Here is a 109,586-nt window from a genome sequence, read left to right as displayed (position 1 = left end):
AGCCAATACCACACTGATTGTATGGTATTGATTTCTTCATCTTTAAAGTAAGTCTTAAATAAGTCCTTAACCTTGTCTGCTCAAAATTCTTTTGACTATTTTAGATACTTTGCACTCTCATACCTTTTATAATCAGTTCATCAGTTTATACAGAAAAGCCTTCTGGGGATTTAATAGATATTATGTTGAATTTACAGATCAATTTGAAGAGAAAAGCCATTCTTACAATATAAGTTCTTCCAATCCATGAACATATAATGTTTGCCATTTGTTTGGATCTTTCTTGATTTCTCAGCAATATTTTGTCATTTTCAGTGTATAATTTTGTGCTTCTTTGGTTAAAATATTCCTACATATTTTTGTTTTTATGCTATTGTTGATGGAATTGCTTTCTTTATTTTCAGATTTTTTTGGTGCTAGTTATTTAGAAATGATTTTTTAATATTGATCTTGTATCTTAGACCTTGCTAAACTCATGTATTTGTTTTTATTCTTAAAAAACATGTATAATATCCCTTGGGATTTATATACATTATATAATATATATGATATATATATGACATATCATTTGTTAATAAAGGCAGTTTTACTTTTTTCTTTCCAATCTGGATGACTTTAACTTTTTCCTGCTTAGCTATGCCTGGGTGGCTCAGCGGTTGGGTGTCTGCCTTTGGCTCAGGGCGTGATCCCAGAGTCTGGGATTGAGTCCCACATTGGGCTTCCTGAAAGGAATGTGCTTCTCCGTCTGCCTACGTTTCTGCCTCTCTCCATGTGTCTCTCGTTAGTAAATAAATAACATCTTAAAAAACAAACAAAACAACTTTTTCCTGCTTATTGCACTAGCTGGAACTTCCAATACAGTGTTGTGTAAAAGTGGCAAAAGTGAACCTCCTTGCCTTGTTCTCAGGAAAACATTCAGTCCTTTACCATTAAATATGTTAAGCTGTGGATTTTTTAAATTTTTAATTAATTTATTTTTATTCATGAGAGACACAGAAAGAGAGAGGCAGAGACATAAGCAGAGGGAGAAGCAGGCTCCATGCATCCAGACATCCCTGTGGATTTTTTTTAATAAAGATTTTATTTATATAACAGAGTGAGTGTAAGCCCGGTGGGGAGGGGCAAGGGGAGAAGAAGACTCCCCATTGAGCATGGAATCCAGTGCAGGGCTCTATCACAGGACCCTGAGATCATGATCTGAGTCAAAGTGAGGCGCTTAGCCAACTGAGCCACCCAGGTGCCCCAAAGCTATGGATTTTTCATTGACTTTTCAAGCTGATGAGGGCTTATTCTATTCTTAGTCTGCTGAAAGTTTTTGTCATCAAGGGGTATTAGATTCCATCAGATGCTTTTCCTGCATATATCACAGTGATCATGTGGGTTTTGTCCTTTAACCTATTAATATTGGATATAACACTGATTTTCAAGAAGAAACCACTAGGTTCCCTGAGTGAGCAACTAGGAAGATGAGAGATACACTATGAGGAGGGGGAAACTAGGGGGTGACCGGTTGAGGTTCCACTTTGGACGTGGTCATATAAGAGTCATTCATCTTTTTCTTTTTCTTTTTTAAAGATTTTATTTATTTATTCATGAGAGAGAGAGAGGCAGAGACACAGACAGAGGAAGAAGCAGGTTCCATGCAGGGAGCCCAATGTGGGACTCAATCCCGGATCTCCAGGATCAGGCCCCGGGCCGAAGGCGGCGCTAAACCGCTGAGCCACCAGGGCTGCCCTTCTTGGTTCTTTCTTTCTTTCTTTCTTTCTTTCTTTCTTTCTTTCTTTCTTTCTTTCTTTCTTTCTTTTTTTTTCAAGATTTTATTTATTCATTCATGAGAGACACAGATGAAGAGAGAGGCAGAGACACAGGCGGAGGGAAAAGCAGGCTCCATGAAGGAAGCCTGATGCGGAACTCAATCCCGGGTCCCCAGGATCCCGTTCTGGGCCAAAGGCGGCGCCAAACCGCTGAGCCACCCGGGCTGCCCCACCTTGGTCCTTTATAGAATATTTGTCCGACAAGTCTTGTAGGATCTCCCCAAAGAGATAGCAGGGATATCCACATTTTATAGATAAGCAAACAGGGTGAAAGAGGGGAGGAGACCCCCTGCCCAAGATCACTCTATAATAAGTGGCAAACAAAATCAACAGGTAGATAACAAATTGTGATGCGACCATACTTGGCAATAAGGAATGAACTATTGATACAACATGAATGAATCTCAAAATCCTTAGAAAAGCCAGACATGAAAATAATGTCTACTGTCTGATTCTTAGCCCATTCAGGCTGCTGTAACAAAATGCTGTAGACTGAGTGGCTTACAAACAACATAAATTTATTTCTCATGGTTGTGGAGGCTGCGAAGCCTAAAATCAAGGAACTGGCAGACTTGGTGTCTAGTGAGGTCCTGCTTCCTGGTTCACAGACAGCTAGCTTCTTGCTTTGTGTGCCATCACGTGGCAGAACTGGCAGGGCAGCTCTCCATCTCTTATAAAGGCACTAATGGATCCATTTGTGAAGTCCCCACCCTCATGACCTAATCACCTCCCAAAGGCACCACCTCCAAATACCTTCAGTTTAGAGCGTAGGGTTTCAACATACACATTTTGAAGAGACACAAACACCCAATCTAGAGAAGCTTCCTTTTATATAAAACTCTGGAAATTGCAAACTAATCCATACCAACAGAAAGCAGTGGTTACCTGAGAACAGCAGGACTGGGGAAGACGATGTTAGGGAAGAGGCAAGGGTTATAAAGAAATGTGAGGAAGTTTTTGGGGATGGTGAACATGTGTACTATTTTTACTTTGGTGATGACTTCAGGGGTATTTACTATGTCAAATGTATCTAAATGTACATTTTCAATACATATGGGCAGGTTAATTGTATGTATTTAATTCAATGTGTATTGTATGTCAATTATAGCTCAATAAACCTGTTTTGGTTTTTCTTTTTTTTTTTTTTTAAGATTTATTTTAGAGCATGAGTCAGAGGAGGGGCAGAAGAGAATCTTCAAGTAAGCAGACCCCTTGCCCAGTGGAGCCTGACTTGGGGCTCGATCTCACAACCCTGAAATCATGACTTGACCCGAAACCAAGAGTCAGATGCTTAACCGACTGAGCCACCCAGGCACCCCTGTTTTGTTTGTTTGTTTTTTAAGCAGAACACTGATTGTCAAAAACAAAACAAAACACTGATTCTCACTGCAGCTTCTGAGTCCCCTAAGATCTCCTGTCTCCTCTGGGGCTCGGGATCCTGCGATAGGGTGCAGATGGTAAGGGGGCCTGTGGGGCCTCAGGGCACTGTGGTCTCCATCACATGGGGACAAGCCCAGCTCAGCAGCTCCCGGGCTGAGGCCAGGTATGTCCTCCAATGTAGGTAAGCTTTGGAGTCCTGCTTTTACCATTTGACACAATTTCCTTGATGTTACATTGTCCTCAAGATTATCACTGTTTTGAATTGTTCAATTTCTTTATGCCTATACTCACCTCATACCTCCCTCTTCCTACTTCACATAAAGGAGAAGTGTCCCTCAGAGTTAGACTTTGCTCCAGTGCAACTCCCACTTTTTTCCTTTCATTTCCTGCTTGACTCCCCCTCATTCTCCTACCACTTGTATCAGTAGCTCCCCCAACAAAGAGCCCCGCTAACACCCATGGATTTTCATCTCTGCTTTTCTCCATCTGCATGTCTATATTAGGACTTTTTGTCTGTTTCACAGAAAACAGATTCTACTGTCCATAATGCTTGAGCTTTCTTTTTCCCACACCTTCTGCTGAAGCTCTAATCTAACCCATGTATTTGCCCCACCATTGATTCAGCCATTCCCCTCACCATTCCTGGTTTCCTCTTCATTCCCACATTTTGGCCATTTGGTTTTCTTGAAAGATGTTGTTTTATTTTGTATACCCTGTGTCTTTAATCCAGCTGGAATTATTAATAGATGTTATATGTTTCCTCCAAGTGGCCAGTTAGACCTACCTCATTTGAAAACTATCCTTTTCCCACTGACAGGCACTGCCATCATGATCAGCCATCATCACCCATCTCTTCTGATAAATCTCCCTTCCTAGACCATAGTTACTTTGTCCAAACACATTTTTAATATTCAATAATTTTTGTCTATTTTTTAAATAGATTTTATTTATTTATTCATGACAGACACAGACAGAGGTAGAGACATAGGCAGAGGGAGAAGCCGACCCCTGCGGGACTTGATCCCAGGTCCCCGGGATCATGACCTGAGCCAAAGGCAGATACTCAACCAGTGAGCCACCCAGGTGCCCCTATGTTCTGTAATTTTTGAAAGCATGCATTGCTTCTATAATAAGAATCATTAATCACTTACCAAAAAAAAGAAAGTAGTTTGAGAAAAAACAATTCTTTGAAAGGCTTGCACAGTCAAACTTCACATGGCTAGGTGAGGTGGGTGGAGGCAGAGGCTCAGCGCCCTTGAGGTGGGACAGTGGACAGGGCCTGCTGCTCCCCTGCCCCAGTGGTGGGAGATCCACGCCACTCTCCCTGAAGGCCCACCTCTTTAATCCTAAGGTTGAAGTGGGTGGTGGTGCTGGACTTCTAAAGAAGCCAGAGAAAACCAGTAGTTGACTCTGTTTTACAAATGAGGGAACTAGGGCGTGCAGAGGTCACAGTTACAGGTTTGAAGGGACTTAGCCCAGGTCTTCCCACCAAAACCTCTGAAAGGGGCCTCTCAGGTGACTTCCCCAAAGATTTAAGATGTTTGGGGCTTTTAGAAACTAGCTGAAGGATCTCACTTCATAGCTGTATCTGACCTTGAGGGGTCACTTCCTGTCTTTGCCCCTCCTCTCCATTTCTGTGAAGTCAGGAGAATACCTGCCTTGCCTGTTCAGCTGCCAGGAGAGGGGCAGTTGGGCCAGAAGGGGATGCCAGAAGCCTCCATCCACCACCATCACCGGGAGACACTAGTGAGACCAGTCCCCTTCCTGTCTGTCCTTTGAAACAGCTCTGTATATTCCTTTCTGCCCAGGGCCTGAATATAGGCTGAATTCCTAGACCCACATTTCATCCTTGGGCAAACCCCCAAATTTACCAGCTGTCCAGCTGTCAGGCCTTGAGATTAAAATCTTTGTCTTACCTTACCATGGAAGAAACATGATCACAAAAACAGCAGTAGCTAATGTTAACCAAGCACTTAGTACCTGTGCCAGGCATTCTTTCCCTCCCACTGACCTCACAGGCTGCCTTTTGGAGGCAGATGTTACGTGCTTCCCAGCCTGGGTGGCCCCTAGGACACCCATCAAGCTCAGTAGTGGGATGGCTTCCAGGCTGAAGAAGGGCCGTCCTCATGGCCTCTTATTAAAGAACCACAAGGCTTGGGTGACACTCTCCTCATAGCTTGGTCGGCGCTGGGCCACACAGGCCACCAATGCTAACTAAGCCTCTGGTTAGCACTGGTGTCCTCCAGGCCCCTACCGTTGTCCCTTCTCTGATCCTGCCACCCGCAATCCCTTTTGGGTGCTACTCTGGCTGCCTTGCCCAAGGGCTGCTGGTGACATGTAAGACTGGTGCCTTCCTGAAAGGGGTCTCTCCTTTGCTACAGATCAGACAACCAGTCCAAATGCCGACTGACATCCCCAATTTAAAATGGAGCCTCAGAAAGAATTTTGGGGTGAGCTTCCTCTACCCTAAAGGCTGTATGGGAGTTGGAAGACAGCCAGAATCCCAGGGACCTGGAACAGGTCAGCTATGGGGAAGAGGTCTGGTCACAGCAGCAGCCTAATTGGGGTAACTGGCATCTGCCTAATTCCAAGTCTTATTTATCCTATCCGATAAGAGACACCGAGTTTATTTTTTTACTTATTAAAAGATTTTGTTTATTTGAGAGAGAGAGAGAGTGCATGCTCATGTGCAAGACCTGGGGTGGGGGGAGGTGGGGGGTGGGGGTGGAGGGATTGTGTGGGGTTGGGGAGAAGGAGAGGGAGAAAGAGAATCTCTCAAGCCGAATAAGCATGGACCCACGCAGGGCTCAGTCCCACAACCCTGGGATCATGACCTGAGCTGAAAGCAAGAGTTGGACACTCCACCAATTGAACCATCTAGGCACCCCAAGAGACATCAAGTTTGGGAGTATGCACCCTGCACCCTGAAGCCAGGCTGGTAGTTGGAGTCCAGCCAGAGATCCATGGGCTTAGACTGCCCCCTACAGGTGGAGGCGCACTAATAACATGAAGCCTGTGCCTGCTCTGGTGGCACAGGTCAGGGTGGCCAAGTGCTGCAGCAGGACAATGTGGTCAGGCAAGGCTGGTTCACGGCCACTTGAGGAGTCCCTGGCATCAGCCTAGCCGCAAGCCTTCACCTACACAAATGCGCATATTCACTGTGCAGGCAAAGCTGGAGGAACCTGTACTACCTCGCCAGGTTCAGCCCAGCACAGTGGCTGGGATATCTCCTCCAATAAAAGACACCTGTAAGTCTTGATTTCTGGAAGAAACCAGAGACCTCAAAGAGCAGTCAGTCCAAATAGGGACTGTCCCTCAAAGCTGACATCTCAGGAATATATTTTGGAGGTGGGCTTCCTCAGTCCTAGAAGTGTGTACCAACTCAAGCTCCACTTGACTAGAGGACCCTGGCTGACCTCGGCTGGCAGACCATGTGTGCGCTCTGCTTGTTTGAGGTGTGCAGGTCAGGTTGTCAGGGTCCTGGGACAGGAAAAAGTCAGTCGAGGCCTGTCACAGGAGGGGCACATAGATCAGCCTGATCCCAACCCTTAACCTACACTGATGTGCGTTTTCCCACTGCAGGCAGAGCTGGAGAGATATAGACTCCCTTGCTGGGGCAGTGCCTGGAGGGATGGCTGGGGTACCTTCCAATAAGAGACACCTGGGAGCCCCAATTGCCACAGAAGCCCGGGACCCTATCAGGCAGCCCGACATCTGTAGAGCAGAGATGACTCCTCTTACCTTGGAAGAGTGAGAAGATTAAAAGCTAATGTGGGTGGAGGACCTGGGTCAGCAAGTAAGGCAGAGGAAGCCTCAGGTGCGGTGGCTTCTAGGGCTGTGGTGATTTTTAGGGCAGTGATGGCCTAGAGGCGCAGCTGAGACCATTAGCAAGTATGGAGCTCTGACCCCTCCAGACTCTGACCAGGACCCGATTTTGCAGATGAAGAAAGTCAGGCCCGGGGTGGTTAAGAATGGGGTCCCGGGCACAGAGCTGGTAAGTGGAGGTGCTATGGTTTAGAACAAAAATATTTCACAAGGGCCAAGGAATTGTGAAGAAAGGGATCCCTGGGTGGCACAGCGGTTTAGCGCCTGCCTTTGGCCCAGGGCGCGATCCTGGAGACCCGGGATCGAATCCCATGTCGGGCTCCCGGTGCATGGAGCCTACTTCTCCCTCTGCTTGTGTCTCTGCCTCTCTGTGTGTGTGTGTGTGACTATCATAAATTAAAAAAAAAAAAAAAAGGAATTGTGAAGAAAGAAGCCCAGTGGCCCCTTGGGCCAGCCTCTTTCCTCTTTCCTCTTTCCTCTTTCCTCTTTCCTCTTTTCCTTGCTCTAATGGGGTGATCAAGGAGGGGTACAAATTCTGGGAACCCTTAGCCCTTGCCCAGGTGGCCTGCACAAGCCAGATGGAGAAAGTGGTTGTGGCCATATTGGGCCCATGGGGACACACACTCAATGTTCCAGAACCAGCATTAGGGCCCCACTACCCACGGGCACTGAGACCTCAGCTAGAAAGAGCCTGACACTGAGAATCCCACAGGTTGGCCCCAGCCCTGACCCATCAGGTTTGGCACCCCCTTCCTCCATGCAGAGGGTGCTGCCCAGCCTCCAGACTCTCACTGCAAAGGCCAGGACGTCTCAAAGTTCTGCCACGGTTGGCTGTGCTACTGCTTAATGCTTAGCACCAGGCAATCCAGGAGGGTGAGTGTGGGCAATCCTGAAGGCTCCATCTATCCTGCAGTCTCTCCCTATCAATGACCTGAACTAGGGGGTTTGTCCTAGGTATGGGAGGGATAAATCCTCTGATGCTTCTTTTCTACCCACAAACACTGGTACAGGAGGGCCCCTCACCCAATATTTCAATCTGGTCCTGAGCAAAAAAAAAACATTGTTTCAGATCTGCTGGAGGTTGGTGTACTAGTGACCCCTGGGATTGTGGCTGTGTCGTTACAACACTGTGGCCTTGGCGCCATCTGCTGGCCAAGTGGCCTCTGGGAGATGAGGAGTTGAGGGGGAGTGTGGTTTCTTGGATGGGCCTGAGAGGCCCCTGACCTTCTTGCATATTTGCAAACCTGTTGTATGGGAGCCTTTCCTAGGAAGAAAGTAACCATTGCTCCAAGAGATCCTAGAGGGTCCAGGGCCTCTCTAGAGGGAAGAGGACCAGCCCTAAATCACTGAGCATCTGCTCCCTTGCTGGGTGCCTTTCTCTGGGTCAAAGAGAGGGGAGCTGCCTCAGAGTCCCCTCCCAAGCTCCAGTAAACTGGATGGTGGCTGGAAGGGAAGGAATTCCATGGGAACCCCTCTGGCTCTGGCTTCCAGTTTGTCAGGTGTGAGACCCAGAGAGTTCTCTCCCCACTCCCTTCCTTCTCTCCTCTCCTTCCCTCTTCTCTCTTCTTTTCTCCATTCCCCTGCCACACCAGACTGAGCCCCTGTCCTCCCTCAGAGCCCATGTGCTGTTCTAGGCAGGCTATTTCCCTTTCTATGCCTCAGTTTCTCCACCTGTCAGGCAGTGGTTCTCGATTCTCATCCAAGGAAGGTGGTAGGGGATGAGGACTCCCTGTCTCCTATTTGGATAGCTATGACCATTCTTCCTGGATACACCTGGTGTGTGTGGGCAGGAGTCTTTCTAGGCTATGTAGATACCCAGCCATTGAATTGCTGGGACACAAGAGATATGTAGTGTCAACCCAACTAAATAATACAAACTGGTTTTCCAAAGTGATGGTGCCAATTTACCATCTGCAGTGGACGAGAGTTCCTGTTGGGGCACATCCTCACCAATACTACTTTTTGACTGATGTGTACTCATTCATCTGATTTGTATGAAGTGGACTTTCATCACTGTTTGGGTTTGCATTTCCCTGGGTATTGAAGAGGTTCAACATCTTTCCATACATGACTGGCTGTTCCCCTACGAATCATATGCCCATTTTTCTGTTAGGCTATTTGTCTTTTTCTTCTTCCCCTCCTCCTTGTTCTTATTCTCCTTCTTCTACCTTTAAGATTTTATTCATTAGAGGGACACCTGAGTGGCTCAGCGGTTGAGCATCTGCCTTCAGCTCAGGATGTCATCCTGGAATTCCAGAATATCTCTGCCTTCTCTCTGTGTCTTTCATGAATAAATAAATAAAATCTTTTTTAAAAAAAGAAAGAGAAACTTCTTTTTTAAAAAAAATATTTTATTCATTATAAAGAGAGCAAGGAGTGAAGGCAGAGGGAGAGGGAGAACCAGACTCACTGCAGAGCAGGGAGTCCAATTTGGGGCTCAATCCCAGGACCCTGAGACAATGACTCTAGCCAAAGGCAGACGCTTAACTGACTGAGCCACGCAGGCACCCTTGTCCTTCTTGAGAACTCATGAGAGTTTTTTACACAGCCTATTTTTATTCATTTTTAAAAAGAAGTCTTCATGCTTGACATGGGGATCAAACTCACAACCCCAAGATCAAGAGTTGTATGCTCTACCAACTGAGCCAGTCGGGTGCCCTGAGGTGGTGGTGGTTGTTTTTTTTTTTTTTTTTTACATATTCTGGATGATAATCTTTTACTGGTTATGGCTGGCAAATATTTTCTCCCAGTTTGGTCATGTCCTTGCTTTATGGTGTCCTGTTATATGATTTCAGACTTATATAGAAAAGTTACAAAAGTAGTATAAAGAATTTCTTCATCCTCTTTTCCTAGATTCTCCAAGTGTTAATATTTTGCCACATTTTCACCCTCTTCCTCTCTTGCTCCCTGTATATAACATTATGGATATAACACAAGTACACACACACACATACTTATCCCTCACCCCTCCCCCTCCCAGCTTCCTGTGAGAGATTTGAGAATAAGGGAATAAGTAAGGGACAGGGGCAGAATGCTGCCTTTTTACATCTAAATAGTCAGATGTATATTTTCTAAAAACAACATTCTCTTCAGTAACAACATTCAGTAACAAGTCTCAAAATCAATAAATTAACACAAAAACACTACCATTATCTAATCTACAGACCTTATTCAGATTTCACCAATTTTCCTCGTGATGTCCTTTAGTGCAAAAGAAAACTTCATATCACATATGTTTCATTCCATTGTTAGGCCTCTTCAGTGTGGGTCTCTCAAGCTCCTTCATCTGATTATTTTTTCCCCTTGGTAATTAATAAGTATATTGCAGGAAGATACTATGGGAGTATAGAACTACCATGTTACTTTACTTCTTAAGTTCATTACTTTTATGTCCATTGATGATTTTGTCTAAATTATTAATATGATGGTTGCTGAAGAGTGGTTTCCTAATTTCCTCCTTCGTAATAAATCTAGTAGTTGGCTTTCTACTGTTTTCCCCATTATTTATTTATACCTGTATAAATTCATGTATCTTTTATTTGATAGGTTATAATCCCTTACTATCCTTATGTTATTTTGATTCTCAAATTGTGCCAGATTTGGCAGATAAAGCTTCTTAAGCTGGCTCCAGTGTTTTATGATGTATTTTGCTCAACAGAATTTATTAACTCACATGAAGTTGAATTTACTGATCTTCCATCATGGCTGGTACTTTCTATACCTTAAGAAATCTTTCCCTGCTCAACTTTATATAAGATATTCTCCTATATCTACTTTGAAAAGTTAGAGATATTTGCCTTTCTCATTTCAGTCCTTAATATACCTGGAATTAACTTATGTTAACTTTTTATTGAACCGTAACATGTATGCAAAAAGTGCTCAATAGAAAAGTGTACAGCTTGGTTTATTTACTTCTTACTGAAGTAAGTAAACAGATTCCTGTAACCAGTGCCCAGATCGATCAAGAGACAGAACATACATTCACAGGAGCCCACAAGTTCCTTGTGTGTCCTCCACTTGCTATCACTTCTCTTCTCCCATCCCTAAGGATGACCCCTCTCCTGACTCTCTGCAAGACTGGAAACATGATGTGAGGTTGAATCTGTATCAGTTAGGGTTTTCCAGAGAAAACAGAACCAATAGGAGACACATAGATAGTTTGTAGATAGACACATAGACAGATGGATTGATTTTAAGGAATTGGCTAACGTGACTGGGGGGTTTGCTATGACCAAAGTCTACAGGTAGAATTTCTTCTGTTAAGGACACCGGTTGCTGGTTTAGGGTCCACCCTAATCCAGTATGACTTTAATTTGACTATATCTGCAAAGACCCTATTTCTTCTCTTTCTCTTTTTTTTTTTTTTTTTTTAAGATTTTCTTTATTTATTCATGAGATACACAGAGAGAGGCAGAAAGAAAAGTAGGCTTTCTGTGGGGAGCCAGATGTGGGACTCAATCCCCAGACCCCGAGATCACAACCTGAGCCACCCAGGCATTCTGGCCCTATTTCTAATTAAGGTCATGGTCACAGATACCTGGGGGTTAGGATTTTAACATATCTTCATGGGGATTACAATTCACCCCATAACAGACTCCAATTTATTATTTATTTTTTAAAATTTATTCATGAGAGACACAGAGACAGAGAGGCAGAGACACAGGCAGAGGAGAAGCAGGCTTCATGCAGGGAGCCTGACGTGGGACTCGATCCTGGATCTCCAGGATCAGGCCCTGGGCTGAAGTCAGCGCTAAACCGCTAAGTCACCCAGGCTGCCCCAGACTCCAATTTAATTGTTTCCCTTTGGGGAACTAGTTGATCTGCATCATTTAGTCAGTCACCTTTCCACTCCTCTCTGGCCTGCAGTGCTAGAGTCCACTGAGTGGACATGGAAGGCTTCAGTCTTTTACTGGGTTTTCTACTCCATTCCGATGTCTAATGTTATATTCCTGAAGAAATACCCACCCTGTTCCAATTCCCCAGGTTTCTACCAGGACTAGACATCTGGTGAAATAGGTCTTCTCATTTTGTTTCTCTTCTTTAACACTCTTCTTTAAGGCTCTGGAGGCCTTTGCTTTTCCATCTAAATTTGAGAAGCATCTTCTCAACTTCCACACACACACACACACACACACACACACACAAATTAGGAGTTTGACAGGAGTTGCACTGAGCCTAAGGATCACTTCTCTTCTTTTAGGAAGACTTCTCTCCTCACCAACCCCATTAGGCTCTCTCTGTCCCCCACAGATTCAGTTTCCCTACCCTGTTCTGTGGAGGTGATTGGGCCTGAGCACACCAAACCCCACCCCCGTTCTGCCCCTGTGGTACATTCTTTCCTCTAGTTCCCCCTCACACATTTCCTATGTGTGCCTATCCCAGACCTCTCTGTGAAGATCCTGAGGCAGCAGTTCTTCTGCCCCTACTGCTCTCTGTAGGGCCCAGAACAGAGTCCTGGGAATCCATAATTCTTGGTATAGGTCCTTCCTCTGAGCACCACCCTCTACAGCCCATCAGTATACCAGCCAGTGTAACCCTTAAACCTAGGTCCGATCATATCCTTCCTCTGTTCCTGAGCCTCCCATGGTTCCGTCATCCAAAGAAAAGCCCAGATCCTCACCATGGCTTTTGAGACTCTGTACCACCTGCAAAACCCTACTTCACCTCTACCTAGTGCCTCTCTGACCCTGTCTCTTATGTTTTCCACACACCCTGGCCTCTTTGTTGTTCTCCAGACACAGCCTTGGCTCAGGGTCTTTGCCTTTGCTATGCTCTCTTTCTAGAACTCTCTTTCCCTAGCTATGTCTCTGGCTTGCTCCTTTACTTCCTCAAATTTCTGCTCAAATAGACATTATCAATGAAGCGTTTTCTCACCATCAATATAAAAGCTACAAAACTGCAGATGTCCCTTCCTCATGCTCCCATCCTCCTTTCTCTGCTGCTTTTTCATCTTAACCATAGCTGTTATCGCCATCAAACATACCATATATTCTTTGTTCTGTTAATGTCTGTGTCCCCTCACTAGATTATGACCTCATGATGGCAGAGATTTTGGCCTGTTTTATTCAACAGCACCTAGGACAGTGCATAGGACACAGGCAGTGTTGAGTAATTATTTGTTGTTTTTTTTTTAAGATTTTATTTATTTAAAATTTATTTATTCATGAGGCACACAGAGAGGCATTGACATAGGCAGAGGGAGAAGCAGGGTCCCTGCAGGGAGCCCAATACAGCACTTGATCCCAGGACCCAGGGATCATGCGCTGAGCCAAAGGCAGATGCTCAACCACTGAGCCACCTAGGTGCCCCAGTAATTATTTGTTGAATAGCTTAACTGAGAGGGAGGACACCCTGACCCAGCCTGGACTCTTCCATTCACTTGCAGGGAGACTTGAGGAATCCAGTCATCAATCCAGACCTCAGTTTCCGCTTCTGTAAAATGGGGAGGGTGTCTGAATCCTGGAGCCTAGTCAGAGTTCCCTTTTGCCACTACAGTTCCACTCACTTGGAATGCCTGCCTCTATGTAGAGGTTCTCTGTCTTAGGAGACTTCCTACTCCTGACCTGTCCCTTTCTGACTGTCCCTGCCCATACTAACCTACAACTGCTTAATTTTGACCCCTTGCTGGTCTTAAGCTTGGGGCTTGAGCTGTCTATGTCCTGTGGCCAAACTGCTTCCTGTATCTGCCTGCTTCCCTAGGCCTATGTCCTGAATCTTGTCTTTTTTTCTTGCTCAGCAATGTTTTTTTTTTTTTTTTTTGCTCAGCAATGTTATGCTATAATTAGTCTCCCATCTCCCAGCCTGCTCTGGTTCTAGCTGCTGTATCCATGTCTAATGCTTCCCTGATGGCTGGCCACTACCTCACCATCAGAGAACCCCTAAATAAGCTGCTTTCTGCTTCTGCATTTCATTTACTATAAACTGTGTTGGGGCAACTTTCTCCTCTTTCTCGTGGTTGGGATTTTTCAGGGCATGGGCTTTATCCTCAAGGCCTCCACCTGTGACCAGGTGACCCCAAGATGCTCCTCCAGAAACAGGCTCTTTTAAGATATCAGTAAATTTTTCTCTTCTTTAAAAAAAAAAATTAACTGTAAGATCTTGCCTTTTCTTAAACAAATTTTTATTGTAGTAAAATGAACCTAACATAAAGTTCAGTATTTTAACCATACAATTTGGCATTAAGCACATTTACGCTGTTATGCAACCACCATCCATCCCTAGAACTATTTTATCATTTCATACTGAAACTCTATATCCATTAAACACTAACTCCCTCCCCTGGCTCTGGTAACCACCATTCCACTTTTAGCCTCTATGAATTTTTTTTTAAGATTGATTTTATTTATTTATTCATTCATTCATTCATAGACACAGAATGAGAGAGGCAGAGACACAGGCAGAGGGAGAAGCAGGCTCCGTGAAGGGAGCTTGATGTGGGACTTGATCCCGGGTCTCCAGGATCACACCCCAGGCTGCAGGCGGCGCCAAACTGCTGCGCCACCGGGGCTGCCCTAAGTCTCTATGAATTTAACTATACTTAGGTACCTCATATAAGTGGAATCATACAATATTTGTCCTTTTTTTAAAAAACAGATTTGAGAGAGTGCGTGTGCAGGAGAGCACAAGGTGAGGAGGGGAGCAGAGGCAGAGGGAGAAGCTGAGCAGGGAGCCCCACCTGGGACTGGGTTCCAGGACTCCAGGGTCACGACCTGAGCTAAAGGCATGCTTAACCAACTGAGCCACCCAGGCGCCCCAATATTTATCCTTTTTGCTCTGGTTTACTTCACTCAGCATAATGTTTTCAAGTTCATTGATATTGCAACAGGTGTCAGAGTTCCCTTATTTTTTTTTTTTTGACAGGTGAATAATAGCCCGTGGCATGCATTTGCCACATCTTGTTTATCCATTCATCCATGATACACATTTGTTTTGTTTCCACCTTTCGGCTGTTGTGAATGACATTGTTGGGAACACTGGTGTGCTCTCATTTTCTTTTCCATGAAGGTTGGCCCGTGACTGAGTCTTGCAAAGTCTGGGCCCAAACTGCGCTGTGGGTGAATCCTCTCTTGTGAGCCCCCATACCACATTCCAGGCTCTCCTTTGCATTTCTTGAATGGCTCAAAGCCATCCATATCCGGCTTCACACAAGACAGACCTGAACTCTTCGCTTCCCCTGGCTTTACACCCCACCCCATCTAGGCTTTCTTCTCCCATCCCTGCAAGGGGACACGTCAGTGTCTGAGTCCCCGGCCTTTCAGACCGAACCGAGGGTACCAGTCTCCAACCACTCACTTCTTTGCCCCAAAGCTCTGCACTTGGGATAAAAACCCTTCGCTGTCTTCTCAGCCCCATGTCCTACCCAGCCCGGGGGTCCCTCCTTCAGGGCTGTTTCCAAGTCACCTCTTTAGGGCGGCCCACCTGCCACGCTCTCTCTATCCGAGCACCTGCCTCTCCCCTCTCGGTCCTTCCGCTCCACTTGGGACTTCAAGCTTCTGGGTGAGTTCTCTAACGCCCTTCCCACGAGATAGGAGCGCCGAGGCGAGGCGGAAGGCAGGCCCGCAGGTCCCCCGGGCCGGCCGGGAAAGGAAAACCAGCTCGCGCCGGCTTCGCAGCTACGTGCAGGAAAACTATCACTCCCAGAAACCCTTTCTCCGGGGGCTGGACAGTCGCCCTCCGCGCCCTTCCTGCGGAGGAGACTGAGCATGCGCAACGGCCGCTGCGGTTAGCCCGCAAGGCTGCGCGGGCGGGGACTGCATCTCCCAGGAGGCCCTGCGTGCAATTTTCATCGCCGCGTGACGAGCGGCTTCCGGCGCGGAGGGGCGGGGCGCGCGGCCGAGGCAGCAGCTGGGGCAGCTAGGGGAGCGGCCGGGTGGCCGGCGGGCGCCAGCCGCCATGGAGGCCGTGCCCCGCATGCCCATGATCTGGCTGGACCTGAAGGAGGCCGGAGACTTCCTCTTCCAGCCGGCCGTGAAGAAAGTAAGTCCTTCCCCCCATCTCTCCCGCGTAGCGCCGTCTGCCAGCGCGTGACGCCCCCTGCGCGTCCATCATCTCCCTAGGCCCTGGTCGCGGGGTCGGGTGAGGCCGGGAGGGGCCTCCGCTGGATTTCCTCAGCCCGCCCTCCCCCCCGCCCCCGCAGACATTCCTGTCCCCTCCTCGCCCGCTCGGGGCTAGCACCCGCAGTCCGTCGAAACCTGCTTCCCGACTTCTGCTCCGGCCATCCACGGTTCCCACCGAGGCACCGCACTTCCTCCGAGTGACGCTCGGGACCTGGTTCTGCCCCGCCCGTCCTCCACGCCGGGACCGCCTCGCGGGGAGAGGTGGGCGGCCCTGGCCGTCTGCTCTGAACTGTGCCCTGCGTGCGCTGTCTGTCGTTCCAGGACCGGCCTGGGACGAGCGCCGGGGATGGCTCAGCATGTGTGTGTGTTAAGGCGGGAGCCAGAGGAATGCCTGACCTCTGCGATTGGGGTCTCTCTGACACTTGGTGCAGTTCTCTCTGGACTCTTAAGAAGAACCATATTCGGGAGCCCCCTTAGGCCAAAAGATACAATTCCTTGTCATTTTTTTGGGAGAGTTACTGCTTTTCTTAATTGTCAGGAGGGGGTAGACAGCGTTGTAGCTCCTGGAGAAGCCTTAGCAGTCGTGTTTGGACCTTCAGTTGGACGGAGGAGACCCAGGCAGGTTTGGTGGTGATGGAGGCAGGGGACCTGTGTGGTGAGATCAGGTGGGGCTGGTACAGAGAGGGGGGCCAGGTGTGTTGAATGAGCATCGGGTGCCCTCTGAGACTTCAGCCTTGGGAGGGCCACCTAAGAGCATTGGGTCAGAGCAGAAGTAAACAGGAACAACCAGGTCGTTACAGGTTGGCATCCTCGTGATTTTAGTAGTTTAGAAAGACAGGAAATTGGATTCATCTAAAACTTAAGAGTTTTGTTACCTCTTCCCCAGACTTTGGCCTTCTAGCCATCTGCTCTTTCATACAAGTACAATTAGATGAGTTTTCCTGAAACACAACAAAACTTTGTTTTCTAGTTCAGCTCTAACCCATTTAGTTCTCCCCGACCAACCACAGTTCTTTCCGTAGTTTTTGAAGGCCCACTGTATGTTTGATCTGTGTGTGTGTGTGTGTGTGTGTGTTTTTAAGATTTTATTTATTTATTTGAGAGACCGGGTGAACTAGAGAGCACAAGCAGGGGGAGGGGCAGAGTGAGAGGGAGAAGCAGACTACTCCCTGATCAGGGAGCTCGATGAGGGGCTTGATGCCAGGGCCTCGAGATCATGACCCACGCGGAAGGCAGACCCTCAACCGTCTGAGCCACCCAGGCATCCCCTTGATCTATGTATTTCTGATATAGGTTCTGTTCACAGTCAGCCATTTGCTGTTCTCTTAACATTCTCTGTATATTTGCTCTTCTGTGCCTTTGGTTGTGGAATTCCTCCCACCCAGAAGTGCCCTATTCTTTGTCGTGTGGGATGGGCATAGGGCCCTTCTTTAATCTCTTAGGTTGATTCTCTCCATCTTTCAAGGTCCAGTTTAAGTTCTTTCTCTTCCAAAAGTGCTCTTTAATTCTTTGATTTGGGTTAAACTTCCCCTTCTCTGAATCCTTTTTTCCATTCTTCTCCTGGTGTTAGTATTGTGTGCTATGTTTTAACTCTCCTATTCAATTTTAAGTGACCTGAGAGGCATCTCCCTGCTCCTCGAAGCCTAGCGGGGTTGTCTCTACACAGTTGGCATTCAGGAAAATACTGCTCAAATAAGGACATTTGAGAGAGAATTTAGTCATGGTGACCATAAATTTATGGAAATCCAGTGGATAAAATCTCAGCCCAGAAAATCCTAGGAGATATTTTTGTTTAAACTTAGCCTTTGATATTCTGGTCACTCTTACCTAACCAACAAGGTTTTATGTGAGTAATGACTTCCCTGGAAGCCTTCCTGAGTCTCCATGAAAGTAGTTGCTCACTAGCCATTTAGCCTGAGGTGGTATTAAATACTGAAGAGACTATTCATTTCCTAGACTTCAGCTCTTTTTCTGTGTTTCCTCCTGGGGATTGGGGAAGATGCCGCCTGTGATTGTGGCATGTATTTGCATGAACCCATTGAAAAGGACTAACAACCTGTGGGTAGGCTGGGCTTGCAAATGGGTACCCTGGAGCTCTTCCTACAGGAGACTGCAGAAGCCACTGCAACCTGGGAACTCTTCCTGACCTGGACTCTTCCCCAGCCCTTGAGCCCTTGCTCTACCCTTGTCCTCTTCTATCCTTTCTCTTAACCATGGGAACCTTCACCAATGATTTGGAGCTGAGAGAATTTAAGTTAGGATACTGGGGTAAAAATTGATTCTGTTGAGGTCACCCTGTTGAACACATCTGTATTGGTAATACAGATGAATAACAGACAATTCTGTTTGTTTTTCTTTCATGGAGTTCAGTTTAGTAGAGGAAACTTAAAAATTAAATGGCAATATCAGTGGAAGAATATGTGTAGGGTACAGAAGTACCAGCCTAAGGAGGGGCCATCAGAGAAGCCTTGGTGGGATGACTAGCCTTTGCAGGATGAATTGAAGTTTTCCGGATAGCTGAAAGGGTTTGTTTCATTGTAAGGCCTGGGCTGTTGAAAGACCTTTAATAATGATTAGTATTGTTTTCTGCTGCTGATGGACATGCCTTCAATTATGAAATAATGTAAAATAAGAGCCAGGAGAACAGCAAGCTGGTTTTGAACTGCAGCGCCATGTTTTGGGTTGAATACCGCGGCCCATGTAATTTTTTAGTGGAAAAATGCTGCTGTTCCTGCACTTCCTTTTTTTTTTAAAGATTTTATTTATTTATTAATGAGAGACACAGAGGGAGAAGCAGGCTGCACGCAGGGAACCTGACGTGGGACTCGATCCCGGGACCCCAGGATCACGCCCCGAGCTGAAGGCAGGTGCTCAACTGCTAAGCCACCGTCATCCCGTCCCTGCACTTTCTTACCTGAGCCCAGATTGCTGACTCACTGGAAACTGATGAAGGCTGATTTGTACTTTTCATCATTGAGTGATTTGGTGACAAGTGTTGGTATTTGAAGTTGTTGTTTTCTTTTCTGGTGCCAAACACCTTTCCCTAATCAATTGCACTGGAGCATAAATCAAACTGACTTGGACTTAGGTGTTAACATCATCTCTGACTCATTCATTGAGCAAGTGTTTATTGAGTGACTGTATGTGCCAACCCTGAGAATTCAGGGCTGTGTGTAATGATAAAAATTGTTGCTTTCAGGGAGCTTATCTTTTAATGATCCACATGGTAACCCATCCTCAAGGGAAGATGTATCATGTGGTAGCCACCCTGCCATCTGAGTGACTCCTTGGCCTTTCCCCCACTCCCACTCTGGCTGGATTGATCTCTAAATCTTCCGTTTTCCACCAGGTTCCTCTCCGTTTTCCACCAGGTTCCTCCAAAGAAACTGCCTGCTATTCAAGGCCTGCCACCACTTGGCTTCAGCCTGCCTCTTTCTAATTCATTCCCTCAGGCCTCTCCTCTAGGAACTGTCAGCCTCTTTTCCTTCCACATCTGATCATTGCTCTTGCTCTGGTCCTTACTGGAATTCCTTTCCTCTTGTTCATTACTCTGGTTGAACCATAGCTCCCCAGCTGCCTGGCTATTGAATGACACTCCAAATTCAGACAGGTCTTAGCACTCAGCTTGTCTGTACCACAGAGTGCACACTCTTCTTACCTCTTGTTACTGTTCCTCTTATTCACATGTAGGGAAAGTCTGGTTTTTAGGTTTGTGGAATTCCCCCCCCTTCCGTGTTTCTCATAGGATAGCTGCTGACTCCTTTGAATCACTTGCAACATACACAGAAAAGATTATGAGACAACTGGAGGCCTAAAAGGGGACCTGCCTCCTCAGCAGTGAGGAGCAAGGGACATTGCCAGTTACCTCTGGTGTTGGGTGACCTGTCTTTTCTCTTATCACAGATTTAGAGTTACCAAACCTGTCTGCCTACTTATGTTTTACACAGGATGACTTTAGGAACAAATGACGTGTATTGTCTAGTTCATTCTTCTCTGACTTTAGTCTTATACACCAAAAACCTGTATCCATTTCACTCCAGATTCTTCCCTTTACTCGGGAAGTAATAAATATCTGTATGTGGAGAATGTTTTACAAGTGTTGGTTGAATGACCTAGTCTAGTTCTAGCACCCACTGGGAGATGTAACATGAGTTGTCCTTGCTGATATTGTTTAGATGAGATGTGGAATAGGGGTTAGGCTAGGCAGGGACGAAGGTCTGTTCTCTTCCTCTGTGCAGTAGGGCTGTAATTTGGTTTTAGGCTTGCTGACATCAAGGGTGGGACTTGATCCCGGGACTCTGGGATCACACCCTGAGCCAAAGTCAGATGCTCAACCACTGAGCCACTCAGGCGTCCTAATAAAATTAATCTCATTTGAAATTCAGTAGCAAAGTATATATTGTATTTATTAACAGTCCTATATGTGGGACTTAGTTTTATGTGTGTTTCCATGGACCTGCCTAAGGAATGGGCTTCAGAGTGTGAACTAAAATTGTTTGCACATTTTTGGGTTTGTGCATAGTTGAATATTTCTAGGGAGATTTCTTTTATGGCTTTTGTAATCTCAAAGGACTCAGAAAAAGGCTAAGAACTATGGATATAGGGGAAAGTGTTTTTCAGGTACCGTTTAATTCTTCAGCAACTCTTAAATATTTGTTTTCCACATTTCCAACGTACAGAAAAGTTGAAAGAATAATAAATTTAATAAATAATAATAATAAAATTCTCTCTACCTAGTTTTGATAATTATATTTCACCATATTTGTGTGTTCTCTGTGTCTTTGTGTATGTATGTGCTTACGTGCATGTGTATGTATCTTGTGAACCTTTGAAAGTAAGTTATACACATCTCAGCACATCGTAAGACTAAGGACATTCTCCTGTGTAACCATATTATCATCACACATAAGAAAATCCACAAAACTTTTCTACTATATGTTAAAACTTCACCTATTGTCCCCAAAGCATTTTTTAAAGATTTTTTTCATTTTTTAAAAGATTTTATTTTTAAGTCATCTCTACATCCAATGTGGGGCTCAGACTTATAACTCTGAGATCAAGAGTCACATGTTCTACTCACAGCCAGTCAGGTGCCCCTCCCCCCAATTTTTGTCCCCCCAAAGATTGTATTTGTTTATTCATGAGAGATAGAAAGAAAGAGGCAGAGACATAGGCAGAGGGAGAAGCAGGCTCCACACAGGGAGCCCGATGTGGGACTAGATCCCGGGACTCCAGGATCATGCCCTGACCTGATCATGCACCCAACCACTGAGCCACTCAGGCGTTCCCCCCCCCCCCAAATATTTTTTATGACTTTTTCTTCCCCAAATTTGGATTCAGTCAAGGTTCTCATATTGAATTTAGTTCTCTTTCTTTAATGTTTTAAAATCTAGACTGGTCTCCTGTTTACCCCACCACCACCATGACATTGATTCTTTTCAGAGACTGGGTTAACTGTTGAGCAGAAGTCCCAGCTTTTGAATATTCTTGAGTGCCTCCTTTTAGTATTTTCAGTTTGTTCACCCATCCTCTGAATTTCCTGTAAGTGCCACCATTTGCAGACCATCTGACACATCTGATAAGGCTCCTACCATTCCCAATGCACTCATTGTTTGGTGCGGGTTAGAGGGGTGTCACTGGCATGACCCTGCCACGGTGCCAGGCACAGTCTGGTGAAGGCATGTTTAGAATGTAGAGAGAGCAGCAGTTAAAGTTTAAGGGATTGACATTTCAGCTGAGTCTTTTTTTTTTTTTTTTAAGATTTTATTTATTTATTCATGAGAGACACAGAGAGAAGCAGAGACATAGGCAGAGGGAGAAGTAGGTTTCCCGTAGGGAACCCAGTGCGGGACTCGATCCTGGGACCCCGGGATTCAGCCCTGAGCTGAAGGCCGACACTCCATCGCTGAGCCACCCAGGCGTTCCTCAGCTGAGTTAATATTGGAGAGGGGACAACATGTGGGCAAGCATTGAGACCTGAAAGCAGCAGTTCCACAGGACTGTTGGCTGGGCGTCCCCAGGAGTCACTTGAAGACAGCCCTTGAAGGCAATTGGGAGCTGATTGTGAAGGGCCAGGAACTCTGTGCATAGGAGAGATTGGAGGCTTTGGAGAGCCATTGTTGCACATCCTTTTCAGATGATAATTTTTCTCTTTAGATTGCAACTCATTTCTCATAATCTCACTAACCTGAGAAAAGTGTTTGGGTTTATTTTTTCCCCCGGTGTGTGTGTGTTTCAGAAGGCTTTGAAGTTAGCAGTGACAGTGAAGTTTGCTAGAAAGAGAACTCTGGCCTCTAGGTAAGGGGCACATTTAAAGGGGTGGCAACAGGATAGAGAAGAGAGCTCATGGACACACGGGATTTGCAGGAGGTAAAACCAGCAGAAGAGGTGGGCATCACTGCCCTTTGTGTTTGTGGAATGGGTATATTTGGCTCCCCCTAGATTGGCAAGTCAGCCAATAGGAACCATAACGGGGTGGTTCCAGCTGCCTTAGTCTGTTGACCTTAGGTGAACAAGGGGTCTTTTGATGCAGGCTGTGCCTCCAGACTGATGAGTTTGCTCATTTTTGAGAGAGTCCGCTCCTGAGGTGGTGAGTGCTGTTGTGGCCAGGCATGCCAGTCCCCTATCTGATGTGGGCACTGACTTTTCCTTCTATCTTGATCATTCCCAACACACACCTGCAGGCCTTTCTTCAAGGTGAGGAAGATGTAAATTATTTATTCTGTGTTGCCATATCCTAGCCTGGAAAGCTGGCAAAGAAGGCTTTGCACTCCCACTCTTGTTTGGTATCTCTTGCCTATGTTTGTGGTTGGATTAGGATTATGGTTGTAATCCCAGAACACAGCAAGGTCTAGTCCTTGAGGGAGGCTTGAATTTGTGGCCTATTGGGATGTTCAGTAGGATCCCTTTTCAGCCAGCTAAGTTCCCCTGCTTCCTGAGCTGCCAGAGTCCTGGACTTCACAGAGAGGGCTGCAGCATGATGAAGACCAGTCAGGGTGTTCACCTAAAGTCGCCCAGCATTATTTTCTATTTTGCTCAAAGGTAGAGGCATCTTAGCACTGCTCCATCTTTGAGGTAGAGTTCCTAGTGGTCCGGGAGATAGGCTCGTGATTGTGGATCTAGACTGGTGACTGCCAAGGACTCAGGACAGGAGTGAGAGCAGGGGAGTGTTCTGCATTCATGGTTTAAGTTGTTTTCTCTTTCTCTTTTTCTTTCTAGTTTGTCCTAAAAAATTATGGAGAGAACCCAGAAGCCTACAATGAGGAACTGAAGAAGCTGGAGTTGCTCAGACAGGTAGGAGGATAGTATTTTTATGCACTTGTAAACAGGACTGCTTGGTAGGGAGGTAAAGAAACCACCTGAAACTGTTGTTAATTTAATATTTTTTTCCTCTTTAAAAGCAGCAAAGTTAATGGTAAAAAAATTTGAAAATGCTTAAAAAGGACAGTTTTTAAAAAATCCTTCTCATTTTTGTATATATTTTATAATTTTTATATAGTCAATCCTTGAACAACAGGGATTTGAACTGTGTGGGTTCGCTTATATGCAGGTTTTGTATAGTACAGGCTTTACATGTATTTTCTTTATGATTTCTTTAGTGTTTCCTTTTCTCTAGCTTACTTTATTATAAGAATACAATATATAATGTATATAACATACAAAATGTGTGTTAATTGACTGTGTTTCCAGTGGGGCTCTGGTCAACAGTAGGCTATTAGTAGTTAAGTTTTTGGGAAGTCAAAAATTATAGTAGATTTTTAACATGGGGGTCAGCACCCTTTAACCCACACTGTTCAAGTGTCAGCTGTGTATACTATATAAAAACACACTAGGATCCTACACTGCCTGTAGAGCTTATTTAGTCTGAGCTTTATTTATTTATTTATTTGTTTATTTGTTTGTTTATTTAAAGATTTTATTTATTCATGAGAGACACAGACAGAGAGGCAGAGATACAGGCAGAGGGAGAAGCAGGCTCCATGCAGGGAGCCCGATGTGGAACTCGATCCTGGGACTCCAGGATCACACCCTAGGCCAAAGGCAGGCGTTCAACTGCTGAGCCACCCAGTGGTCCCATGTGTTTTCATATAATGCGCATTGTAGATTTGTTTCTTTATCAATGAACATAGAACAGTAGTATTTTTCATGTCTTGTGATCATTACATTGCACTGTGATTTAATCCATCTGGTCTCATTGAACATTAGGTTATTTCAGTTTTCACCATTGTAAGTATAATCCATGTTTGTGCATACTTGGGCATTTACAGGATTGTTTCTGTAGGAATTAGTGGGTGAACAGGATGCATTTGCTTTCGTTTCCACCTCCAGCATGGTACATGCTTATTCCTGCTGTTACTTTTCAGTTCTGGCAATCTGGTAGGTGAAAGGGGTATTTAATTTTAATTTTCAGTTATTTGGCTAATAGTAAGGTTTCACTTTTTTTTTTTTTTTTTTTTTTTAACTTATGATAGTCACACAGAGAGAGAGAGAAAGAGAGAGAGAGAGGCAGAGACATAGGCAGAGGGAGAAGCAGGCTCCATGCACCGGGAGCCCGACGTGGGATTCGATCCCGGTCTCCAGGATTGCGCCCTGGGCCAAAGGCAGGCGCCAAACCACTGCGCCACCCAGGGATCCCGGTTTCAGAATTGTTAATGTGTTTGTTACATATCTTCTTTTAGAGCTTGCTAATATCTTTTGTCCATTTTTCTATTAGAGTGGTATAGGCATACCTTGTATTGCGCTTTGCTTTATTGCACTTCACAGATACTGTGTGTGTGCGTTCTTGAAGATTTTATTTTTAAGTAATCTCTGCACCCACTGTGGGGCTTGAACCCACAACGTCAAGATTAAGAGTCACATGCTCCACCAACTGATCCAGCCAGGAGCCTCTAGATATACTGTGTTTTTTACAGATTGAAGGATTAGGCTGTCTTGCATGGAGCAAATCTATTGGTGCATTTTCCCGATAGTACTTGTTCACTTTGTGTCTCTATGTCACATTTTGGTAATTCTCACAATATTACAAACTTTTTCATTATTGTATTTGTGAGGGTGATATGTGATCAGTGATTTTTGAGGTTACTGTTGCAATTGTTTTGGGGCACTGCAGACCCCTTTTAAGACCGAGAGCTTGGGGATCCCTGGGTGGCTCAGCGGTTTGGCGCCTGCCTTTGGCCCAGGGCGTGGTCCCGGAGTCCCGGCATCAAGTCCTGCGTTGGGCTCCTGGCATGGAGCCTGCTTCTCCCTCTGCCTGTGTCTCTGCCCCTCTCTCTCTCTCTCTCTCTCTCTCTGTGTCTATCATAATAAATAAATCTTAAAAAAAAAAAAACAAAAAAAAAAACCAAGAGCTTGGGGCAGCTCGGGTGGCTCAGCCTTCGGCCCAGGGCGTGATCCTGGAGACCCGGGATCGAGTCCCACATCAGGCTCCCTGCATGGAGCCTGCTTCTCCCTCTGCCTGTGTCTGTCTCTCTCTCTATCTCTCTCATTAATAAATAAGTAAAATCTTAAAAAAAAAAAAAAGAAAAAAGACCGACTGCTTAATGGGTAAATGTTCGGTGTGTTCTGACTGCTCAATCAATCCACTGTTCCCCTTTCTCTCTCCTTGAGTTTCCCTGTTTCCTGAGACACAACAGTATTGATATTAGGGCAATCAATAACCTCGCAACAGCCTCTAAGTGTTCCAGTGAAAGGAAGAGTCTCACATTCTCATCTTAAATCAGAAGCTAGGGACGCCTGGGTGGCTCAGTGGTTGAGTGTCTGCCTTTTGCCCAGGGCGTGATCCTGGCGTCCTGAGATTGAGTCCCAAATTGGGCTCCCTGCATGGAGCCTACTTTTCCCTCTGCCTGTGTCTCTGCCTCTCTCTTTCTCTCTGTCTCTCATGAATAAATAAAATCTTAAAAAAAAATAATTCAGAAGCTGGAAATGATTAAGCTTAGTGAGGAAGACAGGTTGAAAGCCAAGGTAGGCTGAAAGGTAGGCCACTTGCACCAGTTAGTCAGGTTGTGAATGCAAAGGAAAAGTTCTTTTTTTTTTTTTTTTTTTAATTTTATTTATTCATTAGAGAGGCAGAGACACAGGCCGAGGAAGAAGCAGGCTCCATGCAGGGAGCCCGACGTGGGACTCGATCCCGGGCCTCCAGGATCACGCCCTGGGCCGAAGGCGATGCTAAACTGCTGAGCCACCCGGGCTGCTCTGCAAAGGAAAGGTTCTTGAAGGAAATTAAAAGTGTTACTCCAGTGAGCACATGAATGATAATAAAAACACATCAGCAATGGCTGATGAGGAGAAAGTTTGAGTGGTGTGCATAGAAGATCAAAGCAGCCACAACAGTCCCTTAAGCCAAAACCTAGTCCAGAGCAAGGCCCTTACTCTCTTCAATTATATGAAGGCCCAGAGAGGTTGAGGAAGCTGCAGAAGGAAAGTTTCAAGCTAGCCGAAGTTGGGTTATGGTGTTTTTTTTTTTTTGTTTTTTTTTTAAGATTTTATTTATTTATTCGTGAGACAGAGAGAGAGAGAGAGAGAGAGAGGCAGAGACACAGGCAGAGGGAGAAGCAGGCTCCATGCAGGGAGCCCAACGTGGGACTCAATCCTGGGTCTCCAGGATCAGGCCCTGGGCCGAAGGCGGCGCTAAACCGCTGAGCCACCCGGGCTGCCCGGGTTACAAGGTTTAAGAAAAGAAGCCATCTTCGTAACATAAAAGTGCAAGGTGAAGCACCAAGTGCTGATGGAGAGATCTGGAAGATAATTCATGAAAGTGGCTACACTAAACAACAGATTTTCAGTGGAGACAAAACAGCCTTCTGTTGGAAGAAGATTCCATCTAGAACTTTCACAGCTAGAGAGGATAAGTCAATGCCTGGCTTCAAAGCTTCAAAGGATAGGCTGACTCTCTTGTTGGGGGCTAGTGCAGCTTGTGACTGTAAGTTATAGCCAGTACTCATTTACCATTCTGAAAATCCGAGAGCCCTGAAGAATTATACTAAATCTACTTTGCCTGTGCTCTAGACATGAAACAACAAAGTCTAGATGGCAGTACCTCTATTTACAATGTAGTTTACCAAATTTTTTAAGTCCCCTTTTAAGATCTCAGAAAAAAAAAAGATTCCTTTCAGAATATTACTGCTCATTGACAATGCACATGGTCACCCAAGAGCACTGATGGAAACATAGGAGGGCTTTTTATTTTGTTTCGTTTTTACCCCCGGAGTTCCTCAAAGTTTTCTTCATGTAGGTTTTACACATAACTTGTTGAGTTTATTTCCGGACTTTTTTTTTTATTGTTGTTGCTATTATTGAATATTCCTCCCCTTTCTTCTTTTATATTTTCCACTTCTTACAGTAGAGAAAAGTAACTGAGCAATATATTTTGTTTTTTGTTTTTTGTTGTTTATTTTTAATTAATCTCTACATCCACCATGGGGCTTCAGCTCATAACTCTGAGATCAAGATTTGCATGCTTATCCGACTAACCCAGTCAGGCACCCTGAGCAATTTATTTTAATTTTTTTCTTTATGAGTTCACTTTATTTTTATTTTTATTTTTTTAAAATTTATTTATGATAGTCACACAGAGAGATAGAGAGAGGCAGAGACACAGGCAGAGGGAGAAGCAGGCCCCATGCACTGGGAGCCCGACATGGGACTCGATCCCGGGTCTCCAGGATCGCACCCTGGGCCAAAGGCAGGCGCCAAACCGCTGCGCCACCCAGGGATCCCTTGAGTTCACTTTCTTGGGTTTTCCAAGTTCTTGAGTCATAGCATAAACACATAATGATTTTGCTTTCTTTCTAGTGGTTGTACTCCTTATTTTCTTGGAATTAGGCATTTCCAGAGCATTGCTAATAATTGTGAAAATGACTTGTTTCTGGTGTTGAGGTATCAGCTTTGAGCACAGTGCTGGCTGCTGTACCCCGTGTCTGAGGGCTTGTTTCTGCATTTGGGGGTGCAGTGGCCCGTAGCAGTGGCTCTTAGCAGCTCATGTCTGTCTCATAGGGGCAGGGGTGTCTGCACATTTGCTCATTTGGTGTTCTGATTATTAACAGATCATAAAAACTATAGAAAGTTTTGAAAATAAGAGAAATATAAAGAACAAGACAGTCATTCCCACAGTCATTGTGATTTTACACATTTCATTTTTATTTAAAAAGCGAGAAGTTAAAATAACATTGCCAAAACACTATAGACTAAATTATTTTAATTGTTACAGTATTTGCTTAAATTTTATTATGTTTCTAACCTTTCTTAACCCTTGCTCCTTAGCAATAAACAATGACCAATAACCAAATGGTGTTTCTGCAATTAATATGAAGAAAGCATTTTTCCCAGTTTTTGAATAAGAATGACATAAAACTGAATAATTTCAGCTCAGCTCTTGCTGGGGGCAAAGCTTGATCACCCAATAGAGAACTAAGAGGAGCTCTTTATCTGTCCTATTTATATACTGGACTTCCAGTCATGCTTTTTATTTATTCCATTAGCAAACATTTGTTGAATGTTTTCTTAATTTCAGGTACTGATCTAGGTACTGTAGATCCAACAGTGAAGAAAGCAAAGTTCTTGTGGCGTTATGTGACATTCTTTTTTTTTAAGATTTTATTTATTTATTCATGAGAGACAGAGGTGCAGAGACACAGACAGAGGGAGAATCAGGCTTCATGCAGGAAGCCTGATGTGGGACTCGATTCCGGGTCTCCAGGATCACACCCTGGGCCAGAGGCAGCACTAAACCACTGAGCCACCCGGGCTGCCTGTTATGTGACATTCTAAATAAGATTCTTTGAGCACAGTGGCACTGGTGTGGCACCACTGGCAGTGGGCTAAGCTTCCAGTGGCAGGGAAGAGGACAGAGGAGCCAAATTCTTCTGAGGGTTAGGGGGAAAAAAAAAGGATGCCCAGTGAACGAGAGGCTTCATGAGGGATCCAGGAAGCGTGATGCTGGAGTGGTGGTTTCATTAGGCAGTCTTGGGTAAAGCCTTCATGCTTCCATAGGACTTATTAAATGCCTCCCTCAGCCTCCTGTGGTGTGGTCCCAACCATCCATATGGTGGTGCATTGGAGACACAGTTATGGAGCAACAAGTATGGGAACCAGATCTAGAAGATTTTTTTTTAAAGGTTTTATTTATTCATTCATGAAAGACACAGAGAAAGAGGCAGAGGGAGAAGCAGGCTCCATGCAGGGAGCCTGATGTGGGACTTGATCTCAGGACTCTGGGATCATGCCCTGAGCCAAAGGCAGACAATCAACCGCTAAGCCACTCAGGTTTCCCCAGATCTAGATTTGATGTAGGTGCAATTCTCAAGCAAGAAGTTGTTCTCCTGCCTACAGGATTGTGGAAACAGTGGTATCAAGGCCAAGTGCCAGTTTGCTTATTTTATTTTTGAAAAATTTACTCAAGAGTTTCAACAGTGAAAGTCTGCAATTAAGGAAGCTGCACATGAGTCCCCTTGCAGATCTTTTTTTTTTTTTTTTTTTTAAGATGTATTTATTTATTAGCAGGGAGTGAGGCAGAGGGAGAGAGAAAGCATGAGCACATTGGGGGGCAGGGGCAAAAGGAGCTTGAGATGGGGGAAGGACAGGGGGGAATCTCAAGCTGCCTCTGCACTGAGCATGGAGCCTCATGCAGGGCTCAATCCTATGATCCCGAGATCATGATCTGAGCTGAAACAAAGAATCCGATGCTTAACCAACTGAGCCACGCAGGTGCCCCCTGGAAATGGAAGCTGGATACATCTTGGGGAGCTGTAGGCTCTGCTCACAATCTGGCCTGTTTCCTCATCGGTAAAGCAGAGGCTGGAAGAGTTGTCTCTAAGAACACCTTCCAGGTGCAACTCTGAGGTAAATTCTTGATTTATAGAGCATAAAGCTGGCAGGCATGGTGAGGGGCTTGCTGGGAATGGTAGGAGTGGCATGGTCTCAGAGCTTCCTTACTGACCCTCCTGCTCGCTTCAGCTTCTCCACGTGCAGGTATTAGAGAACAGGGCAAGTGGGACGAGGGGAGTTCCTGGCTGGATTAAAAGTGCCAGTGAAGGGGTGCCTGGGTGGCTCAGTGGTTGAGCATCTGCCTTTGGCTCAGGGCCTGATCCCAGTGTCCTGGAATAGAGTTCCTCATCAGGCTCCCCACGGAGCCTGCTCCTCTTCCTATGTCTCTGCCTCTTTCTCTGTATCTCTCATGAATGAATGAATGAATAAAATCTTTAAAAACAAAAAAGTGCCAGTGGAGTTGTGTGGCTTAGAGGGAGGGTTGCTTTCATTGTTTCCCAAAGATGATTTTAGGAAGTACAAAGACAAATCTTTTGTTTTAATCTTTTTGTATAGGCTTTATATTAAAAAAAAAAAATGTAACTATAACATCAACCCTGTTGTTGCAAAGAGGTGACTGCTTAGGATGTGGCTCCACTTTGAAAAATGGCTCAGCCTAAAGGAAAATGTTAACTCTAGGTGGTATCTGATTATGGCAGAGAAAGATGGGGAGGGGGTAGTGACTGATTCCAGAAGTCCTGGTCTGAGGGACAAGTCACACCTTAGCAGTATACGTGGCTGTGGGCCTCATCTTTGCTCTGGGCCCTCTGGAGGCTGCTTCCTGAGGGAGCTTACATTCCTGTTCAGAGAGGAGACAGGTCCTAGGGAATGCTGTTGAGTGTAACTGGTGCTGGCTAGCTCTGCCCTGTTGTTCTTCTGAGAGCATCCCTGGCAGGGCCTTGGAGCCCAGCTCTGGAGGGTGGTATCCTCCAAGAAGGGTTTCTTCTAGCCAGTGCTGGCCAGCTCTCTGCTGGGCCCCCTGGCTGCTAAAGTCTTCTGGGAGTATGTGTGGGGGGATACTCTGGTTCTCTCCAGCAGGTGGGGGAGAGTGTTCACAGTGCTGCTAGCCTGTCCCTTTGTTTTGTGCTTCTTGGAGAGTAGGTTGTCTGCTCTTCTGTTTGTTTGAGCACGGGGTTCATCTGCTTTGATTTATTTCCCCAAAATGGGAAGAGCTTTATTGTTTTTAATAAAAAGTGAAAGTGGGGGCAGCCCAGGTGGCTCAGCGGTTTAGCGCCGCCTTCAGCCCAGGGCGTGATCATGGAGACCCAGGATCAAGTCCCGCGTCAGGCACCCTGCATGGAGCCTGCTCCTCCCTCTGCCTGTGTCTCTGCCTCTCTGTGTGTGTGTGTGTGTCTCATGAATAAATAAATAAAATATTTAAATTAATTAATTAAAAAATATTTTTTTAAAAAAGTGGGGGAGGATCAAGGGGGATGGAGTAACTGAGTGTTGGGAGCACGTGATGTAATGAGCACTGGGTGTTATATGCAACTGATGAATCGCTGAACTCTACCTCTGAAACTAATAATATACTGTATGTTAATTGGATTTAAATGATAAAATAATAGGAAAAAGGTGAAAGTGTTTAATATGAAGAATAAGCAATACAAAGAAATATATGTCTCTACATGTGTATACAGAATAGGATAAGTTACTTAAACCCTGTTACCCAGTGGTAATCACTTAACATTTTGGTGTATACCCTAGAATCTTGTGTATGTACCTAGTTGGCTATCAGTTTCTATACGATTTCACATAAATGAAATCATATTGCTCATCTGTTACTTTTTTTTTTTTTTTGACTCAATAAATATATCATGAACATTTAAACATAATACTCTCATCTTGGGTCCTTGTGGCTATAGGGTATTTTCTTTTGTGGGTAGTCTTGACATTATTTAAACAGTCTTGTTTAATGGAAATTTTGGTGGCATCCAGTATTTGACCCTGTTAATAATCTACTGTGATAAATATCCTTGTATGCTCACCAAGCATTTGGGTGTCTTTTACTGTATGTTTTAGATACAGAACTGTGGGTCAGGATCAAGTACATGAACATTTTTAATGCATGTTATAAAACTGCCTTTGGGAGAAGTGGGACTGACTCAGCCAGCCCTGGCTGGTGGGGTGGTTGTTGAACAGCTGCAGGCATAGCTATGGGCTGTCTCTGGATCCCTTGGAGTGTGCAGTTGCCTAGCTCAGATGCAGATTTCTTTCTTGGGTATCTATGGGCAGACAGACCTGCCTGTACTCTACCCCAAGTGATGGCAGGCCTGCTTCTCCCATCCACCCTCCAGAATGCTGTCCGTGTCCCACGGGACTTTGAGGGCTGCAGTGTCCTCCGCAAGTACCTAGGCCAGCTCCACTACCTGCAGAGTCGGGTCCCCATGGGCTCAGGCCAGGAGGCTGCTGTTCCTGTCACTTGGTGAGAGCTGGCAGGCAGGGCTGGGGAGAGCCTGAAGGGTGCCTCGGGCAGCCCAGGGTGTTTGGGTGATGGAGATGTCCCAAGCCCTCCCTTCCCTCCCCTCCCCTCCCTTCTTCCTCGCTGCAGAGGATGGGGAGTGGCTTGGTGTGGTTGGTCTCCTTAGGTATCCCTCTGACCTGCACTGGGGTGGCTGGTCCCCTCACCTGGCCTCAAGGCCCTAGCCGGCTCCTTTCCTTAAGATGATGTGGGTGGCATGTCTGCAGGACTGAGATCTTCTCTGGCAAGTCTGTGGCCCATGAGGATATCAAGTATGAGCAGGCCTGCATTCTCTACAACCTTGGTGAGCTGCCTACCACTTTCCCCATGGTCCTATCTCCCAGCCCTGCCAACCCAGGATCTCAGCTCAGCAGGTCACAAAGGTGGTGGGTTCATGGGCAGAGGACCCCTGGGTTCTGACCCCTTCACTGCCTTCCTCATAGCTCTGTCAGCACCTCTTTTATGGGCCAAGGGGAGCCACCATGCTGGGGAGGAGCTCCGCTGGGATGGCCACCATGTGGTGTTGCTGTGTACTCTGGCCAGGAGTGGTGGCCTCTGTTTGACCGGACACTCTGACCCCCGCTTATGGCTTTGGGCTGCACCAGTCAGGAGAACAAGGATGGCCTCAACTAACCCTGTTATCAACCCTGATGACTTAGCCTCAGTGTGGCTCAAGGGAGAATCCTGGGGAGCTCGAGTCCTATATAGGCATCCCTGGGGCTTCAAGACTGGACCTGTTGGCTGGGTGCTATGTATGGAAGTTCTTCCTTCCTCCACCCCCACATCAGCTTGGTGTAGAGCAAGGCAGAGGGGCTTGGGCTGGACTTGTGAGTTTTTCCTTCTGGGTGTCCTTGGACCAGCTCCCTGATCATGAGTGACAGCACTGCCCCTCCTGCCTTATGCTCAACAAAGGCGTGGGGCAACCTGAGAGCAGCCCCAGGCTAGTTCTGACATTGTGTCCTCTGACTTCCCAGGGGCGCTGCACTCCATGTTGGGGGCCATGGACAAGCGGGTATCTGAGGAGGTGAGGAGAGGTGGGGCGATGGGCGGGACATAGGACATAACAGGGAGAGGTACTGAGTGTTCTTCATCTCCAGAGCTCCAGAGTTTACATCCTGTCCCGTGGGAGTGGACCTGGGCAGCTCTCTGGCTCTGCCTTTGGCCATCTTCCTCCTCTCCCCTCCCAGGGCATGAAGGTCTCCTGTACCCACTTCCAGTGTGCAGCAGGCGCCTTCGCCTATCTGCGTGAGCACTTCCCTCATGCCTACAGCGTTGACATGAGCCGCCAGATCCTCACTCTCAATGTCAACCTCATGCTGGTGAGGCAGTGCCCTTGTTGGGTCCCAGTTCACTACAGGGGAGGGGGCAGCTGGCACTGGAGTCTGGACCAGGCCCTGTGCACATAACAGTGGGGCCTTGGCTTTGAATTTTTAAGCCCCAGGTGGATCAGAGTAGGGCAGTATTTCTTGGAGTAGGAAGGCTAGAGGAGAGAGGACAGGGCAGGGTATCTCTCACTGGTTCCGATGGGGAGGGTAAGATCTCTGGGTGAATGAATGACTGCACCTGCATTTGTCCACCCAGGGCCAGGCTCAGGAGTGCCTTCTGGAGAAGTCAATGTTGGACAACAGGAAGAGCTTTCTGGTGGCCCGCATCAGTGCACAGGTAGGGACGGGGTAGATGGTGGCATGGCCCCCAAGGGACTGTGAGAATAGGCCTTTAGTTTACTCCTGATCCCCACTCTTGACCCCCTCCTGGTTCCCAGGTGGTGGATTACTACAAGGAAGCATGCCGGGCCTTGGAGAACCCCGACACCGCCTCACTGCTGGGCCGGATCCAGAAGGACTGGAAGAAGCTTGTCCAGATGAAGATCTACTACTTTGCAGCTGTGGCTCATGTGCGAGCACTGTGACCGCTGGGGTGGGGTGGGCTGGGGTGTCCACAGCTTGGGGAATAAGTAGTGGCCTCTCTTCTTTCTTGCCAGCTGCACATGGGAAAGCAAGCTGAGGAGCAGCAGAAGTTCGGTGAGCGGGTGAGTGAGCCGTGGCAGGGAAGGATTCGACTGATTCCAGCCTTTTCACGAGGTGCTAGAGGGGTCCCTTCTCTATAGCATAGAGGAGGCTCTCCTCACCGTCCCTCACCCCCACATGCTTGGCCACCCCCTGACTGTAGGCCTGGTGTTTTCTTTTGTGTTGTTCCATCTGCTTTACCCTCTCATCCCTAGGGGACTGCAGAGGTATAACAGGCTCCCGGCCAGTGGGGACTCCTGGTGGGAGGCGTAGCTGTAAGGTGGAGTGGGCTGTGTACTCTTGGCTGGGCTGGTGCCTGGCTCCTTCCTCAGCTTCTGGTCTCGTGGGTCACCTCATAGCCAGGCAGGGCTTAATGGAGTGGCATAAGGAGGGAAGGATGGACCAGGCTCTGCTTGTTGCTCCCCACAGGTCGCGTACTTCCAGAGTGCCCTGGACAAGCTCAATGAAGCCATCAAGTTGGCCAAGGTAAAGCTGAAGAAGAGTCTGGTGGGTCTGCGGGTTGTCCTCACTCTGGCTTTGATTGGTGTTGAGTCCCCTCCCATCTCTGTCCTACAGGGCCAGCCTGACACTGTGCAAGATGCATTGCGCTTTGCAATGGACGTCATTGGGGGCAAGTGAGTCTATGGGGCTGGGGATGGCCTTGGTTCCTTCCTGTTGGGAAGGGTCTTGGCCCTCTGCATTGTTGGGAGGAAGCCACTACCTGAGAGCAGTGGCCTGATTGCTGGACTTTCCACTTCCCTTTCTGACCCCAGGTACAATTCTGCCAAAAAGGACAATGACTTCATCTACCATGAGGCTGTCCCAGCACTGGACACCCTTCAGCCTGTAAAAGGTCTGGAGCTGAGGGGGGGCCAAGGATTGGGAAGGGGTGAAGATGGGAGTATAGAACAGAGGCAGACCAGAGGCTTGTGTGGGCCTGGTTTCTACAGTTGTTACTCTCCCTCCCAGGTGCCCCCTTGGTGAAGCCCTTACCAGTGAACCCCACAGACCCAGCTGTTACGGGCCCTGACATCTTTGCCAAACTGGTACCCATGGCTGCTCATGAAGCCTCATCACTGTACAGGTGGGTGGGAATGGCTAGCTCTGGTCTTAGCACAGATGGGGTTGGGATGTCTCAAGACTCAGGCTTCCAGCAACTGCTTTGTCACTTTGGCAGTGAGGAGAAGGCCAAGCTGCTTCGGGAGATGATGGCCAAGATTGAGGACAAGAATGAGGTCCTGGAGTGAGTTCAGGGCTGGAGGTGGGAGGCGTGGGAGGTACACAGCAGACCTCTGCGGGGTCCCCAGTGCTGCTTGCACAGGGAGAGGAATAGCGAATGTCTTCTTGTACCAGGTTTCCTAGCTCAGCCCTTCCGGCTCATGGTCTTGGGTGCTAGATTTATAGGGGGCAGTCACTTGGCGTGGGAGGGTGATGTTCCTGTGGCCTGTTGTTTTTAGCAGTGCCCTGGGTGTGTTCTGTGGGGCCAGGCCAGACTCTGTTGGTGGAGGTCAAGAGGCTGATCTGCCTCTGCTAGGACCTCAGACTTAGTTTCAGTGGTGAGGGAGGGAGGAGTTGGGTCGGTGCCCACCTGGTTCTAACCCCCCTGCAGTCAGTTCATGGATTCAATGCAGTTGGACCCTGAGACTGTGGACAACCTTGATGCGTACAGCCACATCCCACCCCAGCTTATGGAGAAGTGTGCAGCTCTCAGTGTCCGGCCAGACACTGTCAGGAACCTTGTCCAGTCCATGCAAGGTGAGCAAGGGGGAGAAGCAAGTGAGTGGAGTCCTCTGTGGTGGCCTTCTCCATGGACCCTGTTCCTAAGGACAGAGGAGGTGCCAGCACCCGCCCTCATGCCTCTGTAGATCCCTGCACCCTGTATCTGTCCTGCTCGGCAAGTCTGGGGCCACACACAAGCCCTTGACCATGGGGGTGGTTCTGTCTCCCCGGGGACGGGCGCAAGTTGGGTGCCTGGTGTGCCTGCATCAGGAGCTGTTGTTCCCCTTCCACAAACACTCTCCAGTGCTGTCAGGTGTGTTCACGGATGTGGAGGCCTCCCTGAAGGACATCCGGGAGCTGCTGGAGGAGGACGAGCTGCTTGAGCAGAAGTTGCAGGAGGCCTTGGGGCAGGCTGGGGCCAGCCTGGCAGGCTCCAAGGCAGAGCTGGCTGAGGTGAGGCGCGACTGGGCTAAGTACATGGAGGTCCACGAGAAGGCCTCATTCACCAACAGCGAGCTGCACCGTGCCATGAATCTGCACGTCGGCAATCTGCGCCTGCTCAGCGGGCCACTGGACCAGGTCCGGGCTGCTCTGCCCACGCCAGCTCTCACCCCTGGTGAGCCACCCCACCCCCCATCCCATGCCCCTGAGAAGGGATGTGGAGCTGTGGCCTCGGGTCTCACCCACCCCTGCTGCACCCAGAGGACAAGGCTGTGCTGCAGAACCTGAAGCGCATCCTGGCCAAGGTGCAGGAGATGCGGGACCAGCGTGTGTCCCTAGAGCAGCAGCTGCGTGAGCTGATCCAGAAGGATGATATCACGGCCTCCCTGGTTACTACGGACCACTCAGAGATGAAGGTGGGATTGGTGGGCCAGGGACAGTCTCTGACTCTGGGATCCACCCCGAAGTAGTGAGGCCCTGAGTATCTGCTCTCCACCCCCCCCTTGCCCCCCCAGAAGCTGTTTGAGGAGCAGCTGAAGAAGTACGACCAGCTGAGGGTATACCTGGAGCAGAACCTGGCGGCCCAGGACAATGTCCTGAGGGCGCTGACGGAGGCCAACGTGCAGTATGCAGCTGTGCGGCGGGTGCTCAGTGAACTGGACCAAAAGTCAGTGTCTGGCCCTGTGCTCCAGCCCAGACTCCCACCTGGAGCTCGGCCTGGCCACTCACCTCCTGCTGGCCCTTCTGCCTGCCAGGTGGAACTCCACACTCCAGACCCTGGTGGCCTCCTACGAAGCCTATGAGGACCTGATGAAGAAGTCGCAGGAGGGCAAGGACTTCTATGCGGACCTGGAGAGCAAGGTGGCTGCTCTCCTGGAACGGGCCCAGTCCACCTGCCAGGCCCGCGAGGCTGCCCGCCAGCAGCTCCTGGACAGGTGGGTGTGGCCTCGGGGCAGCTGCAGCCCAGCCCCAGCTTGGCTGGTGGGGGCCCGGCTCCACTCTCTGCTCCTTCCTGGCCTTGTTCTGTAGGGAGCTGAAGAAGAAGCCACCCCCTCGGCCCACAGCCCCAAAGCCACTGCTGCCCCGGAGGGAGGAGGGCGAGGTGCTGGAGACAGGAGACCTGCCTGAGGAGCTGCGCAGCCTGCCCCCTGAAATGGTGGCTGCTCCCCGGCCACCTGATGCCTACTTGGCCGCTGCTGCCGTCCTCCGTTTTCCTCCTAGCCCCTTCCCCAGCTCTGTGGGCCCAGGACCCCACTATCTTTCAGGCCCCTTACCTCCAGGTGCCTACTCAGGCCCCACCCAGGGCTTGCAGCCCAGGCCCCCCCAGGCCCCAGGCCCCCCTGCTGTGGTCCTGGCCCCTGGTCCTGCTCTCTACCCTGCCCCTGCCTCTGCCTACACTCCAGAGTTGGGACTTGTGCCCCGGTCGTCCCCACAGCACGGTGTGGTAAGCAGTCCCTATGGGGGGGTAGGACCACCCCCGCCAGTTGCAGGTCTGCCCTCTGCCCCTCCTCCCCAGTTCTCAGGACCCGAGATGGCCCTGGGGGTTCGGCCAGCCACGACCACTGTGGATAGTGTCCAGGCCCCCATCTCCAGCCACACTGCTCCACGGCCAAACCCCAGCCCCGCTCCACCCCAGCCCTGCTTCCCAGTGCCCCCACCACAGCCGCAGCTGCTGCCCACACCCTACACCTACCCTATGGGGGCCAAGCCGCCCCTCACAGCTCCCCCTGCCCAGCACCACTTTGCTCCTGGGATTCCCCCAGCTTTTCCGGCCCCCAGGGTTGGGCCCCAGCCCCATCCCACAGGAGTGGCATTCACACCCCAGCCCCCCCAGCAGCCCCTTCCGCTCCAGCATCCGAACCTCTTCCCACCCCAGGCTCAGGGGCGGGTGCCCCCACAACCCCCCTACCCTTTTGCCCCTCAGCCTAGTGTCCTGGGACAGCCCACACCGCCTCTGCACACCCCTCTCTACCCAGGCCCCTCTCAGGACCCTCTGCCCCCCCACTCGGGGGCACTGCCCCCCCACTCAGGGGCTCTGCCCTTCCCTAGCGCCGGGCCACCTCCGTCTCCCCATCCCACCCTGGCATATGGTCCTGCCCCGGCCCCTAGGCCCCTGGGCCCTCAGGCTACCCCGCTCTCCATTAGAGGCCCTTCACCTGCCGGCCAGCCCGCCCCTACCCCCCACCCAGTGCCTTCACCTGCCCCGTCACCAGGGCCTGGCCCAGTGCCGCCTCGGGCCCCCGCAGCAGAGCCGCCCCCATGTGTGCGCCGGGGGCCTGCAGCTGCAGACCTGCTATCCTCCAGCCCGGAGAGTCAGCACGGGGGCACACAGCCTCCTGGGGGTGGGCAGCCCCTGCTGCAGCCCACAAAGGTGGATGCAGCTGAGGGCCGCCGGCCACAGGCCCTGCGGCTGATTGAGAGGGACCCCTACGAGCGCCCCGAGAGGCTGCAGCAGTTGCAGCGGGAGCTGGAGGCCTTTCGAGGCCAGCTGGGGGACACTGGGGCACTGGACGCCATGTGGCGGGAGCTGCAGGATGCACAGGAACATGACGCCCGTGGCCGCTCCATCGCTATCGCCCGCTGCTACTCGCTGAAGAACCGGCACCAGGACGTCATGCCCTACGATAGTAACCGCGTGGTGCTGCGCTCGGGCAAGGACGACTACATCAACGCCAGTCGCGTGGAGGGGCTCTCGCCCTACTGCCCGCCCTTGGTGGCCACCCAGGCCCCGCTGCCCGGTACTGCTGCCGACTTCTGGCTCATGGTGCACGAGCAGAAGGTGTCCGTCATTGTCATGTTGGTGTCGGAGGCTGAGATGGAGAAGGTGAGGGGGTGGGCAAGGAGGGCAGGGGAGGGGGTGCCCGGAAGGGGACCCAGAAGAAGAGCAGATCTCACCACCTTGCTTGTCTGTCCCTTAGCAAAAGGTGGCACGTTACTTCCCTGCTGAGCGGGGACAGCCCATGGTACATGGTGCCCTGAGTGTGGCACTGAGCAGCGTCCGTGCCACCGAGACCCATGTGGAGCGGGTGCTGAGCCTGCAGTTCCGGGACCAGAGCCTCAAGCGCTCACTTGTGCACCTCCACTTCCCCACCTGGCCTGAGTTGTGCGTCTGCTGCCCCCCGGTGTGTGTGGGGGTGGTGGGTAAGGGTATCTATCTGGCCCTGCTCACAGCCCTCTGGCCTGCACCCTGCAGGGGCCTGCCGGACAGCCCTGGCAACCTGCTGCGCTTCATCCAGGAGGTGCACGCACACTGCCTACATCAGCGGCCCCTGCACACACCAGTCGTCGTGCACTGCAGGTGGGGCCCAGGCTGGTGGGTGAGGGGCGGGGTGTCGGGGGGGGGGGCCCTGGCCCCAGCTGACACCCCGCCTTCCCACCACAGCTCTGGGGTGGGCCGCACGGGAGCCTTTGCACTGCTCTATGCGGCGGTGCAGGAGGTGGAGGCTGGGAACGGGATCCCTGAGCTGCCTCGGCTGGTGCGGCGCATGCGGCAGCAGAGGAAGCACATGCTGCAGGAGAAAGTGAGGGGCGGGCTGGAGGGGTGGGGCTGGGGCTGGGGGCGGTGCAGGGGGACACCCTCAACCCTAGGGCAAGGAGGCCCTGTGCTGTTGACCAAACCGAGGGCCCTCTCCAGCTGCACTTGCGGTTCTGCCACGAGGCGGTGGTGAGACACGTGGAGCAGGTCTTGCAGCGCCATGGCATGCCCCCTCCAGGCAGATCGTCAGCCGGCACAAGCATCAGTCAGAAGGTAGGGAGCCCTTGGGGCTTGCGGGGGGCAAGGGGGCACAGCCACAGCCTGGTGGACTCATGTACATCTACTTCTGTCTTCCCAGAATCACCTTCCTCAGGATTCCCAGGACCTGGTCCTCGGCGGGGACGTGCCCATTAGCTCCATCCAGGCCACCATCGCCAAACTCAGCATCCGGCCTCCTGGGGGCCTGGATTCCCCGGCTACCAGCCTCCCAGTCCCTGTAGAGCCCCCAGGCTTGCCACCAGCCAGCCTCCCAGAGTCCGCCCAGCTCCCATCCTCCTCCCCACCCCCTCTCCCTTCACCTCTGCCTGAAGCCCCCCAGCCTGAGGAGGAACAGCCAGTACCTGAGGCCCCCAGTGTGGGGCCCCCCTCCTCCTCCTTGGAGCTGTTGGCCTCCCTAACTCCCGAGGCCTTCTCTCTGGACAGCTCCTTGCGAGGGAAGCAGCGCATGAGTAAGCAGAACTTTCTGCAGGCCCATAATGGGCAGGGCCTACGGGCTGCCCGGCCCACTGATGACCCTCTCAGCCTTCTGGATCCGCTCTGGACGCTCAACAAGACCTGAAGAGGCTTTGCCTGCCCGGTCCTTACACTACATCTCCCCCGCCGGTCTGCCCACCCTAGCAGGGCCTCTCCAGCGGGCCTGGTCTCTTACTCCCATTCCTGCTGCCTTCAGCCCTGCCTGGCCCAGCCCGCACCCCTGTGGGGTGGAGATGCCTTGCGGGCCTTGGGTCAGGTTCTCCTTTGTGGGACCTGACATTTTTCAGCTCTTTGCTATTAAAGTAATCAACCTGTTCTGTGGCCAGTGTCTGCCCATTGCCTCAGCGAGGGAGCCTGGGCCTCGGTAGCACCGCCTGAACCATGGTGCCTTAGTGAGCCTGGATGTGGCCGCCCTGGCCTTCCACCCCTCTGAAAGGTTAAGAAAGCAGGCCCGTAGCCCGGGCTCACTGAGCTTCCCCGCCCCGTAACCTGCAGCTCACAAAAGCGTGTGAGCCAGTGCTGGCATTTAGGCCCAGGGAGGGTGGGTGTGTAGCAGCTCTAGGGGAAGACTTAAGTGGCTCAAAAGGCCAGTGGCAGATGGGATTTAAAAAAAAAAAAAAGTTTAATATTACAGTCACAAGGCAGAGACAGCTTCCAGAAGACTCAGCTCTGCACCACAGCTCCTGCCCGCCACGCCCCCACTCAGTCCAGCTTCTCCAGCACAGAGGGCACATACACCAGGCTGAGCTCGCTGCCAAAGTTGCAGACGATGGCAGCATTGTCGAGCACCAGGATCTGGCGGGTGGGCTGGGCCTCGCTGTTCTTCCCCAGGTAGACTGTCTGTAACAGGTCCCCGTAGTTTAGGTCCCAAAAGGAGACACAGCCCTGGCCGCCAGTCACCAGCAGGTTGTCGGAGATGACACCCAAGCTTGCACCACAGCCCAGGTCCTGGAGGCAGAGACACGATGAGCTCTAGGTCTCAAATCCCCCTCCCTAAAACACCAAGAATCCTGTGGCCCCCAGTCTGCCCACCTGCTGAATGGAGTAGAGTTTGATGCCCGTGCTACGGTCCCAGATGCTGATGAGGTCATCCAGGCCACTACTGATGACGCAGGAGGTGGTACAGGTGAGGGAGGTGACGTCCCCACGGTGAGCGAACATGTGGCTGACCCGGCTGCCGGTCAGCACGTCCCACAGGCAGATGGCCCCATCTTGTCCTCCACTGGCCAGCACCATGGTCTAGGGGAACAGGCCCAGGGGAGCCAGGTCACTGGTGGAATACCTTTGTCCACGGGGGTGTCTCTACCCTGGGGAGTGGGGGGGCTTCCCGCTCTGCTTCCCACACAGTTCTGGGGTCCAGCTGTCCAGAGTCAGAAACAAAGGCCATGGCTTGGTACCCCTGCAGCCCACCACAGCACCCCCCCTCCGCTGACCCCCTCACCTGGTCAATGTACACAGTTGTGATGGCCCCTGAGTGGCCCTGCAGGGTGAAGAGGCAACACGAGTCCTCCAGACGGAACACCTGGGGCAGGGGTGGGCATCAGGTTCTGGTCTCTGGGGGCTTCCCACTTACATTTTGGCCAGGAAATCCCTTCTGCATCCTCTCCCTGACTGACCCTGAATGCTTGCCCTCCTATGGCAGGCCACCCCAGCACCCACGAGATGGAACCAACTCTCACTCTCAGCGTGTGGTCTTGGCTCCCAGTCACAAGCCGCCCAGCTGCGGCCTTGAGGGCAGTGATGGGTTTCTGGTGTGCACAGGGCACGGTGTGGGTCAGGCGACAGGATACTGTGTCACTGCTGCTGTACACAGGGGACGTAGGGGAACTGCTCCGCCCTGGAGTCCCTGGGGACAACAGACCAAGTGAGATCTCAGAGAAAACACGCTGCAAGCAGTGACCGCCCTCCCCGCACCAGGTGCAGACACCTGCACAGGCCTCTGACCTCGGAACTGCAGGGGACTGAGGACGCTGTGGGTCTCCAAGGAGAAGAAGTCCAGGGAACCGTTGAGCCGGGCAGCCACAATCCTGCAAGAGAAGAGTGGCTGCTGGTGGCTCTCCCTCAGAACACCCGGGCTTGGGGCTGAGCACTGCGGCCACCTGAAGGGTCAGCTCCACTGGGCATATGGGAACAGACGGAGGGACCACGGCCAAGATGCAATCACAGGTGCTGGGAAACCTGCTGAAGCCAGGAACGTGGGGTGCAACTCTCCTTTGCCTTTATCTGTGAAATGGGGACAACTACCGACCTCACGGGATGAGCCTGAGGGTAAATGAGCTTGTGTGTTAAGAGGCACCGGGAGAATATCATGGAAGACTAGGGTTTAAGAGCCCTCACAGCCTGGAGATTAGGAGGGCCTTCTGAGGAGGGAGATGGGTCCCGGGGGCCGCTGTGTGGTGGAGCTCTGCTCTGCTCTCCGAAGCAGCTTTGATCCAAGCTCCACCCACTGCACTTCCTTTTTCCACAAAGAAAGGATTTCTTCACTGCCAGGGGGATTCCTAGGCAGAGACGGGGGGCGGGGGGGGGGGGGCATCTGCTCAGCAGCCCCAAAGCTTTGAAACGAGTGGAGTTCCAAATCTTCCTCCGGCACAAGGTGGTGCTTGCCTATGAGCCCTGAACAGGAAGGGCCCACCAGAGCCTTCGAAGGCAGGCGTGCGGGGAGGGGAGGGCGAAGGGAAGGGGGAGCACACACGGGCACCAGGAACTCAGGGCAGGGCTGACACCTGGGGGCTTTCCCTGAACCTGAAAAAACAAGCAGTAGGGAAGAATTTCCAAGTGTGGAGGAAGCCTACAAGCCTGGCCAGGCTGGAGGAGAGAGTGATCGCCAAGGCCCACGCAAGCAGCCTCTGCATCAGGGCAGAGATGACAGTGGCAGCCACCAGAACCGAGGGCCAAGTGTACCCCGCCCCAAGAAGAAAAAGGCTCCAATTTTAGCTTAGAGGCTGGTACCACTCGGGACCAGCAGGAGTCAGGCAGGTCAAGTGTTGAGCAGGAGGCACCAGGTCTCAGTGAGACCTGGGTTTATTGGCTAAGAATGAGGAGCAAAGAAAGCTCTGGTGGCTGGGCCCCCGGGGAGCACCCACAGCCAAGCAGCAGGCCAGGGAGGGAGGCGAGAGCAGCGGACAGCACCAAACTTGAAGGAAAGTTTTAAAAAGGTTCTTCTGAGAAAGCCTCTTTCTGTCACAAAATGCAGCTGAGACCTGGTAAGGTCTGCACTGATGGGCTCGTCTGGGAAACCCTGACTGTGAAACAGAAGGGAAACCAAGGTGCAATCGTTAAAGGCCCCAGGCCCTCGGCGGTCACCCCTGCGGTTCACAGGTGTGGGGCTGCAGTACTGAGAAGGGCCATCAAGCACGGTGGGAAAGGGGCGAGGACGTGGGCTTGGGGAGGGCAGGCGGCCCAGCGCGCTTACCTCTTGTCCAGGAAGACCAGGGCCGTGATGCCCGAGGACACCTCCTCGCTGCTGCAGCGCAGTGTACCCTCGATGGCATCCCAAACCTGCAGGCGCAGAGGCCATGAGCCCTGAGGCCAGGGAGGCCCCCAAGCCCACGCAGGGACGCCCTCCGCCCACCCGGCGCCGCCCACCTCCAGGCGGCCGCTGCTCCGCCCCACGACGATGAGGCTGCCCTGTAGCTCCAGGCTCCAGATGGAGCCGTCTGCGCTGGGGGCCCAGGCCAGGCAAGGGGAGCCCTTCTCGGGAGGACCCTCGTCCTCGGGGGTCAGGGGCGGCCCGGGCCCAGGGGAGGGCGGGCGCAGAGGGGGCGTGCAGCTGGGCGCGAGGCCGTCCTCCTGGTACACGCGCTGCACCAGGCGGCTGAAGTCGTAGCCCGGGCCGTCGCGCGCACGGCTGCAGCCCGCCCGGTGCCGGGGCTCGGGCTGCGTGGGCTCCGAGAGCCTCGGCTGTGCCGAGAAGTTGGTGTCGATCAGGCAGGTGAGGTCTGGCTGGTCCCCGAAGAGGGCAGGAGGCGGAGGGCCCCGGGGCCGGTGCCGCAGCGGAGGGCTGTCCCCAGGCTCCTCCGGGCCCCCCTTCCCGCTGTCGGACAACCGTTCCCAGCTCTCCTGAGCCTCGAACGCGATGCCAACGCCACTATCTCGGCGCTGCCTGCGGGGGTCGGGGGAGGCAACGGAGTGAGGGTGCGGGGTGGGGGGTGGGGGGGCGGGGCGTGGGGGGGTAGGGGCGGGCCGGGCACCTACCCCGGGCGCGGGATGCGCGTGAGACAGTCCCCGGTCTGCGCGTCCCACACGCACACGTGGCCCGCCAGGCAGCAGCTCACCAGCAGCATGCCGTCGCTGGCCAGACACTCGATGTCCTGCGGGCGGCGGCGGTCAGCACGGGGGCCCCGCCCCGCCCCGCCCCGCCGGCCCCCCGCCCCCGCGCCGCCCCCTCACCATGAGGTGTCCCCGCAGCACCAGCGGCACGATCTCCGTCTCGGGCGGCGCGTAGCCGTAGTCGTCGCAGGGCAGCTCCCCGCGCCGCCGCCGGCCGGGCCCGCTGCCGGGCTGCCCGTAGTTGCGCGGACACAGCACGCGGTAGAGGCAGAGCAGCAGCAGCACGAGCACCATGCCGGCCGCCAGGCCCAGCGCGGCCACCCTGCACGGGCGGGAGCGGTGAGCGGCGCCCCGGGCCCCTTCGCCCCCCGCCCACGCCCTCCTCACGGGCCTTACTTGTACAGGGTGACGTCGCCGTGGGCCGGCGCCACCCCCGGTGCCCTGGGGCCGGCCTCCCAGAGCCCACCGGGCCCGGGCCGCCGCTGGGGCCAGGCGCTGCGGCCGTCCTGGGGGTGCCGCCCCTCCAGGGCCTCCCTGGGGTTCAGGCGCAGCGTGACCGGGATGACGGGCAGCAGGCTGATGTACCTGGGGGCGGCCGCGGATCAGCCGAGAGCCTGCGGAAGGGCCCCTCCCCACTGCCCCGCGCCGGCTCACCCGGCCAACTCCAAGCCCCCCTCCCTCTGGGGACAGGCTTCCCAGCAGTGGGGGGGGGGGTGCTTTGCTCTGTTACAGCCATCACTGCGCGCGGGCTCCCTCCTCCGCCCATCCTGGCATGGGGGGGGTGACAGCTGGGGGGCTGAGGGACTGGCAGCAGCACCCTGTTACTGTCCTGGGCTTGTGCTGCCTGGAGCGCTGGGTCCTACCTCACAGCCCTATGGGTGTTTCTTTGAAAGGAAATACAGAATTCAAAGCAATGGATCTCCCACCTGAGGGGGAAGGGATGCTCTGGGGGCAATGAGCCGACACCAAATGGGAAGGTGGCAGCTGGCACAGCCCAGCTCACCTCTTGGCCAGGGTGATGTTGTAGTAGCTGAAGAGCGTGGGCCAGTGGCGGAAGGACAGCTTCCTCCAGAGTTCCTCATCCTCAGGCCCCCACGTTACCTCGGGGACCAGGCTGTCATGGGCGCCCTCTGCTGGGCCCCCAGGCTCAGGCGGCTCTCCAGGCAGCGTCTGGTTCTCAGGTAACTTAGGGCCATCAGGTGGGAAGATGGAGAAGGCAGGGTCCGGGTGGCTGGCGGGCAGCACTCCACCAGGCACGGGCATGGGAGTCAGGGCACCCTCACCCAGTGGGCTCTGTTCTGTCACCTGGGCGGCAAGGTAGGTGCGCAGCCCTGCTGGGTCTGTGTACACCAGGATGCCGATCCAGACAACGGTGCCAGCCTGCAGTGGGGTAGTAGGGTGCTCTCAGCGGGGCCTTTGGGTGGCCCTGACCCCCAGCAGCCTTGGCCCTTGTGCCAGAAGGAAGCAGCACAGGGACCTCATGCCTGGTGGGGGGAGAACACAGGCCCCAATCTATCCTCCCTTCTGCCTCATGAAGTCCCACCACTACCATCTGGGCCAACTGCCATTGGAGGGACCTAGTTCCCTTTTCATGGTCATGGTTTTGGTTTCCTGGCCTAGAAATACAAAGAGTACTCTTAGAACTTCCCCAAACCCATCTCAGCTGGGGCCAAAAGGCAGGCACCATTCCCATGGTCAGCAGAGCAAGAGGGACCTGCTCAGAGATGCCATGGGTCCCCCCTAGTCCTCGGAGGGCCTCAGCCTTGCTTCCTCTCCCTGCAGCCCCCTGGGGGCGCCACTGCTGGCCAGCAGCCTGCCCTGCTCCTCTCCTGCCCAGCCCAGCAAGTGAATTATTCTGGCCAGCATCTTCTGATGCCTGTGCACTATATAGCAGGGGAGCCCTGGCTTGGGGAACCACGGTAGCTCCATTCCAGAGCACTCCATCTACCAGGTTCCGTCCTGGGTCCCTCTAAGGAGATGATGACTCTTCTACCCAATGCCCCAAGGGCTGCTTCTTCAAGGGATAGATTTATTGCCTTAGAAGCCCCGGTGGCTCAGCGGTTTGGCGCCGCCTTCAGCCCAGGGCGTGATCCTGGAGACCTGGGATCAAATCCCACATCAGGCTCCCTGCATGGGGCCTGCTTCTCCCTCTGCCTGTGTCTCTGCCTCTCTCTCTGTGTCTCTCATGAATAAATAAAATAGTTTTTTAAAAAATCTGTTTAAAATAAATAAAAAAAAGAAGCCTCTAGGATCTGGGCAAGACGGTATGGCAGGCAGCTTCCCAAAGCCAGGATTCATGGAGCCACGAGGGCCTGAGGAGCACCCCCCACCTCCAAGGCAAAGTGCAAAAGTCCAGAGGGAACGGAGCGCTGGCCCTCAGAGGGCAGGGAGGGGTGGCCAATACCATGATAAGGCGCTGTGCCAGGCGGGTGCGGGCCAGGAAGTAGATGACACGCAGCCTCTTGGGAAGCCGCAGGTTTCGGAAGGAGGATGGTTGCAGGGTGATGGTGTGGGGTGTGGATGGCCGTACGGCCAGCTGCCGCTCGAAGCGTGCTGGTCGCCCCACTGGTTTTGCTGGAGGCAGGCAGGCCTCAGAGGGCAGCCGCTTGTTCAGGTCCGCTAGCTGTTGGGGGCGCAATGGTCAGGGCTTGGGGCTGCCCAACAGGGTGGATGCCCCGGACAGGATGCCCTGAACGTGGCCAGGGCCAGAAAGGCAGGTAGGGCAGGGCCCAGCCCACTCCTACCTCCATCCGGCGAATGTCAATGGACAGGACAGTGGTGAAAAATAGCATCTGAAGGAAGAAGTCTGACACGAGGCCCACGACGGCAAAAAGACAAAACTCCTGGAATTAGAACAGATGAGGAGACACAATGACATCACAGCCCAGCACCTGAGAGGCAGCTCCCTGCCTGCAGGCCCCTCAGAATCTGTGGGGCAGCAGAGAGAAAAAGAGACGCTGGTTACATTCGGAGTCTGGGAGTGGCGGCGGAGGGGCAGTGCCAGCTGCCCCCCTCCCCACCAGGGGGCAGCAGAGAGAAGGCTGAAGGGGGGTGCTCTCCGGAAACCTTCCAGTCCGCCTTGAGAGGAGGGCCTGATCCAGCCTGGAAAGCACTGAGCCCCACCAGCCCGCTCCCCAAAAAGCCCTCCCCCACTGCCCCTCTGGCCCTGCTTAAGTCCCATGACCAATGCCTACCTAGAGCCCAGGCCTGACCCAATGTCAGGACGCTCAGAAAGCTTGTTGGCCGGTGACTGCCAAGGACCAAAGGAAAGAGGGCAGGAGGAAATTAATTTACGCTCTGAAACTTAAAACAGGTAGTCTCTGCTCCCCAAGCTCTGCCAAGAGATGAAATCTGCTCAGATTTCAGTTTTCCTTCCCTGCCCTTCACCACAGCTTCCACTCAATCTGCGGTAAGATGAAGGACCCAGCAGGTGGTGGCACAGTGGTCATGTCAGTTTCATGTCCCAAGATGGCACTGTGTCCCGCGGACACCCTCTGGGGAGAAGCCTACAGCCCTATGTTGTCTGCTCTCCCCCACAACTCAGTAGGCCTGCCAGCCATGGGGGCAAGTAGCGGGGAACAAGATCAAGCAAGTACTCCCTTCCTGCAACCCCTCAAGCAGTGGTCAGCAAGTCTGGGTTCTGACTCAGTGTAGGGCCCCCTCCCCCTGCTCACAGCCCCACAGCCAAGTGAGGGCACTGGGCCAAGAGCAGGAGCTACTCTGAGCAATGAGTGGTGGCCCTCCTGGTCTGGAGGCTGCAGATGTGGGTGAGGGCTAAACCTAGGAAGGAGGAGGGGCCCCACAGTGCTTCTGCCTGAGAAATGAGCAACAGGTCTGCCTGGAGCCGCGGGAGCACTTCTGAAGCAGACCTGCTGGGAGCACTCTGTGCGTGGAACACCATCCCTGGCAGCGAAGAGGTCCCATCTCCCAGGCGAGGGTTGCCTGCACTGAGAAGGGTACACCCTGCACGCTGCTGCACAGCTGGGGAGCTGAGCAGCTGGCTCCACACTCACCCGAGGAGAGCCTTAGGGCCTTACCTGGATGGCGGGCACCAGGGTGAAGTAGCCAATGAGGATGATGCCCAGCTCCGTGGCCATGTTCTTCATGATGGACCAGCTCTCACTGCTTAGGCCTGCGGAGGACGACAGGGCCATGGGGCCAGCACATGTCTGCACCCAGCCTCCTGTTCCCCAGAGGGCAGAGGCTTTGGAGGCTGAGTGCCCAGCTTTTTGAGGCAGCCGGCCCACCACAGCACCCAGGCTCCGGGTGCTGCCATCACTGCACAGGTGCTGCGGGGAGGGGCAGGAGGGTACAGAGGAGAGCTACAGCCACCATCAGAGCCAGGGAGAAGCAGGGTGCTGAGACGAGCAAATCCAAGAGGAAAGCCGAGCGCTACCCACTCTGCCACGTCCAGCCTCCAAGTACTGCTCTGCCTGGTGCGCACGGGCCCCACACAGGCGGAAGACCCAAGCAAGGGAAGCGCTGGCTATGGTCTTCCTCCAGCCCTCCCCTATAGGAAGCCTCTGCTGGGTGAGGGGCCATGTCTCCTCCTGCCACCAGAGCCCCCCATCTAGTGCAGGGCCTGGCCTCTCACAGAATTTCACAAAGGTCTGTCCAACAAATGAACAGCCTGCCCTCAGCCCTGTTCCCACAGACTAGGGGTTAGAAAGAGGAAGCACAGAAGTTCAGACTTCCGGGTCTAGGCTCTCTGCCCACTTTCCTCAGAATCCTGATCCCCAACTCCTGGCACTGAGTCCACAAGGACCTTTTGCGGCAGCTGTGGAGGCAGTCTCTGAAGTGACCAGCCTCAGGAGTCTGGGCCTAGTGTGGTGGAGTGAGGCAGGAAGCAGCAGCACCAGGTGCCAGTCTGGACAAAAGGCCACCAAACACAAGAGTCCAGTCTGTGTTCTTAGGGACACATGAACCAGGACAAAGTAAAGTCGAGCAATTCCATGGTTCCTCAGGGCATGTGCTAACAAGCTGCCAGGGCCTGGTGGTCCACACCATGTTACACTAGAGGTCAGACCAAGGGCAATTTCTGGTCCTGTCTCCTCCACAGCAGAAAGCACAGCATAGGCCCTCCCCTGTGTACCCCCCCCAAATGCCAGAATTACCTTGAGCGATGCGCAGCTTCACCTCGAGGTCCACTGGGGTTGAGACCACTGACTTGGTGAGCACCAACACGTTCTCTAACCCAATAACCACCACAAGGTAGGGGAAAATCTCGCTGGGGACAAAGAGGGAGAGGGTGAGGACAGTACTGAGGAAGGCTTCTCAACAAGTCTGGGTCCCGGGAAGGCTGTGGGGTTTGCAGCCTGTAGTGGGAGGATGCTGAGCACAGGGCCTAGAAGCCCAGGGCCCAAGCCCTAACCTCCCCCACCTCGCCACACACATGCCTGTCTACCTCGCTTTCAGCTTTCAGGCAGCCCTGGAAGCCTGGCCAAGTGGCCAGCAAGCATCCCTGCCTCCATCTCTGCAGTATGGTGGCTCCCGGTGCACCCCTCTCCCTGTCCCTCCCACACCAGACTCTGCTGGCCAGAGCGAATGGCCAGGAGCCCTCAGCATTGCTGCCAGCCAAGCCGTCAGGATGAAGTAACGGCAGATGAGAGGGGTCTCAAGCCCTGCTCACCTCTACAGAGGGTGTTTGGAGAATGGGTCCTAAAGAAAACTACTAGCTCTCCAGGAGCTGAGGCTCACACTACTGGTGAGGGACTATGAGAAACTGGGCACACCAGCTAAGGTAAACCTGGTGGGACCCCTGCTGTGGGGCGGTGGGAAGGAGGGCTCTGAGGATGGCATGGCAGACAGCCATGAGGGAGGGGGTGTTAGCAACATCAGGTTCAGGAAGGAAGCAAGTGTTCCACGAGCAAAAGAAGTAACAGAAAACACAACATCACTGCTCCTGCAACCAGTATGACAAACCCCGGTAGGGGACAGGCCAGGTGGCCAGCAACCATGAGCAGACAGGGGGGCAGGGCCTAGCCAGAGCCATGCAGGCCCAAGACAAACATGGAAACGGGCTTCCAGCCCAAGAGTTGGAGAGAAATGGCAAGAGAAAGCACACATCAGTGGAAAGGTGGCAAATTAGTGTGTCTTTTAAAAACTTACTCTGAAATGACCTATTTTATTAGTCTTTTAAATGTTTTAGTGGTAAAAAAAGGGAAGAGATGTACCTTTCTTAACTTCCTACCGATCTATGCCTCAAACCATCATGAAGCAGTATGCGTGTTTGTGTATATAAATATATATAAATGAACACACACCCACATCCACTTACACACACAAGCAGGACAAGACCACACACGTGCAGAAATACACTTATATCTACATATATGAATGCATGTCGCCCCCCCACACACACACACCTATACATGTATTATATGTATATACAGATGCGCTATACATACATCAATATGAATACAGGCCAGGTAAGTCAAAGGTAAAAATGTACCTCTTAAATGTCAAAATAACAATGTGAAGATATGAGAGCAATCATCCGGTCCCAGGCATGCCCAGAGGCTCTCTGGCCCAAGGGCACCCCTGAAGCTCAGTGGAGCCTGGTGAGGACCTACCCGCCATTGAGGGTAGGGGTCAGGCCGAAGAGTGTGCAGAGCCCCACAGACATGAGCAGCGAGCTGAGCACTGTAACCACGGCAGCCAGAGCCAGCCCCCATTTGGACTTGACCATGTCGATCTTGCCTGGAGGGCAGAGAGGGCACATCAGGGCAACATCTTCCCCAGATCCTGACACACCCCGGGCCCTTCTGTGCTTATCTCCTAGGAGTAGAGAGTACCCTGACATCTGAGGAAGGGGAGGCCCCTGGTTTCACCAAAGAAAAGGACACCCACATATACTTCCCAGTCTCAGAAGCAGTGTGTCTTTTGGGAACCCTAACCGAGAAAGGGTCTTTTCTGGAGAAGCCAGAGAAGGCCTGGACCCACCCAAGCCCAAGACTATTGGGGGATGAAGCCCTGGCTTTTGTGACCACTGGGCATGTTTGTCATCTCTGCCTAAGCCACCTCCAGAGGCAGGGAAGCAGGTGGTGTGGAACGCCCATTTAGCTTGGAGGAAGCCCTGAGCCTCTGCACTGGACCTACGTGTGGAGAAATAGATGTAGGCAAACAAGATGATGTAGGTGGTCACGAGGGGGATGAGTTCGGCGATGCCAATCTCCTCCTTGAAGTGCACGTGGACCAGGCTCTCCGCCCGAAGGCTGCAGTTGGGGCTGGGGTGCAGGAGCATCAGGCGGGCCCGCAGGCTGCCCAGGAACCTGCTCATAGAAGGGGGTGATCGATGGACTGGCTCTCTTGGGCCCGGGGTAAAGACAATCCCTTGAAGGAAGGCCCATCGGGGCCAGGGCTTCCCTCCTCCCTGTGTTGGAAGGAGCTTTTCTGTGGTGTCTGAGTTTCCCAGTCTTCAAGGGGCCTTGGAAGAATTATAAAGTTGTCTTAGGAGCACCCCAGGCTCCTTCCTCAACACCCTTTTCCTGACCTGTCATACCACTCTGAGTGCCAAAGGCCCAGGACAGTCAGTTGGAGGCATCCCCAGTGCTCTCTGCCTAGGGAGGGAGCTGCCTGCAGCACTTGCTGGGAAGGCCTGAGGCCACATGCCTATGCCACCAGCCGGGCTCTACCAGAGGCTCAAGAAAGACCAGTGGGGGCACCAGGACCCTGAATTTGCCTTCGTCCCTTATTCTTGACCACGTGTCAGGTCACCCCCACTCAAATGTGAATCTAAGGGAGATAAACATTTTAACAGGAGGCCTAAAAACTCCAATTCCTGGGGGACATTCTGGATATCCTAAAACAGAACGGGGACTACTCCGAGCCTCGTGCCATTCCACAGCCCAGCCAGGAGCCCTGAGTGCCGACGGCCTTACTTGGCATGGTAGCGCTGGAAGACCAGGGTAATGGTATATGAGACCATCCTCTTTCTGGTGTAGAGGCTCACCCCGCTGTACTTCCCAGGAACACCAAACAGCAAGTCTGCAGACAGAAACCAGCAGGCACTGACAGAGGAAGACAGCCGCTGTAGAGCCAAGGACCCCTTCCCACCCCGAGCCAAAAAAACAAGGGGTAACCCTTGATCTGCCAGAGCGCCCATCAAAGAGGGCATGGTGACCAACAGACACCCTTTGCAGGTCCCTGGGGAACCTGCCCTGGGGGTACCTTTGAGCGTGGCTGAGGTCTGTAGGGTTTTGGGCTCATGCTGGTGGATAGTCCCGATGATGTCAGGATCAGCATGAAAGCGTTCCCGGTCATTCTGCCAGAAGTTCCCAGGGGATAATAGCAGGCATCCATGCTCAGGAAGTAGGTTCCGGAGCTTCCTGAGGCCTGGCAGCAGGTCGGTCACCTGCAGGCACACCTCCTCCAGACCCCTGGTCCCGGAACTGTGCAGGAGATAGCACAAGGCACCTGCTATGTCTGTGAGCACAAGGCAGGCCCACTGCATTTACGGGGGACCCTCTGTCATCAGGCTCCCAGATGCCTGCTATCTCAAAGAGCCTAAGGATGAGGACAGCAGGGAAAAGTTCTTCCAGGTGGCTGACAGCATGTGGCTGATGCACCTTCAAAGTACATGTGGGGTCCCAAGGCTGTGAGAAGTGAATTCTGGGACCATACGCAACCTCTCACCCACTAAGATATCTCGGCCAATTCAGTGGGCAGAGAGGCTAGGGTGAAAATTAGGGGCTTCATTTCATTCACCAAAATGCACTGTCAAAACCCTCAGCTAACTGAAAACCCAGCGGGTGAAGCAGCCTGTGAAGCCAGCACATTCCAGAGACCCACTGGGAGCCGGGGGGGGGGGGGGCACCATCTTGGCTGGGACGTCCAAAGTGATCCCCAGGTGGAGTGTGCTCCTCCTCAGCTCGGCCACCATCATATCCACACCTAAGAACCACTGGGAAGTAAGCCATCTGAGGCGTGAGGCAAGCAGCTCCCCATCAGCTCAGCCCTAAGGACACCTACTCTGAGACCTGAGGACAAAACTGCCTGCGCCATCCACAGAGGTCCAGGGGGAGTGCAGCCATGCGGGCCCCACAGGATGCTGAGCCAGGAAGCTGGCTCACCCGTCACTCTTCTCACTTGTTCAAGTTCTGCAGAGCTGGCTGGCTCAGGAGAGTTATGCCAAGGACTGTCCCTCCCTTCATTCTGGGATGGATTCAGGGCGGCTGGGGTCCCTGGGAGGGGTACCTGTCTCTCAGCACGTGGTTCCGGATCTCTTCCACCAGCTGGAATGCCCGGGACAGAGGTGAGCGAAACACATCCACTGCCAAGAGGTTCTTGTGCCAGGGAGACACCGAGGACTTCACAAATATCTGCTGGATATAAGCCACAGGGGCACCCACATACTGCAGAAGAAATAGGGGAGGGGTGGAAAGGTTAGCTCACACAGGAGAGAGAAAAGCGGGCCCACATTTAGTAAGGGTTTACTGAGCAACTCTATGGGCAAAGCACGTGGGGCCCAAAGGACAGGCTTTCAGAAATGAAGATATCCACAAGGGGCTTTTTATCAGCTATCAACCACTTTCCTACACACTTCCCATTAGACCAGGGGTTGGCAGACTATGGCCACGGGCTAAATCAAGCCGGATACCTGCTTTTCTAAATACGGTCACCCCATTCTGTACTGTCCGTGGCAGCTCTCAAAACCAACAATAGCAGAGGTGGGTGTTTGCAACAGAAACTGTGTGAGCTGCAAAGCCTAAAGCATTTACCATCTAGGTCTCTACGGAACATACCTGCTGACCTCGCGGTGGACCATAAGCTCCCAACAGGGTGCAGCCTGTTTTATCAATCCTTCCACTTGTAGGTCAGTGGTTTTTAAAGATTAAAAGACCCAATTTTAAATCCCAGCTCTCCAACTGTATGGCCTTTGAAACACTTTGGATTTCAGTTTCCTGACTGTGAAGAGGGGGTAACCGACATTCATCCTGCACCATTGAAGATGCACACACACTCACGCACACCTCACACCACCATGGACACTATTACACGCATATGCATACAAACAACACATGCAGAGATTAAGTATTAATGGAAGTATTAGCAATAAACAGTTGTGGCACATCTCTTCATCAACTCCCCCATGACAGTCCTATGGGAAGCAAGGTGACGACGCAAGATTTCATGACTCATGCAGGGTGGTGCAAGAACCCAAGCCCATGTCTCCTCACTGAACATCACGACTTTCTCTCTAGAACATGCCATCTGCTCCTGAAGAGCTAACAACAGGCACCTGACCAAAGCATTCAGACATGTAACAGGCAAGGAGTAACTCCCAGGAATGGAGAGGTCGGGGGGCACCCCCAAAATAAGGTACTGGATTAGCCGTGGCAGGATTATGGCCAAAGGAGAAACTGAGCAGAGCCACAAGGAATGGCAGGAGAGGGACAGGGAGGGTCTCTGAGAGCACAGCCAGTCTAGACAACACAAAGGAGTCTTGCCAATAAATAACAGAAATCACAGCTAGAACGATGAGGGGTGGGAAGGAGGACGCCTGACTGAGCTGTCTGGATTCTAACGAGCTGAAGTGAAAAGCCTCCAGGTGTCTCTGAGAGGAAGGGTGACCCCAGAATAAAGCAGTGCTCTGGAAGCCTACTCTGGAGTTACAGCGTCATCTAGCTGGAGGCCAGGAAAGACTGCCCACAGCCATGACACACGGTGGTACCAGCTGAAAGGGCTGTCCTCACGTCCATGCCACAACCAGGGACTCTCAAGGGGAGAGGAGGAGGTGAAGGAAGGCCACTTAGCCATTCAATGATGCCTGACTAGAGATTATTGCACAAGCAAGGGTCAGGAAGCTGAACACAAATACCAAGTCACGGCCTCCTGGGCATAAAGGAACAACCCAAGGCAGCCACCTGCACCTTTGTGAAGTTTACGTTTATGAAGCCATGTCTTACAAAGGCTCTGGGGAAACAAGGCCTCACCTGCTTTGTCATTTGCACTGGACTCGGCCTGCTAGAAGCTGTCCAGAGGAATCTGGATGGAGCTGGCTGCCGCAGGCTCTGACCTAAACAGCAGCTCAAGGGCTCAACTCATCACACAAGCCTGATTATGGGAGGAGCTGTCTGGAGATGAACAGCTCTACAAGGAGAGCCATCCCCATGGAATCATCCTCAAACCCTGTGAAGGACACAGTGTGTCACCCAGGGACAGCATGACACTGTGGAGCCTCCATCCTGGGTGGGTCTGTCTGTTGGCCACAAGGCGGTGTCGCACGTACCACCTCCTCTGCCCAGCGCCCTTATTGGGCCCTCCACCTCCGACCTCAGGCCCACCGGAGCCTCTGCAACTGAACCCTTAGTTTCCAGGCGTCAAACTCCTCCTCGTTCCTTGGCCCTCCAGCCCACTTCCCAACCAGGCACCTTCTCCCCAGCCAGGAGCACCATTTCAACAAAGTACTAATGAACACGACAACCGGAACTTTCTCCCTGGGCTCTGGGGATGGCTCTAAGAGTTCTGCCTATAAGCGAACATACGTACATATGGTTTTGTTTTTGTTTTTGTTTTTAATGTTTCTGCCTAAAAGTATACATATTGTCACTGCTATCGTCATTTTCGGGGGAGAGGATCCATGGCTTTCATCAGATTTTCACAGGAACATGTAACCCCTCTATCCCAGACATCTCTCCATTGTCCTTCCACCAGTGCTGGGCAAATCCACTACTCATTTGTTTGCATGCCTCGGCTGGCAGGCCCCGCCAGGCAAGAACCAGGGAATAGTGAATCCTACTGCAGAGCCCTGTTCCCTGGCATTGGCCAGGCCTCCCTCTGCTGGCAGGCTCTTGACTCACCCTCCCTGATTTCCAAATGAACTTTCTAAGCAGTTATTCCACATCTTTCCAACCCTTCAAAGGGCTTGGTCTGCTCATGTTTTAACATGATTGTAGCAAACTCGTTGCCCAACATATGTGCCCTCAACCCCCCTCTTCTGGGCATCGAAATTCCCTTACAGTGGTTTATTCAACAGGCATGGACCTGACTCTTGTCATCCACTACCTAGTCTGGGTTTCCTAGGAGTGGACCCTAAGATGGGTTCTTTACTTGGGAGGTACAGAAAGCACAGGGAGGGGAGTAGGGGCAGGAACAAGGGAGGGAAAGCAGCCAACAAAGGGTATTACTGGCCAAGTGACCTCTGTGGGTAATGGGGTTTAGCTGAGTCATCTCACCTAAGGGATTAGGGAGCTCAGGTACTACGTGTCAAGCCCTGCGGCTATTGCTTGAGGGCTGCTCATAGGGGCATGAACTCCCCAGCACCTCCGGCTGGCTGCACCAGAGGTCCTTTGACTTACGAGATGCAGGTACTGGTGGCTGGAAAGCATGTAGGCAGGCACTGAAATGGCAGTGAGGATTGGCAAGGGCCCCCCACTCCCCATCTGGGTGCTATCGTCATCACTACTAGATATTCAAGTGAGAAACAGACATGGAAACAGACACAACACATGGTATCTGAAGTGAGTGACAGAGGAGGCGTAAGGGCCAGTGGATCCAGATGCCAGTGGGCACAGGGTGCAGACTCCCCACGGGATGGAGGCTGTGGCAGGCAGTCTTCTAACAGGGCCCCGGTCACCCCCACCTCCCTGTGCTCATGCCCACGTGCAATACCCCGAGTGGGCTGCGCCTAGTGATTTGCTTCTAACAAACACATTAGAGCAAAAATAGTGAGATGTCATTTCTGAGATTAGGTTACAAAAGACTATAGCCCTTGAGGACATTATGCTGAGTTAAAATAAGCCAGTCACAAAAAAAACAAGTACTGTACAATTCTACTTATATGAGGTACCTAAAGTAGTAGAGAGAAAGAACGGTGGTTGCCAGGGGCTGCAGGAGGAGGGCAGTTATTCATAGGTATATAGAGTCTCTGTTTTACAAGATGAAAAGTTATAGAGATGGATGATTGTACAACATGAATGTATTTAATACCAGTGAACTATACACTCTAAAGGGCTTTGATGGTAAATTTTATGTTGTATTTTGATACACACACACACACACACACACACACACACAATTGGAAGAAATAAAGATATAATTCTTCCTCTGTCCCCCTCTTCTGGAACCACGACTCTGATGAAGTCAGCCATTTTGTGAACTTCTCCGAAGGTCCACAAAGCAAAGAACTGAGGTGACCCTCAGCCGGGACATGATGAGGAATGGAGCCCCTCTGCTCAACAGCCTGCAAGGAGACTGTTGCCAGCTGGCCACTGAGTGAGCCTGGAAGCTGATTCTCCCCAGTTGGGCTTGGAGATGATGAATGCAGCCTTGGCTGCTCACCTTGAGTGCAGCCTCAGGAGACCCTGAGCCAGAAGACCCAGATAAGAAAACCAAGGCCCAGAGAGATAAGCTATGTGTCCAAGGACAGAACTGACAGGCAGCTGAGCCAGGATTAAAGCCAAGGCCGCCCAATTCTCCAACCTGTTTTTTCTCAACAGCCAACGTGTCTGGGTAGTTGGGAACCACGCGAGTTCCCACAGAGAATCGGAAACGGATGGGAAGGCCCAGAACAAGCCGTGCAGGAGGGGAGCTGAGGTTCTGGGGACCCCTGGGGTCTCCAGCCATCAGCATTCACAGCAAGAGGCCCTGACCAGGGCTTCTTGGAAATCCTGTGTCCAGGCCAGGCTCAGCCACCAGCACAAACACTGCAATGCTGGCCCTGGGAGCCCAGCCAGCTCTGAGGCCTGCCAGGTAGGCCTGATGACCTGGTCTAGAGAAGGAAGCCAGACCTGTGCAGATCTCAGGCTTGTTTTGGTTTTTTAAAACACGGTTGTTCCTCTACATTTGGATAGAGCCACCTAGAGCTCCAGGGATTTACCTTTACACTGACACACCCAAGGGCTCCCTTTAGAACATGACAGAGGACACTTGTTACTCAGCAATTCCAAAAACCAGGGCTCCTGGTTTCTTGTCATCCAGCCCTGGGCATGTACAGGGTGTAGCGTGGGGAAAGGGCAGGCTCAGGGGACCCACCTGGGTCCAACTTTTAGTGCTGGCCTCAGCTGTGTGCCTTGGCAATGGTGCCTATACTCTCCAAGCCCTAGTCCCTTCCTAGGGAGCAGGGATGGAACCCTAGAGCTCACATGTCACTGTGAGGACCAAACAAAACAACACACATAACCATCCAGCAAAGTGGCCAAAAACATGTCAGTTACGTGGAGCTACATCATCATGGCTTAAACCTACTGAAATTAGCTTTGCCATCCTCTGAAGATCAATCCCTCTGCTCCTTCCACACCCTAACCCTTCTCCTAAGCATGGGCACCTCCATCTCCAAGTTCAACATGACTGATCTCCTTACTGCCACTTTCCTCATGTCCTCACCTCTGGGGGACTGGCTTCCCACTGCCCAAAGTTGAAAGCCCACCGCCTCAGCTTCAACTAGGTCCCATCTACCTTATCACCTGTCATGCTCCAGGAAAAATACCTCACTTTACATTCCTGGCCTGCTAAATAAGTGGCACTGTTTCTCTGTTCAACAAGAAGCCTTTCTTCAGTATCTACTATGTGAAAATAGTGGGCTATGCACACTTGAATGGAACACGATTCCATTCGAACACAATTCCTACTAGGTGGAAATACAGAGCAGAGAGAAGCAGGGAGAAAGAGCTGGGGAAGGCTTCCTGGGAAGAATGGCATGTGAGCTCAGGCTAAAGGACTGCAGGCCTGGTGTGCCCCAGAGGTAATCCAAGCATATAAACTTTGGTCCTCCTCCAGAACTTTGGCCAGATCTGATCAATGACAATGACAACAGTGCCCAGGGACTACATGCCTTCATGTAATCCTCTGACAACTTATGATATAGATGTGATTATCATTTCCATTTTATGAATGCAGAAATGAGGGCACGAAAGTGTGAATTAACTTGCCTGAGGTTGAAGCTTGTGCAAAGTGGAAAGCCTCTACCATTTTTGCTTTGCTCTTCTCTTCCTCTGGGAAAAACATCCCTCTTTCCAGAAAGTTCCCCTCCCAACCCAACAAGGCCATTCGTTAGTGACTCCAACAGAAGGTGGGCCTGACTCAGAGCACCAGGACCCTGTAGAGAGGATCAGAGACCTCTCTGCAGGACCCACAAAGGTGAAACTGCACGGTATAGCTGGCATTCCACTGTGGGGACCCTATAGCAAAAGGGGAGGAAGAGATAGCCATCTCCAGCATATGAAATGACTTACAATTCCATAAAAACAAATCCACACAACTTCATTCAAAATGGGCAAAAACCTAAAGGAAGACGTGCAAATACAATAAGCACTTGACATAATAAACCAAGGAAGGCAAATGAAGACCACAATGAGATTTCTCTATGTACCCATTAGAAAGCCTTTTTTTTTTTTTTTTAAAGGTTTTATTTATTTATTCATCAGAGACAGAGAGAGAAAGGCAGAGGGAGAAGCAGGCTCCATGCAGGGAGCCTGGACATGGGACTCAATCCCGGGTCTCCAGGATCACACCCTGGGCTGAAGGCAGCGCTAAACCACTGAGCCACCCGGGCTGCCCTATCATATTTATTTTAAACTGACATCTTTGGGGTCCCTGGATGGCTCAGTGGTTGAGCGACTGCCTTTGGCTCAGGTAGTGATTCTGAGGTCCTGGGATTGAGTCCCGGATCGGCTCCCCACAGGAAGCCTACTTCTCTCTCTGCCTATGTCTCTGCCTCTCTCTGCATGTCTCTCTTGAATAAATAAAATCTTAAAAAAATAAAAATAGGGGGCACCTGGGTGGCTCAGCAGTTGGGCAGAGTGTGCCTTCAGCCCAGGGATCAAGTCCCACGTCGGGCTCCCTGAGGGAAGCCTGCTTCTCCCTCTATGTCTCTGCTTCTCTGTGTCTTTCATGAATAAATAAATACAATATTTAAAAACAAACAAACAGACATCTTTGTCTTCTCTAACTAGACAGAGATCTCCCTGGAAGCTGTGGGGGTTCTAGGTGTCCTATCATCCTGCTAGGCACACGACACACATGCAATAAACATTTGATGAATACAGGAAGGAATGAGGGAATGAAGGATGTTCTGGTTCCGGGGTGGGCAGCAGGTACTTGTGTTGTGCTACCCAGTGCCTGAGCCTCCTGATTTTCCTTTGGAAATGGTCCTTTCTCATTCTCAGCCTCATGATGGAGACAACTAACTGATGAAGCCAGTCAACAAAGTACCCACCTTTGCCACAGGATTTGGGATGGAGACAGGCAAGTCACCTCACATAGCATCAACGTGGCACCCTCTCATCCTGCACCAGATTGAATACTGCAAGAATAAAGCACTGAAGCTGCTGAAGCTACTGTTAGGTAGGATCAAGAGGGGAGCTGACAGAGCGGAGAGGTGGGCTCCTTCTGAGACCCCAGCCATACTATGCCTGAGTTCTGGGACTTCCAAAGTTCCCTTCTGGCTTACTCTGGTTTGGGTGGAGTTTTCTGTTCCTTATAACTAAAGCAGTTCTTACCACTCCTGTTTTGCTGGCCTGAATTTTTATCATGGACTGTCAGTGGAGGTAAGATAATGGAACACCGACTGGATAACAGGTGGCCACACTGAGGCCTTGAAGGGGTGGGGGCTCCAATGAGGAAGAGAGAAAACACAATCCTCTGACCGCGGAGCCCTGAAGTTATTTGTACCCCTGCTCACTATCATCATCCCAGACCAAAGAAGGGCACTATGGAAGTTTAAAGAGCTTACAAACAAGTCTCCCCCCACTTGCCCTACCCCATAGCTGTATCACTAGACATCTCTCCTGTACTATCAGGCCCAATGAACTCCTGGAGTCATGAAACATCCACAAACACAGACTACCCTGCTGTGACCAGGAGCCATCAGTTTCACTATGTGGTATAACTGCATCAGGAAGTTAATGAAGATAAAAAGTGTGAACCAAGAAGGTCCCATGCTGAGCCAATGGTCAAGCTGGGACATGAAGTCACAGAGCTGGTTTCTGCCAGCAACAGATTGTGCTCCCTCTGACCTTCATGGACAGGGTCCTAGTAAGCCGATTAATGTACAGCTTAACACTCACCCAGCTTCCCAGCTAGGTCTCTCTCTGTTGAGCACCAGTTGGGCTAAGTTTATAACAAGGACCTGACCGTTACATTACCACAAAGAAAACAAAAAGGCTGTCAGAGAGAAGGCAAGAGAGGAAGAGCTCTGTTCTCTGAGCTTTGGTTTTCCTTCTCAACAATGGACTCAGCCCCAGCACAAATCCACAGGACCAAAGCACAGTGTGTGAAGGAAGGACACTTTACCCACTACCTGGCAGGTAAAAGCTTTAGAGATGGACTAATTGAGCTTTTAAGATTTCCAAATAATGAGTCCAGCATCACAGTGAATGATACCTGAGACTCTGGATTGGAGCAACGGTTATTCCTTGGTGGACATCAGAGCTCAGCTCAGAGACAGTTAACTGAGAACAGTATGGTACAGAAGCAGCAGGGACCTGGGGTTCTGATGCAGCAATGACCCCATGTGTGCTAAAAAACAGAGGCCCTTCATCACTCTGGGCCCCACCTCCTTAACTGGAAAAGGAATTTAAAAAAACCCAAAACCTCAACACTTTTTACCTAACTGCACTCTGAGGAGAAAATGGGACCTAATCAATCTGAAAAAATTGGGTGCACACTGCAAACATTAGACAGTGTCAAGACTCCAATGACAGAACATTCTCTAGGGATGCTTCATGGTTCTCATGACCCACTGGGGCAAAAAGATGGCTTGTTTGCCAGAGCACTGCTTGGCCCTGGGCATGGTTGTGTGAGCAGCCCAGGTAGGCATCCAGACCCATGTGGCCACAGCTCTGACAACCAGAGATCCCACCCAGTTGTTGTAGGACAGTTGCACTTCTGTGTCATTTGGTGTTTCCCTTCAAAAAGGGTTACTCATTAGCTGTGTGACTAGGTATCTGTGGTGCCTTTGTAAAACCGGTTATGTATGTGTATTCACCAATCAGAAGCTGGCCACCTTCACTCTCACTCCCAGAACCCCTGCCTGGGCCCATCTCCACCCAACCCTTGGGGCTCTCCCCAGCCACACACTGAGCACCTACCCACTCTGGCCGCTCACTGGGCTCCCCTGGTTTGTGGTCAGGGGCCACAGGCGGGGGCGAGTAGTCCTTCACGGGAGTGGTGAACTCCACCGGTCCTGTCCCTGGCAGGGGCAGTTTCAGCAGTGGGCAGCTGGGATGAACAAGAAGGAGAGAAGGGTTAGGATATGGGCGGGAGCACCATCTGCGCCGAGATGAGTGATACAGGAGCCACCGCAGGTGCACTGCGTTCTCCCTGCTGGGACTGTATGTGTGCGAAATACTGGAATCTGAAAACTGCAGAGCTAGAAAGACACTCAGAAGCCACCTAGATCAGAATTTTTCAAGCTCATTTTTAGTCACAGAAAGCTTACAAGGAAGTCCAATTCATAAAACAGACTGGTTGAGTATTTTTGAGATGTAACAAAGACAAGATGCAAAACAAAAACAAAAACAAAAAACAAAAAAACAACGGAAAATAAAACTTCTCAAATTAGATGTAAGCAAGACTATAAAAAACAGGGGAAAAAATCTATAAAAATCCCAAGGATCCTGATGCATATTGCAGGGCAACAGCTCCGATTTAAAGAGACCACAAAAATCGTGTGTAACATGCTGAGGGTATGGTATGGTTTACACTCAGACCCACCATTTACAGGGGAAAAATATTGGCTTTATATCAAAAAGCTGGCAAACCAATATGCATTTTGTTTCATGTCTTACTTTTTAACAAAACTTGTTTTTGAGAATTAACTTTTATATAATACAATGCACAAATCTTAACTAATGAATTTTCCATATGCATACACCTGTGTAATTACTACCTATATCAAGCTATAGAACACTTTCCAGAATCTCGAAAGGCCTTTGTGAGCATCCCCCAAACTACTATCAGAACTTCTAGGGTCAGTCAAGTATCTGATTTCTTGATCTCAGCTCAGGTCTTGATCTCAGAGTTCTGAATTCAAGCCCTGCATTGGGCTCCACACTGGATGTGGAATCTACAATCAATCAATCGATCAATCTTGGGACACCTGGGTGGCTCAGCGGTTGAGCATCTGCTTTTGGCTCAGGGCATGATCCTGGAGTCCTGGGATCAAGTCCCATATCAGGCTCCTGCATGGAATCTGCTTCTCCCTTTGCCTATGTCTCTGCCTCTCTCTCTGTGTCTCTCATGAATAAATAAAATCTTTGAAAAAAAAATCCATCTTCTATCACCATAAATTAGTTTTGCTTTTTTTAATGGCTTATACGTGAAACCACCCATTCCATTTGTGTACTCTCTTATAACTGGCTTTTTTCACTTAAATTTTATCTGCTAGAACCATCCATACCAGTGGGTGCAGCAGATCACTCCCACAGATATGTGCTGTTCCACTGAATTATACTTTAGTGCATTTTTCCATTCTGCTGTCAAATGGCTGTTTCCAGTTTCACTTATTAAGTCTGGCTGTTTCCAGTTTCACTTATTAAGAATAAAGATAGGGATCCCTGGGTGGCGCAGCGGTTTGGCGCCTGCCTTTGGCCCAGGGCGCGATCCTGGAGACCCGGGATCGAGTCCCACGTCAGGCTCCCGGTGCATGGAGCCTGCTTCTCCCTCTGCCTATGTCTCTGCCTCTCTCTCTCTGTGTGACTATCATAAATAAATAAAGATTTAAAAAAAAAAAAAGAATAAAGATATTATGGTCATTTTTACATGTGGCTTTGGTGGCCATAACCACTCATTTCTGTTGGGTGTGTTCCTAGAAGACAATTTCTGAACTGTAGGGTGTACATGTTCAGCTTCGTAAATACTACCAATTTTCCAAAGTACGTGTACAAATGTATGTTCCCACCAGTAGCATGACAGGAGTTTTAACTGCTCCAGATCCCACCTCTAAATACTGTCAGGCCAATTAATCGTAACTATGTAGAGGAGGAGGAGGCAGTGATGTCTCTCTATGGTTTCAATGTTCAACAATGTTGAAAATTCTTTTGCATACTTGTTGGCCATTTGGATGTATTCTCTTTTTTTTTTTTAAGATTTATTTATTTATTTATGATAGGCATAGAGAGAAAGAGAGGCAGAAATTCAGGAGGGAGAAGCAGGCTCCATGCCGGGAGCCTGACACGGCACTCGATTCCGGGACTCCAGGATCGCGCCCTGGGCCAAAGGCAGGCGCCAAACCGCTGAGCCACCCAGGGATCCCCCTGGATGTATTCCCTTTTGTGAAGCCCCTCTTCAACTCTTTCGACCATTTTTCCCCCTAGATATGAGTACTGAGTCTTCTTCACAGCTACACATTTTCCTCCTAGTAGTACTACATTCACAGCACCCCATCAGACTTGGTGTATTGTGTTTCTGTTTCTGTCCTCAATTCAAGGTATTTCCTAATTTCCCTTCTGGTTTCTTGGCTCACTGGTTGTTTTAGAACGTATTGTTTAACTTCCATTTATCTGTGGATTTTCCAGTTTTTCTCCTAGTATTTTTTGTTTCATCCTACTGTGATTGAGAAAGACATTTTATATGATTTTGGTCTTCTTTCATTTATTAAGACTTGCTTGTGGCCTAACACATGGTCTCTATCCTGGAGAATGTTCTATAAACACTTAGGAAGAATGTCAATCTCGGGCAGCCCGGGTGGCTCAGTGGTTTAGCGCCACCTTCAGCCCAGGGTGTGATCCTGGAGACCAGGGATCGAGTCCCACGTCGGGCTCCCTGCATGGAGCCTGCTTCTCCCTCTGCCTGTGTCTGTGCCTCTCTCTCTCTCTCATATGAATAAATAAAAACTAAAAAAAAAAAAAAAAAAAAAAAAAGAAGAAGAATGTCAATCTTGCCATTGCTGGGTGTTCTCTACATGTCTGTTAGGTCTAGCTAGTAGACAGTTTGTTCAAGTCCATCTTCTTATCATCTTTTTGGTTTTCGTAGCCAATACTGAAAGTGCAGTATTCAAATACCCAACTATAACTATAGATTTCTCAATTTCACATTTCAATTCTGCTCATTTTTGCTTCATATATTTTGGGGCTCTATTGTTAGGGGTGTGTGTGTGTGTGTGTGTGTGTTTATAACTGTCATGCATTCTTGCTGTATTAAAGCATTTTTAAAAATATTTAAAAAAATATTTAAGATTTTTTATTTATTTATTCGAGAGAGAGAGAGACAGAGACACAGGCAGAGGGAGAAGCAGGCTCCATGCAGGGAGGCTGACGTGGGACTCGATCCTGGGACTCCAGGATCATGCCCTGGACCAAAGGCAGGCGCTGAACCACTGACCCACCCAGGCATCCCAGTTTCAATACTATCTAAACACTGTCTCTATAGAACTCTGTCTCTCCTCTTTTGTACTGTTATTGCTACAGATTACAATTTATTTTTTTTAAGATTTATTTATTTACTTACGAGAGACACAGAAAGACAGAGGGAGAAGCAGGCTCCTTGTAGGGAGCCCGATGTGGGACTCGATCCCAGATCCTGGGATCACGCCCTGAGCTGAAGGCAGATGCTCAACTGCTGAGCCACCTAGATGTCCTAAGGATTACAATTTGTACACTGAATGCCCATCACCAAATATTTAAAAATTATTGTTCAATGCACTTGCTTTTAACTCACAAAAGACAAAGATGTTACAAACCAAAGTATACAAGTCTGGTTACTTTTACTAGTGTTATTTTTAATGATGGTTTCAAAGTACTGTCTAGTATCTCTTTATTTCGGCCTGAAGGCTGAACAAATCCCCTCAGCTTTTATCTGGAAAGATCTCAATTTCTCCTTCATTACCAAAGAATCATTTTGTAGAATACAGGAATCTTGGTTGAGTTTTTTTTCATTCAAAACTTTAAATGTTATCCCATAGCCTTCTGGGCTCCATGGTTTCTGAGGAGAAGAAATAAGCTGTCACTCAAACTGACAGTCCCTTCTATATGAACAGTTGCTCTTCTCTTGCTGCTTTCAAAAGCTAAGGTTCAACTGTTTGAAGGCAGGTGTCAAGGGCTGACTCCAGACTTAGCTAAGGTTGTGCTATGGAAAGCTTTGTACAACACATGGGCTGAGCCCTGGGCTCTTGGTGTGCAGCACAGCCTTAGGACCCAGAGCTAATGCTGATGGGAAAGCAGGCAGTATTTTTACATCCACATTCACTTTCCACACTAGAGCTGCTCAAACACTGACTGAACTAAAGGCAGCTGGTTTCTCAAACGGTGATTTAAAACATCTGTGAAGGGCAGCCCAGGTGGCTCAGCAGTTTAGCGCCACCATCAGCCCAGGGCGTGATCCTGGAGACCCAGGATCAAGTCCCACGTCGGGCTTCCTGCATGGAGTCTGCTTCTCCCTCTGCCTGTGTCTCTGCCTCTCTCTCTCTCTCTCTCTCTCTCTCTCTGTGTCTCTCATGAATAAATAAATAAAATCTTAAAAAAAAAATCTGTGAATTCCAGAAGTCTAAACACTGCAGCAGGAAAAGAAAGGACAGGATACTTCAGAGCATCCAACTTTCTTAGGATAAAGGCTCTTGGGAAAATGTCCACAGGCCTTGAAATCCTTCAAAAGGTTCCTAGTCCTTCTCCAACCTTGCCCTGGAGCCACACAATTGCTCTTTTGCTGCTGAGGCTCTGCTCCTACTGGAACATGCTTGCCCATGCTTTTCCTAGATAACTCATCTTTGAAGCCTCAGTTGTAGTACCACTTGCCCCCAGAAGTCTGTCCCTTTCCCCAAAGTGTGGTTTGGGAGCCCTCCTCCTGTGAGCTACCCAAGTGCCCCATACTCATCCCAACCTGGTTCTTATCACTGACAGTGAACCCGTTTCTGTCCCTGTACCAGTAATGGTTTCTCTCACTGAGTACCTATGGGCCAGGCACCAATCCCAATGCCTTCCATCTATTTGCACATTTAAAAGCCCTACCACAACCCAATGAAACACACAAAAACTATAGCCTCACTAGGAAGTGACAAAACCAGTATGTCAACACAGGCAGTCTGGCACCAGAGTCTGTGCTCTTAACATCACACTCTAATACCTAGTATTGCATTTGTTTTGTTAAAAAAAATTTAAACAACCATATATTCTTCTTAACATAGGCAAAGAAAAACACCAAAAAAAAAGACTCTACAAAATTACAAAATGCGAGGTCATAAACACCATCCATGGCTACCAAATTCTAGCCAAAGGGAAAGCTTGGAAGAAAAGTGTCAGGCAACTTTGAGAAGTAAAACCACTCACTTTTCCAAGGTTAGAAAACAGACTAGAGGAGCAGCCTAGGTGGCTTAGCGGTTTAACGCCGCCTTCGGCCTAGGGTGTGATCCTGGAGTCCCAGGATCCAATCCCACGTCAGGCTCCCTGTATGGAGCCTGCTTCTCCCTCTGCCTGTGTCTCTGCCTCTCTCTCTCTCTCTCTCTGTCTCTCATGAATAAAAAAAAAAAAATCTTTAAAAAAAAAGAAAAAACAGACTAGAGACTTGTAAAGAAACTGGGGATTTCTACCACTACCCCCATGTTGCTTCCGCAAAACCCATTTCTAAGGCCAGATTATATCTTGGCTTACCCTGATCTTACAGGGGTAAAGGAAATTAACCAGGGCTCTAAACCTCCCCTGCCTTTCCTGTCTCAGCTCCACCCATCCAGCTGCTCAGGCCAAGCACTTTGATCTTGACTCCTTTTTTTCTCATACTCCACATCTGGTCCTCAGATAATCCTGAGGGTTCTACCTTCAAAATATAGCCAGACACTGCCAAGTCTCACCTCCTCCAGGCCTTCTGCTTAAACTAAGCAATCATCAACTCTCACCTGGAGCAATGCACTAGCCCAGCAAGACTACTTCTACCTCTGGTATCACTTATCTCTTAATCAAGTATAGAACTGAAATCCCAAATCCCCACCACCACCCAGCCCACACACTTTCTGCTACCACACCTGTCCAGCCTGCTCCCCAAATGTGGCCATCCAACTCATCCCCAGAGAGGCTGCTGGTGCCCTCCCCTTACTTCCTCTGTTCTTCTGGGCATGCTGGCTCAATTTCCAACTGCTAGCACTTGCATCTCTTTCCCTGAAATTGTTCTATTGCTGTTGGAGGCCTCTCTCCCTAGGTTGTGGGAACTGATACTAGCTGGAGGCAGCCCTCAACCAGTGGTTGATGCTGTTGTATAGATCAGGGTTGGCAAACTACAGCCTATGGCCCATTTCTGTGTGGTCTGGGAGCTAAGAATGGTTTTTACATATTTAAAAGGCTATTTGTTTTTTTGATTGATTGTTTTTTTAAAATATTTTATTTATTTATTCATGAGAGACACAGAGAGAGAGAGAGGCAGAATCACAGGCAGAAGGAGAAGCAGGCTTCATGCAGGGAGCCCGACGTGGGACTCGATCCCAAGTCTCCAGGATCAGGCCCTGGGCTGAAGGCGGCGTTAAACCGCTGAACCACCCGGGCTGCCCCTTAAAAGGTTATTTGAAACAAATAAATGTGGGTGCCTGGGTGGCTCAGCCAGGTAAGTATCTGCCTTTGGCTCAGGTCATGATCCCAGGGTTCTGGGATGGAAACCCACATCAGCTACCTGCTCAGTAGGGAGCCTGCTTCTCCCTCTCCCTCTGCTCCTCCCTCCTGCTCGTGCTTTCTCTCTCTCTCTCAGATGGATAAATAAAATCTTAAAACAACAAAAAAAGGAATGCCTGGGTGGCTCAGTGGTTGAGCATCTCCCTTTAGCTCAGGTAGTGTTCTGCGGTCCTGGGATCAAGCCCTGCATCGGGCTCCGCAGAGGGAGCCTGCTTCTTCTTCTTCCTCCGCCTATGTCTTTGCATTTCTGTCTCTCATGAATAAATAAAATCTTTAAAAAACAAACAAACACAAAGAAAAATACATGACAGAGACCGTATGTGTCCTTACTATCTGGTGCTTAAGGGAAAGAGTCTGCTGATCCCCAGCATAGACTGTCCAACTCCCCCACATGCAGGTGGGGAGCTCTGAGATGGACGTCCTACATCGTTTCTCACCACTCCCCAGTGAGATTACACAGCTGCCTGCGGTGGGAACTTGCTGCCTGATACTCCTTCTTTCCCAGCTCACTGTTCCACCTTCTGCCAGTGCTCATTTCATCTCACACACAAGCTACATGTACTCAAATCCTTGTCTTAGGGGAGCACAAAACAAAACGCTCCCCCTGCCCTCCAAATGCCAACCAAATTCCTACTTCTCCTTCAAGGCGATACTGCCTCTTTACTCCTCTGTCCTTAAGCAGGTAGGTACCTCTCCTCTGTGCTATGGCAGCAGGCTGATCCAGAGACCTGTACTCATCTGCATGATCAGATGAAAAATGTAGGTAGGGGACATGCCATTTTAGTTTCTGCATCCCCAATACTAGGCACGTGGAAGATGTTCAAGATTATTTATCTACCAGATGGTCCACACAAGGCTGCCTTCATGGGTATGCAATCCATATTGCCACACAGGACCCCATGCTGAGTCCCAGTGCTTGGGGTTTAATGTTCTTCAGTAGCAGTATGGAAATTCTTAATACATTTATCTTTAAACTTGTGTTTTGAAGTCCATTACAATGGAATGTGTGTTGAGGGTACAGGCTGTAGTTTCACCCATGGCCCCTCCTCCCTGGGACAGGTTCTTGACCACCACCAGCTCCTCTGCCCCCTCACATCCCAGGACCTGGCTTTGCCCTCCCTATACACATAGGGATATGCTGCTGCCCTCTGGTAGGCACCTGAATGTAAAAACAAGGAGGAGGGAGCTGGGGTCAGATGTGCACACTCTGTTGTGTCCTAGGGCAGGGTGAGGCATTGGCCATCCAGTAGCCCAGACTGGCAGCACCATAGCACATCTAGTGGGTTTTGGCTGGGGACTTTCACCCACTGACATGCAAGTATATTTAGGACCTTTAATGGTCCTTTCCCCTTCTTGACCAAGCAGCCCTGCACTGTCCTGTTGCTTGGGTCCCACAATTACGGGAATGCTCCTGGCTCTAGTCTTGTCCCTTTTCACTCCCAGTCATCAGGGACAGGGGTTCAGGAGATGCTGAAGACAAGATGGAAACAGCAGCCACAGAAATGACACTAGGAGATATCGCCTGAGGCACCTTTCTGGAGACATCAGGGTGGGAGAGGTTTTCTCTCTTCTCTTCTCAGGGGAAAATAGTACAAGACTAGGGATAGGGTAGTCAAACACTAGAAGGTGGTATTTCTGAAATCTCCTGCTTTCTTTTGTGTTTGAGGAAATCTTGGGTGGTAAAGGAGTCTTTGATCTCCCACAGGCATTTCAGAGCTTTTCCAGAGCTTGTTTGTGAAGCCAGGAGTAACTTTTGCTGGGGCGGCTCGGCTTTGGTATACTGGACAGGCCAGCATCCTGGAGCAGCTGTAGGAGCTGGTCCCTTGGGCTCTGAGGTGTAGGCTTCAGGGCAGAGCTCAGTAGTGCTTTGGGACTCATTCTCAGCTATCTAGCCTACCTCTTCAGAACACAGTTGCAGACAGGGCTTCAATTACTTAGATTTCTTTATTGTCCACGAAGAGAATATAAATGTGTTTAGAGCTGCCACACAGGCATAGAAAAAAGAAGCCTTTAACACAAGCCCCTGTGTGCACAACCCCCCAAGAAGCCATGGTGATCTGGGGAATTTCAAGATGTGGGCAGACTCGGGGAGAGGCTAACAGGCAGAGGTCACTGCACCAGAGATGTGCAGCCTTAGCCTGAAGGTACTGTCCCTCCAGAGAAAATGGAAGAGGAAAGGAGCCAAGCCTTCTCTGGAATACCCACACAGGCTGCATAATTACCATCCTTCATGAGGTTTAGAATGCCCTCGTTGTGATTTAACTTGCTCTCCAAGTTAAAATCATCGTCTTTGGCCATGAGCAACAGGTTGTAGAATCAAGAAGGGACCCAAAGACCTTCAGGCTAAGGTCTGACCTGCACACAGGCAGGCCAGTAGCCTGGCACCCAAGCAGTCTTTCTTCATCCCACGGTACACCCACCATACAACTCCGCCTGGGAGCAGCAGTGCCCTCCGCCTCACTGGGCTGCTGCTGGGGTGCACCTCAGGTGGCCTAACCTCTGGGAAATGTGAAGACACCTCTTGCCACAGTGCCTGTGTGCTACAAGTTTCATCAGCTCTCCCGAGGAAAGAGCATTCACTGACAAACAGAGCTGACAAACAGGTCTATGGCTCAGGTGGCTGCTAGGTCTGGACAGGGATATGGAGTGCAGGAATCCTTTGGGTTCAAGCTGCACAAGTACCTCATTCCAGGAACAATAAGATGTAACCAACTAAGTAGAATGTGGATATCTAACAAAACTACTAAAAGCTGTCTGTGACCCACACTTGGTTTTCTGTAGGCAACCTGAGGTCTGAACAAAAGTGGGGAAGACCCTGCTCTGGACAGAGAACCTTCTCAGGTTAAAGAGGAGAGGAAGGCTTGTGCCCTAGGTCCCCAATATCTGGTCTCTTAGACAAAAAGGCCCAGAATCTGTGGATTCTCTGATATAAACTTTGTCATTTTAAGAGGCTGACAGGCTTCATTGATCTGGCCTTGGATAATTTTCCCTAAGCCAATCAGATTTTAAGAAAAGTTGTTAAAAAACTCCTTTGAGATGACACGACAAGATGCTGGTTTGAGAAAGTAAGCACACAGCACTAACGATGAGAGTACATAAGACTGGTTTTCCTCTTCAAAGAAAAACCTTGTGACTACAAAGACATGAGAAGACTGTAGTGCCATCAAAGAGGGCGGGACCAGAAGAGGCAGCAGGTTCTCAGTGGGGCTCCCCGGGACACTGCCCTCCCTGCCCCTCTGCTGAGTGAGCTGATGGCCATAGCCATATACAGGACAGGGGGAGAGGAAGATGGCACTTATTCTTCCTGCAGGGTTTGGCTCAGAGCTTCCCCCGCCACCACCCACCACCTCCCGCCGCCCTGAGAAGCCTCCCTGACATTGTCTCCTTTTGCACCAAGGCCAGGTCACAGCTGCTGGGCACAATATCCAATGGCCCTGCAACCGCCTGTTTCGGGCCCAGACCCGCTTCTGAGAAGGATGATATGTACACCACTGGTCTGGCACGGTGCCTGGCATAGATTATTGTCACCTTTATTAAAGTGCTATGAAACTCAACTTTGTGCTCTCTCAATTTCCATTACACAAAGCGACTGCCTCAAAAAGCCTCTATGCTCTCTGTCTAGGCACAGCCTGCTGGGCCCTGCTCCTGGCCCAAATCAGCTGAGACCATCTCTCTTAGGTTTCCTGTTCAGGGAGCAAACTCCTTGCAATTAAAGCTATTGGCACTATGTGGTATTCTTCAAAAAGTTCCCATCACTTTGCTGAAGTGGAGAAAGTACAGGGCTTTCCTCAAGGACCTGTTGGTTGAAACACCACTTACCACTTACCAGCTCTCCATGCTAGTTTCATCATCTTTAAAAAAACTAGGACATAACCACCCCCTCCAAGGATGTCAGGCATCAAACAGAACAGTATGTGTGAGGAGGAAGCACCTGAGGACCCAGGAAGCCAGGGGTCAGTGAAGACCTGTTTTCCGTGCCTTCCCAATGGCCCAGTCCTACCCTGAGCCTCGTCCACCCCTTTCCTGGGACTGATGTTCAGCCAGGAGCACCTGTGCGATATAAGGCAGGCTTGGCTGCATCTGGACTGTGCTGGAGGTTAAATATGGTTATCATCACATCTGTCTCTTCTTCCCTTCCAGCCCATTCTAATTCACCCTGAGTCAAGAAGGGATCCTCCAAACTTGAGACCTTAGCCATCTCCTAAGGTTTTCATACCAGAGGCCCTCACCAGAGGCCATTGGATGGTCATTAATCCAAGGACCATCTGTTCTGAAACACTTGTGTAACAGCAAATTATTCGTTCAAAGTTAAAGCCCAACTGCACCCAAGCAGCTGCTACATGTATCCCATATCCGAGGTTCAGGAAGCTGCCTGGTCTCAGCTGGCGACACCCACTCCCCAGAAGATGAATAGCAAACAGGAAACATCCTTTCCTTTTCCTGTAACTAGAGTTATCTTTGTGGAAGGAGAATCACAACTACCACCTCTCCAATTCAAACTGTCCACACAGCATACAAGTTTATTTCAAGGTACTCATCCATCAAGTATTTCTTACCACCTTCCCATGTGCTGAGGTGGGTACAAAGAGGCCACTGAGGAACTGAGAATGTAGTGGAGGGGAAGTTCAGTCCCCCCACCCTCAACAGAAGGCCATACCAGTGATAATAAACACGAGCATCTCCATGAGCTGCTGCTCTATAAATCAGAATAAAAGAGAAAACACTTTTAGCTGAGACACAGTAGAGTTTCAGGGATATTTTCAAGAAAGACAGTCTAGTGGTTCTGGGCATGTGATCCCAGGCCTGGAGACTCTGTTTGATATACAAATTCTTGGGCCTATCCCAGACCTAATGAATGAGAAACTCTGGGGGTAGGCCCAGCAGTCCGTGTTGTGCGGTGTCTCCAGGTGATTCTGTTGCTAGCTCAGGTTTGAGAACCACTGACTTATTACATATATCAGGCCTAGAAAAGTGTGATTTTGAAGGATAGAGATGACTTTTAAAAAGTATGATCTTGAGAGATTTTGAAAGATAATTAACTTAGAGAAAAAAACAAACGCAAGAGCTGGGTTCTACTAATATATCTCCTATAGGATGTAGCCATGTCTTATCTTTTACAACACAATTTAGCAAAATTTAAACATCAGTACAAATACACTGAGCCAAAGCAAGGACGGTCAGGGTGACAGAGTGCCATGAGGGCAGGCACCAGAATCCCTAGGCCTAGACTGAAAGTCCAGTGTCCCTGCTTACTATGTAGATCACACAAGGCTCCAATCCTCCATTCTCCTTCAGTTAAATGGAAATATAACTGGACTGTTTCCCAAGATTATTATGAGGACTGATGAGATTAATTATATGCCTGAAGCACTCAGCAGGAAATTCTCGAGATACTCATCTTTCTTAGTCCTAATTAGAGAAGAACTTGGAAGTGTTAACAACTCAACAGTGAGCTCAGTCCTGAACCACCTCCTTCCAGCACTGAATACATCTAACAAACTTCAGATGTACAAAGAATGTGGAAACCAGAATGCTTTCCAGAGGCAAGGATAACACAGTGGGCTCTTTTCATGGCTGTTAGTGTTTTGGAGCCAAAAACGGCCGTCAGATAGCCTCTTACACCAAGCCTGCCCTTTTACAATGTCATCGTCGGCCATAGCCTCATGAAGTCCTCTAACAGACAGACAGACATGACCCGAAGGCAGCTACAGCAGGCACAACCACAGGCCCCAAGAATCAGCAAGAAGTCAGAAAGAGGCTCCTGGTGAACACAAGGAAATGACCAGAGAGCAGAGAACTTGGGTGAGCCTGCATGAGGGTGTCCAAAGAGTTGTTCCAATGGATTTTGTTTTACAACACTTAAGTGCTGTCATCCAGGTACCAAAATGAAACTGTCAACTTTTGAGAAGGAATATTTAAAAATCATGCCTTTCAATTATCTTGCAGTTTCTTAGAAGCATCTAAACATTATTCTGAAATAGATTCCTAGTGACGTGGACAAATCTGCTGACTCTCTAAGTTGGGGGCAGCCTTGGCTCAGCAGCTCCAGTGAGCCTCCAGTTCCACTGTGTAAGAAGTATACACAGTCTGAGAGTTACAGAGTAGTCAGGATTAGGAAGCCTACTGTCCCAACACAGTGGCCCACCAAATCCAGGGCAACTCAGAAGAACCATACCAGCAGGCTAAGATGCAGAGCCCCGTGAAGAGGATGATAGGGATGGGGTAGGATGCGCAGAGCAGCCCATGGTTGTAGAAGGCCTGAGATATCTTCTCACGAAGCCTTTCAGTCAGGGTCATCCTCAGTTGAAGTCACCTTGCTGCCATCCCGGAAAGTGACCATGGATCAGCCTGGTGTGCGCTGGACAGCACCGACAGTGGACACCATCTGCAGGGAAAAAATTCAATGAGTGCTGGTTCTGCACCCTGGGGCTGCTGGGGAAGGCAGCTGTGATGTGTGGCTGGTGATGTGATTCAGGATGCCTACAGGCAAGATCTGGAGCCATCACACCCCCCCTCCCAACACACACACACACACACACACACACACACCTCTCTGGTCAGCTCTTAGTTTCTGTGGGCAGTTTTTCAGTCTAACCAAAAAGGCCAAAAACTGCCCCTCCAGCACTGATAACACACTCTTAACCCTCTTCCATACAGACATTTTTTTTTCTTTTTTTCTTTTTAAGATTTGAGAGAGAGAGCAAGCATGCACATGAAAGAGAGAGAGCATGGGCGTGGGGAGGGATGGAGAGAGAAAAGCAACTCCTCACCAAGCGGGGAGCCAGATGCAGGGCTCAATCCCTGTACCCCAGGATCGCAACCTGAGCTGAAGAGAGACACCTGATGAAGCCACCAGGCACCCCCATGCAGGCATTTTTCAAAGACCACTCCCTCAAGTGGGCACTGTTCCCACAGGTGGCACAAGAAAGCACACCTGAGTGACAGACATCCCTGTCAGCTGCTCCTTGATAGAGGGGCTTTCTGGGCCTCCTCCCCATCTTTCTCTGGGCACAGGCCAGATGGACAGAGATCCTTGGGGAAAGACTTTACACAGGGCTGATGCTTCAAAAAACACAGTCTTGCACAGTGTTTCATTGGTAAAGAATGTTCAGTGGAGTCAGCCTCTAACATACAAACAGCCAAAAAGCCCCGGCCTCTGACAGAAAACAAATTTCAGCATGGCAGCAGCATCAGGTGGAAGCTATTGTTCCTGAAGAGGTAGCTGTTCCAGGGACGCAACCATGCTGCAGCCTGCTCAGCACCTGTGTCCTTCATGGCGCAGAGGAGCCTCCTCTTTCCCTAGGATTGGGCCTGGACAGGCTGTCAGCCCAGATGCTCCTCCCTGACGTACACCAGGCCAGTTGGGCCTCTGTCCCTGGACTTGGACTTCTAAGAGAAAGAAGCAGGAAGTGGATGTAGTGGAGCTTATTCAACTCCAAGAGGTTCCTGCTCCCAAGATCATGGCTCCTCTGACGCCAGCCCTTTCTGAAGACAAGGCTCGGCAGCTTTTCCTTCAGCCTGTGAGCCATCCCATATCCTTCCAATAAATCCTCTTTCCACTGGTGTCAGCCAAAAGTAACTTCTGTTGCTTCCAAGTAGAAAACCTTAAACCAATAAAATCAGAATAGAAAACTCTAGCAGAAGGCCCTGGAATCTAGAATTCCCTTCCTCACTGAACTTGCCAATATTACCCATATATAAACCCACTTTTCCTGCTCCATGTTGCTGTTTTCTTTGGTCTGTGTTACAGGGAACGTGCCGGGACTTTTGTCTTGGCTTGATCAGGCTCACTGATGGAAACCTAGGCCAAAGAAGAAACTCTTCAGCAGCATCAAGACCAGAAAGAAGCAAAAGGAGTCACAGCACAGCCAATTCACAGATGTATGTATGGCTACCACTCCTTCTACCACCTTCCTGGAAACACAAGCATTCAGTGCATATGCAATTTTCTAGTCCAGCAGCCTACTAAGGAAACACAAAGAACCCTCTGGGGGTCAACTCAACAGGCTACTGACAGAGGAGCCAGCAGGTGGCAGGTCCAGCCAGCATAGGAGTTTGTGGCAGCTCAACCATTCATAAGGCTTGCCCAGAGCATGGCAGGTTAAAGAGGTCTCTAGTAGAGCACCCACAGCGGGCAACCCGCAATAGTGCTCCACCCAAAGTACACAAGGACTCTGGGAGGCAATGTTTCTGCTCCTGTGCCCTGGCTCTCCATCCTGCCCCAGGGGTGTGGGTAGGGAAACAAACACTAATGAGATGTACACCTGCAGGGAGAGAGACACTATCACAAGGATCCCTGAAGACTGAGGCCATAAACCAACTGTGCCTCTTCCAAGCTCAGTCCTCTGACAAGTCTCACAACATTTCCCTTAAGTGTTGCAAAACTAAGCCCTCCAGAAAATTGATTTTGTAATCCCAATCTCCTTCTCTACCTCCTCTGCACACACACTGGCAATACAGGAGGGGGAGGAGCCCCACCTTTGTAGTCCAGCTCTTATAAGTGGAACTAAGGAGAGGAGAAAAGAACTAACTTGCGGTTTGCAGCAAGCACAACTTTTTCTGACATGATCTTAATTTCAGCTTCCTCTGATCTTAATATTATCAGTTATACTAATTAATATTAACAGCACCTGGAAAACAAAGCAAAAAAAAAATCCCAAATTCTAGTTTATTACACAATCAACCCACCTGAACCGTCCAAAAGGAGACATTATTCATCTCTACTGTACACATTTTACTGCGAAGCTACTCCAAAGCAAAATTTACACAACTTAATCCAAAAACCTGTTTTTCTTACATTGCCCCATACTTATAGGTTTCTTCAGATCAAAATCTACAGCTCTGCTTCCTGAATTTAAAGAGACACAACAGGGCAGCCCAGGTGGCTCAGTGGTTTTAGCGCCACCTTCAGCCCAGGGTGTGATCCTGGAGACCCAGGATTGAGTCCCACGTCAGGCTCCCTGCATGGAGCCTGCTTCTTCCTCTGCCTGTGTCTCTGCCTCTCTCTCTGTCTCTCATGAATAAGTAAGAAAAATATTTAAAAAAAAAAATAAAAAGACACAACATGTGGAAAGGATGAAGGCCTGGGAGGCCTAAGTGGACATTACATAAAAATGTAGATAATCCTGCCACCTGCCTTTGTGGGAGACCCCATTATAAGCAAAAGCAAAGAAGAGGGGATCCCTGGGTGGCTCAGCAGTTTAGCACCTGCCTTTGGCCCAGGGCACGATCCTGAAGTCCCGGGATAGAGTCCCACATTGGACTCCCGGCATGGATCCTGCTTCTCCCTCTGCCTGTGACACACACTGCCTCTCTCTCTCTCTATGTCTATCATAAATAAATAAATAATTCTTAAAAAAAAAAAAAAAAGCAAAGAAGATTGTTACTAGACACCTAAATTATTGACCTGCCCACATAAAGAAAAAAACTCCTAGAACCAGTCAGAACAGCCTGAGGAATTCTATAGAGGACAAGCCCAGATCAAACCAGACACTCTGGCTCAGAAAATAAAGGGCACTAGGAATGGAATGTGTCTGTGAGGAGAGACTAAGGAGGCGGCTCATCCTACTTTGTCATCAGCTTGCTTGAGGTGCCCACAGTTCTGAATCAGCCTCAGATGAGAAAATACATAAAATACATACAAAACTTCAGAAAAATCCAAATATATACAACATATTATCATAAGACTTAAAAAAAAGAAAAAAAAAAGAGATTATCTTTTTGTGCCTATATTCACCAAACATTCAACATTTAAAATCCTCTTCAACCGGATGCCTGGGCGGCTCAGTGGTTGAGCATCCGCCTTCAGCTCACGGCGGGAACCCGGAGTTCTGGAATCCTATGGAGCCTGCTTCTCTTCCCTTGCCTATGTCTCTGCTTCTCTCTCTGTCTCTCTCATAAATAAATAAAATCTTATAAAAATAAAATAAAATTCTCTTCAACCACCTCACACATATTAAGAATCAATCAAGAAAAATAAATGTGCCAAAGACACAACAGAGGTGGGGCGGGAACAGGAAAAAAGAGGTAAAAAAACTATATAGACTACAGGCTCTGTCCCACAGCTTTCCAGGATCATTTGTTGAAAATACTCACCATCTACCCCAAGGTTCAGCCGCAATGGACCTATCATGCTTGTTTTTTTTTTTTTTTTTTAAGATTTTATTTATTTATTCATGAGAGACACAGAGTGACAAGAGAGGCAGAGACACAGGCATAGGGAGAAGCAGGCTCCATGCAGGGAGCCTGACGTGGGACTTGATCCCGGGTCTTCAGGATCATGCCCTGGACCAAAGACGGCGCTAAACTGCTGAGCCACCTGGGCTGCCCTCATGCTTGTTTTTAACCACAAAGTTTACTGACTATCCCATTTCTTTGGAATAAATGCCTAGAAGTGAAACTGCTAAGTAGTATGGTATGTTGACGTTTTCTAAGAAACTGCCAAAATATTTTCTAGAGTGCCTGTACCATTTTATATTGCCATCAGCAGCATATGATGTTCTGTTTCTTCTCATCTGCCATCATTTGGTATTTCCACTATTTTTTATTTTGGCTGTGCTAACAGGTGTGTACTGATAATTAACAGGGTCTTAAACTGTATTTCCCTAATGACTAGTTGATACTGAACATGTGCATGTCTGCCACCTGTCTGTGTATGCCTTAACATGTTACATACATGAGATCATGTCATTTGCAAGTAGAGTTAGTTTAACTGCTTCTTTTCTAATCTGGATACTTCTTTTTGTTTTTCTTATAAAACTGTCTTGGCTAGAACTTCCAGTACAATGTTGAACTGCAGTGGTGAGAATGAATCCTCAACTTATTCCTGAGTTTAGGAAGAGAACATTCAGTCTTTCACCATTAAATATGGTATTACACGGAAGTTTTTCATAGATGCCTTTACCAAGCTAAGAGAGATCCCTTCTATTCCTAGTTAAAGGTTTGTTTGTTTGTATTTTGGAGAGTTTTTTGGGGGGAGGGGGCACACAAAGGGAGAGGGAGAGAGAGAATCTGACGCAGGTTCCATGCTCAGTGCAGAGCCCAATGTGGGGCTTGATCTCACAACCCCAGGATCATGACCTGAGCCGAAATCAAGAGTCAGATGCTTAACTGACTGATGCATCCAGGCATCCTAAGAGTTTTTATTTTTAATTAGTTTTACTTTTCAAGTGGGAAATTTTAAAATCAACTCAATTTCTTTCTCTGTTTCCTGCTATTCAGATCTTCTATTTCTTCTTGGGGCACCTGGGTAGCTCAGTCAGTTAAGTGTCCTACTCTTGTTTTCAACCCAGGTCATGATCTCAGGGTTGTGAAATCAAGCCCTGCATCAGGCTCTGTGCTGGGCGTGGAGCCTGCTGGGGATTCTCTCTCTTCCTTTCCCTCTGCTGCTCTTTGTTCAAGACCCCTCTTCTCTCTCCCTCCCTAATAAAAGAGGGAAAAATTTCTAATTTTATTTTTATTTTTATTTTTAAATTTATGATAGGCACACAGTGAGAGAGAGAGAGAGGCAGAGACATAGGCAGAGGGAGAAGTAGGCTCCATGTACCGGGAGCCCGACGTGGGATTCGATCCCGGGTCTCCAGGATCGCGCCCTGGGCCAAAGGCAGGCGCTAAACTGCTGCGCCACCCAGGGATCCCGGAAAAATTTCTAATCTTATTTATTTTAGACAAAAAGATCAAGGGAGGGGGGGAGGCACCCCTCTAGATCTTCTCTAGTAAGTTTTCTTAGTTTGTATGTTTCTTAGTTTGTACGACCTGTCTGTTTCATCTAAGCTAATTTACCAGTATCATATTTACTGTTCATAGCATTTCCTTACAATCATTTCTGTTTAGGTAATTTCCCTACTTTCATCAATAATGCTAGCAATCTGGAGCACCTGGGTGGCTCAGTGGTTGAGTGTCTGCCTCTGGCTCAGGTCGTGATCCTGGAGTCCTGGGATCGAGTCCCTCTGCCTGTGTCTCTGCCTCTCTGTATCTCTCAAGAATAAATAAAGTCTTAAAAAAAATAATTCCAGTAATCTGAATCTTATTTTCTTGGTCATTCTGGCTAAAGGCTTGCCAATTTTGTTGATCTTTTAAAAGAATCAATTTTTGGTTTGTTTCTACTCTAGTCTTTATTCTTTTCTTCCTTCTGTTTGCCTTGGGTTTATTGTGTTCTTCCTGTTCTAGTTTCTGAAAGCAGTTAATCGCTGAGGTTACTGATTTGGTATCTTCCTTCTTTCTTCATACAAGCATTTACAGCTATAAATCTCTCTCCAAATACTTTAGCTGCATCCCATAAGTTGCCATATGTTGTGATTTTTGTTTTCTCGTTTCTCTTGTGCCTTCTTCTTTGATCCATGGGGTATTCAGGAATTGCTGAGACTTCCTTATATTCTTTTGATAGGAGTCTCTGTATGATATCTTTCTTAAAAAGATTTTTAGAATTTATTCATGAAAGACAGAGAGAGAGAGAGAGAGAGAGAGGCAGAGACACAGGCAGAGAGAGAAGCAGGCTCCATGCAGGGAGCCCGATGTGGGACTCGATCCCAGGTCTCCAGGATTAGGCCTCCGGCCGAAGGCGGCGCTAAACCACTGAGCCACCCAGGCGTCCCTGATATGTTGTTTATAAATATTTTCTCCAACTCTGTAGCTTTTCCCACTCCCACTCTTTTTAATTCTTTCCACAAACACTTTGACAGAGTCAAAGTTTCTAATTTCGATGAAGTCTAATTTACCCATTTTTTTCTTTTATGGATCTTGCTTTACTTATCATCTATAAAATTCCTTTCACCAAGCTGTACTTCTGAAAATTTTCTGATGTTTTTCTCCTAACACTTTTTATACTTTTACATCTGAATCTATGACCATTTGAGTTACTTTTTGTATGAGATGTGAAGCATAGAAAAAAAAAAAAGTGTGAAGCATAGGCCTAGGTTTGTTCTTTTTCCACCCCCTCTATGGATATCGAATCGTTCCAGCACCAACTGTTGAAAGACCACCCTTCCTCCACTGAATTGCTTTGGCACATCTTAGTCTATTTGAGCTTCTGTAACAAAAATACCATGCACTGGGTGACTTAAACAACATAACATTTATCTTTCACAGTTCTGGAAGCTGGGACATCAAAGATCAATGACCCTAGCTATTACATTTCTGGGGAGTGTCCACTTCCTGGTTCACAGATGGCCATATTCTCACTGTGTCCTCACATGGCAAAAAGGAGAATCAGAGCTCTCTGGGGTCCCTTTTATGAGGGCATGGATCCCATTCATGAGGGTTCCATCCCCATGGTCTAATCACCTCCCAAAGTTCCCCACTTTCTAGTAGCAGCCCACTGGGCTTAAGATTTTAACATGTGAATTTTGGGGAGTTACAAACATTCAGTCAAAAAGCAGTTGGCTCTACTTGCATGGATCTATTTCTGGGTTTCCTATTCTGTTCCTGTGATTTCCATGTCTATCTCTCCCCACCAATACTATAGTCTTGATTACTACAGCTATAAAATAAGCCCTGAAATAGGTACTGTGATTCCTCCCATTTAAAACTGTTTTATCTAAAGTTTTTTTTTTTTTTTGGTGGATTCCTTGGGATTTCTAAATGGATATGTGATCTGCAAATTTCTTCCTTTCCATAATTTCCTCCAACAGTTTTCTGTACCACTCCATCACCTCTCTTTTTGGGATTTCGGTAATATGAAAGCTAAGCTCTGTGTTATTGTTCCATAACTCCCTACAGCTCTGTGTACTCTTCTTCAGTTTAATTCCTGCTAGGTTGGATTGGTTCATTCTCACTGCTCTGTCTTCAAGTTAACAGACTCTTCAGTTACCTCCACTCTGTTACTGAGGCCATTTGATAAATTTTTAATTTAGCTTAGGTTGTAAATTTTCCAACCTTAAATATCTAATTTTCCATTTGTTTCAAGAGTGTTCACTCTTACTTCTTAAAAAGAGATTTTAATTATATATATATATATTTTTTAAACATTTTTATTTATTTATGATAGTCACAGAGAGAGAGAGGCAGAGACATAGGCAGAGGGAGAAGCAGGCTCCATGCACTGAGAGCCCGACGCGGGATTCGATCCCGGGTCTCCAGGATCACGCCCTGGGGCAAAGGCAGGCGCCAAACCGCTGCACCACCCAGGGATCCCATTTATTATATTTTAACTATACTTTCTACCTTAAAGTTTTTGATAATCCTAATACCTATATCGTGTCATAGTTACCATCTGTTGACTGTCCTTTCCCCTTAGGACACAGTAAGATTTTCCTCATTCTTCATATGTGGAGCAATTTTCAATTTCTGGATATTATGCTATGTTTATCTGAATCTTGTTTAGGTGAAATGGAAAATGTTGGATTTTTGTTCATTTTAACAATTATTAACTTGATTAGGTCCAATTCCACAAGTTCCTATCCATCTTTTGTAGGCTGTGATCCAATGTAAGTGTAGTTTTCACAGCTCTTGTAGTACTATTTTGATCTGTCCCAGGCACATCATGCAGTGGCAGCAGAGGACTTGGGCAGTAGTCTACTCCACAGTTGAGTCTTAAAGGCTCTTGGTATGCTGTTTAGGGTCAGATACATGCATGCTATTTCAGAGGAGATCCTAGGAGTTCATACATAATACTCTGGGTTTCCTTTGTTGAGTTACTTCCTCTCTGCAATCTTCCTGACACCTTCCAGTGCACAGGGGCTCCTTTCCCAGTCTTCTGGCTAGAAAGGAAAGCTTAGTTTCTCTGTTGAGCACCTCCCACAGCAGTGACTGCCTCTAGGGTAAAGTGGTGAGAGGAGAGAGAAAAAACAAAAATTAAGTGAATCTCTCCATGCTCTTGGGACCATAATCTCTCCAAATAAAAGGATTCCTCTCCCATCTGGCTGCCAATGTCACTACTGCCTCCACTGCTACAGAATTTCATGTGGGCCAGGGCAGGAGAAAGGGGAGAAGCATGGGGAAGCAATCAAAAAACAAGAGCTTCTCTTCCTCCATCTCTACTCCCTAACCCATAGGAATACCCTTTCCTACTCCCAAGACTAGAAAGAGAAGGGTTCTCTTGAACCTTCTTCTGTCTACACCCAGTGCCCAGTTCCCAGTATTTTGCTACCTTTGAGTCCATGCTCGAATGTCCATCTGCTATCATTTATCTTTCAGGGTACTCAGCTGATCCATGCAGTCAGTCCAGGGATTTTATTTGTATTCAGTCAGAGACAAAGGGTAGAATGTGCTTACCACATCTTGACCAGAATCAGAACCTTTTCATTTCTTGATGTAAATATTTTCCTAAATTCCTGGATTTTTTTGCCATTAAAGAAACTTAATGGCTATCCTACCCATTAGCACCTTTCTGTAATCATATCATCCTTCCATTGAGAGAAGTATACAATGCATATACTTTTTACAAGTTTAACAAGTTTTCCACACAGAATATGTGTTATTTTTACAGTCTGAAATAATGAAATAAGGGTTATAGGCAAAAAATGCACATCAGGAGAATGGAAGGAAATGTTAATACTGGTTGTTCATCTTCATGTGGTTATGAGATATGTGAAGAGATATTTTAAGTCAACTTTCTGTACTTTTACATTTTTTATGAGTACTGCCTTTTTTATTTTAAATAAAATCTTTAAATTTAGCATAAAATATTGCAGAAAAGTATACAAATTTTATAAGCATACAGTTCCATGAAATTAAACACAACCATTTAACCTAAACATCACTCACATCAAGAATTAAGAGCATTACCCCAAAGTTCTCCATTACCAGTCACAATAGTGATTGCTTTTCCATTGTAAAAGTTGTACATGCGGATTTATATTTAAATAGTACCAGAATGTATTTCTGATTTTAGTTACTGTGATGCTTATCTCTTTATATATTGTCAACATTTATGTTTACTTCTTAAATTGTTTTTAAAAATCTGTACATTTTGTATAGGTTGCTTCTAAAACACAATACCCATTTAAAAAGCATTTGGAGGGGGTGTCTGGGTGACTCAGTAGGTTAAGCGGTTAAGTATCTGCCTTCAGCTCAGGTTATAATCACAGGGTCCTGGGATCAAGCCAAGAGTCTGTATCCCTGCTCATTGCGGAACCTGCTTCTACCTCTCCATCTGCCGTTCCCCTTGCTTATTCTCTCTTGCTCTCTCTCTCTGTCAAATAAATAAATAGCACTTAGAGGGGTGCCTGGATGGCTCAGCCAGTTAAGCATCTGACTCTTAAAAATTTTTTAAATTTAATTCAATTTAGTTAATGTATAGTCTATTATTAGACTCAGGGGTAGAATTCAATGATTCATCAATTGCATATAACACCCAGTGCTCATTGTATCAGTGCCCTCCTTAATGCCCATCACCCGGTTACCCCATCCCCCCACCAACCTCTCCTCCAACAATCCTCAGTTTGTTTCCTAGATTAATACTCTCCTGGTTTGCCTCCCTCTCTGTTCTCAACTTATTTTACTTTTCCTTCCCTTCCCCTATGTTCATCTGTTTTATTTTTTTGATCTCAGAGTGTGAGTTGCTGGGTGTGGAGTCCACTTGAAAAAACAAAAAGATAAAAAGCATTTGGAATATCTGATAATACAATTGTCATTCACTGGGAAAGCCTCAGGATCCCCAGCAAGCTGACAGAGAAGGTATTTTTCTCCCAAGGCCAGTCCATCAAGGCTAGAGAAGGTGACTACTTCTTCAAGCAAACACAGCAACATAAGACATCCAGGAACATGAAATCAAGAAAACAAGACATCACCAAAGGAACACAGTAATTTTCCAGTAACTGACCCCAAAGAAATGGAGACCTGCAATCTATTTACTAAAGAATTCAGCCAGGGAAACAGAAAGACAATTCAATGAAATCAGTAAACAATACAAAAAATGAGAAGTTTAGCAGAAAGATAGAAATTATAAAAAAGATCCAAACAGAAATCTTGGAAGTGAAGAATGTAATGAGTGAAATGAAAAATGCAGTAGAGGGCACCAACAGCAGACATGATTAAAGCAGATGAAGGAATCTGTGAAGTCATAGGTCACTTGAAATTATCCAAAGAACAAAGAGAAAATAACAAAAAAGATTGAAGAAAGCCCATGTGAATTATAAAATACCATCAAGAGAAACTATTTAAGCATTGCTGGAATCCCAGAAGGAAAAGAGAAGGAAAAAGGACAGAAAGCTTATTTAAGGAAATAATGGGTGAGGCCTTTCCAAGTCTGGAGAGAGATTTAAGATCCATATTCATAAAGCTCGTAAGACCCCAAAAAGGTCTTCTCCAAGACACACTATAATAACGCCATCTAAAATCAAAGAGAGAGGGGATCCCTGGGTGGCTCAGCGGTTTAGCGCCTGCCTTTGGCCCAGGGCGCGATCCTGGAGTCCCAGGATGGAGTCCCATGTCGGGCTCCCGGCATGGAGCCTGCTTCTCCCTCCTCCTGTGTCTCTGCCTCTCTCTCTATGTCTATCATAAAATAAATAAATAAATCATAAATAAATAAATAAATAAATAAATAAATAAATAAATAAATAAAATCAAAGAGAGAATTTTTAAAGCAGCAAGAAAACAAAAATTCTTCACATATAAGGGAACCCCCATAAGGTTATCAGTGGATTTCTCAGCACAAACACTGCAGTTCAGGGGATCCCTGGGTGGCTCATCAGTTTAGCGCCTGCCTTTGGCCCAGGGCGCTATCCTGGAGTCCTGGGATGGATTCCCATGTCGGGCTCCCAGCATGGAGCCTGCTTCTTCCTCTGCCTGTGTCTCTGCCTCTCTCTCTCTCTCCATGTCTATCATAAATAAATAAATAAATAAATAAATAAATAAATAAATAAATAAATAAATCTTAAAAAAAAAAAAACAAAAAACTACAGTTCAAGAGAGTGAGATGATGTATTCAAAGTGATGTAAGAGGGCACCCCCGGTGGCACAGCGGTTTAGCACCGCCTGCAGCCTGGGGTCTGATCCTGGAGACCCAGGATCGAGTCCCACGTCAGGCTCCCTGCATGGAGCCCACTTCTCCCTCTGCCTGTGTCTCTGCCTCTCAGTCTCTCTCTCTGAATAAATAAATTTTTAAAAATGTTTTATAAACAAACAAACAGGATCCCTGGGTGGCGCAGCGGTTTGGCGCCTGCCTTTGGCCCAGGGCGCGATCCTGGAGACCCGGGATCGAATCCCACGTCGGGCTCCCGGTGCATGGAGCCTGCTTCTCCCTCTGCCTGTGTCTCTGCCTCTCTCTCTCTCTGTGACTATCATGAATAAATAAATAAAATCTTAAAAAAAAAAAAAATAAATAAATAAATAAACAAACAAACAAAAAAACAAAAAAACCAAACCGATGTAAGATGGCAGCCTGAGTGGCTCAGCAGTTTAGTGCCACCTTCAGCCCAGGGCGCGATCCTGGAGACCTTGGATCGAGTCCCACATCGGGCTCCCTGCATGGGGCCTGCTCCTCCCTCTGCCTGTGTCTCTGTCTCTCTCTGTGTCTCTCATGAATAAATAAATAAAATCTTAAAAAACAAAAACAAAGCGCTATAAGAGACTGATTGAGGAAGATGACGGTGGAGTAGGGAGGGCCATAGGCTGGCCTTGTCTCACAAATACAACTAGATGACTATCAAACTATCCTCCATACCCCAGAAATTGATCTGAAGACTGACAGGAGAAACTCCAAAACTAAAGATAGAGAAGAGGCCACATCAAAGAAGGTAGGAAATGCAGAGATGCAGTTTGGGAGAGAAATGGATACTACATTGGCTACTGCAGTAGGGAGGCTACTGCAGTAGGGAGAGAGCCACAGCTGAGAAGGGCAAGAGACAGAGTAGCACACGGAGGAGTGCATAGGGAAAACAAATCCCCAGAGCAATTGCCTTGGAAAGCAAAAGGACCCAAATTTCGAATCTCATGAGTTCTTCCAACCACTGGGGCTTGAAGCATGCTTGGCTGTGGGAGAGCTGAGAGGACACTGCAGCTGCTCTCAGAGAAAAGGCAGGGCAAATAGCCTGCAGGCATACAGTGTAGAGACAGTAATCTGAAGAGGGTCTAGGACACAGAGTGGGGAGGTTAGTTGCTTATCTGGGAACATGTCCCCAAGAGGCAGTGTTCACAGAGAGACACTCCTTCCCTCCCATTCGCCCTCCCCCCTACACCAACAAAGTAACTGGACAGTGCCATTTCCCTCCTCCATCCCTCAGTGTAAACACAAAGCCACTGCCTGGAACCAGTGCAGTGGCTACATTCCCTACCTAATTTGCTTACATCAAGCTCCCTCCTACCACTCACCTCCCTGCACTCAAGTGGAACTGCCCTTCCCAGCCACACTTGCCTCAGTCCCAATCTGGGGAGAGGAAGGCACCCTCCCCTGGAAGACTGGCCCAAACTCCTGCCCTTACCGTGTCTCCCAATCCAGAAGCTTTTTGTTTTTTAATATTTTATTTACTTATTTGACAGAGCAGGTTAACATATGAACACACACAGGAAGGGGGAGAAGAGGAAGAAGTAGGCTCCCCATTGAGTAGGGAGCCCAATGCAGGGCTCGATCCCAGGACGCTGGGATCATGACCTGAGGCAAAGGAAGACTCAACCAACTAAGCCACCTAGGTACACTCCAACCAAAGAGTTTTGTGAGGCCTCAGTTCCAGTGGCAGCAGCAACAGGTCTCATTTCACAAGCAGGCCAGAGCACACCAAGTCAAAACATGCCACACTCAGGCCAGGGACCAAACACTACCCCACAACAGGCAAAGAAAGCCTAAGCAGACAACTGTCCTGAAGGATTAAGTGGCCAGAATACAAGAGTAAAGCACATACAGCTCACACTGGAGACAGTCCCAAAAGTACCATGCCCTGGAATCAGGGGACTACATGATCTCTTCTTCATAAAGCCATTACCCTCAAAAACAGGAGATGTTCCTGACTTCCCAACACAGAGAAACAGGCACAAAGACTTAGACAAAATGAGAAAACAGAGGAATTTGTCTTAGATGAAAAAAGAAGACAAGATCATGATCAGAGACCTGAGTGAAACAGATATAAGTAACATGCCTGATGCAGAATTTAAAGCAATTATCAAAAAATAAATAAATAAAGCAATTATCATGGGGCACCTAGCTGGGTCAGTTGGTAGAGCACACCATGCTTGATCTCAGTGCCATTAGTTCAAGCCCCATACTGGGTGTAAAACTTACTTAAAAAAAAACAAAAAACAAAACAAAACCTAAAGCAATGATCATAAGATCACTGGACTTAAGAGCAGAGGGCATCAGTAAAACCATTAACACAGTGCTAGGGAATAACATAGCAGAGATAAAGGGCTCAATAAACACAATGAGAAACACACCTGATGGAATGAACAGCAGGCTGCAAGAAGCAGGGAAACAAAGTAATGACTTAGAAGACAGAATAATGGAAAGTAATCAAGCTTAACAAAACAGAGAAAAAAGAATTACGCAAAATAAGAACAGACTTAGGAAACTCAGTGACTCCATCAATAACATCTGTATTACAGGAGTCCCAGAAAAAGGAGAGAAAAGGGGGCAGAGAATTTATATGAAGAAATAATAGCTGAAAATGTCACTAATCTGGAAAGAAAACAAACATCCAGATCCAAGAGAAACAGAGAACCCCTCAACAAAATCAACAAAAGCAGATTCACATCAACACATATTGTAATTAAAATGGCAAAATAGAGATGCCTGGGTGGCTCAGTGGTTGAGCATCTGCCTTTGGCTCAGGGCGTGACCCCCAAGTCCCGGGATCAAGTCCCACATTGGCCTTCCTGCATGGAGCCTGGTTCTCCCTCTGCCTATGTCTCTGCCTCTCTCTCTCTGTGTCTATCATGAATAAATAAAATCTTTAATAAATAAACAAATAATGAAATGGCAAAATACAGTGGTAAAGAAAAATTATTAAAAGCAGCAAGACAAAAGAAGACAGTTACATACAGAAGAAACACCATAAGTCTATCAGTGGATTTTTCATCAGAAATTTTCCAAGCCAAACAAAAAAAAAAAAAAAAAGAAATTTTCCAAGCCAAAAAACAAAAAACAAAAAACAAAAACAAAACAAAAAAAAAAAAAAAAAAAAAAAAAAAAAGAAATTTTCCAAGCCAAAAAACAAAAAACAAAAAACAAAAACAAAACAAAAAAACAAAAAAACAAAAAACAAAAAAAAGAAATTTTCCAAGCCAGAAAGGAGTGGCAAGATTCACTCAAAGTGCTGAATGTGGAGCACCTGGGTGGCTCAGTGGTTGAGCATCTGCCTTTGGCTCAGGTCATGATCCTGGGATCGAGTCCCGCATCAGGCTCCCCATGGGGAACCTGCTTCTCCCTCTGCCAATGTCTCTGCCTCTCTCTGTGTGTCTATCATAAATAAATCAATTAATTAAAAAGCCTTAAAAAAAGTGCTGAATGGGAAAAACCTGCAGCCAATAACAATCTGTCCAGGAAGGTTATCATTTAGAAGAGAAGGAGAAATAAAGAGTTTCCTATACAAACAAAAACTAAAGGAGTTCATGACCACTAAACTAGCCCTGCAAGAAATATTAAAGAGGACTCTTTGAATAGAAAGAAAAGACCAAAAACAACAGCATGAAGGTAGGAACTACAAAACCAATAAAAAGAAATATTTCTGTAAAAAAAAAAAAAAGTTAAGGATGTAAAATATGACATTATATACCTAAAACATGGGGAGGTGTAAAGAATGGGTTCAAACTTAAATGACCATCAACTTAATATAAACTGTTAAATTCAGAAAATATACACAAACTTAATGGTAACCACAAAAAAAAACAAAAAACAAAAAAACACTAATAAACATGAAAAGAGCCTTTTCCCTGTCAGAACAACACAAGGATGTCCACTCTCACCACTTTTATTCAACAGTATTAAGTCGTAGTCATAACAGACAACAAAAAATAATAAAAAGCATCCAAATCATCAAAGAAGTCAAACTTTCACTATTTCTAGATAACATGATACTATATAGAGAAAACCCAAATGACCACAACCCAAAACTGCTAGAACTAATAAATGAATTCAGTAAAGTTGCAGGATACAAATTCAATTTACAGAAATCTGTTGCACTTCTATACACCAGTAATAATAAAGCAGCAGAAAGAGAAATTAAGAAAACAATCCCATTTATAATTGCACCGAAAATAGTAAGATACCTAGGAATAAACCTAATCAAAATGGTGAAAGACCTGTACTCTAAGAACTGTAAAACACCAAGGAAATTGAAGATGACACAAAGAAATGAAAAAACATTCTATGCTCATGGATTGGAAAAAATATTGTTAAAGTGTCTAAACTACCCAAAGCAATCTACACATTTAATGTAATCCTATCAAAATACCAACAGCATTTTTCACAGAGCTATTAACAAACAATCCTAAAATTCGTATGGAGGGATGCTTGGGTGGCTCAGTGGTTGAGTGTCTGCCTTCGGCCCGGGGCATGACCTCGGGGCCCCGGAATCGAGTCCCACATGGGGCTCCCTGCTCCTCCCTCTGCCTGTGTCTCTGACTCTCTTTGTGTGTCTCCCATGAATAAATAAATAAAATCTAAAAAAAAATTCATATGGAAATACAAAAGACCCCAAATAGCCAAAGCAATCTTAAAAATGAAAAGCAAATCTGGAGACATCACAATTCCAGATTTCAGATATATCACAAAGCTGTAGTAATCAAAATTTGTATGGTACTGGCACAAAAACAAACACATAGATCAATGGAACAGAATAGAAAAATTCAGAAATAAAACCACAATTATATGGTCACTTAATTGTTGATAAAGCAGGAAAGGATATCCAATGGGGGAAAAGAACAGTCTCTTCAACAAATTGGTGTGAAACTGGACAGCTACATGCAAAAAGAATGAAACTGGACCACTTTCTTATACCATACAGAAAAATATATTAAAAATTAATTAAAGGCCTACATGTGAGACCTAAAACCATAAAAATCCTAGAAAAGAGCACAGGCAATAATAACTTCTCTGATATCAGCTATAGCAATCTCTTTCTAGATAGGTCCCCTGAGGCAAGGGAAACAAAAGCAAAACTATAAACTACTGAGAAGACATCAAAATAAAAAGCTTCTACAAGTAAAGGAAACAATCAATAAAATAAACAGCAACCTAAAGAATGGGAAAAGATATTTGCAAATAACATATCCTTTAAAGGGTTAGGGTTAGTATCCAAAATATATTTACTTATAAAACGATGAGATGCCTGGTGTCTCAGTGGTTGAGCATCTGCCTTTGGCTCAGATCATGATCCTGGGGTCCTAAGACTGAGTCCCACCTCAGGCTCCCCCCCTATGGGGAACCTGCCTTTTTTTTTTTTTTTAAAGATTTTATTTTATTTACTTATTCATGAGACACACAGAGAGAGAAGTAGAGACAAAGGCAGAGGGAGAAGCAGGCTCCATGCAGGGAGCCCAATATGGGACTCAGGCTAAAATCTTTAAAACAAACAAAAAGGAACTTATAAAACCCAACACCCAAAAAACAATCCAATTTAAAAATGGGCAAAAGACATGAACAGACATTTCTCCAAAGAAGAAGATGGCCAACAGACACATGAAATGATGCTCAACATCACTCACTCTCAGGGAAATGCAAATCAAAAATACAATGAGATACCACCTCACACCTGTCGGAATAGCTAAAATAAAACACACACAAAAAAAAACAGGTGTTGGTGAGTATGTGGAGAAAAAGGAAGCCTTGTGTACTGTTTGTGGGAATGCAAACTGGTGCAGCCACTGTGGAAAACAGTATGGCGGTTCCTCAAAAATTTTAAAATCGAACTACTCGATGATCCAGCAATCACACTATGGAGTATTTACCCAAAAATTACAAAAACATTAATTCAAAGGAATACATATACCTCTATTTTTATAGCAGCATTATTTATAATTGCCAAGATGTGAAAGCAGCCCAAGTGTCTACTGAAAGATGAATGGATAAAGATGATGTGGTATATACATGCAATGTGAAACTATTCAGTCATAAAAAAAGAATTGCCATTTGCAATAACATGGATGGAGCTAGAGAGTATAATGCTAAGTGAAATAAGTCTGAGAAAGACAAATACCATAAGATGTCACTCAAAGGTGGAATTTAAAAGGAGCAAAGGAGTAAAAAAGAGAGAGACAAACCAAGAAACAGACTCTTAACTATAGAGGACAAACTGATGGTAACTAGAGGGGAGAGGTTGGGGGAATGGATGATACAGGTGATGTGGATTAAGGAGTACACTTGTCATGATGACTACTGAGTGATTCAAATAAATACTTAAAACAAAAACCGCACAAAGTGTTGCAAGAAAAACACTGCCAACCAAGAATACATTACCCAGCAAAGTTGTCCTTCAGAAATGAAGGAGAGATAAAGACTTTTGTGGATAAACAAAAGCTTAGAGTTCATCACCACTAGACCTGCTTTATAAGAAATGCTGAAAGGAGTTCTTCAAGCTGACATGAAAGGACAATAATTAGTACTGTGAAAATATACACTGGGTAAAGCCCAAGTATACAGTCAAATTCAGAATACTCTAATACTGTAATATGGTGTGTTAATTACTTAACTCTAGTATAAAGGTTAAGAGACAAAACTACTAAAAATAACTACAGCTACAATAATTTAATAGCTACAAAGAAAACATAAAAATAGTCGAAAGGTACATGAAAAGGTGCTCAATATCCCTAATCATCAGGGAAATGAGATCAAAACTACCTCACACCTGCTGGGATGGCTTTTATTTAAAAAGACAAAAATAAATAAATAAATAAATAAAAAGACAACACGGGGGCACCTGGGTGGCTCAGTTGGTGAAGTGTCCTTGGTTTCAGCTCAGGTCATGATCCCAAGGTTGTGAGCCCCATGCTGGGCTCATACACTGGACATAGAGCCCACTTTAAAATAAAATAAAAAGATAAAAAGACAACAGATAACACGTGTCAGGAAAGATGTGGAGAAAAGAGAATCCTTGTACACTGTTGGTAGAAATGTAAATTGGTATGGTCATTATGGAAAACAGTATTAAAGTTCCTCAAAAACTTAAAAACCAAACTATCTTATAATCTAGCAATCCTACTTCTGGGTATATATCCAAAGGAAACAAAATCATTATATTGAAGAGTTATGTGCATCCCCATGTTCATGAGCATTATTCACAATAGCCAAGATACAAAAACAATTGTCTTTGAACAGATAAATGGATAAAGATGATGCGGTGTATATATACAGTGGAATACTATTCAGCCATAAGAAGGAAATCCTGCCGTTTACAGTATATACACCTACATATAGATAGATACAGACTTCATATATCCTTCTCAACCCCAAAGCCAAAATCAAGCCAATTGAGAACACATTAGAATAATTCCCATCAGGGATCCCTGGGTGGCGCAGCGGTTTGGCGCCTGCCTTTGGCCCAGGGCGCGATCCTGGAGACCCGGGATCGAATCCCACGTCGGGCTCCCGGTGCATGGAGCCTGTTTCTCCCTCTGCCTGTGTCTCTGCCTCTTTCTCTCTCTGTGTGTGACTATCATAAATAAATAAAAAAAAAAAGAAAAAAAGAATAATTCCCATCAAAGTAAAAGGCAAAACAAGCCTACGCATTTCACCATCACCATTTACTACTGTCATGGACGTATTAGTGATCACAATTAGGTGACAGAAAGACAACAGAGGTATGCAACTGGAAAAGAAAAAGTAAATGACCATTATTTGTAGATGACAATATTATATACCTAGAGAATCAACTAAAAACCTTTACTGTTTTACAATCAGATATGGTAGTGAAAACTAATATATAGAAATCCATGCCTTCACATACATCATCAATAGGTGGAAGATAAAATGCTTCAACACTAAAAATAAAACAAAAGACCTGAGAATAAACTTAACAAGAAATGCCAAGAAATCTCTCAAAGAGATTTCATTGGGATGAAAGAAGGCTCAAGCAAAGAGGAGAGCATACAATCTTAGTGGGGAAGACTCATCACCTAAATATCACTCTTCCTACATTAATCTAAAAATGGAATGCAGCGTCAATAAAACAGGATTTTTTTTAAACAGGTAAATTTATCTTAAGGTTCATATAGAAAAACAAACATAGGGCAGCCCTGGTGGCGCAGCGGTTTGGCGCTGCCTGCAGCCCAGGGTGTGATCCTGGAGACCCAGGATCGAGTCCCATGTCGGGCTCCCTGTGTGGAGCCTGCTTCTCCCTCTGCCTGTGTCTCTGCCTCTCTCTCTCTCTCTGTCTCTATGAATAAATAAATAAATAAAATATTTAAAAAAAAAAAAAGAAAAACAAACATAGCCAGGAAAGTTCTAAAATTAAAGGTAATGAATGATAATTAACTTTACCAAATATCAAAACATGATCTAAAGCCAGAGAGAAACAACGTATACCCAAACATAAATACACAGAAAAATGTATAGAACAGAAAGTCCAGAAATAGACCCAAATGTATATGATACGTGGCAAAATATATCACATTTAGTAAAGAACATTTGAACAAGTGGGAGGAAAGATGAATTGCTCATTACAAGGTGTCCCAGCAAATGTGTGGCCATTTGGGAAAAATTAATTTGGACCTACACTTCTTACCAAAATAAATCCCAAATGGATGAATATAAAGGTGAATAATTAAAATTTAAAAGCACTTTAAGAAACCACAGGATAATTTTTCATATTCTTCTACTAGGGAAGATCTGTCTAGGTATGATAAAGAATCCAGAACGTGACCCAATAAAGAATCTTTTTTTTTTTTCCAATGACATCCTAAATAAAGAGAAATAACAATCTGAAAAAATACAACTGCAATTTATATCACCAACAAAGTGCTACGTTTCTTCATATATAAACAATTTTTACAAAATCAATGTTAAAAACACCAAAGCCTCATAGAAAAATGGGCAAAGAAAATGGAAATGCTTCTTCAACCTTATAGCAACAGGAGAGCTACAAATTAAAAGAATATAAGTGTTCACTCTATTACTCTTTTAATTTTTCTACAGGGCAATCTAAGTTTTGGAAGAAAAATACACACAAAGAAATACTTTTTTTTTACCTGTCAGAGTTCAAACTGTATACTATCACAGTATTGGTGAGGCTGTGGATATACAGTCACTGCCACATACAGTTAAGGAGCATACATGGACAAAGCCTATTTGGAGGTTTATCTTTTGTATTACAAAAGTACATACTCACCAACCCAGCAGTCCTGCCTCTGGTAAGTGACCAGACAGATGTACTTGCCTATGCATCAAATGATGCATATAGAAGGTTACTGAGTGTTTCTGCACTAGCAAAATTTACAACACCTTATATTTCCATCAGTAGTGCTTTTTCTAAATAAAGGTACATCCTGACAATGGAATATTATCCAGTTGTGAAAGACAATAAGAAAGCGCTTATGTATGGATAATGAACTATCACAAACTGAGAAAAAAGCAAAGGATATAGTGTGCTACTTTCACGTAAAAGAAAAGAGCTCTCTTGTGTGTTTGTATTATGCAAAGAACACCTGTGAACAGATACTTGAGAACTGGTAACACTGGCTGCCTCTGGGGAGAGGATGCGGTAGCCAGGGACAAGATGGAAGGAAACTTTCCTGTGTATACTCTGTTGTTCCCTTTTAATTCTATGCCATGTGAATCTATTACTGCACTGAAAAGCCAAAATTAAAAATAATGAACGCTTCCCTGTGGAAGCAATAGCCTTCTTCTCTGAGCTTCTGTAACTGTGTATTTCAATCATGCCTGTGTTCATTCAGACTCTTTTGGCCTCCTCTGATTGATTGTGGTTTCTTTGAGGAAAAGGTCACTGTTGAATCACCTTTGTATTCCCTAGAGCACCCAGCACCTCCTTTGGTGCCAAGTGGAAAGTAACTGCTGGTCTGTTCACTGTACTAAACTAGTCCACTAGTGCAAATAGTTCATCCTTGGAGGAAAGAAGATTTTTCTGAAAGTTGTTTTGTAAAATGGACCAATATTATAACAGGAAATTCTGCTTCTGTGAGCATCAAAATTAGCCAAATAAGCCAGAAGTATGCTCAGCAGAACAAGTTAAAAGTACTGAATAGAGGGATGCCTGGGTGGTTCAGTGGTTGGGCGCCTGCCTGCGGCTCAGGTCATGATCCCGAGATTGAGTCCCACATCCAGCTTTCTTAAGGAGCCTGCTTCTCCCTCTGCCTATATCTCTGCCCCTCTCTCTCAGTCTGTGTCTCTCATGAATCAATAAATAAAATCTTAAAAAAAAAGTACTGAAAAGAGAAAGAAGTTTCAGTTCATGATTGAAAGCTGATTCCAGAGAATGTGAAGCCTGAAAACACATATATTCAAGAGAATGATTACTGCCACATTTAGAATAACCTTTCAGATGACACAGCAAAACCCAGATTGAAGGGAAGACAAAATTATATTAACTGGTTGTAATGACCATCACAGATAATCACGTACATGATGCCAACCCTCTTTACAATTGAACATCAACAAATATATTAAATATTTTCTTCCAGAATGCCAGCTACCTACATTCTTATTCCCTCTTGACCTGGTTAGGAATGACTAACAAAGAGACTGAACTGACCCCTGCTAAGAATATGGGCAAAGAATTTTTTTTTTTTTTTTTTTAAGAATTTGTCTTAAAGCTAGAAACAGGGGCACCTGGGTGGCTCATCAGTTAAGCATCCAACTCTCTATTTCCGCTCAGGTTATGAGGGAAAGAACTGCAAAGAGAGCCAAAAGGTGAAGTTCACCTGTAGCTCTTCTCCTTGACACAATCTTGTCAACAAACGGTACTGGGAAAACTGAACAGCCACTATGCAAGAGTTAAGTTGGACCCTTACATCACATACAAAAATGTGAAATGCATCAAAGACCTAATCAAAGAGCAAAAACTATAAAACTCTTGAAAGAAAGTAGAGTAAAAGTTTTATGACATTGGATTTGGCAGGATTTCTTGGATATGACATCAAAAGCATAGGTCAAAAAAAAAACTGACCTCAAAAATTAATATTTTTTTGTGCAAAACAAAGGAAACCATCAACTGAGTGAAAAGACAACCCAGAGAATGGGAAAAAGTATTTGCAAATCACATCTAATAAGCAATGAATATCCAGAATGTATAAAGAACTTTTATAAGTTGGCAACAAAAAAACAAACAACCCTATTCAAAACTGGGCAAAGGATTTGAACAGGCATTTCTCTAGATATACAGATGGCCAATAGGCAGATGAAAAAATGCCCAACATCACTAATCATTAGGGAAATGAAAATTAAAGCCATAAGAAGATACCACTTCACATCTATGATGGCTCTTATTAAAAAATAATTTATTTTTTTAATTTTTTTTTACTTATTTATGATAGTCACACACACACAGAGAGAGAGAGAGAGAGGCAGAGACATAGGCAGAGGGAGAAGCAGGCTCCATGCACCGGGAGCCCGACGTGGGAATTGATCCCGGGTCTCCAGGATCGCGTCCTGGGCCAAAGGCAGGCACCAAATGGCTGCGCCACCCAGGGATCCCTAAAAAATAATTTAAAAAATGCAAATAGGAAATGAGTGTTGGTAAGGATGTGGAGCAACTGGGAACTCTTGTATGTAGACTATGAAATGGGGCAGCCGCTGTGGGAAACAGTTTGGCAGCTCCTCAAAAAGTGAAACACAGAATTACCAAATGGTCCAGCAATTCCTCCCCTGGGTACATATCCATAGAACTGAAAGTAGGGATTTGAACAGATATCCATACGTTCATGTTTATAACAGCCTTAGTCATAATAGGCAAGAGGGAGAAACACCCAAAATGTTCAGTGACAGATGAAAAGATAAATAAAATGTAAATAGACTTACAATAGAATATTATTTGGCCTGAAAAAGGAATGAATTCTGATACATGCTTCAACATGACCACTGAAAACACTATGTTAAGTGAAATAAGTGACATACAAAAGGACAAATACAACATGATTCCACTCATGTGAGGGACCTAGAATGGGCAAAAGCAGAGACAGAAAGAAAAATAGTGGTTGCTAGGGCCTAGGGTGAGGGGAGAATCAAAACTTGTTTAATGAGTAGAGTTTCTGTTTGGAATAATGAAAAAGTTCTAGAAATAGACAGTGGTGATGGTTGTACAACATTGTGAATACATCTGATGCCAATGAATGGTACACCTAAAAATGGTTAAAATGGTGCTCACTTAAGGAGCACATATAGTAATATATGAACAATACATCCTTGGCCCCTGTGCAAGGATGACACACAAATTTGTGAAGCATTCCATATATTTTTTTTTAATTGTTAAAATGGTAAATTTGTTATGTATGTTTTAACACACACACACACACACACACACACACACAAAACCCTCAAATAACTTAGAAAAAAAAGGGCAGCCTGGGTGGCTCAGAGGTTTAGCACCGCCTTCAGCCCAGGGCATAACCCTGGAGACCCCGGATCGAGTCCCATGTCAGGCTCCCTGCATGGAGCCTACTTCTCCCTCTGCCTATGTCTCTGCCTCTCTCTCTCTCTCTGTGTGTCTCTCATGAATAAATAAATAAAATAAAAACATAAAAAAAGGAAGAGAGAATACAGATGAAGCAAGAATGCCCTGAGTTGAGTAAATGACAGATATAACTAAGTGACAGGCACACAAAGGCTCATGCTTTCTGCTTTTGTATATATCTGAATTTTACCATAATGAACATTAATAAACAAAGTCCTTCAGAATGAATTCTTACAAAACCTTTTAAGAATTTATCCTCTTACAAAATTTAGCAAGATTGAATATGTAAGGTTCAAAGATCTGGGGTACTTGGCTGGCTCAGCTGGAAGAGCATGTGATTCTTAATCTGAGGGTTCTGTTGTGAGTTTGAGCCCCACACTGGGTATAGAGATTATTTAAAATTTTTTTTAAAAAAGGGGCAGCCTAGGTGGCTCAGCAGTTTAGCACCGCCTTCAGCCCAGGGCCTGATCCTGGAGAGCCAGGATCGAGTCCCACTTGGGGCTCCCTGCATGGAGCCTGCTTCTCCTTCTGCCTGTCTCTCTCTCTCTCTCTCTCACTGTCTCTCATGAATAAATAAATAAAATCTTTAAAAAAATTTTAATGGTTAAGAAAATGTTCAAAGACCTAAACTTAAGACCAAAAACTATAAAATTCTTAAAAGAAAACAGGGGGAGCCTGGGTGGCTCAGTTGGTTAGGCATCTGCCTTTGGCTCGGGTCATGCATGATCCTGGGGTCCGGGGACCCTGGGATCAAGTCCCACATCAGGCTCCCTGCTCAGTGGGGAGCCTGCTTTTTCCCTCTGCCCCTCCCCGCTGCTTGTGATCTCTCTCTCATGCTTTTTCTTTCAAATAAATAAAATCTTAAAAAAAAAAAAAAGAAAGAAAGAAAGAAGGGATCCCTGGGTGGCGCTGCGGTTTAGCGCCTGCCTTTGGCTCAGGGCATGATCCTGGAGACCCAGGATCGAATCCCACGTCGGGCTCCCGGTGCATGGAGCCTGCTTCTCCCTCTGCCTGTGTCTCTGCCTCTCTCTCTCTCTCTTTCTGTGTAACTATCATAAATAAATAAAAATTAAAAAAAAAAAGAGTGGGTTCATGAGATCCCAAATGTTTAAAAAAAAAAAAAAAAGAAAGAAAGAAAGAAAGAAAGACCAGCCCTGGTGGCGCAGCAGTTTAGCACTGCCTTCGGCCCGGGGTGTGATCCTGGAGACCCGGGATGGAGTCCCACCCACATCGGGCTCCCTGCGTGGAGCCTGCTTCTTCCTCTGCCTGTGTCTCTGCTCCTCTCTCTCTCTGTCTCTATGAATAAATAAATTAAAAATATTTTTTAAAAAAATTCTAAAAAAAAAAAAAGAAGAAAGAAAGAAAAGAAAACACAGGGCAGGGGGCACTTGCCTGGCTCAGTAGGAATAGCATGTGAGTCTTGATCATGAGCAGGGTCATGAGTTCAAGCCCTACACTGGGTGCAGAAATTACTTAAAAAAAAAAAAAAATAGGGCAGGGCAATCCCGGTGGCTCAGTGGTTTAGCGCCGCCTACAGCCTAGGGTGTGATCCTGGAGACCCAGGATCAAGTCCCACATCAGGCTCCCTGTGTGGAGCCTGCTTCTCCCTCTGCCTGTGTCTCTGCCTCTCTCTCTCTCTCACTGTCTTTCATGAATGAATGAATGAATGAATGAATGAATGAATGAATATTTTAAAAAAAAGAAAAAAACAAACTGGTTTCATAAAAAATTTTAAATTGTGTGCATCAAAAGATATAATCAACAGAATAAAAAGGCAGCACACAGAAAATATTTACAAATCAGGTATCTGATAAAGAGACTACTATCCAGCATACATAGAGAACTCCTAAAACTCAACAACAACAAAAAACAATCTGATGTAAAACTGGGCAAAAAACTTGAATAAACATTTCTCCAAAGATATACCAATGGCTAATAAGCACATGAAAAGATGCTCAATATCACTGACCATTAGGGAAATGCAAATCAAAACTACAATGAGATACCACCCCACACCCACTAGGATGGTTACCATCCAAAAACAAAATAAAAACAAAACAGAAAATAAGTATTGGCAAGGTAGTGGAGAAATCGGAACCCTTGTGCATTGCCAGTGAGAATGTAAAATGGTACAGCCACTGTGGAAAGCAGTATGGTGGTGCTTCAAAAAATTAATCATAGAATTACTATATAATCAATTGCACTTATGTATGTATCCAAAACAGGAACTTGAACAAATATTCATACACCTATGTCCATAGCAGCATTATTCACAATAGCCAAAAGGTAGAAACAACCCAAATGTCCACCAATGGATAGATAAATGAATAAACATAATGCAATACATAAATTCCACGGACTATTGTTCAGCTTTAAAATGGAAGTAAATGCTAAATCATGCTATGATACAGATTAACCATGAGGACATCATGCTAAATGAAACACGCCAGTCACAAAAAGACGAATACTGTATGATTCCACTCACATGAGGTACTTAGTGTAGACAAAAACATAGAGACAGGAAGTAGAATGGTGGTTGCCAGGGGCTAAGGGAAGGAGGGGATAGGGAGTTAGTGTTTAATGGGTAAGGAGTTTCAGTGTTGCAAGATGAAAAGAGAAATAGAGAAGAATGGGAATGACAGCTGCACATTAGGAATGTATTTAATACCACTCAATTGTACACTTAAAATGATTAAGATGGTAAGTTTTATGTATATTTACCACAGCAGAAAAATTAAACAACAATAACAAAGAATGAGTACACAGGAAGGGATGGGGGAAAACAGGGGGAGGAGAGATTCAAGTGTATCAGAAAAAAAGGAAATAGGAGGGAACAAATATTTGGCTACAATATAATCACAGTAACATTCAGAACAGGGATGAAATGTGTTATATATTTTATGGTATAATCTGAAAAAGCAAAATAACTAGCCATTAAACAGAATATTAGTAATCTTAACACAGAAAGCACAAGTCATAGAATTCTGAATACAAACCTGACTCTGAGCTCCCTAACAGTCAACACAAAGAGGGAAACATTATTGACATAGTTCATGTTATACGTTAGACAAAATCAAACCAGTGGCTTAGAAGAGGCACAGTCAGTTTTAAATTGTGTGCATCAAAAGATACAATCAACAGAATAAAAAGGCAGCACACAGAAAATTATTTACAAATCAGGTATCTGATAAAGAGACTACTATCCAGCATACATAGAGAACTCTTAAAACTCAACAGCAAAAAAAACAATCTGATGTAAAACTGGGCAAAAAAAAGGAAATAGGGAACTTCACTTTCTTCACTCCAGGCACTGAACGTGAAGAAATTTCTAATTGGCCTCACAGACTTTCTTGGGGACTTCTCACATAGATCTCAATGCAAGCTGATGGGGCCATACAAAGTCAGTTTATCAAAAAGCTGGAAAAGGGGCCAGAATTATGTTGCTTCCTAATGATCTGACTTCACCCAAAGACAAAATATGGCTTGCAATGTGTGCATTAAAAGACCTTCCAGCACAGTCTGATGAATGTGCTTTCTCACAGATGGAACTTAGGATTGGCATTTGGGAAGTGAAGAATTCAAGATTACCCTTCTTTTCTGACAAGAATATGATATGCAACATTCCATGTTGTTTGCTAAAGGCAGGTCTTGATGTTTCCAGTAGTCACTGTGGCAGGGAGGACAAATTAGAATGCATGTCCAAACCCAACCAGGGCTCAGACTAGAAAGAAGGGACCTTCATGGAGATGAGGTGGCATCAACAAGAGCTGGTATGGAAGAAGGGCTGGGCAGGCCAGCTTGGGGAAGATCATGAAAGCAAGGGTATATGGAAGACTGTTGAAGAGAACCACAACTGAAGACTTGCTGAGTAATAGTATAGTCTTCTGAAAGGTACAACTCACAGCCAAACACAACAAGCTGTTCAAAGGATCAAGTTATTGGGAAATATTAAAAAAAAAAGAGATTTAAATTAAAAAAAAATGTTGTAGAATAGTGTCTCTGTTCACACACAACAGAAAATAGACACAAAACAGTACCATCCCATTATAAAGAGAGAATGCTTGAGAACAAGAGAATGAGCAACAATGAAGCCTACTAGTGGTCACCACTGGGATTACAGACAAAAACTGCACATGCACACCTGCCTATTTGTTGTTCCTCAAAAATCATTATTAAAAAAAAAATACTTCTAGCTTTTCAAGAAATTTATATAGTGTTACAGTAAAAAATATATAGCAATATAATTGTGAATGAAATCTCATTTATGACATCATCTAAAAATAAGAACTGTCTAAAAACAAGAGCCAGTTATGTACTTGGCAAAACTATACTATACAACTGACTGACGCTGATGGGAATCAGCGTGAAATACGTAAGCCCTGGCATCATGCTTTGGTTTTAGGTGCACTTGTACAGAGCCATGGCTCTCAAAGTATAGATCCATAGACCAGCAGCAGCAGCACCTGATAACTTGTCTGAAATTCAAATTCCAAGGCCTATCTCTAACCTACAGAGTGAGAGACTCTAGTGAAGTGGGATTAAAATGAGCCCTCCAGGTGATGCTGATTCACACTAAAGTCTGAGAACTTTCATACTTTCATTCATACTGAGAAAGTATGAATAAGGTCTCACCTATCTAGCTAAGGGAATATATTTCTTGCTCAAATCCCTTTCTGTTATTTTAACCTCAACTCCTGAACAAACACTAATCTATTCAATTGTGAAATAAGCTGGAAGATAATTTAAAGATGTTTTTTACATTAGGTAGAATTCTGGAATTGCTTGTTTTGATATAATGTACCAACCACTGCAGTGGAGTGACCTGAAGAAAGCCAAACCTAGTTTGTAAGAAGTGGTAAAGAATCAACATATTTGGAATTTCAATATATCTAATTATATCTAAATATCATCTAAGATTTGCAAATACTCTAAAGTTGGCGAACAGCACAAATACTACTATTACAACTGCCACATTTACATTAACTATTTTAGTTTCTCTTCTGAAATTAACAGGTTCAAAATATAAGCGGTTCAACAAAACTTTAATTTCTAAAGGGCTATATCAGTCACTATAGCTTCAAACTTAAGATTGCTGCTACATATGAGACATAAAGACCATAAAAATACCAGATCCTCTTTCATAAAATCATGACTGCAATTTTATTTTATTTTATTTATTTATTTATTTTTTTTATGACTGCAATTTTAAAGTAACTTATAATTGGTTATTTTTGTTTGTTTTTTAAAGATTTTATTTATTCATGAGAGACACAGAGAGAGGAAGAGACATAGAGGGAGAAGCAGGCTCAATGTGGGACTCAATCCCAGCACCCCAGGATCAGGACCTGGGCCAAAGGCAGAGGCTCAACCACTGAGCCACCCAGGTGCCCCTTTAATTGGTTATTGATATGAAATCCCATTCTCCCTGATTATGTGGAATTACACTGAACTTCACTAAACTTCCAACTTAGCACAATTTACCTATCTGATACAAATGCTAAATAAATATCAAATAAATCAGTAGTTTCAAAATGTTATTTGATTTGAACCCCCAATAAGAATTTATGTATATATCCCAATATATGTATATTTGAATATGTTAAATATACTACTATAATAAATAGCATACATTATAAAATAACCTAATAAAAATTACATAAAGCTAAAATAAACATAAAGATCAGTTTTGATTTTTTTGCCCCGAGACCTCCAAGCATCCTTGATGCATGCACCCCCCCATCCTTGGACTCCTTCGACTCCCCTGAAAAGCTTACGTATGGCCCAGCAACCCTGCAAGCATTCTCAGACAGGGCAGCATCGCCAGCCACTCAAGTGGAAGCTATCAAATGCAGCAACCAAATTGCTGTCTCCTTCCTGCTGAGGTCCACACCTCTGACTTGGATCTTGTGATGCTGGCTTCTTCCCTTCACCCCATCACCTTCTGCTACCTCTTTCCTGCCAATGGGCAGTGGAGGACTGTGAGGCCAGCAGGTGCAAGAAGAGCATAAAAACATGGACTGTTGTCAAGCAAACCTGGGTTTGTACCTAGGCTCTACCTCTAACTCAGCAGGTGACCCAGGGCAAGTCAGATAACATCTATAAAACTCATCATTAAAGAGGGGTGATAACAGTATCATTTCACCTGGTTACTATGATGATTAAATGAGATAAGCTATTATTAGAGTACCTAGCACAGTACCTACACAGCACAGGTGTTCAATAAATATTTTACTCACAATTACTACTTCAGGCAGCAGGGGGTAAAAAAAAAAAGTCATCTGGACTTTGTTTCATCAGCCAATTCAGGAAGGAAGCAAGTTACAGTAGAAGCAGCTCTGGCAGTAGTTTGGCAGATCTGGTTTGAAGGCCTGATCCACCACTTATAAACTGGGTTACTCAGGAAACCCAACTTCTGTATAAGGGGCAGTCATCTCATCTGTTCAAATGGAAGTGACAACATAAGCCATATACAAAGTACCTGTCAGGGGATCCCTGGGTGGCTCAGCGGTTTAGCGCCTGCCTTCGGCCCAGGGTGTGATCCTGGAGACCCGGGATTGAGTCTGACATCGGGCTCCCTGCATGGAGCCTGCTTCTCCCTCTGCCTGTGTCTCTGCCTCTCTCTCTCTCTCTCTCTCTCTCTCTCTCTCTGCCTCTCATGAATAAATAAAAATCTTAAAAAAAAAAAACAAAAAAACAAAAACAAACAAAAAAGAAACAAAGTACCTGTCAGAGCCAATATAACTAACCTTGGCCACAGTAAATGGCTACCAACGGTGAGGGTAAACATACAGCACATAAACCTAAGTGTGATTCCAGGGTCCTCAGGACAGATTCATAAGCATGACTAAGTAACAAGGGAGTAAGCATTCCTAAAGACTGCCACCAAATGTTAATAAATGCATGAGTACTGACCCCACAGGCATGGTTTGCTTTTTGCAACTGGACAGTTTACTTGCTCACACATGACCTCGGGCTATTCGTCATCTTTCTGCTTTCATCTTCTAATCATAAACTAGGAGTAGATTTTTTACCTACCTCACAACAGTAAACTGTATGATGGGGATGGAGAAGGGGGCAAATCAAAGATTACAAAGCACATGGAGACCTCAGGAGAGGCACTGTTTTTGCACAATAGGAAAAGAGAGCTCTCAACCACCAGATTAGTTCAAAATAGATGAGAATTCTTTCAATCTATGACCAAAAAAATGAATATGAAGATACATTTACATATATTTTGTTTGTTTTACATCATATGCCTAGTGGGAATGCTGCAAATGTGTAAAACACCTAAAGCCAAAACTATATTAACATGCACTTAAAAAGGTACAGGTCACAGGGGCCTGGGTGGCTCAGTCAGTTGAGTGGCTGACTCTTGATACCAGCTCAGGCCTTGATCTCAGGGTCATGAGTTCAAGCCTCCGGTTGGGCTCCAAGCTGGGAGTGGAGCCTACTTGAAAAAAGAACAGATACACGTCAGATGGTAACCACTCTTATGATAAGCATAATATACTGAGAAGTTGAATCACAGCTGTACACCTGAAAATAATGTAACGTAACTATGCTCCAAAAAAAAATTTTTTTTTAAATGGCACCATTTAAAAAAAGATTAACAAGGGTAAAGAAACAGCTGGTCAGTTAGGCAGCAGTCGGGAACACAAACCAGACGTTCCTGACCCTAGCTCCGATCTTTAGCAGGATATCCTGAGACTGCAGCACACCAGTAAGACACGGTATAGTCAGGCTTCCAAAGGGAAACACTACACTAGCATCACTAAGAAAACCTTTCCTAGGTCTTCTTCACGAGAACTGTTACAAAAATCCCCGGAAAGACTATCATCACGGAGCCACAGAAGGTGGGAAAGCAAGGAGCCCAACAGAGGGGCAGGTCCTGCCAGGGCCCCCGCAGGGACCCTCCGCCCCCTCCGCCGACAGCATTTCCACCTGTGCAACTTTCTGCGCTTCTAATGGTCCAAGCTCCCTGCAACTGATGCCACCGTGACGTTATAATCCCGTATGATACACTGAGACAATAAACGCGAGGCAACACAGTAAACACAGGCAACGTGAGCGAGCAAAGTTTGGGCTTGGGCAAAACACAAAACTAGAAGCCAAGCAAAACCCAGCAAAGCAGCTACGTGTTGCCTCAAAACCAGACACGGCCCCAGGGAGGCAGGAGTGGACAGCATGCTCTCCCCCGCACCGTGGAAACCCAGACAGCCCCACAGCAGGTTCTAGAAGCGCCGGCTTCCCGGGCACCGCGCGACCCCCTCCCCCGGGGCCAGGAGCTGGGTGGGGACGCGGGCGCGCGGGCGGGGGCGCGGCCCGGGTGGGGGTGGGGTGGGGTGGGGGTGGGGGTGGGGACGCGGCGGCCCGGCCCCCTCTCGCGGCTGCGGTCTCCTGGCCCGCACGGCTGCTGGACAGCGCCCACGCCCGCGCGCCCGTAGCCCGTAGCCCCGGCGGCCCCCAGCCCCGACTCCCGGGGCCGCGCGGCCGGAGGCCCGAGCCCAGGCTGGCGGAAGGCGCTGTAGGGACACGCGCGGCGGTACCTGTGGCGGCAGCAAGCAGCTCCCGGGCGGCGGCGGCGGCGGCGGCGGCGGCGGCGGCGGCGGCGGCGGCGGCGGCGGCGGCGGCGGCGGCGGCGGGGGCGGGGCGCGGCGTGCGCGCTCCCGGCCCGCGGTCCGGTGCGTGGTGCCCGCCCTCCTCTCCCGGCTGCCGGGCGCCCGCGCAGCTCTCCGCCCCTTCACCTCTCACCTCCTACCTTTCCCCTCCCGCCCTCACCGCCCCCCGCACGTGTTCCAGCGGTGCGCACATGCGTAGTCGAGCCCCGCCCGCGGCTCCCGCCCGCCCCCTGGTGGATGCCCGTCCCGCTCCCGGGAGGGAGGGAGAGCGACGGTCCCGGGCGGGGACGGGAGGGCGGCGGGGCGGGGCTTGAAGATGCGGCAAGGCCCTGAGGACCGCACCGGGATCCACAGCACTTCGCGGAGGAGTACCAGGGACGTGCACAAGATGCCTAGGTCCCCGTTGAAAACAGCAAAAAATTAAAAGTGACAATACACATAGATGCGCGACAAACACAGATGGGTCGATACACCTTGTCCATAAAAGGGGTTTCCCTGCAGTCTTTTTAAAGGATAAGTTTTATGAATACTTAACTGATGTTGGAACTTGTGCTTGAAAGATGGTGCAAAGTGAGCTGTAAAGTACGGTCTCATTTTTTATTGAAAGACATCCACGGAGAAGGTGGGGTCTGGGTGCTGCGGCTGTGCCGCGGGTGGGTATGTCTGGATGGCGGGCTTAGGGGGTTGTTTTCCATTCGCCGCTGGGCCTTAACCGTTTCCACACGGCCCGTGTCATAGCCGCGCCCGCTGAGCGTTTACTCAGTGCCGGGTGCCGGGTGCCGGGTGCCGAGCGGAGCACTCATCCGCGAGGGAAGTCTCCTTACTGGGTCTAACACAGGGGAACGGAGGAGGCTTCGCCCGCGCTGCGGACACAGGTCCCGGCCCGCCCAGCGCCGGCCACCCCGGGATGCTGCCCGGGGCCCGCGCGGGGATCCCGATCGCATCCCTCTCGCCCTG

General features: G+C 47.6%; 2 protein-coding genes and 1 pseudogene across 5 annotated transcripts; 2 read left to right on the top strand and 1 right to left on the bottom strand.

Annotated features, from left to right (window-relative positions):
* Positions 1 to 15,828: 15,828 nt before the first annotated feature.
* On the top strand, positions 15,829 to 41,051 carry PTPN23 (protein tyrosine phosphatase non-receptor type 23). 4 transcript variants are annotated; one of them, XM_077859091.1, is made up of 26 exons: positions 15,862 to 15,995; positions 16,614 to 16,693; positions 23,294 to 23,368; positions 32,173 to 32,300; positions 32,564 to 32,640; positions 33,311 to 33,360; positions 33,524 to 33,655; positions 33,918 to 33,998; positions 34,099 to 34,230; positions 34,318 to 34,365; positions 34,772 to 34,828; positions 34,919 to 34,977; positions 35,116 to 35,195; positions 35,312 to 35,426; positions 35,520 to 35,585; positions 35,952 to 36,097; positions 36,366 to 36,677; positions 36,764 to 36,918; positions 37,018 to 37,169; positions 37,258 to 37,437; positions 37,532 to 39,326; positions 39,421 to 39,605; positions 39,696 to 39,800; positions 39,885 to 40,023; positions 40,137 to 40,250; positions 40,336 to 41,051. In XM_077859091.1, the coding sequence occupies exons 4-26, from the start codon at positions 32,263 to 32,265 to the stop codon at positions 40,813 to 40,815; spliced, it is 4,698 nt and encodes a 1,565-aa protein (XP_077715217.1). In that variant the 5' UTR covers positions 15,862 to 15,995; positions 16,614 to 16,693; positions 23,294 to 23,368; positions 32,173 to 32,262; the 3' UTR covers positions 40,816 to 41,051. The 4 variants fall into 4 exon arrangements, with proteins under 4 accessions (XP_077715216.1, XP_077715215.1, XP_077715217.1 ...); XM_077859090.1 differs by lacking the exon at positions 16,614 to 16,693 and having other exon boundaries at positions 15,829 to 15,995; positions 37,021 to 37,169; XM_077859089.1 differs by lacking the exon at positions 16,614 to 16,693 and having other exon boundaries at positions 15,829 to 15,995.
* Positions 41,052 to 41,333: 282 nt separating this feature from the next.
* Positions 41,334 to 108,620, bottom strand: SCAP (SREBF chaperone). Its single transcript, XM_077859093.1, has 23 exons — positions 108,558 to 108,620; positions 75,702 to 75,911; positions 63,029 to 63,158; positions 54,195 to 54,352; positions 53,169 to 53,389; positions 52,880 to 52,985; positions 52,098 to 52,270; positions 51,572 to 51,698; positions 50,114 to 50,226; positions 49,037 to 49,131; positions 47,744 to 47,842; positions 47,404 to 47,622; positions 46,003 to 46,379; positions 45,396 to 45,584; positions 45,120 to 45,321; positions 44,925 to 45,040; positions 44,316 to 44,832; positions 44,143 to 44,228; positions 42,675 to 42,757; positions 42,410 to 42,576; positions 42,172 to 42,252; positions 41,763 to 41,969; positions 41,334 to 41,678 (listed from the first exon to the last, which is right to left on the bottom strand). The coding sequence occupies exons 2-23, from the start codon at positions 75,821 to 75,823 to the stop codon at positions 41,433 to 41,435; spliced, it is 3,834 nt and encodes a 1,277-aa protein (XP_077715219.1). The 5' UTR covers positions 75,824 to 75,911; positions 108,558 to 108,620; the 3' UTR covers positions 41,334 to 41,432.
* On the top strand, positions 99,698 to 99,795 carry LOC144291313 (U6 spliceosomal RNA; annotated as a pseudogene).
* Positions 108,621 to 109,586: the final 966 nt, after the last annotated feature.

The sequence above is a fragment of the Canis aureus genome, chromosome 19 (assembly GCF_053574225.1).
Source record: "Canis aureus isolate CA01 chromosome 19, VMU_Caureus_v.1.0, whole genome shotgun sequence".
Taxonomy (NCBI): Eukaryota; Metazoa; Chordata; class Mammalia; order Carnivora; family Canidae; genus Canis; species Canis aureus.
This window is presented reverse-complemented; position numbering and strand designations above follow the sequence as displayed.

What these genes read in the sequence shown, in the direction of transcription:
- SCAP (XM_077859093.1), bottom strand. Translation starts at nt 75,823, where the DNA reads ATGACCCTGACTGAAAGGCTTCGTGAGAAGATATCTCAGGCCTTCTAC. An exon ending in GACCTCAGCCACGCTCAAAG is followed by an intron (nt 52,986 to 53,168) that starts GTACCCCCAGGG and finishes TTCTGTCTGCAG; the next exon opens with ACTTGCTGTTTGGTGTTCCT. An exon ending in CAACTGTGTACATTGACCAG is followed by an intron (nt 41,970 to 42,171) that starts GTGAGGGGGTCA and finishes CTGTTCCCCTAG; the next exon opens with ACCATGGTGCTGGCCAGTGG.
- PTPN23 (XM_077859089.1), top strand. Translation starts at nt 15,912, where the DNA reads ATGGAGGCCGTGCCCCGCATGCCCATGATCTGGCTGGACCTGAAGGAG. An exon ending in GAAGCCTCATCACTGTACAG is followed by an intron (nt 35,427 to 35,519) that starts GTGGGTGGGAAT and finishes TCACTTTGGCAG; the next exon opens with TGAGGAGAAGGCCAAGCTGC. An exon ending in GACAAGAATGAGGTCCTGGA is followed by an intron (nt 35,586 to 35,951) that starts GTGAGTTCAGGG and finishes ACCCCCCTGCAG; the next exon opens with TCAGTTCATGGATTCAATGC.